The sequence below is a fragment of the Bidens hawaiensis genome, unplaced genomic scaffold (genome assembly GCF_021521415.1).
Source record: "Bidens hawaiensis isolate Kalapana, Puna unplaced genomic scaffold, B.hawaiensis_p1.1 tig00011081_1, whole genome shotgun sequence".
Lineage (NCBI taxonomy): Eukaryota > Viridiplantae > Streptophyta > Magnoliopsida > Asterales > Asteraceae > Bidens > Bidens hawaiensis.
The window spans coordinates 42,743-186,921 of NW_027491856.1; the positions used below are offsets into that span (position 1 = coordinate 42,743).

The 144,179-nt window shown below is 34.6% G+C and overlaps 7 protein-coding genes and 1 pseudogene across 9 annotated transcripts in view; 6 read left to right on the plus strand and 2 right to left on the minus strand.

Annotated features, from left to right (window-relative positions):
* LOC143537086 (ABC transporter F family member 1-like) overlaps positions 1 to 5,418 on the plus strand; it is a 6,426-nt gene extending 1,008 nt beyond the window's left edge. Inside the window, exons 2-5 of the mRNA XM_077030936.1 lie at positions 291 to 364; positions 439 to 649; positions 735 to 969; positions 5,264 to 5,418. Of these exons, the coding sequence (XP_076887051.1) occupies positions 291 to 364; positions 439 to 649; positions 735 to 969; positions 5,264 to 5,418 (675 nt within the window). The remainder of the gene's footprint in view (positions 1 to 290; positions 365 to 438; positions 650 to 734; positions 970 to 5,263) is intronic.
* Positions 5,419 to 11,873: 6,455 nt separating this feature from the next.
* On the plus strand, positions 11,874 to 15,637 carry LOC143537107 (4-coumarate--CoA ligase-like 7). Its single transcript, XM_077030946.1, has 6 exons — positions 11,874 to 12,871; positions 13,943 to 14,132; positions 14,375 to 14,520; positions 14,735 to 14,802; positions 15,332 to 15,434; positions 15,516 to 15,637. The coding sequence occupies exons 1-6, from the start codon at positions 11,879 to 11,881 to the stop codon at positions 15,627 to 15,629; spliced, it is 1,614 nt and encodes a 537-aa protein (XP_076887061.1). The 5' UTR covers positions 11,874 to 11,878; the 3' UTR covers positions 15,630 to 15,637.
* Positions 15,638 to 27,557: 11,920 nt separating this feature from the next.
* On the plus strand, positions 27,558 to 59,821 carry LOC143537141 (ABC transporter F family member 1-like). 2 transcript variants are annotated; one of them, XM_077030972.1, is made up of 5 exons: positions 27,558 to 27,788; positions 28,856 to 28,929; positions 29,004 to 29,214; positions 29,311 to 29,545; positions 58,724 to 59,821. In XM_077030972.1, the coding sequence occupies exons 1-5, from the start codon at positions 27,558 to 27,560 to the stop codon at positions 59,779 to 59,781; spliced, it is 1,809 nt and encodes a 602-aa protein (XP_076887087.1). In that variant the 3' UTR covers positions 59,782 to 59,821. The 2 variants fall into 2 exon arrangements, with proteins under 2 accessions (XP_076887087.1, XP_076887086.1); XM_077030971.1 differs by lacking the exons at positions 27,558 to 27,788; positions 28,856 to 28,929; positions 29,004 to 29,214; positions 29,311 to 29,545 and adding exons at positions 56,132 to 56,362; positions 57,430 to 57,503; positions 57,578 to 57,788; positions 57,867 to 58,101.
* LOC143537108 (4-coumarate--CoA ligase-like 7) lies at positions 40,450 to 44,212 on the plus strand. The gene is made up of 6 exons (XM_077030947.1): positions 40,450 to 41,447; positions 42,519 to 42,708; positions 42,951 to 43,096; positions 43,310 to 43,377; positions 43,907 to 44,009; positions 44,091 to 44,212. Exons 1-6 carry the CDS (start codon positions 40,455 to 40,457, stop codon positions 44,202 to 44,204), a joined length of 1,614 nt encoding a protein of 537 aa, XP_076887062.1. The 5' UTR covers positions 40,450 to 40,454; the 3' UTR covers positions 44,205 to 44,212.
* Positions 59,822 to 61,346: 1,525 nt separating the features above from the next.
* LOC143537087 (auxin-induced protein 15A-like) lies at positions 61,347 to 61,694 on the minus strand. Its single transcript, XM_077030937.1, has one exon. It carries the CDS (start codon positions 61,692 to 61,694, stop codon positions 61,347 to 61,349), a length of 348 nt encoding a protein of 115 aa, XP_076887052.1.
* Positions 61,695 to 92,307: 30,613 nt separating this feature from the next.
* On the plus strand, positions 92,308 to 94,991 carry LOC143537109 (protein SOSEKI 3-like). The gene is made up of 5 exons (XM_077030948.1): positions 92,308 to 92,525; positions 92,606 to 92,675; positions 92,952 to 93,067; positions 93,150 to 93,984; positions 94,682 to 94,991. The coding sequence occupies exons 2-5, from the start codon at positions 92,644 to 92,646 to the stop codon at positions 94,974 to 94,976; spliced, it is 1,278 nt and encodes a 425-aa protein (XP_076887063.1). The 5' UTR covers positions 92,308 to 92,525; positions 92,606 to 92,643; the 3' UTR covers positions 94,977 to 94,991.
* Positions 94,992 to 117,952: 22,961 nt separating this feature from the next.
* On the minus strand, positions 117,953 to 119,997 carry LOC143537089 (putative aquaporin TIP1-1 pseudogene; annotated as a pseudogene). Its single transcript, XR_013135984.1, has 2 exons — positions 119,587 to 119,997; positions 117,953 to 118,327 (listed from the first exon to the last, which is right to left on the minus strand). The product of XR_013135984.1 is annotated as a putative aquaporin TIP1-1 pseudogene (transcript).
* A 19,323-nt stretch (positions 119,998 to 139,320) lies between these two features.
* On the plus strand, positions 139,321 to 141,736 carry LOC143537110 (superoxide dismutase [Cu-Zn], chloroplastic-like). Its single transcript, XM_077030949.1, has 8 exons — positions 139,321 to 139,663; positions 139,996 to 140,057; positions 140,155 to 140,194; positions 140,270 to 140,365; positions 140,456 to 140,487; positions 141,073 to 141,148; positions 141,277 to 141,330; positions 141,477 to 141,736. The coding sequence occupies exons 1-8, from the start codon at positions 139,363 to 139,365 to the stop codon at positions 141,500 to 141,502; spliced, it is 687 nt and encodes a 228-aa protein (XP_076887064.1). The 5' UTR covers positions 139,321 to 139,362; the 3' UTR covers positions 141,503 to 141,736.
* The last annotated feature ends 2,443 nt before the right edge of the window (positions 141,737 to 144,179 follow it).

Consider the following 144,179-nt stretch of genomic DNA (forward strand, 5'->3'; position numbering starts at 1 on the left):
AATGTCGAGATTTTATTTTATGAGTTGAGTTGTTGTATATACTTATTTTGATTGCTGAGTAAAAGACACAGCACCTAGGTTTAAGGATTCAACAAGTGGAAACTAAATTGTTTTTTGCAATCTCTAACGGTTGTACCTCATCATATGTAGGAAGAATGTCTGTTTCATTTGACTATTTCATATATACATCTATCTTATGCTACTATGGAGTTTATCGGACCCTATTTAAGTTATCACTTTTATTATCATAACTGTGTAATTGTAACCTTGTTTTAAAATTGATATTGCAGATAGAATCTTTATCACTTACTTTCCATGGGCATGATCTTCTTGTTGATACAGAGCTAGAGCTTAATTACGGAAGGTATTATCTTTTCTATTTCTTGATTCGTTTTGATGATTTTGTATAAGTTATATAATTATGTTTTTATTTTCTAGACGTTATGGTTTGCTTGGGTTAAACGGTTGCGGGAAATCAACTCTTCTTACCTCAATTGGAATGCGAGAACTCCCGATCCCTGAACACATGGATATATTCCATCTTACTCGAGAGATTGAAGCTTCTGACATGTCATCACTTGAAGCTGTTATGAATTGTGATGAAGAAAGGCTGAAATTGGAAGCAGAAGCCGAACGCTTAGCTGGCCAGGTTCTTACACGATTAATATATATATATATATATATATATATATATATTTTGGTATGTATTTAGCCTCATTTATATTTGGATTCAGGATGACGGTGGTGGTGAAGCACTTGAACGAGTTTATGAACGGTTGGATGCTATGGATGCATCCACCGCCGAGAAACGTGCCGCCGAGATTTTGAACGGGTTAGGGTTTAATAAAAAGATGCAAGAAAAGAAAACTCGGGATTTTTCTGGTGGTTGGAGGATGAGAATCGCCTTGGCTCGTGCTTTATTTATGAATCCGACTGTTTTGCTGCTAGATGAACCAACAAATCATCTTGGTGAGTTATTATTTTTTCTAAGATTTTTATAAATGTTAAAAAGATACAATCAGGTTCTAATTTTTTATGACGTGTGATTGTTATTATTCTATTAAGAATTAAAAAAAAATAAAGAAGATACAAGCATGTTCTGATTCTTATGATGTTGGATTGATAGTTTTTCAAGATATTAGAAGAATTCTAAAGATTCAATCATCCGATTTTTATAATTTTTGAGTGTTATTATTTTCTCAAATTTTTAAAAAATCAAAAAGATACAATCAAGTTCTGATTTTTAAAGATATAAAAACGAATATAAATCAGTGAACGTATTGCCGTTATTAGGTTACCTAAGTGTGAATAAGTCTTATAAGCTTATTAACAAAATTGCTTCTAGGATCCTCTTGCTCAACATTCGCCTGCCTATTTTTTTAGCTTTGCAATTCCTTCTTTAATTTCTTTATATCACCTACACTCGGCATCCATTTTATCCCAAACTCTTTGGCTCGGTCAAAGTGATTGATTAACTGTTTATTCACCATGAACTCTGCTTTGCATCCCAACAATAAGTCATTCCCAAGTATGCTCATTGCTCACTGGCTAGAACCATCTTTAAAACCACACAAACATGTTTAAAAAGAGGCCCGAAACGAAATATAGACTAATGATTTGCTCTTGTTTTTTCTTTTACCCCGGTTCCTGTCTTTTTGTTTGTATTCCATTATTGTAAAGACTGACACTGATGCATACAAATGTTTAAAAGAAAACCCCCCAAATTATCATACCGTCCACCCGCAACAGTTGAACTAACCTGGAAACTCATAAACATGAGATATGGTCAAAACGGTTATATCAAGCAAATGAAGAAAATGAAAATATAACATTAAGACCTGTGTAGTGCCTTTGAAAACAACTTCATATATGTCACGAGTAATAATAATAATGAAGTCCTCTTGCTAAACTCAAATCAAGAACCACTTTGTTCACACATCTTGATTCTTGCATTGTCCAAAGCTTGGAATTTCTCTAAATCACTCAATGCTTGATTTGATGAATTGTTTTTCTGAAACTCACTTCCTTCTTTTTTAAATTCTAATGATAACTGCTAAGTTCTAACGATTATCGGTTCTCCACCATTTCAGTATTTAACCCCTTCTCTACAATCTAATAACAATAAGTAAGAGATGGAATAATAAGAGTCATAAATTTTAAATCAAATCACCAACCACTTTCTTTTTAATTTGCTCAAATGATTGCTTGTCTGGTTTGTCAATAGTAAAGCAAACAGTTGTAAATGTGTGAGATGGCACGCCACATATCTCCAACAACATTCCATCTAGTAACTTTCTGTTGTTCAACTTTATCTGCAAGCAAAAGTAGGGAATTCAATTTCAATAATTGAAGAAAATAAACATATCACATAAAGCATAATCCCACAAGAAGACTCTGAAGTGATCAACATTTGATGTTGTCAGTACCTTCAAAAGCCTTATGGCCTTGACCCAAAAAGCCTCTAGCTATTTGCCACTGAAAGAAATCGATGGACTCCTGATTTTTAATTTACCATAAAATATTTTTAAGAAATATGCAATCAGGATTAGAAAAATAACCTACTTGAATATGTTCATTTAGATGACTCAATAAATGCATTATTAATTACCGTCAGGCTCTATATGTGCCGGAAACATGAAATTTTCGCTGCTTGCTCCTCCACGTCTACAATTACATAACTATATAAAGCAAAATCACATTAAAACCACCTAATCAGCCACAAATCAAATAACAATTCGAGATAGTACAGACTAGACCTGCTTTGATTACATTCCACGCCACAGCAGAAGGAAGAGCGATTCCGTGGTCAGCAGTCGTAACCGTTTATATTTAAGAAATGAATTTGTGATAGGAATTGAGGAAGAAAGGGTGTTAAATAGGGAATAGAAACCCTAAACGTGGGTGTGGGAGTGGGAGAGAAGATACTGGGAAGGACGCCGGAGAAAAAGGAACTTGAACATAAAACCGCAAGCTATTTTTTTTTTTAAACTATTTACATTAAACCGCCATTGCCAGGGATAAAACCGCAAGCTATGTAACTGATAGTAACCTCTGCTTCTAGAAGAAATTACAGGACTTCAAACGTCCAGATTTCATCTCAGACCAATCTAATGGTTATAAGTCATTCAAAGTTAGTATAATTACCGGGAACAATATATTATATAATTCAACCCATTCATATTGCCACCTCTTTGTGAGCAACCAAATGCTAATAATTTTAATGATTAGTGTGGAAAGTTGTAGATGTTAAAGACACTTTTGGAACACATTAATTGATTATTTTGGTTGGATTTTAGTACGAAGACGTGTAGGTAGCAGCTTCACAAGAGGAGCATGCATGTTTTCCGTTAACATCCATTTCACATGTCATATATTGTGTGTGACGCTAAAGTACTATCTCATGTCTTAACATGTGAGCTAAGAAATCGTACCTTATATTCTTTATCATGTGTGTATACCCATGCATGCATACATATAGAGAGAGAGGTGAGTTAGTGTACAAAACAAAATTAGCGTGTGAAGGATAAGAAGCTACCAGAATGTGGCACGTGACATATGACCGAGGGTATATGTCTTCGCAATAATTATGCACAAACGTAAATGAGTAAAATCTATACTCTTTAATAAAAAGCCGCATGTTTTGCTAATGGCATCTTAATTTCTTTAGACATGAATTAAAATGAGTAAAATCTATACTCTCTAATGAAAAAGCCGCATGTTTTGCTAACTTTCACTCTTATATTAAATCTCATCATTTTTAATAAACTTATGATAATAATTATAATAACCTATAAAAAAAGACAGATAATAAAAAATTGTCAAGCCATGCATGTTTAATATTATTAAAATTTATGATTAAAATTTTTTTAATTTAATATTCACCTTTTTTTTAAATATTTAAAATTTGTAATTTATATAATAACAATTATGGAAGAATTGTGCAGTCAACTATTGTACTCTGGGGCTTTAGTGTATGTATCATGGTTTTCTCATTTTTCATTTAGCAAGTGTCTTTGCCTTTCATATGTGTCTGCTTTTCAAACAATCTTAATTGGTTTTCCTTCCCACAAAAACCCTAAATTGATCAGACACGCTCTCTCTTCTCTGTAGCGGACCTGAGCCTCGGTTAACAACCCCGTCTCAAATTTATGAAATTGGGTTGCGATGTTTGTTTTAGAGTTGCAATTTTTCAAGTGTATATTTTATGTGGTTTGCCTCTTATTTGTGTTGTCGGGTGAGAGTGTAAGTAGCAACCTATTCGGGGGTGGCTCGTTAGTTGCAGTCAGCTCTGGGTGTAATATTTGTGTGTTGTCGGTTCTGAATTTTCTATTATCGGGTTTGATTTTGTAAAGCCTAGCAACGGGATGATGTGACTGGTGAATTTGTACATTGATGTAGCCTTTTGTTTTTGAATCGAAGGCTTGCCTTTTCTGTCTCATAGTGCTTACATTTTTTTGCATAACTAGGGGTTTGGTTTTAGCAATTTTCTTTTGTCCATGTATTTCATCTCATTCTATCATATAGTTTGAGAATTCATTGATATTATTAGGGCTTCGTATATCTGTTATAGGATTACTAGTAGGGGAGGTGGAAGAATTCGGTTAAACAGTCTTCAGCTTTAGTACAGCTTCTGGTCACAGATGCTAAAGTTATCTTTTATGTTTATGTGATTGTTGTGTGTTATGTTTTTTTATGATCCTTATACTCTATGTTTTCTTCACTTGGACATTAAGTGATCTTTTACTCTTATAAGCATTGAGGCATCTTTTGATGTCAAAATATAAAAATATAAATCTAAAGTTGTGCAAGGACTTTATACGCACAAGGAGAGGGTGTTTTTTCAGCTTTTAGTTCCAATCAAGTTGACGAATTTGTGTGTTGACCCGTTTAGTTTTTATAATATTATTTAATAGTGTTATTTGACATGAAGTCTGAATAAAATTGTTATACAAGTTTAAGTTGCCTTTTAATTTAGAAACTTTTGTATAATAATCTTACACGCTTGTTTCACAAACATTGCTTTTATTATATTTTTTGATGAATGATGACCTTATACTTTTACTCAAGCATCCCTCTGTTTACACTTATACTAATGTCTTATTAACCATTAGATGATTACTAATTACTTTTTTATGATTTGATTTAAAAAGCATTGCAAAGTGAAGTTTACAAATAATGTATGTTATTGAAATTGTTTTCGCATTATTTTTTACTTGCAGTTTGGTATACAAAGACTTTATTTTCTTTGTTGTTTGCAGTGCAGGTTCTTTAGCGGAAACTGTAACAACGTGTGAGGAGATGATAGAAGCATGCGGCCATATCGACCCGTATATAGTCCTAACCCAAATGCACTTCATAGTTGGTGTTATTGTGGGCTGTAAACAACGTTACGGAACCGAGCTCACAAGGAACTCATAAACGCATCAACGACAACCTTGGCACTGCCACCGGCTACACTAGCTGCGAAAACAAACCCTGCAAAAAGGTTAATTCATAACTAAATAGGTACGTTCACATACACATACTATGTAAATAAACACAACTTACTAAACCAGCAACTTTCTCTACAGAACTTGAAAGCAGCAGTAAAAGACAAAAGTCATGAAAGGACGGTGACAAACTAAGAAGTCCAAGAACAATTAAGTGTTTTGTAGCTAACACTAACAAACCTAACCTTTTCTATTTATGCTATAGTTTGGCTAGCAACCTTCAATGTATTGTAATCATATATGTGAGAAATGCATCTTTTGTAGCTGTAATTTGGCAACCTAATTGTTGCTCCAATCCATGCCTCATGTTCTTCATGCGTTTATTAACGTGTTAACCATGCCTGGAACTGCTGCAACACGCGGGGTACATTAACTAGTTATATCCTATTTTATAAAAAAAAAAAAAAAAAAAACGTTATTTAAAATATATACATTTCTTGAGATTTTAATTTAAAGTTTGAAATTTATTAAGGTTGTATGTTCTTCAAATTTTGTTATAATCCTATAAAAACTAGAATAGAGCTCGTATGATACAAGTGTAGTTAAAAAAATACAACAAAATGGTTAAATTTAATAATATACATAATAGCATACCTTATGGATTCATAAGATATAAATATTAATAAACAAAATTTTACAATTCATAAATCTCTTAAAACCTCTTTAAATACAGTATTCGACAGTGACCCGCGCGATTAGGAGAAATGCTAACATCATTATATTTAAAAATATTTAAAGGTTAACTTACAATATACTAATAGGATATTTAATGAAATTGTATATATACGTTCATCTAGAATATTTCTAATTTATTTATTGGGATTTCCAAATATAATGTAATTGATTGGCTTGATAACATAAGAAACTGCTCATATGGCATCTACTTGGTATCCTATGTGATTGTGGAGGCATGTAATGATGCATGTGGAAAAATTATCTTGCTTTAATAGTATAGTTAGATTAGATAAACAAAATATTGTTTCATATCTCTCATACTAGTTAATACCCATAATAATTCAAATTGAATAGATCTTTACTCTATAAATAGTATATGTAGAGTGTCATATACAAATTCTATAATTTTCATTGTTAGCACTTAGCATTTTTGCACGGCCAGAGTTTTGAAGGTCTAATTAAATCAATGACAAACATGTGTGATTTACGGATTAAACTATCTTATGAAGGATTCAAATAATAAATTATACTTCTAAGAACTAAAACATTCTTTATTTATAACTTTTCTAACTAAGTGCATTGATTAAAATTTTAAATGTATTTTCTTACTTTACAGTTTATTTAATTTGCATTAAAACCTGAAAATCCTTCTAGAAAATAAAAGTTTATTGCATATTTTAAAATTGTCGTAAAGACCCTTGTACAAAGACCGTGTATTAATAGTGTTTTATATGTTTATCATTTATTGTATATCGATTATTTATTAAATATTGTATTTTTATGAAGTATCCGTATAGTATAGAGTCTCAAAAGTATATGTTATAAAGATTGAACCTTTCTTCTGACTTTTCTTTTAACTTTTGGTGACTTGCCTTTGCCTTTGTTGGAAAAGACTGAAAGTACAAGGTCAAGGTTGGTATAAACTATCAACCACTTTTGATTCAGTCGTATATGAAGACAGCTTACTTGTTTTATTCACTTAATCCTTTAAATCACATCCGAGTATTAAAGTATGGGACCAGCTCAAATGACTTTTTTGATGCTATATTTTTATGAATGGTCACTTGAATATCTAAATTGTTGGCGGGCCACTTACGTATCCGGTCATTTCTGTTACCTAAGTACCGGACATTGTTAGGAGGAAATCCATCATAGGTGAGAAACCCTCTGGCCCAACTTGAACCTAAGACCTCCTGACTCCTGTTTTTAAATAAAATCTTTGAGTGTTTATTCTCAACCACTTAAACTTGGGGATCATTGGCTTTTGATGCTATATGATGTCCGGTTACTTTTATTACGCATATTTCAAATAATAAACCTTAATATTTTTTTTATGGATTTTTTACTAGTATAGTATTCATTTTACTCTTATTTTTAAATATGCAATTAATGACATTAAAACTTGATTACGTGCTTTTGATAGTTTACGTTTACATTAAAACCGATCTCTAATGTTAAATGAAGTTGAAATAAATCCATAAAATAGTATATATTTCCGCCATGAATGATGGAATGCATAAACTAATAAAATTTACTTGGTACGCATTGCTTAGTCATATTTTCAATTATTTTATTCTATAAATTATGTCGTTCCTCTATTCATTCAACTAACTGAATTTATACAATATCCAGACTTTATTCATTTGGTGGAAAATCATAATACGAGCAAAATATCTTGTTAGCACAATTAAAAAGTCAAGATAGAGATGAAGCATATGGATATGTCTTATTTGCTTACAAATCTTTTGATCCTCAAATCACACCTGCGTGTTAAAGCTAAACTCTTATTCACAAATCGTACCAAAGCTAAACTCTTATTCACAAAAACACACAAATCATACCAAATCATACCAAAGCTATCCTCTCAACCATGTTTTATCCTGCGGAATACGATTTAACTATATATAACATATTTTTTTTAAATTTCTCTCTTTTTTTCTTTAAAAAAAAAACTCACATCTAGTTTTTATTTTTATCTTACCCACAAATACTTGTTTTGTTATTTTTCTCATTTTTATACACTCATATAATTTAATGACGGGTGTATAGTAGTTTTGCATATATGAAAAGTTACTATAACATTTTTTATGATTTAGAGTTGCATTACCAGGCAAAAGTGCTCAAGGCTACATTTAAATCCAACCAATCACATTCATCCACTCATATTTTTATATTAAAAAAGGATGTAACATACAGAAAAATTTCAATACGAACTTTGACAATTTTGGAAGTTAAAGTACCAATTAATCATTTAGCTAAAATAAATATAGGAAAACGACACATGGTTGATGACAAATTAGATGAAATTGACACATGGCTGATAACTAATCGGATGGAATGACACATGGCTGATGACTAATCAAAGGGAATGACATCTGTCGCCACATATCATCACAGAATAACATGAGTCATCACAAGAATGACACATGCCGAGTTCTAGTAACACCTCGTGCTTATTGATTAAGTTTCCTAACAATATAAATAGAATACTTTAGAGTTCATTTCTATTCATCCCAAACACCAAACCATTCCCGTTTTCTCAAAGTATGTGCCATACCGATACCACTCCAGAGTTTTGAAGTTTCATAACCCGACACACTATGTAAGGTCGAAGTGCTACCCATTTTAAGGCAGGGGTTATTTTTAAGTCATTTCAATACATAGCTTAGATTATAATCGAATATATAGCTTAAACCTTGGAAAGTTATTATAAATATATTTAAGCTTTTCATCTATAAAGGTTTACAAAAAGAAATGTTTCTTTATAATTAAGAAACGTAAAGTTTTACATACAAAGGTCATTGTCAATCAACGTTTATTATAGAGCAAGAAACATAAATCTTTTAAACAAAAGATATTTATAATATAAATGCTTTATGTAACTCTAAAACGTGACGAGCATGTAGTAACTGGAAGGGTGCCAACACCGGTAGTTGAGTTTCTTGTCTCATGATAGTAATTCGTATAAATTCCAATCAACCGCGATACCCGTTTACTTTCCTGGAGAGCTCAATGAGAGTGTTTGAACCTATTAGTCCAAAGCATGCAACACCAAACGCCATAATGTTATATCAAAACAAATATTTTATCAAGGTTTAAAGTTACAAATTAGACTAAACGTCTAAAGCTATATCATTCGATCTATATATTTATACAAAGTTATAACTACAAGTTCGAAATAACATGCACAACATAAATCGGTAAAGACATACTAATAATAACAAATGTTAGTGCATTGACTCTAAAACTAGCGAGAAGGCGTTAAGCACTTTACATATTAAGTAAAAATTTTATTGTTAGTTAAGCCATTACGAGTTTATTATAGAAAAGTTATTGAGAGCCCCATACCTACGTAACATTGGCATCAATGTTTTTCAATTTTGTAGTTAAAATCACACCAGAGACATTATACTTTCTCACCCTCTATGTTTTCCATATCACTTTCGCCTAGGGATGAGCTCGGTATCAAACTGGTATTGACCGGTGCTGCTATCGAAATTCTCGATTTCTATTTTCCTAAAATATTGATACCGGTAACAAAGGCAAATATTTAGAAAATACCAGTACCGATACAATATTGATCACAAAACATAAAAAAGTCGATACCAAATTAATATGACAGCGCTGGTATCGATTCAGTACCCGTACCTGTTTACTCTTCGCTACTTTCTCCTGCCTCTCACTCCAAAACACCTAAAGAGTCACCGTCGGGTATCCTCTAAAGCCATAATATATTCATATCTTTACAAAATAATTTAAAAAAGTCCCTAAAAGTTTGTACTTCATCTTATATCCCCTTAAAATACGACGTAAATAAATACTATTCAACGCTCATAAAGCCATAATCATATAAGGCTGAGGGGTGTGGGGGGCTCTAATGGGGGCGCGAGTGGGGGCTCCAGCCAATAATATTGTGACGTATGGCAGAGAGAGAAACTGGATAAAGGGGGTGTTGGAGCCCCCGTTGGAGCCCCTGGCCCTGGTGTGGAGGGGCTCCAGCAGGGGCTCCAGCGGATTTTTTTTTTATTTTTTTATAAATATATTCAAAAAACGTATTATTAAAAAAACTCATAAATTATTAAAAAAAACACACATTAAAAAAAACACATTAATATCTAAAAATAAAATAAAAATTAAAGTACTAAAAAAACATTATTGTTATTCTTCGGCTTGGTCTTCTTCGATCAACCTCTTTCGGATACGTTCCTTTTGCTTTTCCATCAGCATTTGATCGACCGGATTTAGGTTACTGAAGTCTCTTGTAAGGAAGTCCAAATCTCTCATTCGACTTTTTTCCTTTTTGTCATTAGAGACCACCTCCATGGTTTTGTTGAATTTATTGAGGGATTCAACAAGATCGACGATGTTTACGGCTCCCCCCTCGGCCGGTTTTTCCCCTTGGCGTCCCTTCCCAATGGCCGCCTCCTCGGCGGTGAAGACGTTTCCTCCCCCGCAATGTTTAGGTCGAATCCAACGCGGCAATCCGACCCGGCGGAAGTGCTATACGCTCCAGACGAACTAGTTTTAGTCCGTTTCGGCCCTACTTCCGCATCAAGGTCCGGCGCCACCAGCTCAACCCACTTGGAACACCTTTTCAACCTCTCCCACAACTTTAAATCGTCCCACGTCTTCACCATCCCATACCTCCGCAAACACTCCTGCTTCCACTCTTCGACAGTGAAATTGTAAACCGCCAAATCATCACTGCCACTTGGTCTCATACGACCGGCGTTCCTGTTGAAAATATTAGTAAACAAGCCGACAAATTTTCTGATTTCGGACCACCGACCCGAAATCATATCGGCGTTTCGCTCTGTACTCCCAACGAGCGTATAGAACGTCTCCCTAACCTTTGTCCAAAAAACCTTGCTTTTTTGGTAGTCGGCTGCAAAATGAATAATTAAATTAGATTTCCAGTTAATTTTTTTATTTAACTTTTTTATTAAAAATCATTTTTAAAAACGTTAAAACAATTACCGCAACGCCGATCCTCAGAAATGACTATCCAAGCCCGACACAAGGCTTCCTTCTCATCCGATGACCACGGAGTGGTTTTCCGTTTCGTCCTCGGAGTCGAAGCCGGTCCCGGCCCGTCCGTTACAAGTTGTTTTTTCCGGTGGACGCGTCTTCTTGCTCCCGTAGCATCACCGTGTGATTCTTGTGTCTCTGGAACAACAAAGTTATGAGACGGTTGTATGTTGGATGGTTGAAAGCCGGATGTTTCTTGCGGCCCCGAATAAAACATCGGTTGGTCTGGTGACGACCATAAATCGTCGTCAATATAATCTGAATCTAGGTTTGGGTACCAATTTCCAGACATTTTTTGGTATTATATAGGAGTTTGGGATATTATATAAGAGTTTGTAAGGTGAAATTGTGTTTTGATATGGTTGAAATGAGAGTAATTTCGGGTATTATACAGAGGTTTTAAGGTTTTTTTTTAAAAAAATTCGGAGCTCCAACGGCTCTTTTGGGCGAGCTCAACGGCTCTTTCTCTCTCTTCTCCCGCGACCACACTCACGCCTGCCTGGGGGCTCGCGCTCGCGCCCCGTTCGCGCCCCGGTGGTGTGGGGTTAGCGCCTGGAGGCGCGAGCGGAGGGGCTCTCGCGCCCAGGTTAGCGCCCCACACCCCTCATCCTAATATAATAATAACTTCCATTCAAACCAAAATCATTACTTCCAAGTTCTCATCTTCTACACCACCACCACAGTCCATGGAGAAATCCGGGTACGGCCGTGACGGAATATTCCGATCACTCCGGCCACTGTTAACCATCCCGCCAAAACCCACATCAATGGTCTCCTTCCTGTTCCGCAACGTCTCATCTTACCCAAACAAACCCGCCTTATTCGACTCCGATTCCGGCGAATCACTCACTTTCTCCGACTTCAAAACCACCGTCGCTAAACTCTCACACGCCTTAAGCACCCAATTGGGTATCACCAAAAACGACGTCGTACTCATCTTCGCACCCAATTCAATCCAATACCCGGTTTGCGCGTACTCAGTTATCGCCCTTGGCGCCATCGTCACCACCGTTAATCCACAGTACACTGTTCAAGAGATATCTAAGCAAATTAAAGACTCCAAACCCAAATTGATTGTTACTGTTGAAGATTTGTATGATAAAGTTGCAAACTTTGGTCTACCCGTTATGTTTTTGGGATCAGAGAGTTCAATTAAAGGGTGTTTTGGGTATAAAGATTTGATTTTGAAATCTGGGTCGGTTTCGGAATTGCCTAATGTTTCGATTAGAGGTGATGATACTGCATGCTTGTTGTATTCATCTGGGACAACTGGTGTTAGTAAAGGTGTGGTTTTGAGTCATATGAATTTTATCGCGGTTTCGCAAATGTTGACTTCTGATCAGAGGTTAATGGGTGAGAAAGATCATGTGTACTTGTGTTTTCTGCCAATGTTTCATATATTTGGATTTGGGGTTATTTTGTATGGGCAGTTACAAGAAGGGAATACTGTTGTGTCAATGAGGAAGTTTGATTTTGGTGGGATGTTGAAGAATATTGAGAAGTATAGAGTCACACATTTATGGGTTGTGCCACCTGTGTTTCTTGCTTTGACTAAGCAGGATGTGGTCAACAAGTTTGACTTGTCGTCGTTGAGGCAGATCGGGTCCGGTGCTGCGCCTTTGGGGAAGGAGTTGATGGAGGAGTGTGGTAAGAGACTGCCTCATGTTGCGGTTCTTCAGGTAAACTTCATGATCTTATTTACAGTTTTGTTTGTTGGAAATTTTTTAACTTTAAATGGTGTGTTTATGCATTTATGAATTCAATGATGCAGATCTATCTTGGTATTGTTTGTTTACTGCAAATGCATATGTGCACATGGCTACTTGCCTATTTGGTTATTTTTGTGATTGTTTTATACTTTTATGTTCTTTTGGATCAACATTAATTTGGTATTCCAATTTGCATGTCTTCATTGATGTGTGTGTGTGTAGAAGTAGTAGTACTGGTGTTATTATGTAAGCTAGCCAAGTCTACGCTTGAGCTCGACTTGTTTCGAGCTATAATTTTAAAGCTTGAGCCTGGTTTGTAAGTAGTTTTAGCTCGGGTTCGGCTCTTTTATTACTTTTTAGTTTATTTATAGACCTTTATAATAAATTTTATTTGTGTTGTTAATTATAATTTTTATGTATAAAAATAATAATTATTAATTAAATATATTTTATTTTATAAATATTATTATTTAGATATATGTTTGATATATTAAATCAAGATATAAATAATAGGCTTGTTTTGGCTTGCAAGTATACTAGAGCTCAATAAGTGAAGCTTGAGGTCGGGCTTGTTTATAAAACATGCTTATTTTTAGCCTTGAGCAGTCTATATCCCATTTAAGCTACTAAGCTAGGCTGAATTTGAGCTTTTAGCAAGCTGGTCTCGAGTATCTTATGAGCGGTTTGGCTTGTTTACACCACTAGCTAGTAATTTGGATAAAAGAAGGAACCCCTTTCTAGTGTTGTTAAGTCCCATTTTATACGGCAGTGATTGGGCCCAACCGCTTATGGACGGGCCCAACTGCCCAATAGCTCTTCAACTACCGAACACCATTTTGAACATCATTTTGCTTTGATCTTGTTATTATTGTTGCTTTTTAGAATCTTGAAAATATGTGAGGAAAACAAGACACCATACATCATTCAAGTCTTCATGATCTTATTACAATGAGTATAATTGTTTACATTCATATGGTTTTGTTATATATTTTCTACCCCCTTTCTTAATCTTACAAAATATAATAATCGTGTGTATAACAGGGATATGGTATGACTGAAACGACCGGGGTCATTTCAGTCGAAAGCCCAATAATTGGACCGCGGCACTCGGGCTCAGCCGGAAGGCTTATCCCTGGAGTTGAGGCCCAAATAGTTAGTGTAGATAGCGGTAAGCCTCTTCCTCCTAATCAGATGGGTGAAATATGGGTCCGAGGAGCCAACATGATGCAAGGTATGCTCCTTTTATTATCAACACTAACACGTGTCGGTTGTCAAAATGTGCCGGTTGGATAAAAAGTCAAAACGGGTCATTTTTGTTCATTAAGGGCCGGACCGACCCAAAACACTTGTTTTCCACAATGTTTACTATTTTTGTAGATAATTTTTGTGAATACCGAAATTATATTATTTTAGTAATAATCTTATTTTTGGAATACAACGATTTAAGAGGTTTTATGTTTTATCCATTTTCAGGTTATTACAACAATCCTCAAGCTACAAAGCTTACAATAGATAAGCAGGGCTTCGTGCATACCGGGGATCTTGGATATTTTGATGACGAGGGTCAAATTTTTGTTGTTGATCGAATCAAAGAACTCATTAAGTACAAAGGTTTTCAGGTAAAACATGCTATGTTCATGCAGATAAAGATTCTATTTTTGTTCATGCAGATAAATAAATCATTTTTCTTTCAATGTAGATATTATTGTTGTAGCAGTATAGTTTTTTTAATCAGATTTAACACAACAATAACCTATCGAATTTCAAAATGAAAAAAAAAAAAAAAAAGATTAAAACAGTTCTTAATGTTTACTCTATGCTCATAATTTTCAGGTTGCACCAGCAGAGCTTGAAGCACTTTTGCTTTCACATTCTGAAATATTGGATGCTGCAGTAATCCCGTAAGCCATAATAATATAATCTTTTTCAAACTTGCTACCCAATTATTTGCACAAACCCGAACACGACATGAACCCAAAAATCGAGTTGGACACATGAACCCAAACACAACATGCATATTCGCCGGTTGACATGAATACGACCCGTTTAACTTGATTCTTTTATGTACATATCAGTACTCTATAATACCACAGAGAAATATGAACGTATACGAAACAAATTCGTTTAGATTATAAAAGTTAAGGTCAATTTCTGTTTAAATTTTCAAAACTTTGGCAGAGAATACTCAACCAAGTTATGACATAAAACACATTATATTTTTTTTCTTTTAAATAAATAGGTTAAATGGGTCAACTCGCGAACTCGCCAAGACAACCAGAATCCAACTCGTTTAGCTAAATGGGTTCGCAGGTTTGACCTGAATCTAACTCAAAACCGGGAATATTGTGTCCTGTCATAAATTCACTCCCCGAAATTTTACTGTTTAAATCCAGTTCATAATCATTAAAACCGCATTAATCTTTCTACTAGGTACCCTGATGCTGAAGCTTGCGAGGTCCCGATTGCATTTGTGGTCCAATCTCCAAACAGTTCGCTGACCGAAGAAGATGTCATGAAATTTATTTCTGAGCAGGTAAATATCGCATTACTATATAATTACTTTGCACAAATTTCATTTCTGAATTCTGATTGGAAATTAAACGTTGCATTGCAGGTTGCACCTTTTAAAAGATTAAAGCGAGTGACGTTTGTGAACAGCGTTCCAAAGTCCGCTTCAGGGAAACTTCTCAGACGTGAACTTATCGCAAAGGTCCGCTCAAAAATGTAACACTTTTATGTATGGTTAGTTTGATTAATATTTGTGGTTCTTTAGCAGTTCATGTATAATGAATTAATGTGTCAAGAAAACTGAATTAATTTAAGAGTTTCATGATCTTGTTTTCATTTTGCTATAAGTTGTCTTGTCTCCCATGGATGTTTTTTTAACTATGGTTTCGAAAATGAGAAACCTAACCTGTAAAGTTAGTTTGAACCGTTTTATATTTTAAAAATCGTTAGTTTGTATTAAAAAGTTACTAATGATGTTCGGTTCGCATGGTTAGTTACAACCTCCAAACCATCGTTTGAACTGTTAAACTGTCAAACTGTAAAAATTGAAATGTTGATCGAACCTGAAACGCTGATGGTACCGTTAAGTCAGCAAATCCAAAATATGGCTGAACAGGTAACCCGCAAAAGGGGTGATTTGATTTTGATGATTTGAGAGGACCCATGATTCATGCATATTAACCAACATGTTTTTGTTTCTAGTTCTTAACGCCATCACCCCATGTGCAAATATTATTAACCATGTACCACAAATACGCACATGACTTGATACAAAATTCAATAAAATTTAACGCGTGCTTTGATTTGATTCATTTCTATCATTTATGTCGTATTTCAATACAGAAGATTACACTTTAAAATTCACCTATATATATCATCATCGTACTCAGTATATCCCACCAATAGCAAAGCTATGGTAGGGTCTGAGGAGGGTAAGATGTAGACAGCCTTTTCTCTACCTCGTAGGAATAGAGAGTCTGCTTTCGGTGAGACCCTCGGCTCGAATATATATATATATATATATATATATATATATATATATATATATATATATATATATATATATATATAGGGGAAGGTTAACGTACAATAATCGGTTATCGTACATTAGGTACGCGAGCTTTTTGAACGTCGATTTCAATTTCATGCGGTGGCATAATTGTAAATAACTTAAATTTAATTCTATGATCTAATTCATCAATTGATTCATTGAACGTCCATCCATATCAATATAATTCAACCGTCAATCAGTATTAAACTAATTTGCAGATCGATATCAAACTAATTGAGTTAATTATCTAACCCTAAAAATTTTCGTTACCTGCAAATAAAACAGAACGTTTTATCAAAACGTATAAGAAGAATCACAATTTAAGGCAGAGTTTCGACCTAGAATCACAAATAAAATGTATAAACCTAGAATGTATTAATAGAACGTTTAAAGGTTTAAAACGTATAAGGAAGAATCATATGAAAAAAAACATTCTAAAAACCTTAAAAGGTTTAAAACGTAACTAAAAATAAGAACTAAAAATCATTTATACATTCTAGGTTGAAAAAGTAACTAAAAATCATTTATACGTTCTTTTATCATTGAAATTCCTTTAGAACGTGTAAAGGTTTAAAACGTATTAACAGAACGTTTAAAGGTTTAAAGCTAATACGTTATGTTAATATGCTTTAAACCTTTAAACGTTCAGCTAAAACGTTTTTAGCTTTAAACGTTCAATGTCAAAAACCCATCATTCAGAACTCAAAATTGATCGATTGAAGCTTCAAATTGATGATTAAGTGAATCGATTTCAAAGATTAACCGATCAATTGGCTTCAATTTCAATTCAACTAAACAAACATGTGACGAGTTTTGCGTTTTTCCGATGAGTTTGTTGTTGACGACGATGATGGTGACGAAGAGTGTTGATGGCGCCGGCGAGCGGAGGTGAAGGAGGTGTACTGATGTCGGCGACTGGTGGTAGAGACGGAATGAGGGAGATGGACGAGCATATGAGTGTAATTGTGATTTTGGGTTTTGAAAATCTAACGGTTGGAAGTGTCGCGTACGTAATGTACGATAAAGGATTATTGTATTTTATCCTTTATATATATATATATATGAGTTATAGTTATAGATGTGTACAAGTTACACACTCGACCTTCATAAGCATGATTTGGATATATGTGGTTCCAAAACCAAAGTTAAATCCAACTCGATTTCAAATGTTTATATCGTATAAACATCTTTTGATAATCTAAAACAAGTTTAGCCTCCATGTGATATTTTCACAAAATTTCAACCCGTTTAATCCGTGCTATTTAAAAAAATAAAATAAAGGTCGCATCTTTTACTAAAAAAGGTCATGCATGTTTTTATTAGGTAGCAGTCCAAATTCAAATCCAATTTTAATGGCTGAAATTAACTTGTAGGGGATTAGTTCACGTAAGGTTAACTTATATAATCAACACCACTAATTTGATAATTTGGTCATTTTGAACCATCCATTTTCAAGTTCCACACTTGGGATTATCCTTCAGATAACTTAATTGATAATTTTGATTGTTTATAGATCATAAACTAAAGCTTATAACTCAGTATTCCATTTAAAAATCTTTATTTGGTCAATGTAGTTAAAATCTTTCAGAGATACAAGAATGCATCACATAGTTATTATGTGTATAACAACTTAACGTATCTAATAATGTTTTAATCGATGTGTAATGTGATTCTAAGCTAACGATACTATAGTTAAGATTATTTTCTAGAAATTACTATAAGAACACCAACTCAATCTAATTACCAAACAATGCCCATGGTCTATTGATATGAATATATGATGTTTGCTCGTCCCAAGAAATACTGTGAGCTCAAGTCCTTACCGGTTCAAGATTAGGTGAGTTCTGGACAAAAAAAAAAAAAATTTCGTAGTGACATGAATATAGGGATGAGGCTAACTTACCATATTGAATTATTGAGCAATCCTCACTCCTAGTGTCCTAAGCAGTTAATGCGGTAAAATATCGGATATCGGCCGAGGACCGATATTTGAGATATCGGTTATCGCGGTAAGATATCGGTAATTTTAATATCATGCAGATTATATATATATATATGTATATATATATAGCACTTTAAGACTAACAATTCAGTATATTCTCCTCCTATTAACAAATTAACCTTTTGCAACACTAACAACTGTAACAATTAGGAACTGATTAATACTCGAAACACCAACATTAAACACTAAAAGTTGAAAATTAAGGCTTAAAATGTTGATTCGGGAATATCGGTGAAATATCGGTCAATATTGGTCAATATCGCTGATATTATCGGTACCGATATTCTGACCGATATTTCACATGAGGACCGATAATCGAGATATCACTGAGATTGACTGCACAGCTAGTGTCATGATTATAGGCATAGCTTACCAATTACCATATTGAGAAATTCTTACTTCTTATATTCCGGATAATGGAGGTAATAGAATGAATAAGAGAATATAATTGATAACAGAATGAAGCATATTCCATTATCCTATTTGGTTATTCTGTGAAAATCGAATGAATAATACCTTGTATTGTTTGGTAGATAATAAAAGATGAAAGAACGAAATTAAGTTATTAAAAATAACAAAAATACCATTTCCTCATGATAAAGAAAATTTACAATCTTTTGTAACTAAACACTAAATACCAATCTATGGTACAATAATGAACCATTTAAAGAACTTAAGTTATTACGTGATCGTGAAATCCCATCTTTCGTGCAATCGCAACTCCACCTTCAGCTTTCTCTGTATCACCGCCCTCTTCATTTGCATAATTAACATCTTCGCCCCAATCTTTCATCTTCATTGGTTGATGATGAATATGATTTGGATCCATATCGTTGGCAACGATAACCAGATCACCCACATTTGTTACAAACACATAGGTAATGCCGTTTATCATATATTTCATTCACTAATAAGGTATTTTGCTTATGACATGATAAGAATTGATTTTGTACACATGATTGTTTGTAAGTAACATTTTCATCATATTTATCATATAAAAATGATGCCCATATAGTAACTATCCATATTTTATTCTCATGAAAAAGATAAAAAAGAAATTGTATGTTAATTCCTTCTTAAATTATCATCTCTGTTACATTTAGAACTCACACATACCCTTTTTTCCACATTCGTACGAAAAAAAAAACATATTTATTTAAAAAGTTTTAACTATAATTATGCATAATAAATGTTTTATAGTGTAACGGTGCCGTTGTATTGTTTAATTAGGCCATGTGGTATACTTTAACCCCTCTAAATCCTACATAAGCATCATATCACTCATTATTCTCTTTTTCACTTCATCTCACTCAAAGTAGATGGTTTAATCCTTTTAACTCCATCTCACCCCTATTAATTGTTAATTTAATATATTGTTATTTGCCTTTTAACCCGTGAAAAGCATAATCATGACCAATTTTTAACAAATTTAACACAAGTGGGGAATGGTTTAATCCATCTTTAAAGTGTTATGTCATCTTAATTTATGTTGGGGGTTAGAGTATACCCCATGACCTTAGTTGCACCGCTTCAAATCCATTTATTATTTGATAACCAACTTTTTTTATATATTTGATAATCAATTGTGTAATCGTCGCAATGTTTCTTAACCGTTGCATCTTTTTAACTCGGTGTAAGCAATACTATAAATAGAGGCCTTTCGTTTACATACACAAGATTTTTATCCCTGCAACCATCTTCTCCATGGGGAGTACTAATGTCGGTGGTGATTTCCGTTAACTCTCACATCAGAATATTTCCGTTACTTGGTTTTCCCGTCTGTTCAATATCTACAATACTCGTCCATTCAATTGGTATTCCATTTCTATAATAGTAAGGATCAACATATAACTGCTCAAAGTATCTGCACAACACCAAAAATATAATTGATTTATTGCTCTAGAACAAACATTTGCACTCAGAACTTAACTTTTTGTTTCCCTTTATTACATTAAGAAAACAAACGATACCGACTAAATTTCTGTACAATGCACATGCTAATTTTTGATATAGGAATTCCTTAATCAATATCTATATTATCTATATCTATATTACATTATAATACATATAGGCAACCTATCTCTCACATTCTCTCCCACAAGACACCGTTAAATTTAATGTTGGAATGAATGCTCCGGCTTGGGCTCCGACGGTAGTTTGGTTTTGGGTGACTTCATTCATTGCTCCGGCTACCTTCAATTCCATTCATTGCTTTGTCGTTACCATATTCATTGCTTGAGTTTGATTTTAACCATTGAATGTGTTATGACCTTTCATTTGATATTCTTTAATTGAATGTTTTACTCTTTTCATCTACCCACTATTGAATCTCAGGCCCGTTTCAATTAAATCCTACTTTAAGACTTCATCTTCAGTTCCCAATCACATCTACGAATTCTAGGGTTTGCGTTGTTTTAAGGTTTGAGGACATGGATCTTCGTTACGGGTATTTCTTCGTGTTTTGCTTCTTTTCAACTGATTTGGATTTCTGACGATTTCAGTTGTGCTTGACCTAATACCTATCGACATGTTCCTTTAAAATCCCCAAAAGAAGCGGCTCAATCTCCAATTTCAAATCTTCAATTTTGGCAATCAGCAAATCAATTGGTAATTATGTGAATCTCTGTTTTCATTGTTATATTTGTATATATTAGCTTGAAATTGATCTAATTGTTCTATTTGGTATGTCAGACGTTATACTTTTTGAGGAAGATTCATAATGTAGACTGGGCTAATCCTGTGTTTCCTATAAGTATTGAAGATGCCTCCAGAAGTGAAGCTGGAATTGAGAGGGCTTTATCAGGAATTCCAACTTATATAAAAAGTTATTTTAGCAACTTTACATTGTTTCGTATCTACTGCAACTTATGCATTCTTGTATATTATTGTTATCATTCTTTTTTCAATCATGCAGGCTGGAGAGCAACTTGTTTGAGTTAATAAGGGCGCGTTTACACTATCGGGTTTTTGGATGTGCGAATAGCTGCAAATCAAGGAATTATTCATCTCGAGTCCTATGTGGCAATTGTATGAAATCATGTTTTTATGTTTGGTTAGTATTGTGGTCTTAACTCTTACTTTTGACTAACTGGAGCATGATGTTATTTTGTGTAGTTTCAGCAGTTTTTAGTGAATGATGGCTTTTTCAACATTTTCATATGAACGCATTTTAAAAAGCTTGAAGAACCTACCATGACAAAATCATCAAAGGATTCTCGGTTTGCAAATCAAGTAAGCAAAAAGTTGCTATTTGATTTTATATAATTATTAATCTTTATATGAAATGAAGGATTCTCAAAATAGATAGTTTTACTAGCGAATTTGAATTACCATGCCCTACCTTTATAAGTTTAATATATTTTATGCTTTGTTTTTGACCTACGTTGTATGTTACTCTGCATATTTGTTATTTTTTTTCCATAACAGTATTAAGTTCTCTTTTTAAGCATGAAAATGAACATGGTGCAATTGATAATTTAGAAGATGACGTTGAGAACGAATTTTATTTGCAACCTTGGTTTTATGTACTTTTTTTTGGTCTACTTCAGGTATATCTTTTATTGTTCTTTGCACTCAGATGCATCGATTCAGGTCAAATTTAATATCAAATGTGTTAAAGTAGAATAGCTAAAAGGGGTTATTTTATTGAAAAATTTGTTGAAGGTGAACTGGTGAAGGCTCCACACACCATATACTTTTCTTATATTTGAATTCATGCATACGGTGGAAAGACATGATCAAGCTTGTTCTCATTCTCAAGCATTCCTAGTGTTGAGTCACTTTGAGTTCGGACTCACTTGGCGTAAATCATTCTCAAGCACTCCCAGTGTTGAGTCACTTTGAGTTCGGACTCACTTGGCGTAAATATGAAACCAACTATTGTTTTAGGCTCACTAATACGATCTGGCTATTGAGACGAACGAATCATAACATGAGCCGACCCGTAACGTGTGACATTCGTCAATTTCGGGTCTTGTTTGTATTCGTTTTTGTATTTGTTTATTATGTAAACCGACCCGATTTGTAAACCGAAGCTTATGTTATAATCAAAATGATGGATTTATGTTACAATATTGTTTCACACTTGTTGGGTCTTGAAAACATCTTATTTTTATTTTTATTTTTATTTATTTATTTATTTATTATTTATTTTTGTTGTTTTGTGTTTTTGTCTTGATCCATTTTGCATGAAAACTCTTGTGTCTCTCACACCCATATTTGACCACCAACATTACCCTATATATACACCACCTTTCCTCTTCATTTTCCCTTGCTACAACTCCCAAAAAAAAAAACTTTCTCAAACATCAAAGATTCAAAGTTATCTTCTTAAGTGTTCTTGAAGGTTTTAGTCTTTCATCTTAATTAGTTTATGTAGCCTTATTAATACTTGTTTATGGTTGTGCAACATATATATAATATACACCCCTTGTTTACCTTTGGTAGTTACTTCTCCGATTCCGGTCGCTGAGGTTTCGGACCTCATAAGGCAAGGCTTCATGGAGGACTTCGTGTCCTTGATATATATACATCTATATAACTTGTTCATACATATTAATCTTGCTTATTTTAGTTTGTTGGTCATGTTTACAAGTTCCATGGTTATGGGTTTTTAAGAGTCTATGCTTCGGTTTAACCGTAAACCGAACTTTGTTACTAGTTTTGTTAAATAATTGTTTAAACCTACTTATTGTTAGATCTAAGTTTCTAAAATCATTTTTACAAATTCTATGGTTATGGGTTTGTAGAATCTTACCTCGGTCTTAACCCGAAATACGATCCGAACCGAAAACCGAACTTTTGTTTAAAGACTTTATTGCTAACTTTTGGTTGTAAAACTTAAAGTATTTTTATTTGTACATTATTATACAAGTTCTTTAGTGTTTGGACATGTGGAAACCATTTATGAACTTGTTGTGAGATGGAAACCGAACCAAACTGATTCTTACTCGCTTAAGACACACAAGTTTTTTTTTTTTTAGCCATCAAGACTTGTATATTTTTTTAAAAATAGTTACAAATTGATTTTTAAATATTTTCTTAAGTACTTGGAAATGTTGGATCCAACTTGATCTCATAACAAAGTTTGGACCGACAAAACCGAACACTCGCTTAATGTGCGTTGTTAGTTCTAAAACAATGGAACTACATACTTGGTTAAGTCTTATTAAATTTTATTAAGTTATCGCATAACATTCAATATTTTGGAAAGTTGACTTTGGGTTTGACCAATTATCAAGACCCGAACCGACAACCCGAACACTCGATAAAAAAAAACCGTTTAGTATCTTTATTCCAAAGGGATTTGCATTCTTGCATTTTACCCACTTTATTACCTAACATAGGTTGAGTAAATATTAAGGTTAGATACTTTAACCCGGTTTCGAGCAAACTTACATTTTTAAAGGGTTATTATTATAAATTCTTAAATAGTTACATTTTAAGCCTTGAACTTTAATTATTTACATTTCTCAACATTTATTTTGTTTAAAGACCTTCAAGACAACCTTTCTAAATTCAAGATTTCTTTTCTTTTTAGGCATTGTGCGTTAAACTCGTCGTTCCGATAAATCTCCAAATTATCATCTTTCAAGTTTACTACTTGAAGGTGAGTACTTCATACCCCATTTTCCATCTTTTATTTTGGGGGTGACATTTCATACTTGTTCAACAAAATACTTTATATTTGAATCTTAAACCACAAACGTAGTTGTATACTTTACCTAAATAATTGCTCGATTTGGTGTTCTATGCTTATATGCCTATGTGTTTATCGCTTTTGGTTGGTGGAACTATAAAATCCTAGACTATTTGGCATCCCCTTTTAGCAAGGTGTCGTTAACGTAATGCAATTAACGATAACTATAAAATCCTAGACTATTTGGCATCCCCTTATAGCTAGGTGTCGCTAATGTTTTTAGCAATATCTATTTATCCAAATTACCATTTTTATTTATCGTTTTGTATGCAAGTTTTGTGGCTATCTTTATTATATACTAATATGATTAAACTTATGAATTGCTCACCAACCTTTGTGTTGACAAACTTTATTTTATGAAATGTTGCAAGTTTGCATCTTGGTTGATTTATGATTGTGAAGAAAACGACATCAAAGACCTTAGGATATTAGTAAAAATGAACAATATCAAATTTGCCATATTTTGTGATATCTTGTTTATGGTTATTTTATGAATAATTGTTATGTGACATTTTCGATGTTGTGAAATGAAATGAGTTTATTAAATACTGTCACTTTAATTAGTATCATGTGCTTATGGACAATCGTTACACCTCGGCATGTTCCGCCGCCTTTGGTCGGGTGTGACACAACGGGCCTATTTTGAAGACCCGTGCACCTTGTCGTTATTTGAAGTAACTTATTACTTGGTGCATGGTGCAAGATATTCTATTTCATTAAGGGATAAGTATTTCCTAATTGTTAGCTTTTGCATTTGTTTAGAACACGTACAAGTATTTCCTATATAACGTGTTTAGTTTTTTTATAATTAATAAGAATCGTTTATATATTGAAATCTCTCTTCTTCTATTTTATTTTCTTGGAGATTTATGGTTGTCTCGAATAAAGCGTATCAATTCCCGTTATTGTTATTGATACGAACGAACCACCGCATGAGCCGACCCGCAACGGGCTCATTTCGAATCGGCTCATGCGATGATTCGTTCGCATCAATAACCGGATCGTATCACTCATTTTGCTAGGAGAACGAGTTGTGTGTGAAGTATTGTTTGGGGGATATGTTCATTCGCTACTTTTACTCTCAGGCAGAGCTACTACTTAGTATTGAACTTAATGTGACGCACTAAAGGCCAATTTACAGCAGAACATGTTATCAGAACATGTTTCAGTGTGAAAAGGTTTCTCAAAACTCATTTGCATTACAAAAATATGAAAAATAATTTCCTTTAGGTCTTCCAAAACTTAATTTTGTGAAGGTAAATATTCAAAAATTTTCAATGTCGATTTACTACTTTTAATATATGAGAATCTATTTTGTTGTTTTTTTTAATATTAAAGTGATTAATCTTTAGAACATGATTTGTTTCATGAGGATATTGACAATTTGGCATACAATAACCAACAAAATTTGCTTTATAATACCTTAAACAGGGTTAATCAACAAGTTTTTTTTAAACAAATGAATAGAGACATTTTTATAAATATTTAAACATGATTTGTTTAATTAAGTCTCATGATGGACCAAATCGACTCTTTGGAAAGAAGTAAATCATGAATTTCAACAATTAAATTGTTTGCATAAAACTCATTCAATACCAGTAAGATTTCTGAGATGTCAAGACATGAAGCCATAAAAGCCTTGGATCAGGTAGCATTTTTATCATAAATTTTGGCTTACAAACCTTCATTTTAATATAATTATCAGACGTGGAGGTTCATATAATAAATATACATGCTAGATTATATGTTTGTGTCCGTGTTTGTGTTACGGTAATTTGTGTTTATTTAATCTAACTTTATTCAATATATAAACTAAATAATTTGTGTTTTCATGATCTTACTTGGAGTGATACACAATTTAATTAACAAAACTTAACAAGAAACAAAGCATTAAGCGGTTAGCTGTGTTATTGTTTGAAGATAATGTAACAATTGTACTGCATTTTTTCTATATATACATGTTTCTCGTTATGGTATTATTTTTAACTGGTTTTTTTAGAAATAAGGCCTTTATTGTTTTAACTAAAGAAACCATTTGGGTAAGAAAAGTTTTGATGATAGCTTTCTTATCAAAAGGGCACAAAACACGCATCTAGGTGAATGAGGTGAGGTGTGGCCTAGGCGTTTAGAAGGACCCTATCTTATTAAATTGTGACCAAGGTTTTGCATGAACCCACTACACTATAAGTATGTTTTAAAACCGGTCGTACTGGTCGGTTGAATAGGATATACCGGATTCCAAACATGCCTCCGGTATTGTTATAGCTTGATTATATTAATATTAATAATTTATTCATTTAAATGGCCCAAGAGTCTAACCAAGCCCGATCAAATGTCCATCTCGACCCTCCACGATGTGCTAAACAGTTACTGATTGAATCTTTGTTGCATCGCCTCCGCACTGCAAAGCAAACTCATACCTATTGTATTCCCATTGGGTCCCCGCCGCAACGCGTGGACACACCTACTAGCATTTGTTGAAACATTTTGTTGCTTAATTTTTGATCAATTAATGGGACTTTTAGTAAATTATTAACGAATATGTTTGCAAGTCCTTGCATTAAAGAAATTTTCAATACAAATTTATAATACAAATGAATGCATTTTATTTATAACTTTGTTAGAGATTATGATTTATTTGTTTTACATCAAACTTTTTTATGCTAATGTTATTTGCATAAAATACACCGTCGCAACGCACCGATAACAATACTAGTTTATACATACATTTATAATAACATATGTCACACAAAAAGTATAATTGTCACCCGACATATAAAACCACCCGGTAGATACCTCATTCTCATTCTAGACCCTTGCGAAAAAATCTTCATAACTTTCCAAATAATTCTACATAATCCCAACAAAGAACTTTACATCCTTCTAACCACCCTTAAAACCACTAATATAATGCCACAATAATAATACTATTAAAATGTAAACCCACACCTAACTTAACTGATTAAAGTCTTAAACTTATTATATAAAGTAAAGCCGATCATTTCCCAATTTGATCATATTTAACCATTTCCGGTGACCGGTACGACGCCAAATCTTAAAAGTCACACATACTTGGAAAAATCCGGTTTGGATACGTCGGCTGGAGTTAGAATTAGAAAGTAAAGTAAAAACACGACACGTGTAGCCAATCACCCACTATAAAATATCGTAAACCGGTGTTTCTCATTTAAACTCAAACAAACCCTCATTCATCCCGTCGTCTTCACACCGACTTAACTTGCTTTCCATCCAAATCAAACCCTAGATCTTCAAATTCCCGATCTGATCAAATTTCACCTTTCCACGGTTTCCGATTCACTGATTATCCAAATTTTTATGTTTCTAGGGTTTCCGATTGATTGTATTGAAACTGTGTGTTTTGTTGTTGGTGTTTCAGATGGTGTCCGACGCGAGTAAGAAGAAGGCACTTCAGAAGAAGGCTGCCGCTGCTGCAAAACGAGGAGGTAAGGCAGCGGCCGCCGCTACGGCGGCTAAGGCGGCGGCGATTGGGACGATGAACGGTAGCTCGAGTTCTGATAACTTGTCGAACGGGATGGGGAGTCTGACGATTTCTGATCGTACGTGTACTGGTGTGCTTTGTTCTCATCCACTGTCTAGGGATATAAGGGTAAGTATTGATTTGATTTTATTTTATTTTATTTTTGTTAAATTTGAGGGTTTTTGTTTCTGATTTGAATTGATTGCAATTTTTTATGATTTTACAAAGTTGTATGTAAAAAACGAGTGCCTTGATGTGGTTGTTAATGTTACAAGTGTGTAATATATATCATAGTTAAAATAGTTAAAAACAGTTATAATTGTAGGTAAACCAGTATGTACATGTGTTTGTGGTTCTGGTGTACGACTATTTGAGTGAGTTAAAAGTAGTAAGTATGTACATGTTTATATGTAGAAAACAAATATCATGATGTGGTTCTTAATATTGGGTTGAATATAATATAGGAATTAGGGCCAGTTAAATTTGGGCGTTTTTATTTTGTGTGATTGACAACATTTAGGGTTAAAGATTGTAAAAAGTTATACGTGGAAAACGAATATAATGATGTCGTTGTTAATGCTCGGTTGAATACTATGGGAATCAGGACCTTTTAAAACAGGTTACATGACTGTCATTTTTTGATAGTTAAAACAGTTAAAACTGTGGTTAAAACAGTATGTACACATGTTTATGTGGTTCTGGTGTACGGCTCTTTTGATTGTGCCTGCGCGACATGTACATGCGTTTATATGGTTTTGGTGTTTGGTGCGTGTGAGGTAAAATTGTTAAAAACAGTTTGTACATGTGTTTTTATGCTTCTGATGTATGACCTTTTGTGTGTGCTGGCGTGTGTATGGGGATGTTCAGACTTCGGGTAAGAATAGAAGAAGTAAATATTTTTTTTTAAATGTCGAGATTTTATTTTATGAGTTGAGTTGTTGTATATACTTATTTTGATTGCTGAGTAAAAGACACAGCACCTAGGTTTAAGGATTCAACAAGTGGAAACTAAATTGTTTTTTGCAATCTCTAACGGTTGTACCTCATCATATGTAGGAAGAATGTCTGTTTCATTTGACTATTTCATATATACATCTATCTTATGCTACTATGGAGTTTATCGGACCCTATTTAAGTTATCACTTTTATTATCATAACTGTGTAATTGTAACCTTGTTTTAAAATTGATATTGCAGATAGAATCTTTATCACTTACTTTCCATGGGCATGATCTTCTTGTTGATACAGAGCTAGAGCTTAATTACGGAAGGTATTATCTTTTCTATTTCTTGATTCGTTTTGATGATTTTGTATAAGTTATATAATTATGTTTTTATTTTCTAGACGTTATGGTTTGCTTGGGTTAAACGGTTGCGGGAAATCAACTCTTCTTACCTCAATTGGAATGCGAGAACTCCCGATCCCTGAACACATGGATATATTCCATCTTACTCGAGAGATTGAAGCTTCTGACATGTCATCACTTGAAGCTGTTATGAATTGTGATGAAGAAAGGCTGAAATTGGAAGCAGAAGCCGAACGCTTAGCTGGCCAGGTTCTTACACGATTAATATATATATATATATATATATATATATATATATATATATTAATTTGGTATGTATTTAGCCTCATTTATATTTGGATTCAGGATGACGGTGGTGGTGAAGCACTTGAACGAGTTTATGAACGGTTGGATGCTATGGATGCATCCACCGCCGAGAAACGTGCCGCCGAGATTTTGAACGGGTTAGGGTTTAATAAAAAGATGCAAGAAAAGAAAACTCGGGATTTTTCTGGTGGTTGGAGGATGAGAATCGCCTTGGCTCGTGCTTTATTTATGAATCCGACTGTTTTGCTGCTAGATGAACCAACAAATCATCTTGGTGAGTTATTATTTTTTCTAAGATTTTTATAAATGTTAAAAAGATACAATCAGGTTCTAATTTTTTATGACGTGTGATTGTTATTATTCTATTAAGAATTAAAAAAAAATAAAGAAGATACAAGCATGTTCTGATTCTTATGATGTTGGATTGATAGTTTTTCAAGATATTAGAAGAATTCTAAAGATTCAATCATCCGATTTTTATAATTTTTGAGTGTTATTATTTTCTCAAATTTTTAAAAAATCAAAAAGATACAATCAAGTTCTGATTTTTAAAGATATAAAAACGAATATAAATCAGTGAACGTATTGCCGTTATTAGGTTACCTAAGTGTGAATAAGTCTTATAAGCTTATTAACAAAATTGCTTCTAGGATCCTCTTGCTCAACATTCGCCTGCCTATTTTTTTAGCTTTGCAATTCCTTCTTTAATTTCTTTATATCACCTACACTCGGCATCCATTTTATCCCAAACTCTTTGGCTCGGTCAAAGTGATTGATTAACTGTTTATTCACCATGAACTCTGCTTTGCATCCCAACAATAAGTCATTCCCAAGTATGCTCATTGCTCACTGGCTAGAACCATCTTTAAAACCACACAAACATGTTTAAAAAGAGGCCCGAAACGAAATATAGACTAATGATTTGCTCTTGTTTTTTCTTTTACCCCGGTTCCTGTCTTTTTGTTTGTATTCCATTATTGTAAAGACTGACACTGATGCATACAAATGTTTAAAAGAAAACCCCCCAAATTATCATACCGTCCACCCGCAACAGTTGAACTAACCTGGAAACTCATAAACATGAGATATGGTCAAAACGGTTATATCAAGCAAATGAAGAAAATGAAAATATAACATTAAGACCTGTGTAGTGCCTTTGAAAACAACTTCATATATGTCACGAGTAATAATAATAATGAAGTCCTCTTGCTAAACTCAAATCAAGAACCACTTTGTTCACACATCTTGATTCTTGCATTGTCCAAAGCTTGGAATTTCTCTAAATCACTCAATGCTTGATTTGATGAATTGTTTTTCTGAAACTCACTTCCTTCTTTTTTAAATTCTAATGATAACTGCTAAGTTCTAACGATTATCGGTTCTCCACCATTTCAGTATTTAACCCCTTCTCTACAATCTAATAACAATAAGTAAGAGATGGAATAATAAGAGTCATAAATTTTAAATCAAATCACCAACCACTTTCTTTTTAATTTGCTCAAATGATTGCTTGTCTGGTTTGTCAATAGTAAAGCAAACAGTTGTAAATGTGTGAGATGGCACGCCACATATCTCCAACAACATTCCATCTAGTAACTTTCTGTTGTTCAACTTTATCTGCAAGCAAAAGTAGGGAATTCAATTTCAATAATTGAAGAAAATAAACATATCACATAAAGCATAATCCCACAAGAAGACTCTGAAGTGATCAACATTTGATGTTGTCAGTACCTTCAAAAGCCTTATGGCCTTGACCCAAAAAGCCTCTAGCTATTTGCCACTGAAAGAAATCGATGGACTCCTGATTTTTAATTTAGCATAAAATATTTTTAAGAAATATGCAATCAGGATTAGAAAAATAACCTACTTGAATATGTTCATTTAGATGACTCAATAAATGCATTATTAATTACCGTCAGGCTCTATATGTGCCGGAAACATGAAATTTTCGCTGCTTGCTCCTCCACGTCTACAATTACATAACTATATAAAGCAAAATCACATTAAAACCACCTAATCAGCCACAAATCAAATAACAATTCGAGATAGTACAGACTAGACCTGCTTTGATTACATTCCACGCCACAGCAGAAGGAAGAGCGATTCCGTGGTCAGCAGTCGTAACCGTTTATATTTAAGAAATGAATTTGTGATAGGAATTGAGGAAGAAAGGGTGTTAAATAGGGAATAGAAACCCTAAACGTGGGTGTGGGAGTGGGAGAGAAGATACTGGGAAGGACGCCGGAGAAAAAGGAACTTGAACATAAAACCGCAAGCTATTTTTTTTTTTAAACTATTTACATTAAACCGCCATTGCCAGGGATAAAACCGCAAGCTATGTAACTGATAGTAACCTCTGCTTCTAGAAGAAATTACAGGACTTCAAACGTCCAGATTTCATCTCAGACCAATCTAATGGTTATAAGTCATTCAAAGTTAGTATAATTACCGGGAACAATATATTATATAATTCAACCCATTCATATTGCCACCTCTTTGTGAGCAACCAAATGCTAATAATTTTAATGATTAGTGTGGAAAGTTGTAGATGTTAAAGACACTTTTGGAACACATTAATTGATTATTTTGGTTGGATTTTAGTACGAAGACGTGTAGGTAGCAGCTTCACAAGAGGAGCATGCATGTTTTCCGTTAACATCCATTTCACATGTCATATATTGTGTGTGACGCTAAAGTACTATCTCATGTCTTAACATGTGAGCTAAGAAATCGTACCTTATATTCTTTATCATGTGTGTATACCCATGCATGCATACATATAGAGAGAGAGGTGAGTTAGTGTACAAAACAAAATTAGCGTGTGAAGGATAAGAAGCTACCAGAATGTGGCACGTGACATATGACCGAGGGTATATGTCTTCGCAATAATTATGCACAAACGTAAATGAGTAAAATCTATACTCTTTAATAAAAAGCCGCATGTTTTGCTAATGGCATCTTAATTTCTTTAGACATGAATTAAAATGAGTAAAATCTATACTCTCTAATGAAAAAGCCGCATGTTTTGCTAACTTTCACTCTTATATTAAATCTCATCATTTTTAATAAACTTATGATAATAATTATAATAACCTATAAAAAAAGACAGATAATAAAAAATTGTCAAGCCATGCATGTTTAATATTATTAAAATTTATGATTAAAATTTTTTTAATTTAATATTCACCTTTTTTTTAAATATTTAAAATTTGTAATTTATATAATAACAATTATGGAAGAATTGTGCAGTCAACTATTGTACTCTGGGGCTTTAGTGTATGTATCATGGTTTTCTCATTTTTCATTTAGCAAGTGTCTTTGCCTTTCATATGTGTCTGCTTTTCAAACAATCTTAATTGGTTTTCCTTCCCACAAAAACCCTAAATTGATCAGACACGCTCTCTCTTCTCTGTAGCGGACCTGAGCCTCGGTTAACAACCCCGTCTCAAATTTATGAAATTGGGTTGCGATGTTTGTTTTAGAGTTGCAATTTTTCAAGTGTATATTTTATGTGGTTTGCCTCTTATTTGTGTTGTCGGGTGAGAGTGTAAGTAGCAACCTATTCGGGGGTGGCTCGTTAGTTGCAGTCAGCTCTGGGTGTAATATTTGTGTGTTGTCGGTTCTGAATTTTCTATTATCGGGTTTGATTTTGTAAAGCCTAGCAACGGGATGATGTGACTGGTGAATTTGTACATTGATGTAGCCTTTTGTTTTTGAATCGAAGGCTTGCCTTTTCTGTCTCATAGTGCTTACATTTTTTTGCATAACTAGGGGTTTGGTTTTAGCAATTTTCTTTTGTCCATGTATTTCATCTCATTCTATCATATAGTTTGAGAATTCATTGATATTATTAGGGCTTCGTATATCTGTTATAGGATTACTAGTAGGGGAGGTGGAAGAATTCGGTTAAACAGTCTTCAGCTTTAGTACAGCTTCTGGTCACAGATGCTAAAGTTATCTTTTATGTTTATGTGATTGTTGTGTGTTATGTTTTTTTATGATCCTTATACTCTATGTTTTCTTCACTTGGACATTAAGTGATCTTTTACTCTTATAAGCATTGAGGCATCTTTTGATGTCAAAATATAAAAATATAAATCTAAAGTTGTGCAAGGACTTTATACGCACAAGGAGAGGGTGTTTTTTCAGCTTTTAGTTCCAATCAAGTTGACGAATTTGTGTGTTGACCCGTTTAGTTTTTATAATATTATTTAATAGTGTTATTTGACATGAAGTCTGAATAAAATTGTTATACAAGTTTAAGTTGCCTTTTAATTTAGAAACTTTTGTATAATAATCTTACACGCTTGTTTCACAAACATTGCTTTTATTATATTTTTTGATGAATGATGACCTTATACTTTTACTCAAGCATCCCTCTGTTTACACTTATACTAATGTCTTATTAACCATTAGATGATTACTAATTACTTTTTTATGATTTGATTTAAAAAGCATTGCAAGGTGATTTTAAGTGAAGTTTACAAATAATGTATGTTATTGAAATTGTTTTCGCATTATTTTTTACTTGCAGTTTGGTATACAAAGACTTTATTTTCTTTGTTGTTTGCAGTGCAGGTTCTTTAGCGGAAACTGTAACAACGTGTGAGGAGATGATAGAAGCATGCGGCCATATCGACCCGTATATAGTCCTAACCCAAATGCACTTCATAGTTGGTGTTATTGTGGGCTGTAAACAACGTTACGGAACCGAGCTCACAAGGAACTCATAAACGCATCAACGACAACCTTGGCACTGCCACCGGCTACACTAGCTGCGAAAACAAACCCTGCAAAAAGGTTAATTCATAACTAAATAGGTACGTTCACATACACATACTATGTAAATAAACACAACTTACTAAACCAGCAACTTTCTCTACAGAACTTGAAAGCAGCAGTAAAAGACAAAAGTCATGAAAGGACGGTGACAAACTAAGAAGTCCAAGAACAATTAAGTGTTTTGTAGCTAACACTAACAAACCTAACCTTTTCTATTTATGCTATAGTTTGGCTAGCAACCTTCAATGTATTGTAATCATATATGTGAGAAATGCATCTTTTGTAGCTGTAATTTGGCAACCTAATTGTTGCTCCAATCCATGCCTCATGTTCTTCATGCGTTTATTAACGTGTTAACCATGCCTGGAACTGCTGCAACACGCGGGGTACATTAACTAGTTATATCCTATTTTATAAAAAAAAAAAAAAAAAAAAAACGTTATTTAAAATATATACATTTCTTGAGATTTTAATTTAAAGTTTGAAATTTATTAAGGTTGTATGTTCTTCAAATTTTGTTATAATCCTATAAAAACTAGAATAGAGCTCGTATGATACAAGTGTAGTTAAAAAAATACAACAAAATGGTTAAATTTAATAATATACATAATAGCATACCTTATGGATTCATAAGATATAAATATTAATAAACAAAATTTTACAATTCATAAATCTCTTAAAACCTCTTTAAATACAGTATTCGACAGTGACCCGCGCGATTAGGAGAAATGCTAACATCATTATATTTAAAAATATTTAAAGGTTAACTTACAATATACTAATAGGATATTTAATGAAATTGTATATATACGTTCATCTAGAATATTTCTAATTTATTTATTGGGATTTCCAAATATAATGTAATTGATTGGCTTGATAACATAAGAAACTGCTCATATGGCATCTACTTGGTATCCTATGTGATTGTGGAGGCATGTAATGATGCATGTGGAAAAATTATCTTGCTTTAATAGTATAGTTAGATTAGATAAACAAAATATTGTTTCATATCTCTCATACTAGTTAATACCCATAATAATTCAAATTGAATAGATCTTTACTCTATAAATAGTATATGTAGAGTGTCATATACAAATTCTATAATTTTCATTGTTAGCACTTAGCATTTTTGCACGGCCAGAGTTTTGAAGGTCTAATTAAATCAATGACAAACATGTGTGATTTACGGATTAAACTATCTTATGAAGGATTCAAATAATAAATTATACTTCTAAGAACTAAAACATTCTTTATTTATAACTTTTCTAACTAAGTGCATTGATTAAAATTTTAAATGTATTTTCTTACTTTACAGTTTATTTAATTTGCATTAAAACCTGAAAATCCTTCTAGAAAATAAAAGTTTATTGCATATTTTAAAATTGTCGTAAAGACCCTTGTACAAAGACCGTGTATTAATAGTGTTTTATATGTTTATCATTTATTGTATATCGATTATTTATTAAATATTGTATTTTTATGAAGTATCCGTATAGTATAGAGTCTCAAAAGTATATGTTATAAAGATTGAACCTTTCTTCTGACTTTTCTTTTAACTTTTGGTGACTTGCCTTTGCCTTTGTTGGAAAAGACTGAAAGTACAAGGTCAAGGTTGGTATAAACTATCAACCACTTTTGATTCAGTCGTATATGAAGACAGCTTACTTGTTTTATTCACTTAATCCTTTAAATCACATCCGAGTATTAAAGTATGGGACCAGCTCAAATGACTTTTTTGATGCTATATTTTTATGAATGGTCACTTGAATATCTAAATTGTTGGCGGGCCACTTACGTATCCGGTCATTTCTGTTACCTAAGTACCGGACATTGTTAGGAGGAAATCCATCATAGGTGAGAAACCCTCTGGCCCAACTTGAACCTAAGACCTCCTGACTCCTGTTTTTAAATAAAATCTTTGAGTGTTTATTCTCAACCACTTAAACTTGGGGATCATTGGCTTTTGATGCTATATGATGTCCGGTTACTTTTATTACGCATATTTCAAATAATAAACCTTAATATTTTTTTTATGGATTTTTTACTAGTATAGTATTCATTTTACTCTTATTTTTAAATATGCAATTAATGACATTAAAACTTGATTACGTGCTTTTGATAGTTTACGTTTACATTAAAACCGATCTCTAATGTTAAATGAAGTTGAAATAAATCCATAAAATAGTATATATTTCCGCCATGAATGATGGAATGCATAAACTAATAAAATTTACTTGGTACGCATTGCTTAGTCATATTTTCAATTATTTTATTCTATAAATTATGTCGTTCCTCAATTCATTCAACTAACTGAATTTATACAATATCCAGACTTTATTCATTTGGTGGAAAATCATAATACGAGCAAAATATCTTGTTAGCACAATTAAAAAGTCAAGATAGAGATGAAGCATATGGATATGTCTTATTTGCTTACAAATCTTTTGATCCTCAAATCACACCTGCGTGTTAAAGCTAAACTCTTATTCACAAATCGTACCAAAGCTAAACTCTTATTCACAAAAACACACAAATCATACCAAATCATACCAAAGCTATCCTCTCAACCATGTTTTATCCTGCGGAATACGATTTAACTATATATAACATATTTTTTTTAAATTTCTCTCTTTTTTTCTTTAAAAAAAAAACTCACATCTAGTTTTTATTTTTATCTTACCCACAAATACTTGTTTTGTTATTTTTCTCATTTTTATACACTCATATAATTTAATGACGGGTGTATAGTAGTTTTGCATATATGAAAAGTTACTATAACATTTTTTATGATTTAGAGTTGCATTACCAGGCAAAAGTGCTCAAGGCTACATTTAAATCCAACCAATCACATTCATCCACTCATATTTTTATATTAAAAAAGGATGTAACATACAGAAAAATTTCAATACGAACTTTGACAATTTTGGAAGTTAAAGTACCAATTAATCATTTAGCTAAAATAAATATAGGAAAACGACACATGGTTGATGACAAATTAGATGAAATTGACACATGGCTGATAACTAATCGGATGGAATGACACATGGCTGATGACTAATCAAAGGGAATGACATCTGTCGCCACATATCATCACAGAATAACATGAGTCATCACAAGAATGACACATGCCGAGTTCTAGTAACACCTCGTGCTTATTGATTAAGTTTCCTAACAATATAAATAGAATACTTTAGAGTTCATTTCTATTCATCCCAAACACCAAACCATTCCCGTTTTCTCAAAGTATGTGCCATACCGATACCACTCCAGAGTTTTGAAGTTTCATAACCCGACACACTATGTAAGGTCGAAGTGCTACCCATTTTAAGGCAGGGGTTATTTTTAAGTCATTTCAATACATAGCTTAGATTATAATCGAATATATAGCTTAAACCTTGGAAAGTTATTATAAATATATTTAAGCTTTTCATCTATAAAGGTTTACAAAAAGAAATGTTTCTTTATAATTAAGAAACGTAAAGTTTTACATACAAAGGTCATTGTCAATCAACGTTTATTATAGAGCAAGAAACATAAATCTTTTAAACAAAAGATATTTATAATATAAATGCTTTATGTAACTCTAAAACGTGACGAGCATGTAGTAACTGGAAGGGTGCCAACACCGGTAGTTGAGTTTCTTGTCTCATGATAGTAATTCGTATAAATTCCAATCAACCGCGATACCCGTTTACTTTCCTGGAGAGCTCAATGAGAGTGTTTGAACCTATTAGTCCAAAGCATGCAACACCAAACGCCATAATGTTATATCAAAACAAATATTTTATCAAGGTTTAAAGTTACAAATTAGACTAAACGTCTAAAGCTATATCATTCGATCTATATATTTATACAAAGTTATAACTACAAGTTCGAAATAACATGCACAACATAAATCGGTAAAGACATACTAATAATAACAAATGTTAGTGCATTGACTCTAAAACTAGCGAGAAGGCGTTAAGCACTTTACATATTAAGTAAAAATTTTATTGTTAGTTAAGCCATTACGAGTTTATTATAGAAAAGTTATTGAGAGCCCCATACCTACGTAACATTGGCATCAATGTTTTTCAATTTTGTAGTTAAAATCACACCAGAGACATTATACTTTCTCACCCTCTATGTTTTCCATATCACTTTCGCCTAGGGATGAGCTCGGTATCAAACTGGTATTGACCGGTGCTGCTATCGAAATTCTCGATTTCTATTTTCCTAAAATATTGATACCGGTAACAAAGGCAAATATTTAGAAAATACAATATTGATCACAAAACATAAAAAAGTCGATACCAAATTAATATGACAGCGCTGGTATCGATTCAGTACCCGTACCTGTTTACTCTTCGCTACTTTCTCCTGCCTCTCACTCCAAAACACCTAAAGAGTCACCGTCGGGTATCCTCTAAAGCCATAATATATTCATATCTTTACAAAATAATTTAAAAAAGTCCCTAAAAGTTTGTACTTCATCTTATATCCCCTTAAAATACGACGTAAATAAATACTATTCAACGCTCATAAAGCCATAATCATATAAGGCTGAGGGGTGTGGGGGGCTCTAATGGGGGCGCGAGTGGGGGCTCCAGCCGATAATATTGTGACGTATGGCAGAGAGAGAAACTGGATAAAGGGGGTGTTGGAGCCCCCGTTGGAGCCCCTGGCCCTGGTGTGGAGGGGCTCCAGCAGGGGCTCCAGCGGGTTTTTTTTTTATTTTTTTATAAATATATTCAAAAAACGTATTATTAAAAAAACTCATAAATTATTAAAAAAAACACACATTAAAAAAAACACATTAATATCTAAAAATAAAATAAAAATTAAAGTACTAAAAAAACATTATTGTTATTCTTCGGCTTGGTCTTCTTCGATCAACCTCTTTCGGATACGTTCCTTTTGCTTTTCCATCAGCATTTGATCGACCGGATTTAGGTTACTGAAGTCTCTTGTAAGGAAGTCCAAATCTCTCATTCGACTTTTTTCCTTTTTGTCATTAGAGACCACCTCCATGGTTTTGTTGAATTTATTGAGGGATTCAACAAGATCGACGATGTTTACGGCTCCCCCCTCGGCCGGTTTTTCCCCTTGGCGTCCCTTCCCAATGGCCGCCTCCTCGGCGGTGAAGACGTTTCCTCCCCCGCAATGTTTAGGTCGAATCCAACGCGGCAATCCGACCCGGCGGAAGTGCTATACGCTCCAGACGAACTAGTTTTAGTCCGTTTCGGCCCTACTTCCGCATCAAGGTCCGGCGCCACCAGCTCAACCCACTTGGAACACCTTTTCAACCTCTCCCACAACTTTAAATCGTCCCACGTCTTCACCATCCCATACCTCCGCAAACACTCCTGCCTCCACTCTTCGACAGTGAAATTGTAAACCGCCAAATCATCACTGCCACTTGGTCTCATACGACCGGCGTTCCTGTTGAAAAGATTAGTAAACAAGCCGACAAATTTTCTGATTTCGGACCACCGACCCGAAATCATATCGGCGTTTCGCTCTGTACTCCCAACGAGCGTATAGAACGTCTCCCTAACCTTTGTCTAAAAAACCTTGCTTTTTTGGTAGTCGGCTGCAAAATGAATAATTAAATTAGATTTCCAGTTAATTTTTTTATTTAACTTTTTTATTAAAAATCATTTTTAAAAACGTTAAAACAATTACCGCAACGCCGATCCTCAGAAATGACTATCCAAGCCCGACACAAGGCTTCCTTCTCATCCGATGACCACGGAGTGGTTTTCCGTTTCGTCCTCGGAGTCGAAGCCGGTCCCGGCCCGTCCGTTACAAGTTGTTTTTTCCGGTGGACGCGTCTTCTTGCTCCCGTAGCATCACCGTGTGATTCTTGTGTCTCTGGAACAACAAAGTTATGAGACGGTTGTATGTTGGATGGTTGAAAGCCGGATGTTTCTTGCGGCCCCGAATAAAACATCGGTTGGTCTGGTGACGACCATAAATCGTCGTCAATATAATCTGAATCTAGGTTTGGGTACCAATTTCCAGACATTTTTTGGTATTATATAGGAGTTTGGGATATTATATAAGAGTTTGTAAGGTGAAATTGTGTTTTGATATGGTTGAAATGAGAGTAATTTCGGGTATTATACAGAGGTTTTAAGGTTTTTTTTTAAAAAAATTCGGAGCTCCAACGGCTCTTTTGGGCGAGCTCAACGGCTCTTTCTCTCTCTTCTCCCGCGACCACACTCACGCCTGCCTGGGGGCTCGCGCTCGCGCCCCGTTCGCGCCCCGGTGGTGTGGGGTTAGCGCCTGGAGGCGCGAGCGGAGGGGCTCTCGCGCCCAGGTTAGCGCCCCACACCCCTCATCCTAATATAATAATAACTTCCATTCAAACAAAAATCATTACTTCCAAGTTCTCATCTTCTACACCACCACCACAGTCCATGGAGAAATCCGGGTACGGCCGTGACGGAATATTCCGATCACTCCGGCCACTGTTAACCATCCCGCCAAAACCCACATCAATGGTCTCCTTCCTGTTCCGCAACGTCTCATCTTACCCAAACAAACCCGCCTTATTCGACTCCGATTCCGGCGAATCACTCACTTTCTCCGACTTCAAAACCACCGTCGCTAAACTCTCACACGCCTTAAGCACCCAATTGGGTATCACCAAAAACGACGTCGTACTCATCTTCGCACCCAATTCAATCCAATACCCGGTTTGCGCGTACTCAGTTATCGCCCTTGGCGCCATCGTCACCACCGTTAATCCACAGTACACTGTTCAAGAGATATCTAAGCAAATTAAAGACTCCAAACCCAAATTGATTGTTACTGTTGAAGATTTGTATGATAAAGTTGCAAACTTTGGTCTACCCGTTATGTTTTTGGGATCAGAGAGTTCAATTAAAGGGTGTTTTGGGTATAAAGATTTGATTTTGAAATCTGGGTCGGTTTCGGAATTGCCTAATGTTTCGATTAGAGGTGATGATACTGCATGCTTGTTGTATTCATCTGGGACAACTGGTGTTAGTAAAGGTGTGGTTTTGAGTCATATGAATTTTATCGCGGTTTCGCAAATGTTGACTTCTGATCAGAGGTTAATGGGTGAGAAAGATCATGTGTACTTGTGTTTTCTGCCAATGTTTCATATATTTGGATTTGGGGTTATTTTGTATGGGCAGTTACAAGAAGGGAATACTGTTGTGTCAATGAGGAAGTTTGATTTTGGTGGGATGTTGAAGAATATTGAGAAGTATAGAGTCACACATTTATGGGTTGTGCCACCTGTGTTTCTTGCTTTGACTAAGCAGGATGTGGTCAACAAGTTTGACTTGTCGTCGTTGAGGCAGATCGGGTCCGGTGCTGCGCCTTTGGGGAAGGAGTTGATGGAGGAGTGTGGTAAGAGACTGCCTCATGTTGCGGTTCTTCAGGTAAACTTCATGATCTTATTTACAGTTTTGTTTGTTGGAAATTTTTTAACTTTAAATGGTGTGTTTATGCATTTATGAATTCAATGATGCAGATCTATCTTGGTATTGTTTGTTTACTGCAAATGCATATGTGCACATGGCTACTTGCCTATTTGGTTATTTTTGTGATTGTTTTATACTTTTATGTTCTTTTGGATCAACATTAATTTGGTATTCCAATTTGCATGTCTTCATTGATGTGTGTGTGTGTAGAAGTAGTAGTACTGGTGTTATTATGTAAGCTAGCCAAGTCTACGCTTGAGCTCGACTTGTTTCGAGCTATAATTTTAAAGCTTGAGCCTGGTTTGTAAGTAGTTTTAGCTCGGGTTCGGCTCTTTTATTACTTTTTAGTTTATTTATAGACCTTTATAATAAATTTTATTTGTGTTGTTAATTATAATTTTTATGTATAAAAATAATAATTATTAATTAAATATATTTTATTTTATAAATATTATTATTTAGATATATGTTTGATATATTAAATCAAGATATAAATAATAGGCTTGTTTTGGCTTGCAAGTATACTAGAGCTCAATAAGTGAAGCTTGAGGTCGGGCTTGTTTATAAAACATGCTTATTTTTAGCCTTGAGCAGTCTATATCCCATTTAAGCTACTAAGCTAGGCTGAATTTGAGCTTTTAGCAAGCTGGTCTCGAGTATCTTATGAGCGGTTTGGCTTGTTTACACCACTAGCTAGTAATTTGGATAAAAGAAGGAACCCCTTTCTAGTGTTGTTAAGTCCCATTTTATACGGCAGTGATTGGGCCCAACCGCTTATGGACGGGCCCAACTGCCCAATAGCTCTTCAACTACCGAACACCATTTTGAACATCATTTTGCTTTGATCTTGTTATTATTGTTGCTTTTTAGAATCTTGAAAATATGTGAGGAAAACAAGACACCATACATCATTCAAGTCTTCATGATCTTATTACAATGAGTATAATTGTTTACATTCATATGGTTTTGTTATATATTTTCTACCCCCTTTCTTAATCTTACAAAATATAATAATCGTGTGTATAACAGGGATATGGTATGACTGAAACGACCGGGGTCATTTCAGTCGAAAGCCCAATAATTGGACCGCGGCACTCGGGCTCAGCCGGAAGGCTTATCCCTGGAGTTGAGGCCCAAATAGTTAGTGTAGATAGCGGTAAGCCTCTTCCTCCTAATCAGATGGGTGAAATATGGGTCCGAGGAGCCAACATGATGCAAGGTATGCTCCTTTTATTATCAACACTAACACGTGTCGGTTGTCAAAATGTGCCGGTTGGATAAAAAGTCAAAACGGGTCATTTTTGTTCATTAAGGGCCGGACCGACCCAAAACACTTGTTTTCCACAATGTTTACTATTTTTGTAGATAATTTTTGTGAATACCGAAATTATATTATTTTAGTAATAATCTTATTTTTGGAATACAACGATTTAAGAGGTTTTATGTTTTATCCATTTTCAGGTTATTACAACAATCCTCAAGCTACAAAGCTTACAATAGATAAGCAGGGCTTCGTGCATACCGGGGATCTTGGATATTTTGATGACGAGGGTCAAATTTTTGTTGTTGATCGAATCAAAGAACTCATTAAGTACAAAGGTTTTCAGGTAAAACATGCTATGTTCATGCAGATAAAGATTCTATTTTTGTTCATGCAGATAAATAAATCATTTTTCTTTCAATGTAGATATTATTGTTGTAGCAGTATAGTTTTTTTAATCAGATTTAACACAACAATAACCTATCGAATTTCAAAATGAAAAAAAAAAAAAAAAGATTAAAACAGTTCTTAATGTTTACTCTATGCTCATAATTTTCAGGTTGCACCAGCAGAGCTTGAAGCACTTTTGCTTTCACATTCTGAAATATTGGATGCTGCAGTAATCCCGTAAGCCATAATAATATAATCTTTTTCAAACTTGCTACCCAATTATTTGCACAAACCCGAACACGACATGAACCCAAAAATCGAGTTGGACACATGAACCCAAACACAACATGCATATTCGCCGGTTGACATGAATACGACCCGTTTAACTTGATTCTTTTATGTACATATCAGTACTCTATAATACCACAGAGAAATATGAACGTATACGAAACAAATTCGTTTAGATTATAAAAGTTAAGGTCAATTTCTGTTTAAATTTTCAAAACTTTGGCAGAGAATACTCAACCAAGTTATGACATAAAACACATTATATTTTTTTTCTTTTAAATAAATAGGTTAAATGGGTCAACTCGCGAACTCGCCAAGACAACCAGAATCCAACTCGTTTAGCTAAATGGGTTCGCAGGTTTGACCTGAATCTAACTCAAAACCGGGAATATTGTGTCCTGTCATAAATTCACTCCCCGAAATTTTACTGTTTAAATCCAGTTCATAATCATTAAAACCGCATTAATCTTTCTACTAGGTACCCTGATGCTGAAGCTTGCGAGGTCCCGATTGCATTTGTGGTCCAATCTCCAAACAGTTCGCTGACCGAAGAAGATGTCATGAAATTTATTTCTGAGCAGGTAAATATCGCATTACTATATAATTACTTTGCACAAATTTCATTTCTGAATTCTGATTGGAAATTAAACGTTGCATTGCAGGTTGCACCTTTTAAAAGATTAAAGCGAGTGACGTTTGTGAACAGCGTTCCAAAGTCCGCTTCAGGGAAACTTCTCAGACGTGAACTTATCGCAAAGGTCCGCTCAAAAATGTAACACTTTTATGTATGGTTAGTTTGATTAATATTTGTGGTTCTTTAGCAGTTCATGTATAATGAATTAATGTGTCAAGAAAACTGAATTAATTTAAGAGTTTCATGATCTTGTTTTCATTTTGCTATAAGTTGTCTTGTCTCCCATGGATGTTTTTTTAACTATGGTTTCGAAAATGAGAAACCTAACCTGTAAAGTTAGTTTGAACCGTTTTATATTTTAAAAATCGTTAGTTTGTATTAAAAAGTTACTAATGATGTTCGGTTCGCATGGTTAGTTACAACCTCCAAACCATCGTTTGAACTGTTAAACTGTCAAACTGTAAAAATTGAAATGTTGATCGAACCTGAAACGCTGATGGTACCGTTAAGTCGGCAAATCCAAAATATGGCTGAACAGGTAACCCGCAAAAGGGGTGATTTGATTTTGATGATTTGAGAGGACCCATGATTCATGCATATTAACCAACATGTTTTTGTTTCTAGTTCTTAACGCCATCACCCCATGTGCAAATATTATTAACCATGTACCACAAATACGCACATGACTTGATACAAAATTCAATAAAATTTAACGCGTGCTTTGATTTGATTCATTTCTATCATTTATGTCGTATTTCAATACAGAAGATTACACTTTAAAATTCACCTATATATATCATCATCGTACTCAGTATATCCCACCAATAGCAAAGCTATGGTAGGGTCTGAGGAGGGTAAGATGTAGACAGCCTTTTCTCTACCTCGTAGGAATAGAGAGTTTGCTTTCGGTGAGACCCTCGGCTCGAATATATATATATATATATATATATATATATATATATATATATATATATATATATATATATATATAGGGGAAGGTTAACGTACAATAATCGGTTATCGTACATTAGGTACGCGAGCTTTTTGAACGTCGATTTCAATTTCATGCGGTGGCATAATTGTAAATAACTTAAATTTAATTCTATGATCTAATTCATCAATTGATTCATTGAACGTCCATCCATATCAATATAATTCAACCGTCAATCAGTATTAAACTAATTTGCAGATCGATATCAAACTAATTGAGTTAATTATCTAACCCTAAAAATTTTCGTTACCTGCAAATAAAACAGAACGTTTTATCAAAACGTATAAGAAGAATCACAATTTAAGGCAGAGTTTCGACCTAGAATCACAAATAAAATGTATAAACCTAGAATGTATTAATAGAACGTTTAAAGGTTTAAAACGTATAAGGAAGAATCATATGAAAAAAAACATTCTAAAAACCTTAAAAGGTTTAAAACGTAACTAAAAATAAGAACTAAAAATCATTTATACATTCTAGGTTGAAAAGGTAACTAAAAATCATTTATACGTTCTTTTATCATTGAAATTCCTTTAGAACGTGTAAAGGTTTAAAACGTATTAACAGAACGTTTAAAGGTTTAAAGCTAATACGTTATGTTAATATGCTTTAAACCTTTAAACGTTCAGCTAAAACGTTTTTAGCTTTAAACGTTCAATGTCAAAAACCCATCATTCAGAACTCAAAATTGATCGATTGAAGCTTCAAATTGATGATTAAGTGAATCGATTTCAAAGATTAACCGATCAATTGGCTTCAATTTCAATTCAACTAAACAAACATGTGACGAGTTTTGCGTTTTTCCGATGAGTTTGTTGTTGACGACGATGATGGTGACGAAGAGTGTTGATGGCGCCGGCGAGCGGAGGTGAAGGAGGTGTACTGATGTCGGCGACTGGTGGTAGAGACGGAATGAGGGAGATGGACGAGCATATGAGTGTAATTGTGATTTTGGGTTTTGAAAATCTAACGGTTGGAAGTGTCGCGTACGTAATGTACGATAAAGGATTATTGTATTTTATCCTTTATATATATATATATATGAGTTATAGTTATAGATGTGTACAAGTTACATACTCGACCTTCATAAGCATGATTTGGATATATGTGGTTCCAAAACCAAAGTTAAATCCAACTCGATTTCAAATGTTTATATCGTATAAACATCTTTTGATAATCTAAAACAAGTTTAGCCTCCATGTGATATTTTCACAAAATTTCAACCCGTTTAATCCGTGCTATTTAAAAAAATAAAATAAAGGTCGCATCTTTTACTAAAAAAGGTCATGCATGTTTTTATTAGGTAGCAGTCCAAATTCAAATCCAATTTTAATGGCTGAAATTCACTTGTAGGGGATTAGTTCACGTAAGGTTAACTTATATAATCAACACCACTAATTTGATAATTTGGTCATTTTGAACCATCCATTTTCAAGTTCCACACTTGGGATTATCCTTCAGATAACTTAATTGATAATTTTGATTGTTTATAGATCATAAACTAAAGCTTATAACTCAGTATTCCATTAAAAAATCTTTATTTGGTCAATGTAGTTAAAATCTTTCAGAGATACAAGAATGCATCACATAGTTATTATGTGTATAACAACTTAACGTATCTAATAATGTTTTAATCGATGTGTAATGTGATTCTAAGCTAACGATACTATAGTTAAGATTATTTTCTAGAAATTACTATAAGAACACCAACTCAATCTAATTACCAAACAATGCCCATGGTCTATTGATATGAATATATGATGTTTGCTCGTCCCAAGAAATACTGTGAGCTCAAGTCCTTACCGGTTCAAGATTAGGTGAGTTCTGGACAAAAAAAAAAAAAAATTTCGTAGTGACATGAATATAGGGATGAGGCTAACTTACCATATTGAATTATTGAGCAATCCTCACTCCTAGTGTCCTAAGCAGTTAATGCGGTAAAATATCGGATATCGGCCGAGGACCGATATTTGAGATATCGGTTATCGCGGTAAGATATCGGTAATTTTAATATCATGCAGATTATATATATATATATGTATATATATATAGCACTTTAAGACTAACAATTCAGTATATTCTCCTCCTATTAACAAATTAACCTTTTGCAACACTAACAACTGTAACAATTAGGAACTGATTAATACTCGAAACACCAACATTAAACACTAAAAGTTGAAAATTAAGGCTTAAAATGTTGATTCGGGAATATCGGTGAAATATCGGTCAATATTGGTCAATATCGCTGATATTATCGGTACCGATATTCTGACCGATATTTCACATGAGGACCGATAATCGAGATATCACTGAGATTGACTGCACAGCTAGTGTCATGATTATAGGCATAGCTTACCAATTACCATATTGAGAAATTCTTACTTCTTATATTCCGGATAATGGAGGTAATAGAATGAATAAGAGAATATAATTGATAACAGAATGAAGCATATTCCATTATCCTATTTGGTTATTCTGTGAAAATCGAATGAATAATACCTTGTATTGTTTGGTAGATAATAAAAGATGAAAGAACGAAATTAAGTTATTAAAAATAACAAAAATACCATTTCCTCATGATAAAGAAAATTTACAATCTTTTGTAACTAAACACTAAATACCAATCTATGGTACAATAATGAACCATTTAAAGAACTTAAGTTATTACGTGATCGTGAAATCCCATCTTTCGTGCAATCGCAACTCCACCTTCAGCTTTCTCTGTATCACCGCCCTCTTCATTTGCATAATTAACATCTTCGCCCCAATCTTTCATCTTCATTGGTTGATGATGAATATGATTTGGATCCATATCGTTGGCAACGATAACCAGATCACCCACATTTGTTACAAACACATAGGTAATGCCGTTTATCATATATTTCATTCACTAATAAGGTATTTTGCTTATGACATGATAAGAATTGATTTTGTACACATGATTGTTTGTAAGTAACATTTTCATCATATTTATCATATAAAAATGATGCCCATATAGTAACTATCCATATTTTATTCTCATGAAAAAGATAAAAAAGAAATTGTATGTTAATTCCTTCTTAAATTATCATCTCTGTTACATTTAGAACTCACACATACCCTTTTTTCCACATTCGTACGAAAAAAAAAACATATTTATTTAAAAAGTTTTAACTATAATTATGCATAATAAATGTTTTATAGTGTAACGGTGCCGTTGTATTGTTTAATTAGGCCATGTGGTATACTTTAACCCCTCTTAATCCTACATAAGCATCATATCACTCATTATTCTCTTTTTCACTTCATCTCACTCAAAGTAGATGGTTTAATCCTTTTAACTCCATCTCACCCCTATTAATTGTTAATTTAATATATTGTTATTTGCCTTTTAACCCGTGAAAAGCATAATCATGACCAATTTTTAACAAATTTAACACAAGTGGGGAATGGTTTAATCCATCTTTAAAGTGTTATGTCATCTTAATTTATGTTGGGGGTTAGAGTATACCCCATGACCTTAGTTGCACCGCTTCAAATCCATTTATTATTTGATAACCAACTTTTTTTATATATTTGATAATCAATTGTGTAATCGTCGCAATGTTTCTTAACCGTTGCATCTTTTTAACTCGGTGTAAGCAATACTATAAATAGAGGCCTTTCGTTTACATACACAAGATTTTTATCCCTGCAACCATCTTCTCCATGGGGAGTACTAATGTCGGTGGTGATTTCCGTTAACTCTCACATCAGAATATTTCCGTTACTTGGTTTTCCCGTCTGTTCAATATCTACAATACTCGTCCATTCAATTGGTATTCCATTTCTATAATAGTAAGGATCAACATATAACTGCTCAAAGTATCTGCACAACACCAAAAATATAATTGATTTATTGCTCTAGAACAAACATTTGCACTCAGAACTTAACTTTTTGTTTCCCTTTATTACATTAAGAAAACAAACGATACCGACTAAATTTCTGTACAATGCACATGCTAATTTTTGATATAGGAATTCCTTAATCAATATCTATATTATCTATATCTATATTACATTATAATACATATAGGCAACCTATCTCTCACATTCTCTCCCACAAGACACCGTTAAATTTAATGTTGGAATGAATGCTCCGGCTTGGGCTCCGACGGTAGTTTGGTTTTGGGTGACTTCATTCATTGCTCCGGCTACCTTCAATTCCATTCATTGCTTTGTCGTTACCATATTCATTGCTTGAGTTTGATTTTAACCATTGAATGTGTTATGACCTTTCATTTGATATTCTTTAATTGAATGTTTTACTCTTTTCATCTACCCACTATTGAATCTCAGGCCCGTTTCAATTAAATCCTACTTTAAGACTTCATCTTCAGTTCCCAATCACATCTACGAATTCTAGGGTTTGCGTTGTTTTAAGGTTTGAGGACATGGATCTTCGTTACGGGTATTTCTTCGTGTTTTGCTTCTTTTCAACTGATTTGGATTTCTGACGATTTCAGTTGTGCTTGACCTAATACCTATCGACATGTTCCTTTAAAATCCCCAAAAGAAGCGGCTCAATCTCCAATTTCAAATCTTCAATTTTGGCAATCAGCAAATCAATTGGTAATTATGTGAATCTCTGTTTTCATTGTTATATTTGTATATATTAGCTTGAAATTGATCTAATTGTTCTATTTGGTATGTCAGACGTTATACTTTTTGAGGAAGATTCATAATGTAGACTGGGCTAATCCTGTGTTTCCTATAAGTATTGAAGATGCCTCCAGAAGTGAAGCTGGAATTGAGAGGGCTTTATCAGGAATTCCAACTTATATAAAAAGTTATTTTAGCAACTTTACATTGTTTCGTATCTACTGCAACTTATGCATTCTTGTATATTATTGTTATCATTCTTTTTTCAATCATGCAGGCTGGAGAGCAACTTGTTTGAGTTAATAAGGGCGCGTTTACACTATCGGGTTTTTGGATGTGCGAATAGCTGCAAATCAAGGAATTATTCATCTCGAGTCCTATGTGGCAATTGTATGAAATCATGTTTTTATGTTTGGTTAGTATTGTGGTCTTAACTCTTACTTTTGACTAACTGGAGCATGATGTTATTTTGTGTAGTTTCAGCAGTTTTTAGTGAATGATGGCTTTTTCAACATTTTCATATGAACGCATTTTAAAAAGCTTGAAGAACCTACCATGACAAAATCATCAAAGGATTCTCGGTTTGCAAATCAAGTAAGCAAAAAGTTGCTATTTGATTTTATATAATTATTAATCTTTATATGAAATGAAGGATTCTCAAAATAGATAGTTTTACTAGCGAATTTGAATTACCATGCCCTACCTTTATAAGTTTAATATATTTTATGCTTTGTTTTTGACCTACGTTGTATGTTACTCTGCATATTTGTTATTTTTTTTCCATAACAGTATTAAGTTCTCTTTTTAAGCATGAAAATGAACATGGTGCAATTGATAATTTAGAAGATGACGTTGAGAACGAATTTTATTTGCAACCTTGGTTTTATGTACTTTTTTTTGGTCTACTTCAGGTATATCTTTTATTGTTCTTTGCACTCAGATGCATCGATTCAGGTCAAATTTAATATCAAGTGTGTTAAAGTAGAATAGCTAAAAGGGGTTATTTTATTGAAAAATTTGTTGAAGGTGAACTGGTGAAGGCTCCACACACCATATACTTTTCTTATATTTGAATTCATGCATACGGTGGAAAGACATGATCAAGCTTGTTCTCATTCTCAAGCATTCCTAGTGTTGAGTCACTTTGAGTTCGGACTCACTTGGCGTAAATCATTCTCAAGCACTCCCAGTGTTGAGTCACTTTGAGTTCGGACTCACTTGGCGTAAATATGAAACCAACTATTGTTTTAGGCTCACTAATACGATCTGGCTATTGAGACGAACGAATCATAACATGAGCCGACCCGTAACGTGTGACATTCGTCAATTTCGGGTCTTGTTTGTATTCGTTTTTGTATTTGTTTATTATGTAAACCGACCCGATTTGTAAACCGAAGCTTATGTTATAATCAAAATGATGGATTTATGTTACAATATTGTTTCACACTTGTTGGGTCTTGAAAACATCTTATTTTTATTTTTATTTTTATCTATTTATTTATTTATTATTTATTTTTGTTGTTTTGTGTTTTTGTCTTGATCCATTTTGCATGAAAACTCTTGTGTCTCTCACACCCATATTTGACCACCAACATTACCCTATATATACACCACCTTTCCTCTTCATTTTCCCTTGCTACAACTCCAAAAAAAAAAAACTTTCTCAAACATCAAAGATTCAAAGTTATCTTCTTAAGTGTTCTTGAAGGTTTTAGTCTTTCATCTTAATTAGTTTATGTAGCCTTATTAATACTTGTTTATGGTTGTGCAACATATATATAATATACACCCCTTGTTTACCTTTGGTAGTTACTTCTCCGATTCCGGTCGCTGAGGTTTCGGACCTCATAAGGCAAGGCTTCATGGAGGACTTCGTGTCCTTGATATATATACATCTATATAACTTGTTCATACATATTAATCTTGCTTATTTTAGTTTGTTGGTCATGTTTACAAGTTCCATGGTTATGGGTTTTTAAGAGTCTATGCTTCGGTTTAACCGTAAACCGAACTTTGTTACTAGTTTTGTTAAATAATTGTTTAAACCTACTTATTGTTAGATCTAAGTTTCTAAAATCATTTTTACAAATTCTATGGTTATGGGTTTGTAGAATCTTACCTCGGTCTTAACCCGAAATACGATCCGAACCGAAAACCGAACTTTTGTTTAAAGACTTTATTGCTAACTTTTGGTTGTAAAACTTAAAGTATTTTTATTTGTACATTATTATACAAGTTCTTTAGTGTTTGGACATGTGGAAACCATTTATGAACTTGTTGTGAGATGGAAACCGAACCAAACTGATTCTTACTCGCTTAAGACACACAAGTTTTTTTTTTTTTAGCCATCAAGACTTGTATATTTTTTTAAAAATAGTTACAAATTGATTTTTAAATATTTTCTTAAGTACTTGGAAATGTTGGATCCAACTTGATCTCATAACAAAGTTTGGACCGACAAAACCGAACACTCGCTTAATGTGCGTTGTTAGTTCTAAAACAATGGAACTACATACTTGGTTAAGTCTTATTAAATTTTATTAAGTTATCGCATAACATTCAATATTTTGGAAAGTTGACTTTGGGTTTGACCAATTATCAAGACCCGAACCGACAACCCGAACACTCGATAAAAAAAAACCGTTTAGTATCTTTATTCCAAAGGGATTTGCATTCTTGCATTTTACCCACTTTATTACCTAACATAGGTTGAGTAAATATTAAGGTTAGATACTTTAACCCGGTTTCGAGCAAACTTACATTTTTAAAGGGTTATTATTATAAATTCTTAAATAGTTACATTTTAAGCCTTGAACTTTAATTATTTACATTTCTCAACATTTATTTTGTTTAAAGACCTTCAAGACAACCTTTCTAAATTCAAGATATCTTTTCTTTTTAGGCATTGTGCGTTAAACTCGTCGTTCCGATAAATCTCCAAATTATCATCTTTCAAGTTTACTACTTGAAGGTGAGTACTTCATACCCCATTTTCCATCTTTTATTTTGGGGGTGACATTTCATACTTGTTCAACAAAATACTTTATATTTGAATCTTAAACCACAAACGTAGTTGTATACTTTACCTAAATAATTGCTCGATTTGGTGTTCTATGCTTATATGCCTATGTGTTTATCGCTTTTGGTTGGTGGAACTATAAAATCCTAGACTATTTGGCATCCCCTTTTAGCAAGGTGTCGTTAACGTAATGCAATTAACGATAACTATAAAATCCTAGACTATTTGGCATCCCCTTATAGCTAGGTGTCGCTAATGTTTTTAGCAATATCTATTTATCCAAATTACCATTTTTATTTATCGTTTTGTATGCAAGTTTTGTGGCTATCTTTATTATATACTAATATGATTAAACTTATGAATTGCTCACCAACCTTTGTGTTGACAAACTTTATTTTATGAAATGTTGCAAGTTTGCATCTTGGTTGATTTATGATTGTGAAGAAAACGACATCAAAGACCTTAGGATATTAGTAAAAATGAACAATATCAAATTTGCCATATTTTGTGATATCTTGTTTATGGTTATTTTATGAATAATTGTTATGTGACATTTTCGATGTTGTGAAATGAAATGAGTTTATTAAATACTGTCACTTTAATTAGTATCATGTGCTTATGGACAATCGTTACACCTCGGCATGTTCCGCCGCCTTTGGTCGGGTGTGACACAACGGGCCTATTTTGAAGACCCGTGCACCTTGTCGTTATTTGAAGTAACTTATTACTTGGTGCATGGTGCAAGATATTCTATTTCATTAAGGGATAAGTATTTCCTAATTGTTAGCTTTTGCATTTGTTTAGAACACGTACAAGTATTTCCTATATAACGTGTTTAGTTTTTTTATAATTAATAAGAATCGTTTATATATTGAAATCTCTCTTCTTCTATTTTATTTTCTTGGAGATTTATGGTTGTCTCGAATAAAGCGTATCAATTCCCGTTATTGTTATTGATACGAACGAACCACCGCATGAGCCGACCCGCAACGGGCTCATTTCGAATCGGCTCATGCGATGATTCGTTCGCATCAATAACCGGATCGTATCACTCATTTTGCTAGGAGAACGAGTTGTGTGTGAAGTATTGTTTGGGGGATATGTTCATTCGCTACTTTTACTCTCAGGCAGAGCTACTACTTAGTATTGAACTTAATGTGACGCACTAAAGGCCAATTTACAGCAGAACATGTTATCAGAACATGTTTCAGTGTGAAAAGGTTTCTCAAAACTCATTTGCATTACAAAAATATGAAAAATAATTTCCTTTAGGTCTTCCAAAACTTAATTTTGTGAAGGTAAATATTCAAAAATTTTCAATGTCGATTTACTACTTTTAATATATGAGAATCTATTTTGTTGTTTTTTTTAATATTAAAGTGATTAATCTTTAGAACATGATTTGTTTCATGAGGATATTGACAATTTGGCATACAATAACCAACAAAATTTGCTTTATAATACCTTAAACAGGGTTAATCAACAAGTTTTTTTTAAACAAATGAATAGAGACATTTTTATAAATATTTAAACATGATTTGTTTAATTAAGTCTCATGATGGACCAAATCGACTCTTTGGAAAGAAGTAAATCATGAATTTCAACAATTAAATTGTTTGCATAAAACTCATTCAATACCAGTAAGATTTCTGAGATGTCAAGACATGAAGCCATAAAAGCCTTGGATCAGGTAGCATTTTTATCATAAATTTTGGCTTACAAACCTTCATTTTAATATAATTATCAGACGTGGAGGTTCATATAATAAATATACATGCTAGATTATATGTTTGTGTCCGTGTTTGTGTTACGGTAATTTGTGTTTATTTAATCTAACTTTATTCAATATATAAACTAAATAATTTGTGTTTTCATGATCTTACTTGGAGTGATACACAATTTAATTAACAAAACTTAACAAGAAACAAAGCATTAAGCGGTTAGCTGTGTTATTGTTTGAAGATAATGTAACAATTGTACTGCATTTTTTCTATATATACATGTTTCTCGTTATTGTATTATTTTTAACTGGTTTTTTTAGAAATAAGGCCTTTATTGTTTTAACTAAAGAAACCATTTGGGTAAGAAAAGTTTTGATGATAGCTTTCTTATCAAAAGGGCACAAAACACGCATCTAGGTGAATGAGGTGAGGTGTGGCCTAGGCGTTTAGAAGGACCCTATCTTATTAAATTGTGACCAAGGTTTTGCATGAACCCACTACACTATAAGTATGTTTTAAAACCGGTCGTACTGGTCGGTTGAATAGGATATACCGGATTCCAAACATGCCTCCGGTATTGTTATAGCTTGATTATATTAATATTAATAATTTATTCATTTAAATGGCCCACGAGTCTAACCAAGCCCGATCAAATGCCCATCTCGACCCTCCACGATGTGCTAAACAGTTACTGATTGAATCTTTGTTGCATCGCCTCCGCACTGCAAAGCAAACTCATACCTATTGTATTCCCATTGGGTCCCCGCCGCAACGCGTGGACACACCTACTAGCATTTGTTGAAACATTTTGTTGCTTAATTTTTGATCAATTAATGGGACTTTTAGTAAATTATTAACGAATATGTTTGCAAGTCCTTGCATTAAAGAAATTTTCAATACAAATTTATAATACAAATGAATGCATTTTATTTATAACTTTGTTAGAGATTATGATTTATTTGTTTTACATCAAACTTTTTTATGCTAATGTTATTTGCATAAAATACACCGTCGCAACGCACCGATAACAATACTAGTTTATACATACATTTATAATAACATATGTCACACAAAAAGTATAATTGTCACCCGACATATAAAACCACCCGGTATATACCTCATTCTCATTCTAGACCCTTGCGAAAAAATCTTCATAACTTTCCAAATAATTCTACATAATCCCAACAAAGAACTTTACATCCTTCTAACCACCCTTAAAACCACTAATATAATGCCACAATAATAATACTATTAAAATGTAAACCCACACCTAACTTAACTGATTAAAGTCTTAAACTTATTATATAAAGTAAAGCCGATCATTTCCCAATTTGATCATATTTAACCATTTCCGGTGACCGGTACGACGCCAAATCTTAAAAGTCACACATACTTGGAAAAATCCGGTTTGGATACGTCGGCTGGAGTTAGAATTAGAAAGTAAAGTAAAAACACGACACGTGTAGCCACTCACCCACTATAAAATATCGTAAACCGGTGTTTCTCATTTAAACTCAAACAAACCCTCATTCATCCCGTCGTCTTCACACCGACTTAACTTGCTTTCCATCCAAATCAAACCCTAGATCTTCAAATTCCCGATCTGATCAAATTTCACCTTTCCACGGTTTCCGATTCACTGATTATCCAAATTTTTATGTTTCTAGGGTTTCCGATTGATTGTATTGAAACTGTGTGTTTTGTTGTTGGTGTTTCAGATGGTGTCCGACGCGAGTAAGAAGAAGGCACTTCAGAAGAAGGCTGCCGCTGCTGCAAAACGAGGAGGTAAGGCAGCGGCCGCCGCTACGGCGGCTAAGGCGGCGGCGATTGGGACGATGAACGGTAGCTCGAGTTCTGATAACTTGTCGAACGGGATGGGGAGTCTGACGATTTCTGATCGTACGTGTACTGGTGTGCTTTGTTCTCATCCACTGTCTAGGGATATAAGGGTAAGTATTGATTTGATTTTATTTTATTTTATTTTTGTTAAATTTGAGGGTTTTTGTTTCTGATTTGAATTGATTGCAATTTTTTATGATTTTACAAAGTTGTATGTAAAAAACGAGTGCCTTGATGTGGTTGTTAATGTTACAAGTGTGTAATATATATCATAGTTAAAATAGTTAAAAACAGTTATAATTGTAGGTAAACCAGTATGTACATGTGTTTGTGGTTCTGGTGTACGACTATTTGAGTGAGTTAAAAGTAGTAAGTATGTACATGTTTATATGTAGAAAACAAATATCATGATGTGGTTCTTAATATTGGGTTGAATATAATATAGGAATTAGGGCCAGTTAAATTTGGGCGTTTTTATTTTGTGTGATTGACAACATTTAGGGTTAAAGATTGTAAAAAGTTATACGTGGAAAACGAATATAATGATGTCGTTGTTAATGCTCGGTTGAATACTATGGGAATCAGGACCTTTTAAAACAGGTTACATGACTGTCATTTTTTGATAGTTAAAACAGTTAAAACTGTGGTTAAAACAGTATGTACACATGTTTATGTGGTTCTGGTGTACGGCTCTTTTGATTGTGCCTGCGCGACATGTACATGCGTTTATATGGTTTTGGTGTTTGGTGCGTGTGAGGTAAAATTGTTAAAAACAGTTTGTACATGTGTTTTTATGCTTCTGATGTATGACCTTTTGTGTGTGCTGGCGTGTGTATGGGGATGTTCAGACTTCGGGTAAGAATAGAAGAAGTGAATATTTTTTTTTAAATGTTGAGATTTTATTTTATGAGTTGAGTTGTTGTATATACTTATTTTGATTGCTGAGTAAAAGACACAGCACCTAGGTTTAAGGATTCAACAAGTGGAAACTAAATTGTTTTTTGCAATCTCTAATGGTTGTACCTCATCATATGTAGGAAGAATGTCTGTTTCATTTGACTATTTCATATATACATCTATCTTATGCTACTATGGAGTTTATCGGACCCTATTTAAGTTATCACTTTTATTATCATAACTGTGTAATTGTAACCCTGTTTTAAAATTGATATTGCAGATAGAATCTTTATCACTTACTTTCCATGGGCATGATCTTCTTGTTGATACAGAGCTAGAGCTTAATTACGGAAGGTATTATCTTTTCTATTTCTTGATTCGTTTTGATGATTTTGTATAAGTTATATAATTATGTTTTTATTTTCTAGACGTTATGGTTTGCTTGGGTTAAACGGTTGCGGGAAATCAACTCTTCTTACCTCAATTGGAATGCGAGAACTCCCGATCCCTGAACACATGGATATATTCCATCTTACTCGAGAGATTGAAGCTTCTGACATGTCATCACTTGAAGCTGTTATGAATTGTGATGAAGAAAGGCTGAAATTGGAAGCAGAAGCCGAACGCTTAGCTGGCCAGGTTCTTACACGATTAATATATATATATATATATATATTAATTTGGTATGTATTTAGCCTCATTTATATTTGGATTCAGGATGACGGTGGTGGTGAAGCACTTGAACGAGTTTATGAACGGTTGGATGCTATGGATGCATCCACCGCCGAGAAACGTGCCGCCGAGATTTTGAACGGGTTAGGGTTTAATAAAAAGATGCAAGAAAAGAAAACTCGGGATTTTTCTGGTGGTTGGAGGATGAGAATCGCCTTGGCTCGTGCTTTATTTATGAATCCGACTGTTTTGCTGCTAGATGAACCAACTAATCATCTTGGTGAGTTATTATTTTTTCTAAGATTTTTATAAATGTTAAAAAGATACAATCAGGTTCTAATTTTTTATGACGTGTGATTGTTATTATTCTATTAAGAATTAAAAAAAAATAAAGAAGATACAAGCATGTTCTGATTCTTATGATGTTGGATTGATAGTTTTTCAAGATATTAGAAGAATTCTAAAGATTCAATCATCCGATTTTTTATAATTTTTGAGTGTTATTATTTTCTCAAATTTTTAAAAAATCAAAAAGATGCAATCAAGTTCTGATTTTGATGATGCGTGATTGTTATTTTCTTAAGATGTTAAAAAGAATCAGAAAAGATACAGTAGAGTTCTGTTTTTAATGATGTATGACTGTTATAATCTTCACAAGATTTTAAAAAATCCAAAAGGGTATAACCAAGTTCCGATTTTAATGGTGTATGTTTAATTGTTTGTTATTTTTTCTCTAGATTCAAAATAATCAAACAGATACAATCAAGTACTGATCTTGATGATGCATGTTTGTGATTATTTTTTTTCTGAAGATTCTAAAAAACTCAAAAACTAACAATTAACTTCTGGTTTTAATTTTTAATTAACAATTAACTTTATGATGTATTACAAACTGTTTGCAGATCTTGAAGCTTGCGTGTGGTTAGAAGAAACTTTAAAGAGCTTTGAGAGAATTCTCGTTGTGGTCTCGCACTCACAAGATTTTTTGAACGGTGTGTGCACCAACATTATTCACATGCAAAGCAAGAAGCTGAAAATGTACACCGGTAACTTCGATCAATACGTTCAAACCCGTTCAGAACTCGAAGAGAATCAGATGAAACAATACAAATGGGAGCAAGACCAAATCGCCAACATGAAGGAATACATAGCTCGGTTCGGTCACGGGTCCGCCAAGCTAGCCCGACAAGCCCAAAGCAAAGAAAAAACCCTAGCCAAAATGGAACGAGGCGGGCTAACCGAAAAGGTCGCTCGTGACAAGGTTCTGGTCTTCCGGTTCGTTGATGTTGGCAAGCTTCCGCCACCTGTCCTTCAGTTTGTGGAAGTTACTTTCGGTTACACACCTGATAACCTTATTTACAAGAAACTTGACTTTGGGGTTGACCTTGATTCCCGTGTGGCATTGGTGGGCCCGAATGGGGCAGGAAAAAGTACGCTTTTGAAGCTTATGACGGGGGAATTAGTTCCTCTCGATGGCATGGTGAGGCGACACAATCATTTGAGGATCGCTCAATATCATCAACATTTGGCTGAAAAACTTGATCTTGAAATGTCGGCATTGATGTACATGATGAAAGAGTACCCTGGAAACGAAGAGGAGAAGATGCGGGCAGCTATTGGTAGATTTGGGCTGACTGGGAAGGCCCAAGTGATGCCCATGAAGAATTTGTCGGATGGTCAAAAGAGCCGAGTGATATTTGCATGGTTAGCATATAGGCAACCACAGATGTTACTTTTGGATGAGCCGACTAACCATTTGGATATTGAGACGATTGACTCGTTAGCTGAAGCTTTGAATGAGTGGGACGGTGGGATGGTGCTGGTTAGCCATGACTTTAGGTTGATTAACCAGGTGGCTCATGAGATTTGGGTGTGCGAGAATCAGACTATAACTAGGTGGGAAGGTGATATTATGGGATTTAAAGAGCATTTGAGGTCTAAGGCTGGTCTTTCTGGTTAGATTGGTTAGCCTGTTGTGATCATAGGCTCCGTACAGTACCAAGCTCAAAAGGACCGTGGGGCTGGGACCATCGTGTCGAGTGGCTAACGGTTTGTAGTGGACATGGTTCATTCTGACGTGGGACTATGATTATAAACGTTTGCAAGAGGAACCTTATGATGATATTTTATAATCCTCTAGTTTATAGTCTAGTTTGTTTTTCCTGCACTATATATTGGATTTGGTTTTACTGATAAAAACCTATGCCGTACTTATGATTTGCTACAAAGTTTATTAAAACTGTAATGACCTATTCTATGTTGTACCTGGGTTTTTTTATATTATTTTGTGTGTACCTGGTTTGTGATGTTCTGATACTTATCCCAGCTAGGTCAGGTGCTGCCGTGATTTGATCTTGAAACCTTGGGCATCAGACTGACTCGGCTCGATCAAGGTAAGTCTGGATATCTTACTATGTTAAGGTGCTTTATTGAGATTCCTAGTGAGCTAGTTAAATATATATGAAGATGACACAAATCAAATAATTATTAAGACTGAACGCCTAAACTAATGCTACATATCTAATCTTTGCATCGTAGCTTTCTTCTTTCTCTGATTTATGTGTAAGCCAAGCATGTTTGTTGCTTCAGCATAATAATGGCTAAACTTTGTGTATTCTAACATGTGTGTACACAAGGTGGATAAGATACTATGCAAGAGGCGCAAATGTCTTCAAGGAAGGTGCCTTCTCTTTATGCAAGAGGTGGATCGATGTATGTGGTTAATAGGTTACAGGATTATATTAGTATATACTATTGAATGTCGATTGACACTGTTGGATTGGTAATCATGTCTAATGTGATGATGTTAATTGGTAATCATGTGCAACATCAACAAACCAAACACAGAGACTGGCATCCATTTTGTTTGAGAGCACATGAGGCCAAATATGTGTATCTCATGTCCCATCACGATATCAGGTCACTGACATTGATGCAAAAGGGATTGCCTTGATTATTTTCGGTCTACACTAACACCGATGTCAGGTCACTTGACATTTATGCAAAAGGGATTGACTTGATTATTTTTGGTCTAGACTCGACACCCGTCAGCCGCGTGCTTTTGACTGCAGCTGTGGAAATATAATAGGACATTCATAACCTCCACATTATTGTATTTCATATGCATTACAGTATTGTATTATATTATATAGTGAGATGTGAATTTCCTGAGTCCTAAACCGCATACTAGTCACATCATCAGTTTATGAGATAAGTTTTTCGATCGTAAGACTACGTAAGTGAAAACACTTTTACAAATATAAATGCCTACTAGTTCGTATTGGAAATTACATAAATTAAATCTTTATTTAATAAAACAAAGCAATTCACTTAGACCACTCAATAATCACTAGAATATAAATCTTTAAACACCATTGAAACCGATCAAATCATCTAAACCGAGCTAAATCGGCCCTGAAGGGACATCCAACTGATTCCATAAACCATAATGGAAAAATGAAAACGAGTTATAACTTCCATGCAAACCAACTTAAACGAAATGACAATGACTTTTCGCCCATGGTTTTACATGAACTCCAGCATACACCATCTCTTGAACCCGGCTCTCTTAGCCAACATCCACTCAAGCTCACTCGGGCTACAAGGCACCATGAGAGCACCCTCATGGCTAAACCCATACACCTCTGTTGCCCTTTCCAACAATCTTTGGAACGATGGTTGGTCAAGGTAAGCTAAGGGAACCACAAACCTCCTTTCTTCGTCATCGTTGCTTGCAATCACAGCAAAATACCCTTCTTTTACATCTTCCGGGACCATTTCTTGGCCCAGCCCAAAACCCGTGTTCCTCGGGCCCCAATTCTTGGCTTGTAAAAGACTCCTTTGCAGCTTCTTTACCACCACTTTAAGCTTCATAATGCAATTGCTTTTCTTGACAACACTTTGTTATTTTGTAGCTTCTTTAGCACTTTTTCTCATTTGGCTAAGGCTATCATGTGTGTTTTTATGTGAATGAAAGTGCAACACTGCATGTGCATGGGAACAAACCATGAATGAAAGGTCATTGTTTGGGTGTAGTCACTTCTTTGGTATGTCCAAACTAAGAATATTAATCAACTCGTTCTTAACCAGAAATTAAAGACCGAAAATGGTCAATTAAACCGAATCGTATGTGTTCATGTATCAAAGCCTTTTGAATCATGTACCAAATGTATTGGATAAGTCAATTTGACCGGCTAAAAATAAACCTAACCAAACGCTCAATGTTTTCGATAAGACAAGTGGACCTATAACTTCAAGTATCATGTCCTTTCGTTCTGTTACTAGTGTATTCAATAAACAAACGAATAAGGCGCAACACATAGCACTAAAAACATTAGGATAATGAATATATATCAAACATTCCATTATTATTATTATTATTATTATTATTATTATTATTATTATTATTATTAACTTAGCTGGGAATTGAAATGATTGGGTTAATCAGTGTCCCGTCAACAATCCAATTGCTGTTAAAAAATTAAAAAAAAAAAAAAGCTGGCAAACTACTCCAATCATATGCTATACGCCTTACCCTTCTATAATTTTTTTTTAAAAATCTGCATTGATTATTGTGGTGTTTACAATTGAAAATGTCGATTTTGTAAACTAACGTAATGAGTCGAAATTAATCTATGAAGTCTTCCGCTATGTTTGACCAATGAAGAGGATAAGTTTGACGAATTAAGTTTCCACCGATAATTTTTCCGCTAGTGTCTTCAATTTCCAACCACAAATTAAATCATTGCGATGAGTCGTCCGTTTAAGGTATTCGGCTTACTTTGGTGCAAGTTTTAATAACATATTCTCTATATTCGTTATGTAAGTCAGGTGGTCATTAAATTACAAGAGAGAATGTAAATTACATTACAGTCCACGTATGACATACAAGAATACGTAGAATATAATAATTTAATGCGTATGTTGAAATCACTATCCATTCTTTGAAGAATAGTTTGATTTAGAGAAAGAAAAATTGTAAATGGGTTCACATGAAAATGGGACAATTTGAGTCTACTCACATTAGGCAACTGATTAAATGGGTCAGTAAAATTTGTTTTAAAACAGTTTCAAATGATTTAGCAATATCACTTATTAGGTCATGGGTATACTTTAACCTCTCTTAACTTCACATAAATATCAGATCACTCATTTTCCTCTTTTTCACTCAATCCCAAAGAAAATGGTTTAATCATTTTAACTCCATCTTACCCCTATTTATTGTTAATTTAATATATTGTTCTTTGCCTTAACCTGTAAAAAGCATAATCTATGGCCCCTTTTTAACAAATATAACACAAGTGAAGGGTGGTTATCCATCTTTAAAGTGTCTTGTCATCTTAAATTTATGTTAAGGTTAAAGTACACCCTATTGCCTTATCATCGTTTGCCTCCAACATGTATATGTTGGAGCTGACACCATAGATGTTGTCACCTCTGCTGCCAACACCACTACGTGCATGCACCTCCACCACTGTCGTCACTTTTGTCGCCACCATGCCGTCGCTTAACCACCACCAAATTTGCATGCCTCTGCTAATATCATCATCGCCTCCACCACCTCATCGTCGTCACAATTACTGATGTCAACTCTGCTGCCGTTACCTCTACTTAATTTAATACAAACCTAAATAGCTATATTCTATTTTGATTTTCAAGGCACATGATCAATAAATAGTTTATTATTGCAAAAGAAATCTGACTTAAAAACCCGTTACAATAATTCTCTATTGAGTATTGATCACACCTCCAAAGCCTCTATCCAAACCTTGTATATATAGATATAACCTTAACTTGCTGGCCAATACATTATCATGTTAATCCTTTTAGAATTAGACAACTAAATCAACTTAATCGACTTGCCAACTGAGATCTTTCCATATTCACCAACTTGTGAATACAATCCAAATTTACCAACATAGTCTCACCCACTTATGATAACTCTTTTATGACATCTTAAAATTACAATTATAATCACCCTAAGACTTGATAAATTTCTTCTTGTTAAGGAATAGATGTCATAATTGGATACTCTTATATGAACGATTAAGAAAAATTAAAACGATGCCTTCGTTATGCTTTCAAAAGTTTGGAACAAAACGTATGACATGAACCATTAGTATAATTACTTTAAACTAAATTGTAAACCTAATTCGCATAAAATGAATTTTATTTATGGATAATGTAGAACTCGATCCAGATACATATAAATATAAAAATTAAGGCCGGAAAGTCTTGATTTTGTCGGCAGGAGAGATGTGACAACTACGTATGGATAGTAGCATTTAAGAGTAGGTCCGATTGAGAAAAATATATATATATATATATAGGAAGTATAAAATAAAAACCCACTTGAGTTATGAAAACCCGTGAAAACCCTATGTAACATTTTTTTTTGTTACACACGTAATATGTGTTGTTACATTTAATACAAAATATCGAAAAATCAAAAAAAACATTTTTTTTGCTATTTTTTTATAATTTTTATATATGTTTTCAGAAGAAAGAAAATGTTATATATATGTTTACAATTTTTTATTAACTTTAATTGTGGACCACAAGATTTAAACTTTAACTAAAAACATGTGGTTGAGAATGAGTTTCTAGAGTTTTCAAAACTCAAGTAGGTTCTTATTTTAACCTAACCCTATATATATATATATATATATATATATATATATATATATATATATATAGGGGAGATTTCAAATGAGAACCCCTTTGAGTTTTAAGAACTCAAAAGAACTCAGTGTAACGATTTTCTTTTTCGAATATTTTTTTACACATGCGTAATATATGTAGGTTACATACACGTAAAAAAATTACATAATTTTTTACGCACCGAGTCGACATTTTACACATGTGTAACGGACGTAAAAGTTAGTGTAATCAGTTACATATTTATTCTCTTTCCTACTTTGACTTTTTTGCCAGATTTAATCTCAACCACATATTCCAATTCATTTAATTAAATGTGTGGGAGAGTTCTTAAGTTCTTACAACTCAACATGGTTCTCAAAATATTCTTCCCTTATATATATATATATATATATATATATATATATATGCTCTCATTTTAGTCTATAAAAGAGGCTTATGATCTAAGTTGCTTTAAAGTTGTTATCAGTCAAATTCACTGCATTTTGAATTCTTATTTGACGTTAATTCAGTTGTATGTGTCTTTAAGTTCTTTATTCTTTCTCTATATACAATTTGTTGGTTACTTTGATTCTATGCAACAGCTAAGGTAAACCGGAAAAATGACCATCACCGTAACTTCAAGATGTGAAATTTATTAGAAAACAGACCTAAGGACATGAACGTGGACTAGATATTATCAACCAAGATCAACTTTTTTCCTAGGACTCAAACTCCTACTTTCTCGACTTTCAAACTAATATAAGATAAGCATGCAAATAAACAAACTTACTAGCCGATAACTCAAACTATGTATTAAATATTAACTGATCAAACTCTTGCACTTTAGTCCTCCAATTTTCTTTTAAACACGTTTCAGGATTAACTTCAAAAGAATTATCATTAAATTATTTCACTATTTTGTTTTCATGATTAATAAAAAATATTGCAATGGATTTGTGGTGAACCATTTCTTGATATACAACAAATCAACAAATAGTATATGTAACATCATTTCAAGGTTGATGATAACTTTGTGTTATGAAACATACTACAAGCTAATTAGACGCCGTTCGTCATCTACGCTTCGACCAACATCGTTTCATCATTAAATTGGATAAATTTATGCATCTTAGCTAGTCTCGATATGTAGCAATAAGTTTATGCATGAAATTGATGCTATAATTGAGTTTAGAAAAACAAGCATTTGTTTCTTGCAAGAAAGCATCAGACAAGAACCCTAATTTGAGGACGACAATACTTCACACATCCATAAAGAATTCTGCACCCTCATTTAATTTTGGTTGACTAATAATAATTATGACCGTATTTTACGTACCTATATATATATTTGTCAAATTTTGAGCAACTCCGCTGTCCCCTGGACACAGATATGTGGAAATTGTGTGATTTTTATACACAGAGAGAGATAGAGAGAGAGAGAGAATAATAGATCTAAATAAAATAAAATTATTAGTAAGTACAATACTAATTGTATATATTAAATTATCAGTTGAGTTTTAAATCTATTATCAATTTCTTAATCTTAAAAGTCGCCAAATTCGTACACATTATCGTGTGATCTTACAAATGTTAAACTTTGTGTAATACCAACTTAAAAGACACGAATGATTAATACGAAAAGTATAAGAGTGATACGCAATATCTCAATGGGCAATTTTGATGGATAACTAAATTTGAAGGACCAAATATGATTTTTGGGTGCCTATGTTTACTTATATATTTATGAAATTGTTTATTTTAGTATTGAGTAAAATGTTATTTTCGTCACTAAAGTATGATCACTTATGCAACTTTAGTTTTTTTTTTCATCTAAATCTTTGAGATTTCCGAATCTTGTTATTTTTGTCCATATGACTAACCACGTCAGTTTTTAATGTTAAATCAGAGGTATTTCCAAATTTTGAAATTGTTTGTTTATTAATGGAGCTATTTCTGTCTATTAATGAAAGAAGTTTAACTTCTATAAACTATATATCTATTTTAGAGAATGAGATGTGAGGATAAAGTAGTGGTTTTTGTTAGATGTTTATATATAATTTAGAGATAAGTTGCTTTTAAAGAAGCGGATGTAAGTACTCCCTTACTCATCCAATAACTAGAAGAGATTAGCTAAACATGTTTCTATTAAGTGAGATAGACTGATGAAATGATCGATTTTATAGGGTGAAGATAAGTTATCTATATCTAACAGTAACAGGGGTGATTGGACTTGATAAGATAAACATATACATCTAACATTTAAAGTGAAGAAAATAAAATATAAACACCATTAAGTACTTTGATAAATAACATTATCTTTAGAAAGAAAAAAATGCCACATAATGTTACTATACGTGACGTCATATTTCTTTAACTTTTATAAAGGATGTTGAGTCAATATAATTGGATCAAATATTAAATCGGAATTTCAGCATTCACAAAATGTGGACGTGAAGTTATATGAAGTAAAGTTGCCGTAGAAATTAAAAAACAAACAAATAAATAAGTAAATAAAAATTGTCTCAGTATCTCCTAGTTATTAAAACCAGCATATTATAACAGTGATGATGTTAAAAGGTTAAAAAAAACAGACGATGAAAATTTATGATGAATTTGTGTTTGCTAACTCACGAAAAGTTATAAATAATTATTTGGTAATGCGCCACAACATGCATGTCTTCAGTGACGGACCAACCATTTTGGTGGCCTAAAGCAAAGAAAAAATCGGGACCCTTAATAGATGAATTCACATAATTTGTAAATTTTACTTTAAAATTTATTGAGCAATTTTCGTGTTTCGTATATAAAATTACAATATTTTCAATTTTTGTTTTAAAATATAATACAAATCAAAGAATACAAATGGGAAAGAGTTACATATATCTGAAGAAATAAATTAGTAACAAAGTGAATTAAAAATGACACAAAAATAAAAGTTCGTAAGAGCACTCTCATCCCACCTCTTATCTCCAAACCAAAAATTACACTAAAACTCACTTTATTTTTTATCTCCATTTCAATTAAATAAATACTTTTTATTATTATCTCTTCTCTTTCGTTCACTCACAACCACTTTCAAAATATATTAAAAAATTATAGGGGATGAACAGTAACTTTTCAAATATACAGAAAAATCATTACTTTTTCTAAAATATAAAAACTCTTCACTCACAACACCCTGAATCATTCTCTAAATTATAAAAACACCCCTCACATAATATAAGGGGTGGGATGAGAATGCTCTAACAGAGTCGAACTTGTGTTAAAGAACTTTTATAGAAGGCAAAAGACTTGTACTTCAGCCACTTCACTAACACATAGTATTTTTTTAAAATTTCAATTATATTACTTAAATACCTTTCACGCATATATATTGTTAAACAAGGTCTTATTTTTTTTAGGGACCTAAAGCCCTAGCTTCACCTAAGACTACTATAGGACCGGCCCTGCATGTCTTAACGTGCGTTTTCTTTAAATTGTACTCTTTGATGAATTTGACGAATGTCAACCGAACGGTGTTTCTGCTGTAACGTCACTTGAGTAGCCCTAAAGTTTATTCTAGAAGAAAAGCCCATATTCAATTTGTTCAAATAAATAAAAGTTTCCTACAAACACATGAGTGAGATTCCAATTTTGTCCCCATAAATAAAAGTTTTCGTCCCATACAAACACATCTTTGACGACTTGTTAGGCCTTAACGTATCTTTCACGACCTATTATCCTCTAACACGTCTTTCACGACCAGTTAGCCTCTAACACTTCTTTCACTACATGTTTGGCTTATTAATTTTTTTTTCAATATTACATTAGTATAACAAATTTTATACATATTTAAATTTTCTTTTATAACTTGAATATATAATTTCGAATATGTCATTGAGACGTGTTTATTTTTTCTGCATCTTGTCATAAATTTTACTCAAAATCAAGTGCCAAATTGACATGCATTGAAATGTTCAATAAAATTTGACCAGACTCGTTTTAAGTAAAGTTTATAACAACACGTAGATAAAAATAAGCACTTCTTAACGGCATATTTGGAACTTTATAAAACCTTATGCATTACAAGTTATTAAAAAACCAAATATGAGTAAAATTAATTATAATAGTGTAATATTAAAAAAACAATTAAGAGCATTCTCATCCCATGCCCTGTCTCCAAACAAAAAATTACACCAAAACTCACTTTATTTTCTCTCTCTATTTCAATTAAATAATACTTTTTATACCTTTTATCATTACCTTTTCTCTTTCCTTTACTCACAACCGCTTTCAAAATATATTAAAAAATTATAGGGGATGAACATTAACTTTTCAAATATACAAAAAAATCTCCATTTTTTCTAAAATATAAAAACTCTTCACTCACAACACCCTGAATCACTATCTAAATTATAAAAACACCCCTCACATAATATAAGGGGTTGGATGAGAATGCTCTAATAGGGCAAACATGTCGTGAAAGACGCGTTAGAGGCTAATATGTCGTGAAAGACATGCGTTGGAGGCTAGCATGTTGTGAAAGACACGTTGAGGCCTAACATGTTATCAAAGACGTGCTTGTATGAAACATTTCTACAAACTTTTATTTATGGGGATAAAAATAAAATCTCTCTCATTTACGAGACATTTTAGGAATTTTCCCTTCAAAAATTATAATTGACATATACTCCTAGTCCTACTTAATTAGATATCATTTAGATGGATGTTTAAATTAGAACTGAAGAGGTAGGTCCCAGCAGAGCCCAGTTGGACCCGCAGGACTCACCTTGAAGAGGGACGTCTGCGCAGAAACCAACTGGATCCGCAGGACCCACCATGCTCAGAGACGTGACGTCCTTACGCGCAGTACGCAAGCTGTTCCCGCAGGAAATGCCTCCCAATGGTGAAGTACTCCGCCTGTTCCCGCAGCTGCGGATACAAGCCATCAGGGAAGGCCACCCGCGCAGCAGGGCTACACGCACAAGGCACTTAGCTCTCAATAATTCAGTTGTCACCTGAAGGAATGAGCAAAGACGGGAACAATCCCGCACAAAGGCGGGAGGGGGAATACTCCCGCCCAAATGAGCCAGTCCGTACGATACTGGAAGATCTTTTGTACTGTACCTGACGAGGTATGGGCAAAAGATCTGACCAGAGATACGACAGCCCATTGACAACAGTATGGCGAGCAGCATGCTCTTGTACTGTATGTCACTATTAGCCGCTACCTACTCACCAACTCCTGTCATACCACGTGCATAGCCTACAGTTGGTGGAAAAGGAATAGTACACAGCAGGCCTGGTCACTGTCAGCCGCTGCCTACCCACCAACTGCCAGCATGGCACGTGCGCAGGCCACAGTTGATAGAACAGGAATACTATTCAGCCGGCCATACCCTCTTGGAAACCTACCTTCGGCTATAAATACCCCAAATGGTATGATCATCTCATCTTATCTTGTATCTTACATCATATACCTGATATCTGCTCTAGCAATCTCTTAATATACATTTATATTCAAGAGCAATCTAGTCTGATTCTCACGCCGGAGGGTGGTCACAAGGAGGAACCCCCCCCCCCCCTTCTCAGTGACGAGCTTACGGTGTCTGTTTTGCAGGTTATCAGAAGAACCATCTTTGCCGGATCCAACCCCTCGTGGGAAACATCTATTTAACCCCCAGATTATCCGTAATCTGCCCGGGGCCGATTAGTGTTTCTTCAAGAACCAAGAATTTGTATTCACTAAATCGTCTTATAATTAAGTTGGCAGAGATAACTGTTATAACGTTTCACTAATAAAATAACGATCACATGTTTTCGTCTTTCTAAGTTAATTTGGTAGTGATCACTAATAGTTTCTTACCAACCGGTCTTTGATGATAACCAATTTCTTCTCGTCAACGGTTAAGGTAGAAATCGCATATACAAATTATTACTATAATATAAATCAGAACTTTGATGTCGCAAGGGTTCTATTGGGCCACTTGGCGGCATTGTATCGGTCCGTGATTTTTTTTGTATTTTAAGTTCATCTAGCGTATGAACATATCGGAAACCGACCGAACATCATTTTTTGTTGTTGTTTTAGTTCCGATACCATAACTAACGTGAAAGAAACAGACTGAATTCACGTAGACTCGGTCGTTTTTGGGTTTTAATGTAAATTCCGAGCGGTTATATGGTTTAATTAGCTCATTAATCGGTCGTTTTTATGCTTTATGACTGTTGTTTAAGGATTTTCTGTTATAGTCTACGAGTTGTACGAGCATTTGATTGAGTTGTAACGCATGTTTGACTGGTTTTTGAAAGTCGCCGGAGTGTTTTTCTAGTCATCGGAAAATCTAGCCGGGATGACGGGGTTTGGGACGGGAGTTACGGCTGGGAATTTTTAAAATATAATATTTAAATTAATTTTACACAACTAGCCCTTACAGTTTCAAGTTCTTTTAAATCAGAATTAGGATATAGTTACATATTGGACCTTGCACTTTGAAGTTGTATTAGAATAGAAATTAAAGTATTATTACCAATTGAACCCTGAACTTTGATATATGTTTAATAATGTAATGAAGGTTATAGAATTTGGATATTTTCGTATTATACCAGTATAGTTGGAGGATCGTTTAAATATAAACTTCAAATCCCGGAGTTTCGTTAGTTGAACAAAATGAAAAAAGAAAATGAACGAATAATAAACGTAAATCATCGTGAATATTATATTAATGATGAACGACAAACTAGAATTCATTGAAGCGACAAAACAGGTCGGTTTAATGAGTACAAATTCAAATACAAAATAAAAATTGACGAACGTCACAACATTATAATATATATATATATATGTGTGTGTGTGTGTGTGTGTGTGTGTGTGTGTGTGTGTGTGTGTGTGTATGTATAAACAAAACCAAAAATTTAAAATGGGTCAGGTTTTCGTGTTTGAAAATTAACGAATATTACATATTGAAGCGCCATTTCGTCTACAATAAATTCTTTATCCAACTTCGCGCACTTTTCATCGCTATTTCGCACAACAAAACCCTAACACCCCTATTTCAAGACGATGGCTCTCGATACACTTTTCCGTTAACTCATAATTTGCGAATGAGAACAAAAGACACAAGAGAATTCCGAGACTTCAAAAATATGATTAAGTTGCTGAGACTGAATCTTATCGTCTACTATGCCTTAAATGATCAAGTCGATGTATATCGACGATGGATATAACAATTTTGAGTTATGCTGTTACTGAAACATATACAGTAAATGAGCAATTAGAACGAGAAATTCATGGTGTGGTAAATCAATCAAAATCGTTGTCGGTCAAGTGAAAATTTGTGCTGCTCTACGAATAGATGATGCTCAAGCCAGAGAGATCTTCTCTCAAGCTATCGTGCGCCAGACTTTCTGGGAGATGGGGTATGATGTAACATCTCGGATTTTTCGTATTTGTTTAAACCGATTCGAGAATGTAATTCGGATCTTTTGAATTGATTAAAACTTGTATTTAACTTGGTTTAACTTATTTTATAATTCCATAAAACTTTCAATCATGCCAAATAATCTTTAGAAACTTTTAAAATCGCTTAAAACGGCTAAAAATCGTGTTTTCGAGAACTACATGGACTAATTTTGTCAATTCTTTCCTATTTTCGATTAAAATAACAAAACTTAAACTCCAAGAAATGTTATAACAGGTCCAATTTCGTTTTCTTGGTGACCAAGCCAAATTTTGTTAGTTATTGTACTAGATTTTCTCATTAAATAGCTTATTTTGTTTCCTAATTTGTTTTTAGCATCCAAATCGCTTATTTTTGGCATAAATCGAGTAAATTAAGTCCAAGAAAAGGATTATAACTAAAATATAAGTCCATATTCATAAATTACTGATCATGCACGAAATCTACAACTTATTTCATTGATTTGGTCATTAATATCGTATTTTAGTTATTTAAATACGTAAATCTTCCAAATATGGTTCGTTTTTTATATTTTTATATAAACAAGACTCATAATCTCTTGCCACAAAATTTACCTAAACCCTAAGAAGCATTCTCAGCCGTCACCCCTCTCTATGCCTCATAAAATCCTTCGGTTTTTGCATTATTGTTGAAGATACAAGCTTGTTCGTTTGACTTTGCTTACGTGTGGACCTTTGACTCATCGTTTATGTTGATTCTTTCACTTTCTGGGTAAGTTGTAAACATAGAAATTATTCATATATATTCCCTAGTCAATAAACTTCAATCAATTTTGGTTGGTTGAAGGGTGTTGACTGGTCAAATCGTTTAAAACTCGTTAAAGGACAAAATAGTCAACTAGTTTGACTTAACGTTTTCTCGTAATTCTGGTCGGATTAAACGTTCGGTCCAGAAGACTTTTATTCTCGTAACGAAATTTTAAGGCTACTGACCAAAACCCGACTTCCGACTTCCGACTTACTGTTCGGATTCTGGTCAGTACCAGCTCGCTTAAATCTTAAAACAAGCATAACTTAAATTCTAAACGTTTGTTTGGATTGATTCCAGCTACAACAAGTTCTTTTTTACTTATATTATCATAACTCAAAATTCCAGATTCTGAATTGTTTATATCGTTTGACATGTAGTGGACTGCTCGCTTATTCGTTAGCTCGTTTATTCATATTTATATTCGTTTGTCTTTAATCTAATGTGAGTTTATCATTCCACTATTTTACCAACTTTTCTAAACATTTTGGGGACATATGCGTACCTATCCGTATTTCTTACTGTATATATATCAAACAAATGCATACGTGTAATTGTGAGTGACTTAATCAAATTATACGTGTTACATGCTTACTTGTGTTAATATTCATTCATTCGTATATTCGGAGGGGTCCATCATACTCCCATGTATTGGGTTCTCATGCTATTGACCAACGCCCGATTTGCTTGGCAACGGTCTACATACTTGTTATGGTTTGATTATATTTACCGCTTTTATCACGTTATGCTTATTTATATTAACATTTAAAACTGGTGATATTCTCGCTCAACTTTATGTTGACAAACTCCATTTCTAAGCATATGCAGGATGCTTTGTATTGAAGATCGAAGTTGGACACTTAGACAAGACCTTAGGATATAAACAAGATAATCATTATTTGAGCTTACATTCATGTATTTAAATTGTTTGTTATATTTGGATAGTGTGTGTATTTATTTTCAATAAAATAATTAATTAGATATTATCACATTTTATTTATGATAGTATCTTCGAGCTGTGAGCAATCGGATCACGCCCCGGCATTTCCGCCTTAGGTTAGGGTGTGACATATACCGAGAAATTTCGTCATAATAAGGTGAACAAAAAGCACCTCTATGAATAATGACAATTTTTTTGCACACAACTTTGTTTGTGTTTTTTCACAAAAGGTTAGTGAATGGGAGATTGTGTCACAAGAAGTGCAACAAATAGTTCATGCTATTATGAAACAACTACCCTATAACTTCTCCAAGCATCCTCTACGATATATGTGTGACATCATTGAACAGGAACGAGGGATACTTCTATATCTCAGATTCATCATGAGAATCATTTTGTCACAAGTGCCATAGCTAGGATTGTTGGATAATCAAGGAAGAACTGAAATGATTAATCAAGATCATGATTTTTTACCAAGTGCTCTTCCTATTAAACTTGCCTTAGGTTTAAATACACATTTCTCCATCACTCTACTTGAACTGTTAGAAGATATGGACTTGGACTAATATTATTTGTGTACTCTATATCTTTTTTTACTTGTAAATATTCTACCTTTATTAATATTATTATAAGTCATAATTATGTCAATTCGTTTATGATATTTATACGTGTTTTTAGATAGTTGTTAGTGATTGTTACAATATAAGTGAACAAATAATATTAGATACGATACTTGTTAGACCAGTTGACTAAATTAAAGCATAAATAATGTTCAATGTATTTAATTATTTTATTATTTGGTCATATACAACATGATAATTCAATATAAATAATCAACATTTCTAACACTAACGAATTTAATTAGTTCAATAGTACAAAGGAATTTAGTACACCAAAATTTTTTAAATAAAAATAGTCTTTGGAATTTTGCGCAGGTATATGTCTACATAATTGGGTATGTGTCTACATGATTTCACCAATGCATATTAGCATTCCTCCGTGATGCCAACGACAAGATCAATTATATGTTTTCTATGAACAATCTGACACTATATATCATTACTTACATGACGATATATATGAATTTCCAACCTTGAGTAACACTTTGGTATCTTGGGTGGCATTTATCAACATGCTTACACCGATGCATACCTTAGTTGGATATGATTCTCTAACATTAAAAAGCATTTAGGGATGTCGGGTACGTGTTTATCAACGCAATTACACCGATATATCCCATTTAGCATTTCAAATACATGCCAACCGGTCATCAGTCTTAGAGGGTATTGGGCTAAGCTTAAGCAATTTTAAAAGCTTAGCCAAATAGCCCCTAAAATCAAACCTTTGAATACCATTGAAAGATTAAATCTCCAGATCTACTAAAGATCCATGAGAATGTGATAAGCCAACACATTGGATCCACTAATCAAATGTATATAGTCTTCCATTTCTCATTGCTTGGAATCGATCTAAAAATCGAAAAAGACAATAGGCTGTTCAAAAGGTATTGTATTTTTGAGAACACCAATTCCAACAAAAGCTGAAGAACCAATAGTGAGGTGGCTTTGGAAGATGACGTAGCATAATGTTATATATAATTTGGTGAAAAGAGGATTTAGAAGGAGGAAATTATTGGAGAATTTTGAAAGTGGCCGGGTGGAGGAGATTTGCAAGTTGAAATTCGCAAAGTAATCGATCTTATATTTATTTATATGATTTTGCTGTGGTTGCACCTAACTCATTTAATCAATATTAATTCTTATTATTGCAGATGGACCACCTAACTAATTAAAAACCATTTATTATAAATGTGTTTCTCTTCTATTTATTGATATGATTTTGTTATGCTCTTTCTCTTCTATTTATTGACTAGGTTAGGTACCTGTGTAAAACACGGTTAGAATAAATAAATTTATTTAAATAATAACGCAATGTAAAATATAAAAAATATGTTCAACATATAAAAAATATAATATATATTGTAGAATAAATTACACAATACACATGAAAATTAAAAGTTGAAAAATCATAAATCTCTAGATATTTCTTTGTATACAGTATTTGTAGTTTAGTTTGTAAGTTTATCCTTCATATTAAAATTAATATTTTCACTTTGTTTTTTGTTTCAACTCTAGATAATGGAATACATAGCAGACCATATCTCAAAAATAAACAAACCATCTAAAGCCCAATCACATTAACTTTTATTAATTTTCATTATAAAACAAACATTAAGTGAAAATTTTTTTATTTGAAATTTGAAATTAATTATTTTATCTAAATCAACGTGATAATTCGTTACTTATAAAAGCTTAATGTTAATAACTAATTGAATATATTTATATAAAACCAAATAATATATTTATGTTGGTATTAAATTTTTTAAACCATGAAATAATTATTAAAAGAATAAATAGCATATCAAATAGAAAAAAGAATAAAATATGAAACTTTTGACAAATATTAATTCTTATTATTTGGCAGCAGATTGACCACCTACCTTATTAAAAACCATTTATTATAAATATGATTCTCTTCTATTTATTGATATGATTTTATTATGCTATTTCTCTTCTATTTATTGATATGATTTTGTTATGCTCGCACTTGCGCATACCTTATTGAAAACCATTCAACTTATAGTAAACCATTTATTATAAATGTGAAACTATTTTAAACTTATAAAACGGTTTGCATTATAACCAGTGTAACATTACGTAATATTTAGAAAAGGTTTCCAACGGTTTAGTATTATAACTGTTCTAATATGCAAAAATTTTTAAATTTTTGTAACGGGTTTTTGAAGAACCAATGCAAATAGTGAGCATATTAGGGAATCTAACATGAAGATGTTAATCATTTTAAAATAATTGTTAAAACCCGTTGTTAAATTTTGTCTATAAAACAACGCCAGTTTTCATCTTATTTACAACGGGTTAGGATAATTGTTTAAAATAAAACCGTGTTCTACATTATATTCAACGATTGGACCTTACAGCATTGTAAATCATTTTTTAGACCGGTGTTAATAAAGGTTTTTGTAGTAGTGAAAAAACGTATGTACCTTACGCCTATTCGTAATAATTCTCCAAACCGACCGTGTGAACCCGCATGAAACAAACAAATGCTCCGCCAATTCCTCATATTCCCCACATAACCAGCAAAGAGTGAAGACAAGTGGTACATTTCGCGGTACATTTCGCCTAAACTATGAAAGAGCGACGGACTCCTCCCCTTTCGAAATCCTCATCAAACATTTCTACTTTCTACTTTTACTTTTTCTTTGATTTTTTTTTTAATTTTAATAATAGAATGCGTAGATAGTTAAAATAGCTTTATTTAATGTGTGCATTTGTACTTTTATTCGCAAGCGGTTAGTTTGGTGTGGGACTCGAATGTTTGTTAAATAAGAGAGACAACTTTGTATCTATCTATAATATATATAAACAAAACTCCTAAAATCCTACGTGTCGTGATGTGGTCGCTCCCCCTTTTATGGAAGCCACCAGATTGCTTGATTTTTAAATTGAGTTTTCTCATTTATTTAACCCAAATTCATGGGTATGGATCTTACCACCAGATTATTTGATATGAAAATCCTATAAAATAGGGATATACTAAAATTTAATATCCAATTTAAAAAGAAAAAGATATTATTTATAATTAAAAAACAATTTCATAGTAAAAAACATAAGGGGTCATGGGTCACCAAATCCAGATAGCTTTTAAACGGGTTATAACTACTATAAAAAAGGTTGGTATCTGAGACTAAAAATCTTGTCTCTAATACTCTCTAATCAGTACCTAATGGTTATTGGAGACTGATTTGTCAGTCCCCAGCCAGTAACAGATGCATAGTCCTAAATAGTGGTTTTAATAACTAAAAATCAATCCACATTGCATGGCACCTTCAACGACTAATGACCAGTCTTCGATAAATAAAAAACTAGTCCTCGATTCGTTCCCGGATCCCACATCATTTCAGTCTCCAAAACAATATTTCAATGACTACAAAATAGTCTCAAATACTGTCATATTTCAGTCTCTAATGTATATAACTTTAGGGACCGAACATCAGTCTCCAATATGTTTATTTAGGGTTTGAAAATCAATCTATAATTGATTATTTTATTGACTAAAAATCAGTTTAGGATGAAATCTTAATTCTGTTCTTAATACATATTTGCAAAACCCTAATATGCTTATTTGTAGGACTAAAAAACAGTACGTTTGAGATATTTTTTTCATTTCGTTCTCAGTGTATACATCCAACAATATCACAACACTTCAATTACAAACTTTAAAAGCAATGCATGGTTCATTAACTCTAAATGTTACACGGTATTTAGAAAAAAAAACTAACAAATATAAATAATAAGCCTTAATTAACATGCTAGACTGGGTCTTCACTGTCACTAACTTTGAGTTATATATCCACCCGATCCATTTGCGCGATTACTTGTATGTGCGAATATCTTGCTTTCAAAATCCGGAAACTTTGAATTTATAAGCATTGGCATAAACGAACGAGTTACGACTTTAGGGGTTATCCCATTAGGCTATGAAACAGGTGTGGTGCTTCTCAATTATCTTCTATGCACACTTTGACGCATCTGCTATTTCATCAGCATAAAATCTTTTATAACTTACAGTATACAAAATACGTCTTCCTTGTTCCTTCTTTTTGGAATCTTAATAGAAATAAAGTGTTAGCGAGATAAATAATTGACACATAATGATTAGTGCCTGAATTCACAACCTAAGACAAATCTTTACATATTATGATACAAATAATTGATATCATATGATTTATCAACTACACAAATATTAACAACTAATAGCTTCTAATTGAAATTTGATTCAAATCAATGCTAAAATAAAATTTTGAATTCAATTTTCAAGTTATTCGAGTTGACACCTGATTCGGTTCAATTTTTTTTTGTCGTATACAAATCGAATTAGAATCTAAATATCTCAATTCAATTCAGATAACCCGAATAATTTGTGAGATCAAAGCCACATTTTAGAAATAGAAGACATTAAATTGTATTACCTTGAAAAGTTTCATCCACTTTATCAATCCCAGACTTGATCAATCCTCAATTCATTTTCATATAATCAGTTCATCTAGAAAAGGGATTCCTTTCCCAAATGTTTGCCACTGTCAGCTCAATGCAACATAATTCGTATTAGCTCTCAAGTTAAAATAATTGAAAACACAAATAGCCCATAATTCAACAGCATACATAAATTTACACAATTCAAATACGATGCATGTATATTTATTCCATAGAGGTAGGTGTGTACCTCTGCAAACTAGAAAAATTGTGGACAACACCATCAGAAGAAGTAAGAAAGGTGTCTCTGACGAGCTGATGTGATTGTATAGGACTCAGCGAAGTGTTTTACAATGAAAAAATTACTTGTAGAACAACATTAATCCCTTTGACATGAAAGAAAACACAAATATTCTCAATAATCACTAACTGAAATATGGCGTACCAAAGAATTAGTATATTTCTGGACAAGTGCTTGGAAAGATCAACTAAATATCTCAGAATCTTCAAAATAAAAGGTAATATTAAACTAACCAAACAAAATTTGATAAAATGTGATCCAAACTTAGCATGCATGCACTCAGCCTTCTGCACGTGGTTTTTAATTGGTTTCCTATTTTCATGTTTAAGTTTGAATAAGTTGTAACGGATGGGTTGTTATGTCATCCGAGTCTTCAGTGTTTGTTGCATTTTTTTTGTCATTTTTTTCCTTTAAATAGTTTGCCAAAAGGCTGAGTTTGTATGCACTCAAAAAAGTCCATTGAATAAAACAAATTCTCTGCATCTATCTGCTTTTTTCTCACTTGCTTTAGTTATTATATTTGTTCTATACCAACATTTTTGGTATCAGAGCTAGTATAATACTTTCTATGGCTGAAGCTTCCAGTTCCTCAAACAACCCTATTGCCCTAATTCCTATGTTCAAAGGAGATGGCTATGAACACTGGAGTTTGCGCATGAAAACCATCCTAAGATTCAGAGACCTATGGGATGTTGTCAATCTAGGTATTACAGCTGCAGGAAATGGGTCTAATGACAACAGAGAAATCAAGAAACAAGATGCTCAGGCGATGACCATAATTCAGCAAGGTGTGCATGATAGTCTTTTCTCAAGAATTGCTTCTGCTGATACGGCTAAAGAGACCTGGGAAATCCTTCGGGTTGAATTCCAAGGAGATTCTCAGGTTCAATCAGTCAAGTTACAAGGGCTAAGAAGGGCCTTTGAAAATCTGAATATGAATGATGATGAAGTAGTGGGTGACTACTTCTCCAGGGTGATGAACAATGTTGGGCAGCAGAGATCTTATGGTGAAGAACTATCTGATCAAAAGGTAGTTGAGAAAATCCTTAGAAGTTTGTCTCCTAAGTTTGACTATGTTATACCATCTATAGAGGTGGTCTTTGATCTCTCAAACATCACTCCTGTAAAGCTAATGGGACTGTTGCAGTCTCAAGAAGAAAGGATGAATAGCAGGGTCGCTGCTGAAAAAATAATCAAGAGCCCAGAAAAAGCAAGATGAGCAGGCTCTACAAGTGTTTCAAGATCAAAGCAATGCATCACGAGGAAGGGCTCTTGTGGTGGAAGATCATCCTTTAGAGGAAGGGGCGGTGCTGGACGAGGAAGAGGCAACTTTGATAGAAATAAAGTGCCTCAGTGTCACTATTGCAAGAAGTATGGTCATTTAAAGAAGGATTGTTGGTATAATGAAGAGGTTCAAGTTAACGTGGCTGCAAATGAAGAACATCCAGAAGCTGCAGAAGAGGAACAACAGTTGCACCTTACATTCACTACTCCACAAGATCAACTAGTGGACAATCAGTTCATGCTGATGGCTGATACCTCCAAGTCTGGTATATTTAATCATATGTGGTTTGTTGATTCTGGATGTTCAAACCACATGACAGGCTCCAAAGAAAGCTTTGTCACATTAGATGAATATTTAAACTTGAAGTTCGCCTGGGAGATAGAAAGAAGTTGGCTGTGGAAGGAAAAGGTACTGTCAAAATTCAAACAAGCCATAATAATTTTAAATTCTTGGAGCATGTTTACTATGCACCCAAATTGGAATATAACCTTCTTAGTGTTGGCCAACTCATGAAAAAAGGTTATACTCTATATTTTGATAATGGAAAATGTATAATCAAGTTTAAAGAAATAGGGAGAACTCTCTTGGAGATAACGGTGGCATCAAACAATATGTTTAATTTTGATCCTACTAGCCTCATCACAGTTCATGATCCAAGATTAAGTAAACAAGATGAAGAGTCCCTGAGGTGGCACTACATATATGGCCACCTTCACTTTGATGGTCTAAAGAGCCTGCATGATAAAGGAATGGTTGTGGGGCTTCCCAATATTACCATGTCTATAAGCTGTGAAGCTTGTATATTTGGCAAGCAAGCAAGGAAGCCATTTCAGTACTCATCATGGCGTGAAGCTTGAATTGGTTTATACAGACTTATGTGGACCTATGTAGGTCCCAAGTCTAGGTAAAAGCTTATATTATTTGCTCTTTATTGATGATCTCACACGTATGTGTTGGGTTTACTTCTTAGCAAACAAATATGATGCATTTACGAAGTTCAAAATGTTTAAAGTTCTGGTTGAAAAGGAATGTGGCAGATCTATCAAAGTTTTAAGATCAGATCGAGGTGGTGAGTTCTGTTCAAATGAATTTAATATGTTTTGTGAAGAAGCGGGGATAAGGAGAGAGCTTACTATCCCCTACACGCCCCAACACAATGGGGTGGTGATGGATCTGACTAGGAGCATGTTGCAAGACAAGGAACTTCCTAATGCATTATGGGCTGAAGGTGTGGCTGCTGCTATCTATGCCATCAATAGATCTCCAACAAAAGCATTGAAGAATCAAACACCTTTTGAAGCCTGTTTGGGTAAGAAACCTTCTATTACTCATATGAAAATGTTTGGATGTATTGCTTATGGTTTAGTCCCTACTCAATTAAGGAGAAAACTTGATAATAAATCTGAGAGGAATATCTTTATTGGATATTCCACTCACAGCAAAGGATATAGGCTATACAATCCGGATACAAAGAAGTTTTCCACAAAACGTGATGTTGTTTTTATAGAAGATGCTAAATGGGTATGGAACACTAATAAGAACACACCCTCAAAAACCTACCAGTTTGTTGACCCACTTCCAAATGACACCTTTAACCCATCAGATAATACCACTACAACAAGCACTATATCTCACCATATTGAGCCAAACACTACTAACTTGTCCCAACCTGCTGATACACCTATCCCTACCCAAACATCTAACCCTAACCCTGAAAATGACAACACCTCACCTTTTATCACTGCCTCACCTACACCTACTGTTCCTACCCTAGCTGGACCTTCAAAAAGGGTAAGTAAGACACCTGGTTGGCTTAAAGATTATTATACCGGTCAAAGTCTATCAGAAGATGAAAATGACATGGTGACATGTCAATTTGCTCTTACAACTTCTGATCCTAATTCATTTGAAGAGGCAGTCAAACATAAGGAATGGCAAGAGGCAATGCAAGCTGAACTCCAAGCTATTGAAAAGAGTAATACTTGGGAGCTTGTAGAACTCCCCCCTGAAAAGAATCTTGTTGGTGTTAAATGGTTGTATAAAAATAAGCTAGGTCCTAATGGAGAAATTCTGAAGCACAAGGACCGGCTGGTGGCTAAGGGGTATTCCCAACAATATGGGGTTGATTTTCAAGAAACCTTTGCACCCGTTGCAAGGTTTGAAACCATAAGAGTCTTACTTGCTGTAGCTGCTCACCAAGGGTGGAAGATTCATCAACTTTATGTTAAGTCTGCTTTCCTTAATGGAGACTTAACTGAAGATATTTATGTTGAGCAGCCAGAAGGATTTGTAATACAAGAAAAGGCTGATATGGTTTACAAGCTGAATAAGGCCTTGTACGGGCTCAAACAGGCTCCTAGAGCTTGGAATGCCAAGATTGATGGGTATTTTCTGTCAAATGGGTACAAGAAAAGTCCCAACGAACCTACACTGTACGTGAAGGAAAATAATGTAGGTAGCTTCATTTATGTTTGCTTGTATGTAGATGATATCATCTGCACTTCTTCTTGTGATAACATGATTAGGGAATTCAAATTGGGAATGAAGCAAATGTTTGAGATGACTGACATGGGTTTACTTAAATATTTTTTGGGTCTAGAAGTGAAGCAAACCAATTCTGGAATTCATGTGTGTCAGGAGAAATATGCTCAAACACTTCTAAAAATATTTGGAATGCAAAGCAGTGATGTTGAAGCTACCCCTATGAACTATAATGATAAGTTGATGATGAATGATGGGGCTGAAAAGGCTAACGAAGTAATGTTTAGAAGTCTTGTGGGTGGCCTGATTTACTTAATTCACACAAGGCCAGATCTTTCCTATGCAGTGAGTGTGGTTTCAAGGTTTATGCAAAGTCTCTCTAAAATTCATATGGGTGCAGCTAGAAGAATCTTAAGGTATGTTGTTGGAACCACAAAGATGGGAATTTGGTATAGCAGGTCTCAAAGTATGCGGCTTATGGGTCATTGTGATAGTTCATGGGCAAGTTGTGCAGATGATCGAAAGAGTATATCTGCCTATGTGTTCTCTATAGGCAGTGGAGCTATAGCATGGGCATCTAAGAAACAACAAACAGTCGCTTTGTCAAGTACAGAGGCAGAATACATATCTGCAACTGCAGCTGCATGTGAAGCTATTTGGTTAGAAGGGTGTGTCAAGATCTTGGATTCGAACAAAAGGAACCAACTGTGATTCAATGTGACAGTCAGTCAGCTATTAATATGTCAAAGAATCCTATTATGCATAGTAGGTCCAAACATATTGAATTGAGGCATCATTTTATCAGGGAAAAAGTTCAGGAGCTGGAAGTTAGTCTGGAGTATTGTTCTACGCATGATCAAGTGGCTGATGTTCTCACTAAGTCCTTATCAATGGAAAATTTTGCCTACTTCAGACACAAGATGGGATTAATGGAGTTTGGATCAAGGGAGGATGATAAAATGTGATCCAAACTTAGCATGCATGCACTCAGCCTTCTGCACGTGGTTTTTAATTTGTTTCCTATTTTCATGTTTAAGTTTGAATAAGTTGTAACGGATGGGTTGTTATGTCATCCGAGTCTTCAGTGTTTGTTGAATTTTTTTGTCATTTTTTTCCTTTAAATAGTTTGCCAAAAGGCAGAGTTTGTATGCACTCAAAAAAGTCCATTGAATAAAACAAATTCTCTGCATCTATCTGCTTTTTTTCTCACTTGCTTTAGTTATTATATTTGTTCCTATACCAACAAAATTGACTAAAGAACCTTACTCTAATGTGAGGAGTTGCGAGAGCCACAGACACATATGGTCACCTCGTCTCCTTGTTGCTTACCGGGAGATAGATTTTGCAATGATCGATTTCTAATGGTTGGAAGATGGAGACCAAGCGCTTATGATCCACCACGGGGCGTGGAGATGTGATCTGATTAAGGATAGTGGGAAGTTAATTTCAAATGTGGTGGTGGGAAACCGGGAATGAAATTTTTGAAGGAACCAAAATATTAGGTTTTTTTTTCCCAAAAACCAAAATAATATGTTAGCGGGAGTTTCTAATTAATTGAAATAAATTGTATTTATATAAATTTTTCTAAGATGTAAAACTAAAGGTAGTATAGACTAGGGTGTCAATCGTGTCGGGTTGTTGGGTTTCGGGTTGACGGGTTAGCGTGTTGAGATTCTTCAACCCTAACCTAACCCATATTTTTATATGTGTCGTGTCGTGTCAATCCATTTAAGTTCGTGTAGTGTTCGGGTTGTATTTCGGTTCAACCAATTTGGCGTTCTTATGCGAATATAAGTAATACCTAATAACTTAGTAATAAATTAAACAAATAATTACTCTTATTCATATAAAACTTGTTAATAATCTTTAATATATATGAACGAAGCATTTATAAACTCTCTAGTTACTTCTCTAACCACCAGATTGATTTATTACTACACTCTGTCCCTAATCAACCAATAATGTCCTAACTGACCACGAATGGACTTAATTGACCACTAATAGCCATAATTAGATATAAGCGTCCCAAATAATTGGATACTAGAAATTAGATCTTGATCCTTTCATATACAAAAGGCCTTTTATACATCAAACACTTATTGAGTTGTTAGAGCATTTACATCTCTTTCTTTATTTCTATATCTAAAATTACACTAAAAATCATTATATTTTCTCTTTTTTTAACAATTAAATATACTTTTTTTATTTCTTTATTATTACATTTTCTTTCATCTTCATTCACAACAACTTTAAAAAGATATAAAAGTTTATATAGGGTACTACAGGAACTTTCAAATATACAAAAAAAATCATTTCATTTTTCCTCTCATCCGCTTACAACACCCTAAACCACTCCATAAATTATAAAACCATACTTACAGTATTTGATGGGTAAGTTGTGAATGCTCTTAGGATTAATTTCTTCTATCTGGGTTAGTTTCATTTGAGAACTCAAAAAAAGTTAAGAACTCTTAAAAACCAAATATTTTTTTAACTTTTTTTTTATATATTAACATTATTTGAGACTTGTTTTATCATATTTATAAAAAAAAATTTGATTACATATATAAATCACAAGTTACACATGTGTAAAATTTATGTGATAAAAATTTACATATGTGTAAAAAAACATAAATATGCGTAAAAAAAACTAACTTTCATAATTGTAATCGTAAATATTGATGTCAAAAGTGATAAAACTACACTTAAATAACATTAACATTCAAAAATTTTTATAAAAAACGTTAGTTATTAAGAGTTCCTTCAAGTTCTTAAATAATTTAAGAGTTCTCAAATGATACTAATTCCTATCTAATATATATATATATATATATAAATGGTCCCGAATAAGACATCTTAACTATTTTTTAGACTAACTTTAAGCCTCTAAAACTTTCATAAATTGGTAGAATTCGTACCAAGTTATTAGACACTAAAAATTAGTAATTCATTCTTTAATATACAAAAGACATTAAAAACTGGAAATTAGTTCTTAATTCGATCCTTTTTGGAATATTAAGGACTGATTTTCAGTCTCTAATGTATTCTTCCATGTTAGAGACTGAAGATCAGTCACAATAGATTTGCACCATTTTTCATTACATACTTGGGACTGAAATTCCATCGCCATTAAGGTTCCTTTTAAAAACTTATAATGCCTAGAGATATTTAGGACTAAAATTTAGTCTCAAATAAGGTGTCGGGATATTAGCAACTGATTTTCAGTCACTAACATCAGTCACATAAAAATCAGTCTCCAATATTACTAGTAACTGATAAATCAGTCTTAGATATTATGTATTCGAGACTGATACATCAGTCCTTGATAATTTAGTCTCTAATGGTCACTTTTTTTGTAGTGTTAACATATCATTTATTTATGAAACTCTTTCATCATCAAACCCTAAGTATATTATCAACTTTCTTACAATAAAGAAAATTAAAATCCAAAAAGTAAATATTAAAAAACGAAAAATGTAAAACAACCATTCTCTCAAGCCATCAGATTGGTTTATTTGTAAATGAAGGTTTCTCACGCATTTGACCCGAATTCACGGGTAAAGGTCTCACCAAATTCAGATAGCTTTTAAATGGGTTATAACATTTTATTATTTTAAAAAAATAATCTCATAAAACATTTGATATGAAAATCCTATAAAATATGGATATACTAAAAATTAATATCCTATTTTATTTAAAAAAAAGATACTATTTATAATTAAAAAACAATTTTATAATAAAAAAATAAATGGGTAATGAATATCACCAAACCCAGATAGCTTTTAAACCGGATTATAACATATCATTTATTTGTGAAACCATTTTATCATCAAACCTCAAGTATATTAATTATTAACTTTCTTACAATAAATTAAATAAAAATCCAAATATACATATATAATTATTAAAAGCAAATAATGTAAAATCCCCTGTAATACGGGGGATAATATATAGTTTTATATATTAACAATTGAACACACTCATCAGGAGATATTCTCATTTCACTTTTTTCTTTTCTTAAAATTTGGTCGTTTTTGAGTTTTCAGAACTATCTGGTTAGAAATTAGCATCTTATAAAGCATTAAAGTTCTTGTTTTAACTTTTAATTAAGAATATTTTCAAACACTTTTTTATTTTTTTAGCTACAACTCGAGTCAAATTCCCAAATGAGTTTTTAATCAACTATGGTATTTAGGTATGAGATCAGTACTATACCAATACTGTACCGGTACCGATATCGAAAGTACCGATACCGCATTTGAATAAAAATAGAAACCGAATACCATACCGAATACATCGGTTCGGTACCAGTACACTATCGGTATTGGTACCGGTATTTCGGTAATTTACCGATTAGATACCGCTTTAGCATTTTTGTACTTTTTAGCATTTAACTAGTACAAAGTAGCTTTTTATTTTTTTTTACATGAAAAAAAAAGGTTTTTAGCTGATTCTATGAACTTGAAATTATTATATATCATTGACTATCATTAATACATTGAACTTTTTAAACCTATTGGGATCAAAAGAAAATCACAAAGTGACAAGGTTTTTTATAAAATACTTACAAATCCAAAACCTTGTTTCTTGGTTTGCACGAAAGAAATATTTTGTATCAATAGTTATGAAGACAAAATATTAAATTTGAATGACACATTAAAAAATTACGTCTCGTAAGAAAATAATGGCATTAAGTAATTCATAGTTTCATACTATTAACTTCACATTGTTCTTTGGTGGAGATAATGTTCTGAAGTTTTTGAATGAGGATAATGGTTTAAAATTCGCATAAAATAGGTAAACATAATCAGTGATATTTTCAAAAGTTGAAATAGGATCCCCTAAAAAATATCTAGATTTATCTTATATAAATTTGGTACCAATACCGATTTTTACCGCAAAGTACCGGTAACGATCCGCTTTTTACCGATACCAAATTCAAGAAAAAGGAATGCCGGTACCGGTACGGTTTCAATATTCGAGAAAAAAAGCTCATCCCTAATTTTAAAAGACCTTTATTTATTTTTTATTTGCAAGTTCCAATCATCCATCTCTTGCACGCCGCACCACCATCACAACAATATCTCCGGACACCTACCTCACCTGCGATCCGGTTCTTTTACTGTCTCTGTCTTTCCATCTCCCATTCAATCTATTTCTCTGCTCTAGGTTTCGTTTCCTTCTTTTTCTCAGAGTATATACATCTCTAATTAACCTAAACTCGGACATCAGGTAACCGTCGCCACCGCACATTCACTAGCCGTACTTGAAACCTCATATCCGCTGTCATTCGAAGCTTTCCGGCAAGACCTAAACGGACATATGTCTCCGATTTTGTATTTTTCCTTTCTAAATATGCTCTCCATTTCTAAATATCCGTTCTTCGCGCACGAAACGAATTCGAAGGATTTGTCGCTTTATTTCGTTTTCTTTTGTTTCAACATTACACAGGTATTGATGATTCAGATATCGGAAATCGAAGGGAGACGAAGATGAAATCGGAGCACCGGCGCTACCTGTTTATGATCTCAACATCTTTGTTAATTGTTTTCACTCTGTTTAACGAGAATTTGAAGCCTGGTCCTACAACGGTTTGTTTAACCCTAACGGAACTCCGGCAGATGTAATTCCGACGGTAACAACTCTGGAACGTTTACGCTACGTTTATGTTTCCGACGGAGAACCAGTGGTGCGATGAGCATCAATTTAAAACTAATAAATCAATGCCATTTAATTATTAGTGAATTGTTATGGTGAATCTACTGACTCAAGTATGTCTAGGTGAAATTTTTATTCTATTTTTCTATAAGCCAAGCCACTCAAGAAAAAGAAAACATGTTCACCGGTGCAACCGGTTTCCAGGTTGTCTTTTAATATAAGTTCACAATTTCGTTTAAAAATAACAAGTACAATGACTTTAATGTGAAAAAAAATGTGGAAGGACCTTTTATGAGAAAAGTAAGAGAGTATGTTGGTTTTTTATAACATTTGCCCATACCAAAACTAAAAAAACAAGAAAAACAAAAAGGAGATATCATGGACCAATAAGGTGTCGCAAAGTGACCTAAAGGAAATTTTATGGCACAAAACTTTTTTTTATACTTATTAGTAACAGTAATAGCAATAGTAACTAGATAATTTAACAAAATTTTTATTTATTTATTTATTATTTCACCACAAATATAGTCGTATATAAAAAATTACATTTAAACAATGTACTTCATGATCATTTATCTTTTATTTTTCAAATTTCGTCAAAGAGAAAAATTTAGGAGTATTTAAAAAAAAATTGGACTCAAGAGTAATTTAATATAACAAACCACAAGAATAATCAAAAGTAGAAATGAAGAAATAAAAGGGAAAAGAGAATTGATAAAACAAAAGAAGAATGAAGAAGGTAAATGAAGTAAAAATTTCCATCATAAATTGGTGGAGGAAAGAAAATAGAAGGCTTCTGCCATGGTATAAATAGGATTCCTAATTCTTGTCCCACATCGCTAGATTACAAAACTTGTAAGCTCTTTATAAGGAAGAGAGCTCGCATAATTATACTCTTATGTGCCAAATCACACCCAGTAGTCCTTGCGGAGGGTGCGAAGCACCCGACGCGCACGGGTACGAGCAAAGTGTGTTGAGCGCAATGTGGCGCTTTGATGGCGCACTTTGCACGCCGCCTTAGTATTTTTGTTCCTTCGCGCGACGCGAAGGAGTGAGCTTAAGATTCTTCGCGCTACGATAAGTGGTAACAGTTATCCAAAAAGTCCTTTGTCCTTCGCGCGACGTGAAGATGTTCTTCGCGCAATGCGATGTGGAAGTCAAGCAACGACGACACGTTACCTGACATGTGTCGTGCCACGTGACATAGCTAAGGCTGACTCGACAACCCTGAATCCACTTCGTGTGACGCGAAGGTTTCTTCGCGCGACGCGAAGATTTCCAATTTCATGTATAAATAGGGATGAATGCAGACTTTCACAACTTGTCCCAAATCAAATATCTCTCTCAAATTTTCTTATATAAGACTGATATTATACCCGAGTAGTTATAACTGTACCTCTCCGGTTGAAAGGAACTTATATACACGAATCCAAAAGCTCTACCTTAACAAGGTAAGACATTGTGTCATCATGTAAAGTATCATGTGTCATGATTATTGTTATAATTATGGGTTTATACTAACATAGATATACTACATTGTGCTCAATCTAGGTGCTTAACATCAGAAGGCTTATTAATTGTAAACTTTCAATGTGAGACATTCGAGTTTTTACACAACTCACATTTGCGTGAGACAACTGATTTTTCAATACTGTCATGATGCTTTTCTAAACCCATTAAACTCATGATCAATAGTCCAGATATTTTCAAATGATTTAAACTACATTATAGTGATTAAGTGTCTGTAGATTTACGGGATGGTTACTGCTGGTATTGTGGGGTTTTGTATACAATGCTTACCTACTCGGCTATTGCACGCTACTTATTGGACAAGTGTTAGCCAATAAGTAATATGACCATACTCACAGATACGGTCGACTGACAAGTATCTTTCGGTAATTTGTACGCAGGCAGATGTAAAAACATCTTAATGCCGTACTGTAAAATGTGTCATTTACAAATGAATGTGCTCACCAGTATTTCCTGCTGATCAAATGTTTTTAAACATATTTCAGGTGACTTGTTAGGGACAAAGGAATGATGCATGCGGGCTTCCAGTTTAAATAAGTGTGTTGTCACCAGAATAAAGAAACATGCTTTGTGTTTTGTAAATTAGGGTTTATCCCTATAAAACTTATATTTGTATAAAAAGTGGGTTTAATCCCAGTTTATTAAATAAGAATCATGGTGTTTTTATAACTCTGATCATTTTTTCTAACTACGGTTCTGATGAAATATTCCGCTGCAAATTATTTTAATAAGCACCGATATCACCACTCAACGTTCACGGCTCCCCTCCCGGGGTATAGGGGTCGGGGGCTGTGACACTTAATATTTGTTTAGGATTATCCCAATACATAAAACAGGGAAGAAAGAAATTGCACTGATTTTTTACTTCGACATGAAAGTTGAGGGGTATTCTGTACACCCCCGTTCAAACCCCCGTATATCTGCTCTTGATTACCATTATGTTTAAGTTATGACATCACCTATATTTCAAAAAATTAATGTATTAAACTAAACGAGACAGACCACAAGCATATTCAACCATACATGATCCATATAACTAATTGTGTTGCATATCGGCATCTATCAAAACTGAGCGAATCTATTTAGACTAAATCTAAATGCACGAATATTGTTTCAGGTTTGTGTAGTATTTTCGAATTGTATTTGATATATGAGAACCACATACTTACTAATACATGGTGATAGATAAATCAATCTAATTGCGTCTTTTAGGGTGGACGAAGTACTTCCGAGGTGGGCTCGCAATAATATCATTCAAAAGGGCGACTAGAAGTAAGGGGGGAAAGACACTCATGGGTAGTAGACATGTACTGACTTATCCTGTACTATTTCTACCCTCAAGTATCCACAAACCACAAAATCACTAGCAGCACCTACCAACTAGTATCCTATAACTTTTTATTTGTTTTTTTAGTTCTTCAAGTACAATAAATATAAAAAAATTAATCATTTTTATATGACAAACCTTTGTAATGAAATGAATTCATACACTTTACCCATATAAAGTGATGACGATATTAATATATAATTTGAAAACCATAGACCTTACCCATATTGATGCACCGATTACTAGCCCCACAAAAAGGATACATACACCAAAAAAGTAAAGAAATTACTAAAAATAAAAAGAGAGAAAGAGAGGGAGATACTTGCCTTTAAGTTGTGTTCAAACACTCTTGTCTCTAGTCTAGTCTCCCCTCTTCCGTTTAAAATGTAGCTGACATACCATTCAACTCAATTTCCACCTTCCTGTCCAAATTATAAACCCTAAATCCCTAATTCCTTCTTCCAAAATCGCAAGAAGCTCAATTTTGTCCGTAGCACACACACTAAAATAAAAAGATATAAAAAAGTTAAAACAAACGCATCTTCACCACCACCGTATCTCCGCTGCCCACTGCCACCGTCTGTCACTTTCTCGAAACCTACATCTCACCAGATCCGTCGCTATCTTAACCGTACGCCTACACATACTTCAGTAATTACACCAGTCGTCGTAAAATTCTTCAGGTGAGACTGCTCATTCGCTTACTTTTAGCTTAACTGTAGACTGTAAAATATAAAGAGGTTTTCGCTTTAATTATTGTCAGTCAGTCAGTTTTCAACACTTTTCTCTTTTTTTTTTTTTAATGTATTAACGTTTACTCTCTCCACCTTCCCTACCAAATCTATCATTATTTGCTGTGTTGTCTTGTTATTGTTACACATCCTTTGATTTGATGTATTCACGCTAATTTACCGTAGATCTGATTCATCTGATTACTGTTTTACTTGATCAGATTGCACAATTGGAGTTTAGTAGTTTTGAATTGGAGCTTAGAATTTGAACAATTGAACAAACATTTATTATTAGCTAGCCAGGGTTTGGCTATCGATGGACGGTCGAGTGAGGAAGTACGGGCAATTGAGTCCTGATAGGGCTAAAGTATGGAAGGAGAGGTCTCCGAGGTATCAGCAGCGGCGGCAGCCTGATCCCGACGAGACGGACGTGCAGCCGAAGAGCCGGAAGGTGCCGGTTGTTTATTATTTATGTAGGAATAGGCAGCTTGAGCATCCTCACTTTATTGAAGTCGCTCTCGGTTCTCCGGAAGGTCTTTATCTGAGAGGTATGCTGCAGCCTCTATACATGTCATCTTTAATGTGCTTTGTGTTTTCGTGAAATTGTATAATTTTGATTGTGTTGTAGATGTGATTGAAAAGCTTAATGTTTTAAGAGGAAGAGGCATGGCTTCATTGTATTCTTGGTCTTGCAAGAGGTTATTTCTCTTTAATTTCTATCTTTTGTTATTGTAAAAATTGTGCCTAGGCGTTAATTAATCACTAGTTCCTGTCCCACTGACCAGTTGCCAATTAATCGCTATTTGATGAAAATCGGCCAAAATTTAAATATTTATATATAAGATTTGGTATATGTGTGTGTATTTGAAAATTACATACAAATTCCAATATGATTAATCTCGATTAGTCGCTGTCTTCACTATTTTTATACATCTGGTTGATGAATGTGGATTTTGATTTGCTTGATGATGCAGGAGCTACAAGAATGGGTTTGTTTGGCATGATCTGTGTGAAGATGACCTAATTTTTCCTGCTAATGGAAATGAATATGTTCTCAAAGGCTCTGAACTTGTTGAAGAGTCTAATTCAGGTTCTTGAATAGTTTTAAATTTCATAAATTGAATATTTATTTGGTGTTTTACAAGTTTAAAGGTTTTATTATAAAATTGCAGGTCGTTTCGCGGTTGCTGTAAAACTACAAAACCTAAAACAATTACCAGAACCACCATCTGCAAGAAGTCAAGATGACTCATCATCATCAACAAGCATGAGTGGAAGAGACACTAAAAACTCACAAGATGATGAGCTGTCGCCTCCAGTTAGGCTTTCTAGTTCATCTGGTGTGTCACCAGAGTCTAGATTAACAAAAAGTACAGCATCAAACGGTTGTCTTAGTTTAACAGAATACAAAATCTACAAAACCGATGGCCTTGCTGATGCTTCCACACAAACAGAAGAAAACACAAAAGCTAATGATAAAGCCCAAGAAACTTGCACACGTGGTGTCTCAACTGATGACATGGCACTAGACTCGTTAAGTCTGTGCGTAAAAGATACTTCTGAAATTCAAATCGATCCGTCCCCTCTATGTTCATCAAGTACATGTTCATCTAAAACTGAGACTTTGGAGTCGTTAGTCAAAGCTGACGCTAGCAAGTATACTAGTTCTAAAAGACTGGAAGAAAGTCAAGCCCCGGTCAACTCAAAGCTTCGCGCTACAGATGTGCTAATGCAACTGATTTCTTGCGGGTCAATATCGGTCAAAGATCATAGCTTTGGCTTAATCCCGTCTTATAAACCAAGTTTCTCGGATTCAAAGTTTCCATCACCTTTATTTTCAACATCTGTTATGTTGAGTGAACTCGATTGTTTGCCAGATAATCCAAGATTTATGAATATGAGATTAGAAGATAAAGAATACTTTAGTGGGAGTATAGTTGAAACCAAATTACTTAAGGAAGAAGGCACTGGTACTCTAAAAAGATCATCTTCCTTCAATGCTGACAGGTTAGTTTTTCTTATAAACAAACTGAACAAACATGAATGAGACTTGTTCGTGTAACGTTAACCTAACATGTTATCATACACGAACAATCAAACGAACCGGTGTTTTCTTGTCTGTGTTCGTTCGTTAGGAAAATAAATATGCTTGTGTTCGTTTATGTTAGTTTTTTATTAGTATAAACAAATGGTCATGAACATAAACGAACACATACCATCATAAATGAACGAACATAACTGAACATATATGAATATCAATTAAATTAAAAGTAAACATGAACATCACTTTGTTGGGCTGTAAAAAAACTAATAAAATAGACAACATTGTATCGAGTGGTATTCTGTTTTATAAAACTATACATTTAAATGGATGTAAGAGAAGAAGCTTAAACCAACGGACAAACATGAACGAGTGTAAATTAATGAATTTAATGAACAAACATAAACGAATGTTCACAAACATAAATGAACGAACAAGGCATGTGTTCATATTCGTTCGTTTAACTAAATGAACAAAAAGTATTGTCCATGTTCATTCGCTTATAATAAACGAACGCTTCACTGAATGTTTAGTTGTTTACATGCCTGGACTCTCTCTCTATATTATATTGTTTCTCATTTTAAAACGTACTAATTCAAGTGCTATTGTCACAATCTTGAACTCATTTATATCATTTTAACAATATGGGATTTTAAAATGCAGGACAAATAATGGTGATTCAATTTTAGATAAAGACAAGACTACAACACGAACAAAATGCATACCAAAATCACTCAAACCGTCATTTGGTAAACACCCGAAACACGAACCAATGAGATCACCTGTTTCAGAGGGCCCGCGGATCTCATCTGAAGCAGGCCCCAGTTCACGAATCGTATCCCCATGCCCGTCCAATGGCAGTAGTAAACGAATAACCGACCCATCTTCTTCCAAGAAACAATCGGGCCGATTGGAATCATTCAGAGAAGAAAACGTGGTCAAAATTGAAGAAAGTTAAGTTATGATCTGATTTCCAAATATAAATTATAGAATAACATAAAAAAACAATTTCTTTATTTCATGTTGTTTGATATTCTTAATACTATTTTAACAGGCTTGCTTCTGTAGCTCGGATTATCATTCACTCGGATGCGTCTCATGATAATGAAGGTAACTTGTAGGTGTTTGTTAATTCAAAGTTGTTAAATTTAATTATGGAAATATGTGCATTTTGGTAAATTCTGTCCGTGAATTTGAAATAGTAGAGAATCAAAATATTTATGAAAAAAGGTGCTTTTTTGATTATTGGTCCGCCTTTTTATAGTCTGCTTTTTGGCTTTACAACTCTAAATGCAATCCTCATATTCTGCTTATTTTAAACAATCATTTTTGGATGATTTTTATTATATTTTATATTGGGGAAAATTCTGAAAATAGTCCAAAAGAGGTGAGAGATTCTCAAAATAGTCCTTCAAAATTCCATATTCCATAAATAGTCCAACGAAATCTATCGGACCCGATAGAATTGGAAAAAATCCGATGGTTTTCTCGGTCCAGTAAAATGCTGCCAAGTGTCCCACTCTCACCTAACCCCCATGGATTTCCCCTGAAAATCCCCTGTCCAGATGGATTTCCGATCAAAACAATCAAGGGGACTGACAACTTGTTTAATTTTGGCTGCACTCATAATCTCTTCAAATACACCCAATGCAGAAGGATGCTTTATCTATTAAAAATTATAACAAAAATCCACTCAAAATAAATAATATTTCTTTGCTTTTAAAAAACAGAGCATCCAAAATGAGTATGGCAAACAATTACTCACAATCCAAACTCTTTTCTTTCAGCATCTTCAGATGAGTTTCGGGTGGGTGAAGAAGCTCTCATGGCTTCCACCCACCCGTTGTTTTTGCCTATTCCGGTGGCGGTTTCAATGATTTTTGGAAACTTGTTTTTCGAAAACAAAGTGATGTTGGAAGGCGAATTGGGGACTGACTGGGAGTAGATTGAGGTGTTTACTGCCGCCGTGATCGCCATGGCAGTGGCGGGTTGGGCGTCGGAAACAAAGAGAAAACCATTTGGTGAACCTGGGGGAAATCCATGGGGGATTTTCAGGGGAAATCCAAGGGGGTTAGGTGGGAGTGGGACACTTGGCAACATTTTACCGGACCGAGAAAACCATCGGATTTTTTTCAATTCTATCGGATCCGATAGATTTCGTTGGACTATTTATGGAATATGGAATTTTGAAGGACTATTTAGAAAACCTCTCACCTTTTTTAGACTATTTTCAGAATTTTCCCTATTTTAGTTATTGTTTCTCTGATTACATACAGTGTCAGCATATATTGTAGACAAAATAGAGGTACGACGACTTTTTATGTGATTTTATCGTTTTGAGTCATTCTTGTTTGTGTGGTACCGGTGATTTATGTGTATTCGTGAAGTTTTGTTTACTAGCATAAGGCCTACTTTGATTTTAGAAGTCAACACATGGGATTCCTACTGACTACTTATACTAATACTAAAAGCTAACATAGAAAAGTCAAAGTTTCTTAAAGTTGTTAATTTGGCTGTACAGAATATTTTTCTGGGAAACATCAAAATATGTTTGTATTATTTGTAGGTGCATCCAGAGTTAATCGAGCGGAGCTTAATCGAGCTTGGGACAAAAACTAAGCTTGTTTAATAAACGAGTCCGAATCTAAGTTTCACTTATCAAGCTCGAGTAGGGCAATAGGCTCCTATGTGACTGAGCCTACTATTTATATATTTTTTGTATTGTATTAGATATATATTAAAAAATAGTAATTATTAATTTGTTATACATAAATATTATTATAAGAAATAATTTAATAGTACTTTATATTAAAATAATTATAGATATATCTAAATAAGTTAATAAATTAACAAGTAGATAATCAATGATCTGATCCAAGCTTGGGTTTTAGAAATACCTGAAAAATACCTAAAAAAATGCAGCTTCTTAAAAAAAATCCAATCTATACCCGAAAAATACTAAAAAAACCCAAAAATAGGGAACTTAGAGACTACACGGACCTGAACCCAACCCAGGTATGGCCAATACTAGGTCATACTCGAGAGTTGAGCCCGATTCCAGGTATTAGAAAAACCCGATTTGTGGCTGGACTCGTTTGCACCGTGAGTGTATGTAATGTATGGGGTTTTGTGGATAGTAATCTTAGATGAGCATGGGAAGTAATATCAATCAATCAAACATATCCAGTATTTCCCATCACAAATAGCCTAGGCTATCATAAGTAGGGTCTGGGAAGGGTGGGATGTAGTCACACCTTACCTCTATCTCTAAAGATAGAGAGGTTGCTTCCGACGAGACCCCCAACTCAAAAGTAAATAGATATACAGATAATGTTTATATATATATATATATATACATACACAATCAACTACAGGTACTATGATATTAGTCTGTTTAATTCAACATTTCACTATAGGTAAACGAAAAACACAACACACGGTAGAATTTAGTAAATAATAATAAGTAGAAAATAATAATTCTAAAAGTAGAATTAATAGTAAGAACGATAGTAATACCAATAACAACCACAACACCCACCACAATAGCAATAGCAAATGGCAAAAGGGATAGTAATAATAATAGCCCGTCATTCTAAAGGTCTTTAATCTTAATTCTACGTCTCCAAGAACTCCTTCCTCAACCATGTCTTCAGAGAGGTGCAACTCTAGCAAATCATGCCTAATCCTCTCAACTCAAGTCAATTTGGGTCTACCTCTACCCCTGCTCCCCTCTATAAAATAAAATGAAGCAAATCATTAACTTGTGGGCATGAGAAATAACCCAGGACCACTCTGAACCCCAAAGGTTAAGGACGCTAGTTAGCATGTTCTTGTCCAGTTGTCCTAACCATGCCACGGTACACTAGAATATATATATGAATAGCTTTGCTACCTCTATAGATTGTATATACAGTAGACTGTAGACATCCATATATGCTTTGTGTATCTTGCTCGGTAGAATGAGCTCATTGGGCTTTGGCTTGATTTCTTTCTGACATTATACCTTTTTTTTCGGTTTTTACAATATTGGAGCATGGATAATTCATGTTAAGACGACAGCGAGACTAGATTGAGAGACGAAACCCCATGCATAATCATACACCATAAAATGGTGCTATCGGTGAAACGTGAGTAAAATCTCGTTTGTTGTTCTTAGGGTGATGAGAAGATGACAAAATTGATGATATTACTCCTAGTACGTGGAACAATAATTGTCCTTTGTATGCCCACCTCCTTTAGAGAAGGTCCACTGTCCTTTGGATGCCAACATTTCACATACTTTGTTCCAAACGTTTGATGTCTTGTCTAAATTTCCCTCCTAATTTTCAAGTGTTGGGGGGTAACACCTTTTGACAGGTCCATTGAGGAGCATGAGGGGAACACATGTTAGGCACTTAGGTTTTTTAGGAAAATAAGCGGAAATCAATCTCCCTGGAACATGCGCGAACACACACGCTAGCGAACAACCAAAACTGCAAAATAGAAAATGAACACAAGGGATTTAACGTGGTTCGGTCTTGGTGAGAGCTTATGCTCACGAGCTGCAACTAGATATTTTTTTTATTAAATGACTACATTACAAGTACATATGATTATATTTATATAGAAACGACTAGGGTTTGTAACTTGTAAAAGAAGAAATCTCTAACTGGTTGGGCTTAGGGCCAGCTGACCTGCACCCAAACCCGTCTTCTCTTTTTGTTCAAGTAAAACCAGGCCTAAACAAAGGCCAATGGACCCAACATATCGAACAAAACATTCTCGAATGAGACGTCATTAGAAGCGAAGAGATGGTTGAAATGTGCAAATAAACTACTCCTAGGCTAACAGTATTAGGTATCCTCCATCTTTGTCATTGTCGCCACCATCACCGCCACAACAAAGGTGGTGGTGCAGCACTAGGGGTGGCGACAGCGGTGTCGTGGCAGTAGTGTGGTGCTCTATGGTAACAGTGATGACAATAGCCAGCAAGTGGTGGCCCTCGAGATAGATTCCATTTCTTTCATGATTATTTCATGACTTAAATACTTATAATATTCATTTCTTAGAAGAAAAAAAGTTTCACGAATCAAACTAGCTCTTAATTTTGCAACATTTTCCGTAAATTTGACCATGTAGTTGTTGCTCTTCTAAAGTAATAGGGGAAGTGAAATTGCAATTGGTATGTAGAGACCCTGAGCTCTCAACAGTCTCATATGTCGTTTAATTGACAAGCCTCAAAATTGAGCATTGCTACTTGATTGCAACATATACCTCCCTTTGTTGAAACACAAGCATTCACTAGAGTAAGCAAACTCGCACTAGTTTCACACAAAGAGGGGTGAAGTTGCCAATGCGAGCGAGTATTGAGCCCCTCATAGACCCTATGGGTAGTGGAACAAGTCCTAAGAGGAAAGCAGGCGAAATAAGTTCATGCCTATATGACCAAATCAAAAGCTAGGGTTTAATTGAGTTAATATGAAGTCTTAATTTTTTGGCTTGAGCTCAAGCTTATTGAGTTAATCAACAGTTTTGGCCTTTGGGACTGTATACAGCATCAAGCCCATAATTAATGATCAACTTTGTGTAATTATTATTAATGATCAACTTTGTGTAATCATTATCTATAAAACGGTTAAACTTTTTATAAAATTTGCATCATTATCTATAAAACGATTTGCATATGTGCAGGTTTAAAACCTTTTGTTTTTGGAGGTTTGAAACAATTGTTGATTTTGCTTTCCGCAAACATAATTATTGGTTTTCATACAATCATACACCTATATTTGATGTTTCAAAATTTTGATTTAGGGTTGGTGGGTTTAATGATGTTCTATAAATATAAAGTTTATAAAATCTGAACGTGCTGTGGTGATGTGCTTATTTTTATCTATGTTTCAGAGCAAATGCCATTCCAAACAGAGTTTTGTATAATGATGTATAAGTTATTTAACCACAAACGTACAAGCTCTCATAGTTGTCTCAAGGTTTCTATTTTTTTACACTTTTTTTTTCCTTTTATGTAAAATTTATTTCAACGTCGATTTTATTAAAATTTGAATGTACCGTTTAGATGTGTTTATCTTTATCAGCATTTTCACATAAACTTTATTAAAAATCGTGCTTTACAAATTTCCAGCCTCAACACCACTACTGCAATACGTGGATTTAAGAATTCAAACTGCATTAAAATATCATTTTCTTTTATGAAATGAAATCAATTTCAACGATTTAACAACTTACCAATGTAAAGTTTTTGGGCTTCCTTTTATGTTTTGTAATAAGATTTTTCCTAATAACTTTTTACCTTATCAATATAACACATTTTATTATGGGATAAAATCTTTTGTGTGTCACGTAGCATGTAAGCATGCGGTGCGGGCTTCGACAATTTTGGACTAGACGTGCACAAATCGGGTTTTTTTAAAACCCGGAACCGGGTAGGAACCAATTTTTAAAGAACCGGGTACAAAATGGAACCAGACCCGACCCGGTAGACAAATATCAGGAACCAGTGGAACCGGATAGGGTAGGAACCGGGTCCGGTTGCTACCTGAAAACCGGTTCCAGCGGGTTTTCCTTATTTAAATCATTTTTGACCGTTGGAAACCGGTTCAAACGGCTATATTAACGTTTTTAGACCGTTGGAACCGGTTTTGAATGTTTATACCCACCCCCACTTACTATATATAGACATACTAGGTTTAGAACTTCTTAACCAACTCCCCTAACTTGTTAAACACTTGCATTACTTGGGTTACTTGTTAAACCATTACCAATGGCAACCAACGACGAAGTTGTTATGGTTATCGACACCCCGAGATGCCCCGAGGTTTAGGTTCACTATGACCTGTGTGTCATGACCAACACACAGGAGATGACGCGCTGCAAATACTGCGGCAAGTTTTTGAAGGCGGCATCGAATTCCACCCCTTCGAAAGCATACCAATAAGTATTGCAAGGAAAAAAAGCATTTGGATGTCAAAAAAGGAGAAGCCGGGGAGTCGTCTGGCTCTACAAGTCAAGCCTCCGCCGCCGGTAACAAAGCTTGATGGTCGTAGATGGCGGGACGAAAACAACGAACAATGTTTGTTATTTTTAGTTTTATGTTTAATAATGTTTGTACTTAATCGTTTTGCAATAATGTTCGTTGTGTAATATTCTATAATCGATAATATATATAAACGAAAACCCAAAAATCTTATGTGTCGCGATGTGGTTGCTCCCCCCTTTTATAGAAGCCACTGGATTTCTTGATTTTTAAATGGAGGCCTCTCATTGATTTAACCCAAATTCATGGGTATGGGTTTTACCAAAACCAGATAGCTCTTAAACGGGTTATAACATCTCATTAAATTAAAATTTAATCTTACCAATTATTTGATATGAAAAACCTATAAATTAGGAATATACTAAAATTTAATATCCAATTTAAAAAGAAAAAGATATTATTTATAATTAATAAACAATTTTATAGTAAAAAACATAAGCGGGTTATGGGTCACCAAATCCAGATAGTTTTTACACGTGTTATAACATATTATTTATTTGTGAAACCCTTTCATAATCAAAACCTAAGTATATTATTAACTTTCTTACAATAAAGAAAATTATATTTGCCACTCCTTACTTTAATTTTGAATCCATTTCTTGGAAGAAAATAAGTTTCTTGAAATTTTCGATTTCAAATCGTATTTCCGCGAAAGAAATAGTGAAAACACCTAATCTTTCGAACGAATAATGTAAAACAACCCCCGTAATACGGGGGATAAAATCTAGTTATATATATATATGTTTAAAAGTTAGTTTAAGTGTTTAAGACAAGTTTTTTATTTAACACAAATAAATAACATTTAAAAAAACTTTTTAAATTAATTAATTGATTCGTGTTACATAATACATAAATGATTAGAACAAATACAAAAATGAATAGAACAAATACAAAAAATACAAAAAATACAAATTAAAATTAGTCGAGTTCTACGACTTCGTCTTCTTCACCCGAAGATTCTTCTTCCATCTCTTGAATTGGACGTTCAAGTGGTATTTCGTCTTCAAAGTTCGCCTTGTCTTCTATACGATCCACCGCGTCCAAATGATCCTTTAGGCAAATGCACATCTCTAAGGACTCAGGAGTGAGTTTGGTTCTTCGCATCGATAATATCCTTCCACTAAGTGAAAAAACCGATTCCGAAGCAACCGTTGAAGCTTGGACGCTTAGCAAGTCACGAGACATGGTGGAAAGAATAGGAAATTCGTTTTGCTTTCCTTTCCACCATGCCAAAATGTCAAGGTTGCGAACGTCCTCGACCGTTGCACCTTCTCCATAGTTTGCTCCACTATATCGGCCAAGTTCACTAGTTGGTGTGTTACCCCTTTACCGCTTGGTCGCCGACTCACGAACCGCATTCATCATGTTTATAAGCTTGTCCTTGCATTGCTTTCTTGATGTTGCTTGCCTCACAAAAGTCGACTTTGAGCTTGGACCATAAATTTTGAAGTAATGGTCATAGATTTGTTGAAAGAATCCTTTGCTTCCGTCAACGCCATCTGATCTATCTCGTGCGCACCCATGTTGTCATATATTTCCTCAATCAATACCTCAACCCCGGCAACATTTATGTAGGGGTTTAAAGTGGCGGCACAAGTAAACACGGGTGGTATTCCTTCAAAATATTTTAGGAATTTCTTCTTCATTGGGTTAACAATGTTCTCGAAAAGCTCATTTTTGTTTTCAAAGTCTTTGAAATTCAAGGAGATGTTGTATAATTCTTGCAAAACCCAACAACTAGTAGGATAGTAAACCCCCGACAATTTAGTTTTTGCAGTTTTAAAAACATCAAGATACTCCAAGAAGTAACCGATATTATCCCAAGCACCGTTTGGAAACATATCGGCTTCGCAACGATCCACAAACGTTCTACGAAACGCTTGTATAGTTTGTTTTTGAGAAAAAGCACAAGCGAGCATATTACAAGTCGAGTTCCAACAGGTTGGAACGTCCCAATTAGGCCCCAAATATTTTCTATCAACCCTGACTTGCAATAGTTTTTGTATTCAAGATGTCTTCTTTTTCCACTTTTGAAAATATCTTGTATCATCAACCTAAATAATCTCAAACCGCCCTCCATGGTTTCGTTGTCAAGACCATCTTGAACAACCAAATTGATAATGTGGGCAACACATCGAGTATGAAAAAGGTTTCCGTAGCAAAGTGGTGTATATTTTATATATAACTTGTCAACCGCTTTTGTATTGTTAGTGTGACATCCCACATCGGTTGGGGAGGAGAACTAAGCATTCCTTATAAGAAGGTGGATACCTTCCCCATCATAATGCGTTTTGGGCGCTTAATGGTAGTGGATGAGAGGAGAACTCCATAGTTAAGCGAGCTCAGGTGGAAGTAGTATCAGGATGGGTGACCTCCTGGGAAGTCTTCACCTGGCAACCAAAAGCAAATCCGTGAGGCAATGGTGGTACGTCCCGGCCAAAGCGGACAATATTATGGTGCGGCGGTAGCTGGGCTGTTACAGTTAGATGCGTTATCAAACGACATTGAAAACATTTTTTCTTCAGGTTAAAAGTGGTTATTCCTCATCCAAAATTTCAAACAATTTTTCGGCGGTATGTGGAAACGGAAAGTTTTCAAACGCGATGGTGCGCTTCATCATTTGCCAAGATACCGGATCGATCCAATGCGTGGTCACACAAAAGTACGATTCCGGTAACCCATGGGGTGCCGACCAAACATCGCTAGTTAAGTTGACACCCGTTTGTTAAGTGTCAAAAAAATCAATTAAATCTTTTTTGGCACATTCCCACAACTTTAGACAATGACGTCGAAGAGTGGTACGACTTACATGGGTGTAGCGCGGTTGAAGAGTCTCTCTAATCAAGGCCGTCAATTGAGGGTTCTCGAAGTGGTTAAACGGCAAACCTTGTTGAATCACGAACTTCGCCATCCTATCGTGAACCGCTTTCACGTTGTAACGAAATATTGCCCCATCTTTACCCGATTCGGCTTGGACCGTGGTGGGAACTTCTTTCAGCGCATTGCAAAATTTCTTCTCGATGTGCTTCTTTAAAGTAGAGTTTGAATCATGCTTTAAATAAGTGCCACACAATTTGCAACGAACCTTAATGTCTCCATTAAGCAACTAAACCAAATCCCAATTCCGCCATACTTCTTCGTTGCGGTTATGAGGGAGGATCTTTGCAACTCCGGCGTCATCTTCGGCACGAACCGGAGTTGCAAAGATGGGGCAATATTTCGGTAGCCGCCGCCTTTCTTTTGCCTTTGTTTTGGCTTGCCATAATAACTAGTTAACAAGTGGTGGTGAAACGAAAGTGAAAAAAATTGTAGTGCAAAGTGTAAACCGATAAGTTTTCTTGATGTTTTTGAGTTGGAGTGGTAAAACAAGTGATCATACAACCCTTTATATAGTTTTTTAGCTCAAAAACCGGTTCTAACGGCTATATTACCGTTGGAACCGGTTACAATGGCTATATTACCGTTGGAAGGTTACAACGGCTCTTTTTCGGAAAAAACCCGGAGGAACCGATTATTTCTTGTAGGAACCGAAATCGGGTTGGAACCGGTTCCGGGTAGGAACCAATTTTTTGAAAAATATATGGGTCCGGGTAGGGTTATCCGAGTATTATAATACCCTAACCGGGTATGGGGTACACCGGGTACGAACCGGAACCGGTTCTGGGTTGGTTCCACCGGTTCGGGTCCGGAACCGGTTTTTTTGTGCACATCTATTTTGGACCATTATTCGATTGGGCCTCCAAGCTCAAAATCTTATTTAAATGGCTTAATAGTAATAAACCGAAACCGGCCCAATATCAATCAAAAGGGCCTAGAGGTAAAAAAAAATCCAGTTCATGATCCTAAACGGTAGTCCCCAACTGGTAGCAAAACCAGCTTCACGGTATTAAAACTTGAACCACCTTTTTTAAACCAGTTTGAAATCCTAACTGTTAAAACCGGTTTAGATCCGATTTAAGAAAACCGGTCATTTTCTGTAACTTTTATCAACAGCTAAACACACACACCTTTTTTATGATATTACATTGCCCAAGTTTAAACCTGAATCTCCATAAAAGAAACTTCGCCTCTTATCATTGGGCTACAACCTAAGTGGTAGCCGGTTTCTTTATTTAATCTTTTTTTTCTAGACAATGAGCCGTTTATAGCCGGAATATTTTTCCCAAATATATAATATATTGTTCCCGGTGAATGGAACCAACTTTTGGATGAACTACATCCGTTAGATTAGGCTAAAATGAAATCTGGACCGTTTAATAAACGGTCCAAGAAATCCTTCTAGAAGCAGAGTTAAATAGCAGCGGTTATGTTCCTTCTTCTCCGGCCGATTCCCACGTCTCCTCTGTCCCACGTTTCTATTTAACACAGGATGTGCGACCCCCTCAATTTCGTTACCATCTCAATCTGCCCCTTTTCTCCTGTTTCTTTCTACTCACTTCAATCGAAGAAAAAATAAAAAAACCAAAGCAAGTCATGTAGAGTTTGAGCAATTTAAAATTCTATCAAATTGAAAAGTTTTTACCAGCGGTTGATTCGGTGAAATTTTGCAAATTAATTCTGGAATTGAAGATGCCAGAGAGGAGTTTATGATCCCAGGTTAAATTCTCGATATCAGAAATTTCATTGTTTTTCAGCTTAACCATGTTTTCTCCTATTTGATTAACAACTTGACCCCCCCATCAGTTGGCTTCTTGATTTACTGATTTGGTCATTTGCTTATTGCTTAATAATTTGTAATACTGATTTATGGATACACAACGGCGATGATTACAAATTTAAAGACGGATTGAGTGATTTGTAATCATCGGACTGTTGTTTAAACTCTAATTTTTTTATTTGATGTTATAGTATATTTTCGCATGATATTTTATTCTAATATCCATTTCATGTTGAAATTATTATTTTGTGATGATATGGAAGTTTTATGTGTATAATAATATATGCACACATACATACATCTGGACTCAAGCGTAAACCGGTGGAGGTTGTGTTGTCATGGAGGGCAGCAATGATGCCTATCGTGGTGGTTGTGCCACCATGTTGTGGCAAAGGTAGCACGGACAGAGGCGGTGCCGAGTGGTGTTTGTGTTAGAAGATTTACAATAAAGGTTAGTAATTTGTTATTGTTTAATAGAATTAAACTTATATTTACATATCTAAAGTTTGTTCAAATACCATTGAATTGTTAAAACTCTAATAAAAAACGTTTGACTTTCTTTGTTTTAGGAGGCTGAGAGTTTTTAGAGTTTTATAAGGCAAGCCCAAAGTTTTTTGCAATATTTCTTTGGTGTAATGGGATCAAAAGGTGAAACAAGGCTGCTATTGTCAGGACAAGTTTTACCTGTTAACGGGTCAATATTTTGTTTCATTAAAGCACAAAACAAGGTTTTTACTAAGGGGCCATATACCCGGCAACAAGTCAACTTTGTTTCATTAACCGGTAAAAGAATTGTTTTTATTATCGGGTCAAATTAAGCCGGTAACGGGTCATCTTTTTTTTTTTATAAACAGATAAAAAATGTGTTTATTACAGAACATAAAACCCGGTAACGGGTCAACTTTTTTTCTTTTTGATTAACGGTTTAAAAAGAGGCTTTTATTGTTGGGTGTCAATTGAGCCCGGAATAAGGATCAACTTTTAATTCATTAACAGGTCAAAAGGTACTTTTATAATCTGGTGAAATTGTAAACGGGTTAAGTTTTTTTTTTTTGTTTCATCGATTCAGTTTTGCTAACTTAATTGGTCAAAAGAAAGTTTCTACTGACGTGTCTAATATACCCGTTAGCAGTCAAATGCCCCTTCAGCAACAATGAATGCTTTACTACAGGAAATCAATATGTGTGATGAATGACTCATTATTTTTGTGTGAAAATGCTATTCTTGGTTTGAAACTTTTTAATGGAATATAACCAAGTATGCCATTTTGGTGAGCTTAACTACAAAGAGCGTGTAACTTCTACAAATTTGCAGGTATTGATGACAAATATGGCAATGAATTGGAGCTAAAGATGCACTTGAGCTGTAGAGGACATGCTTACTGCTACTGGAATGGAGATACAAGTACACACACATCACTTATGGCATATATTATATACTAGTTTTAGAGCCCGTGTTATACACGGGATAATTCAAATTATAAAATTATAAGTAAAAGAATTACATGGCTTATATGAAAAAAAAATGTATTACATCTATGCTTGTATCTATACAATGTGTACATAAATCGATTTAATTCATATCAAAAATGGTTTTTTTAAATGAACTTAATAAAAAAATGTCCGTGCAAAATCGTACCCGAGAATGCTTCTTTCTATTGAAAAATTCATTATCGGTGTCATATATGTATAATTGAAAGAATTTTGGTTATGAACCAATTTCGAAAATAAGACTTATCATATGATAGTAGTTCTAACTAGAGGTGGTCAAAAAAACCGGTCCTCGAACCGGTTTGCCGGTTTAAACCGGAAACCGGTTATTTAAAAAACCGGTTTTTTTAAAACCGGTTTGACCGGTTTACAAACCGCCGGTTTGTATATCGGTTATACTTTTTATAGCCCAAACCGGTTTTCAAACCGGTTATAAAAAAAACCGGTTTTTTTAAATAACCGGTTACTAAAAAACCGGTTAACCGGTTTTTTTTTAAACCGGTTTATGACCGTTTTAAAAAAACCGGTTAACCAGTTTTTTAGTAACCGGTTAACCGGTTAAAAACCGGTTTATTGCCGTTGTGAAACGGCTATATAGCCGTTTTTTTCAATTTTGACCGTTTTTTTTTTATTTACCATTCTACCCCCACAAACATCTATATATAGTTTAGGTTGGGTATTGGTTAGAACACACTCGATTATACAACTCCAAACGCTCCAAACGCTCTAAACGTTTATTTCATACGCGATTATTTTGTTATCTCACACTCAATTATACCACATTACCACTCCATACGCTCTTATTTCGTAGTCGATTATCATGGCCTCCCAAAGTGCTGCTTCATCCGTCAACATGGGTGCCTCGAACACGGGAGAAACGGTCGTTCGGGTCATCCCCACGAAACGAAACCAAGATGTTTGGCAACATTTCGACCTATGCGAAATGTCTAACGGTAGCCAAAAAGCTCGATGCAAACATTGTTTGAAGTTTTATGGCAAAGATGCAAACTCCACTTTAAAAGCGCATGTACAAAGGCCCTTTTGCAAGGCCTTGAAGGACGAATCGGGAAGTAGTTTGTGACAACTGCCCAATTCGACCCGACCCAGGTACCCGTTTTCGAATCCGATTCTTTTTATGATTTAAAATTTGATTATTAATCTTTGTAAATTTAACATTAAATAAATTATATATATATATATATATATTTATATTACTTACTAATAATAATAATTTCTTTTCCGCCGACCCGTCCCTTTTTTTCTTCTCTCTTTTCGCCGTCCCGCCCCTCTGCTTAACCCTTAAGCCTGGAACCCCTTTTTCTCTTAACTCTTTGCTTGTCCTTTGGTTCTTCCCGCCTAAGGAGGTCTGCGCAGCTCCACGCGCCAGACTCCTTACAAGGAAGCCTGCGTGAAGACCAGCTGTTCCTGCGATACGCGAGGCGAACTGTTCCCGCGACGCGCAAAGGATTGTAGTTCTTCCCGCGGCGCGCTAAGAATTGTAGTTCTTCCCGCGACGCGCTAAGGATTATAGTTCTTCCCGCGGCGCGCTAAGGATTGTTCTCTGTCTGCATTCGCCCTCGCGAGCGCGCTCGAGTCTTCTCGCGCTAGACCTTAAGTCTTTTCTTCAGTTTAGGTCAGCCTGTATGCTTTTGAAATATCTTATCTTTTGTATGAGCACTTTAGGTCAGTTCCGACATCTGTCCGAAAAGCCACTTTCGGCGCAGCATGCGCACCAATCCTATTGGTTGACAGAAAAAGTGACTGGCATAATCTTTTGAAATCTTCTTTTGCATGTCTTGAACAATGTTTTATCTGACACTTACCATGCTTTGATCTGTAACCTGTCAGCTTTTCCCCATCCCCTGCAGCTGCCGGCATATCTTTTTAATATCTTTTGCTTTTGGTTTCTTGTGCTTTTTAATATCTTTTGCTTGATTTGATAAGATCTTTTCCCCTTTCAAGGGATTGTGTTCCCTTGGGTTTTCCTATAAATTAAGCTAATTTCTTGTTTATTAACACTACACACACTACACTTAAACACTCCCCAAATCTCTCTCCCTTTTGCTCTCTGCCGTAGTTCCTCTGCAACTCCACTCCTCTCTTTGCCTCCGTCTTCTCTTCTGTTCTGCTCAGAATCTCGGTAAATATGAATATATATATTTTGTTTTAATTTGTTTAACTAACAAAAAAATCGATACTTACTGCATATATTCAAGACATAAAAACCAATCGTTAAACCAATAACCTCTTATTTATAGGTTAACTTGTGCTTGTTTAAAAATTGGATTCTTGCATTATCTTTCAACACACCTTTTTCAGGTGAGTAATCTCGTACTTAATCCCCTTTTATTTTTAACGTTTTGGGATGTTCATGTGTTCGTACAACTTGAGTCTTAAACTTGTTTATGAAATTTATGTGCGCAAAACCCCATGTGTTATGGACGTTTACTTGGCTGTTTATTTGTATGTGTGAATCATTAACCGCTTTGTTCGGCCTATTCCGAAGTTTTTATGGATCCATTAGATGAACACGGGAGACCTATCGTTTACGGTTTTCTTGTTTTGTTAGCACATGCACGTATGATTATTTGTTTTTGTGCTCGATTGGGAGCACGGATTGAACTATGAGCTATGATCTATTTAGGCTTGATCACAATCTGATTACACCCTATGTTAAACCCCAGTTAAGCACATGTTGCGCGCAGTGTTTGTTATTATCTATTTATATCTATTAAACTTGATTTCTCACCGACACGCAAGTGTTGACGTTTTATTTTAACACATGTTCAGGTTTGCTGTAGCTGCTTTTGGGAATCTCAAGGACACGTAGGATGTTTTCTTTTTCTTTGGACCTAGAATAAAATGTAACAAGACAAATTAAGTTATTTGAATATTTTGAGTTATGATATGATTTATGTTACTTTACGATTCGTGTTCTGCGCGTGCGCAATGAAAATGTATTTATTAAATATTGACACCCAAATAGTGTCACGAGTAATGAAACAATACGTGGCGCCCCGATGTATAATCCGCCATCGGTCGGGGTGTTACATAGTTCGCAGCCGGAGATGACGAATCAAGGAACGGTGTTTACGTACGACCTTGAAGCGGTACGTCAACAGTTTTCAAACTTTGTGATTCAACAAACACTTCCTTTCAACCACTTCGACAACCCTCAATTCACGGAGATGATGCAAAAGTATGTTCAACCACGCTACCAACACGTAAGTCGTTCGACCCTTAGAAGAGATTGTCTTAAAGCATGGAAAAACACTAAATCCGAACTAATTTCATACTTTTCAAACTTACAAACTGGTGTAAACTTAACAACGGATGTGTGGTCGGTACCTAATGGTTCGCCCGACTCATACATTTGTGTGACGGCTCATTGGGTTGACCCCGAGTCGTGGCAAATGATGAAACGAACCGTTGCGTTTCAATTGTTTGATTACCCGCACACGGGTAGAAATATTTTTAAACTCTTGGATAAAGTCATTCGACAATACAAGATTGAACATAAAATCTTTTCAATTTCGTTTGATAACGCGTCCAACAATACGGCCGCGGCCATTTAAAATTAAAGTATAAACCTATTTGTGATGGAGCGTTTTTTCATAGCCGATGCATTGCACATATTATCAACTTGGCCGTGCAAGATGGGTTAAACGTGATCGAAACGCAAAGAAACAATTTTAAAAGAATGTTACGAGATGTTTTTAGCAACAATAAAACATTTTCAAGATACAAAAAATTTTGTGTAGAAGCTAATTGTCAATGGTTGGGGCCAAATTGGGATTGTCCAACAAGATGGAACTCGACTTGTGATATGTTTGAGAAAGCCATCCAACAAAAAGAATCACTAGTTGCGTTTCATCAAATTTTGTCAAGTAGGGGTAAATGTGCACCGTACGATCCTAGAAACTGGTTATTGATTGAGATCGTTACGGAGGTCCTTCAAATTTTTAAATCTTGCACAACTAGTTTATCCGGGGTTTACTATCCAACAAGCCCCATTGCTTTACCAAAAATTGCTGTCATGTGCACAAAGTTGAGTGAACTTCATTGTAGGGGTGCACCTTATTTTGATATGGGTGTAAAAATGAAAGAAAAATTTAGAAAATATTTTCAACAACTACCCGCTGTTTTGACATGTGCTGCTGCGTTAAACCCTTGCATCAATGTTAGTGGTGTTGAAGCTTTAATAGAAAAAATTTGTGATGAGCTAGAGTTAAACGACGATCAAAACCCCTATTATAACCAAACTTTAAAGAATGTTTTCAACACCACCTTGTCTAACATGTATGATGTTTACCTTACAAAATACGGGTCGTCTTCCCAAATTCATGACTCGTTAAGAGCTGTTGCCCAATCCCAATCCCAAACCGACCTTGAAATGGGGATGTACTACATGATTTGGGAAGACGCCGGTAAACGTCAAAAGGTAAACACCCCAAGCAGTGAACTTGGAAGGTATGGTGGTACCAACTTTGTGAAACACATGACTCCGGATGAATTTAGAAGTCTTGATTTGCTGGCTTGGTGGAGAGGTAAGGAGGATGAGTTTCCGATCCTCGCCGCCATGGCCAAAGATTTACTAACGGTCCAAGCTTCCACGGTAGCTTCGGAGTCTGCTTTTTCTGTTTCTGGCAGGGTTATATCGATTAGGAGGACTCGACTCACTCCACCAGCTGTAGAGATGTCGATTTGCTACAAGGATTACTTGGACTCTTTAGATAGGGCACAACATCAACGCTCACTCGAGGGGGAAATGGACTATGAGGCGGGCTTGTATGAAGACGAGGTCAATCAAGGACACACTCAACCAATGACCGATGAAGAAGCCGCGTACGACGATTACCTAAGGAATAGCTCGGGATCGGGTAGCGAAGAAAATAATGAGTAAGAAACAGCAAGTTGTTAATGTAATCGTGTCTAAGCATTCTTTAATGTTTGTATTTTTGAGTTACGAATATGCGATAACGATTTAATGTTTGTATTTTTAATGTAAAAGCTATAAATGAAAGTTATGTGTTTTTAATCTTCCAAGCAAAGAACCCTAACAACGAAAGCAAAGAATGGAGTCAGTCCGTTTTGCCTTGTAGTTACCGGTTTGTTTATACTGTGAAAAAATAACGGTTATTTTTAAAAAAAAAAAAAAAAAAAAAAAAACCGGTTAACCGGTTAGACCGGTTATTAAAAAACCGGTTAATAAAAAAACCGGTTTATTAACCGGTTCTAACCGGTTCCTAAACCGGTCCTAACCGGTTAGACCGGTTAGGGTTTTCAGATACAAAAACCGGTTATTAACCGGTCCGGTTATTAACCGAACCGGTTTTTTTCCGGGCCAAAAAAAACCGGTCCGGTTAATAACCGAACCGGTTTTTAAAAAAAAACCGATTTGTGCACCTCTAGTTCTAACCACCCAGCCTAAATACAAAAGAGGCGTTACCTTTATTGATATATTTATCAATTTACCACCCGTCAAAAGAAAGTAGGATATTAAATTGTAACAATGGATGTTTTCAAGAACTATGTTTTTCTTAGCTACACCATAAAAAAGATTTTGATAAGTTTCAGAGGGCTTCTCGACTTTGTCATAATGACAACATAAAAAATAACATGTTAACCCATTCAATTTTGTGAATATTTTGTTTCATTTGAACATAGTTTTGCATGACATGCTTCCCGTACAACGTTCTGATCACCATTGAAGGGAAAATTAATGTTGACATATATATTTGAAATTTGATAAAAGTTTGAAGCATTGATAGGCATGGGGGAGGCATGTCGAAAGTGTTCGCAATATTTTCTTAAGTTTTAATAGTTGAGGAAAAAATAGTCAATTTGCCAAATCCCGAACCTTTTGATTATTTCAAAAAATGCCCTTAAAAATAAACTTGAAACCCGAATCATGTTTAAAATTCTAACTTTCATACTTTTGATATTTTAAAGTTAACACTTTGAACCCATAACAAATTTGACGATAAATCTATTTTGCAATATTGTAAAACTCAATAACGATCTCTCTAGAAATGACGTCTGAATGTGATCAAGAGGAAGATTTTAATCATACCACTCCAAAAGATTCTAATTTGCACGTGTGAAAATTTTATAAATGTTTATAAAACTATTATAAGCGTTCTTCGATTTTTTTTATTTATTTATTTTTAATAAAGTCAGCAATGCATTCAATTTGATTTTCAAAGAATTTCCACATGCTAAACACTTTTCTATCTTTTGTAAAAAATTGTCGTGGAGAGAAACAAAAGTCTATAGACCGTCTAATTAACACCGAGTAAAAATTAAATTAATTTCCATCATTTATATCTTAACATACTTTTTTTCTACTTATGATCATGCACCTTGTATTTGACTTTCTTAAGAATTTGATCTTGTAATATAATGTCCATGTTCTATTTTGTATACGGGCTTGCATTTGACCTGTATGATCACATGATTATTCCAGGATCATTGATGAGACGACGAGTACATATGACAGTGTATAACGTTACATTTTACAATTGCATCACTAGAATAAGAGTAGAGTCGGTAACAAAACTTGAAGAAAAATTCAGATGTATCCAAAAAGAAATTTAGAAGTAGGTGTATCATAATATTTGTCCTAGGGTATCTGACTGCAGAAGAAAAAAAATAAAATTTTGCACTTCACCATAAAAAAGTTGAGGGTACCTCGAGATACCTATGCTTGTATGCAACATGCCTACATCCGCCATTGAGTAGAGTATTTATTTATTAAAAAAAGCACACCAACATTCACCCTAATGTTATCGTACAATAATTTAAAATATAGGTTAATTATATGGTGTTTGAATCAAATAAATATCAGTCTTAAATCTACAAAACGTACAAATAACATTTGAGGATGCATAATGGTTGTTGGACCTTGGTGAAGGAAAACTTGGCGGTCAAAATGACGGTGAAGACAATATAGACATACAAGATGATCTTTTGATTGGTGATTCAGCAGATCCAATTTCTAACTTAATTGATTTTTTATATCCTTCATTATTGAAAAATTTTAATGATCTTACTTATTTTCAAGAAAATGTCATACTTGCACCTTTAAATGAAGTTGTGCAAGACATTAATGACAGATTTTGGATGTTATTTTTGGAAGAAGAAGTTGAGCACCTTAGTTCTGATAGTATTGATCAGTCTGATAGTGTTGGTGACGGTTTTGATCCAGCTTTACACTCATCGAATTTTCTGAACGGTTTAAAAGTGTCTGGAATGCCTAACATAGATTGGTTCTAAAAATCGGTGTGCTAATAATGTTACTAAGGAATATTGATTAGAAGAACGGTTTGTGCAACGGAAATAGGCTTCAAGTAATTAATTTGGGTAGACGTTTTATCAAATTAAAAGTTATTTCAGTTACTAATATGGGTTATCGCACTTATATAACTCGCAATAGTCTAACCCCTTAAGATAAGAAACTTCCGTTTAAATTAAAAAGAAGACAGTTTCCAGTTGCAGATTGTTTTACAATGACCATTAACAAAAGTTAATGTCAGTATCTAGCAAGAGTTGGCATACACTTGAGAGACCCGGTATTTACACATGGTCAACTTATGTAGCTTTATCTAGAGTGAAAAAATATCATGTTGCCGTCACAAAAAGCATATTACAAATTATGTTGTCCTTTCAAACTACATGTGTTTGTTAGATGATTTATATATTTCTACACGTGTCGTTCGCATATCAAAACCTAGTTGTACAATAATTTAAAATATAAGTAAATTATATAATGTTTGGATCAAATAAAAATATGTCTTAAACCTATAAAACATACAAATCACCATAGTTTTTATTAATACCATAAGTTTTTTGAACTATATTACTTATTATTACTTTATTTTTTGAAGTATAATTATTTTAATTCAAAACTGTGAAGAAATAATAATTACTTCAGTCGTTTGTACATTTAGTAGGTTAATTAGATATAATCATTGGCGGATCTTTATTCGGGTCAAACCGTTTTTCGGTTGGTAGTGTCTTTTTTTTTCGAAAAAATCAAGAAAATATATATACGTATTGATTTCGGCCCAGCCAAGTTATTTGAGTCTGGCCCATTCATATTATTTGAGTTCAGGCCACGCTTGAATTATTATAAATGTAAAGTGTGGTTAAAGCCGTAGATCAGAAATCGTTAACGAAATAAACATAAAGATAAATAAAGGCTAAGTAATAAAACTCCATAAAACCAACCCCAAATCCAAATAAACTTTAAACAAAAAAACTAAACATTGAGCCCAAAATCGAACCCTAACATATGGTTGATGTTTGAACTTTGAACACAATAACAAATGGAGGTTCCATTGTGCGATGATCGTTGTGTAACTTACTGACTTATGAGGTTCGGCACAGAAATCAAAACAAAAGCTGAGAAGGAAGCAAGTGAATTGATGAAATCGTTTGTATTTCTTTCAATTTGGTGTGTTAGGGTTTGGAATTATTGTTTGGCCCAACCCGAACCGGATTGCCGATCCGATACTTAGAAGCAGGAAAAAATATTTGATTGTTGTGACTTTCGGGCCAGTCATAATAAATGCTCAAGATCCGCCATTGGATATAATATGTATTATGGAAGACACCAACATTTTGTAAGACCAAAAAAAAAAAAACAAAACAAAACAGTTGCATAAAACTTTTTTGAAATTTATCAGTGTTCATAGACTATTGAACCGAACTGAATTGTCTAAACTGAAATAAGTTGATCAGTTAGGGACGATTCAATTCTGACACTTTTAAATCTTAATGGTTCAGTTCTCTTCGAATTGGAACATAAAGCTAGCTGAGTAAACCGAACCGGCCATTTATGCTTATATATTTTTCCGAATACCAAGTTATGAAACATTAAATTAAGATAGCATGCCTAACAACTATTACCAAATAAGTAAGATGTTTTATTATGACTTAACCTTACTGATGCATCACTCATTCACTCCACATATATACGTATACTGCATATCAAAATAATTTTATTTATCATTCTAAACGATACGGGACCGCTAAAATGTTTGTTCAATCACAGTTCGATTATTATTTTATATATATACACGGAGAAAGTACCTTTATATAGCTATCGAAGGCAACTCGTCCTCTTGAATGAATGAGGCTGGTACATAAGTATATAAAAACATCGTCCTTGGCCAAACTCTAGTGTCATTCATGTGGACCAAGGAGTGACCATTAACTTGATATTCTTGTCTGTAACTTTTAAATTTGATATTATTAAATCATTTTCATGGTCCTAGTTTCATTATTTTATTGTATATGTGCAATAAGTTAAATTGTATTATATATGTATAATAAAGAATTAAAGATAGAATTATTATCAAGCAACTTTGCGCCATATCATTTTGAAAATGTGTTAATACTTTTAGCCACATCTTTTTTGAATTATTTTGGTATGAAAACAAAATGGTGTGTTGTACGTAGCCTTTTTTCACATGGCCCTCTCTTTGTTATGTCATGTGTCAACTTCAGTTGTCCAAAGCCATGTCGCTATGTTTTGCTTACTTTCATAGATCTCTAGTTATGTTATGAGCTTATGAGGGAGGGATCCCGACTCATAACCACTGGTATGTAAAATGTAAAAACACTATTACGGTATGTCTATTTTCTTTAACTGTTAAGACCACCCCTGAAGATAGGTAAAAGTAGTGAGTAAATCAAAGAGCAATTCAACACATTTAGAGTAGACTTAATCTTCGAATATTTGTTGCGTTACACCCTCCTATCACTAAAACTGTCTAAAATATGCGTATCCTCGGCATTTGCTGGATATCAACGACAACACCCCAAAATAATGGCTTTACTTTGAAAATTGGCTAAATGGATGCTCGTGATAATGACGTCTTAGCGTGCAACGACCCAACTTGCAGTTTATAACGGCTAGATTTATTCACGATCGCTTTGTAGACTTACAGCCCTACCAACCATATCACTTGACATTGCTGAAGTCATTACCCCCTTCGCTTGCAAGATACGGGAACTCAACCCACCACGCGATTAAAGGGGGAACCGTTGTGAATTTTCTTCCACCATCATTGCGTAGCTATCCCTTAAGAAACTTTTGCGATTGTGACTATGAGACACCAACTTACTAGAGTATTACCCACTCTAATACCACTTATCACAGGGTCGTCTTCCGAGACCCCACTTGGCTACCTCAGTTGTCCAATGACAAATATTGGAAGACGACCCCACTTGGCTACCTCAGTTGTCCAATGAAATATATTTCTATCACGCTTATTTATACGAGTCTTTGATTTCGTATGGTCATCGACTTATCAAGTGAATACCCAACTCTCAGCCAATGTCACTACGTACTACAATTGATGTGCAGGAGTAACTAATCAATTATAATGAGATCTTCAAACACTTGGCACGACAAGTTTAACTAGACTGTTTTAAAAACTTATGTTTATAGATTTAATTTGGTTTGTAAATTGTTTTATAACCTTGAGCTCGATTAAATAAGCTTATTTAAACCGACCCAATTTGATTACCATAAAGCCTAAACTCTATGAAAACATATATATCAACAAACCATGAATAATTTACAATGAAACATAGTAATGCATTTGATCAATACAAATAAAAATCAAATTAAATAAGAAAATGGAAACAACACAAACATCACACACAAAGTGAAGAAGATACAAATACAACATTAATGATCAAAGACTAATGAGAACAGAAACGCCTTTTCATAATATACATGTTTACTTATATTTATATTCTCAAGCTCACAACGGCTCATGAGTGCGGCTAATGAAGATGAGTTCATAGATGGCACCAGCAAGACCACCACCGATCAAGGGTCCAGCCCAGTAAACCCAGTGGTCCCCCCAGTCCCAGCTAACCAGAGCCGGTCCAAATGCTACGGCTGGGTTCATAGATGCACCGGTGAACACACCACCGGCTAGAATGTTGGCTCCCACAATGAAACCAATCGCCAAGGGTGCAATTGTGCCGATCTCACCCTTTTTTGGGTCGATCGCGGTGGCGTAAACTGTGTAAACTAGTCCAAATGTCATCACGATCTCGAACACAAACGCGTTCCAGACTGATACTCCGTGGGCCACTGAGAATCCCGTGGTTGCCTGCAATATTTAAACACAAATATTAACTTAAAAAGTATACTCTTTATGTACATTAACATTTGAAATAAGTAACCTCATCAAGGGCTCATGTGCGCAAAATACAATTTACTTACTCGTGTTGGTTAGGAGTGTATTGCGGGGTCCCACTAAGTTTTTTAGATTCCAGGTAAGGTTGTTCAAAAAGCTTGGCTTAAAAATAGACACTTGAAATCGGCTTGATTAATTGATCATATACAAGTCGATCAATCCAACCCGGTTAAGTTTGTAACCAAACCAAGCGAAGCCCAAGCCAAGGAAAGCTCGCTCATTAATTACCAGGTTTATATTATAAATTCAATTATAATAAATATAAAGTTTACCTAAAATATAATCTGGATTTAATTGGTATATATTAATTGTAACTTTTGTGGTTACTATTTATATGTTACGAACGTGTTAAAATAATATAACTTTTTTCTTCTTTAAATATAAAGCTGACCCAACTTTTTACTAGTGGATCTCGAGTTAATAGTTCAGCTTATTTTGACAAATGAGCCAAGCCCAAGCAACCTGCCTCAGCTTGCTTGGCTCGTTGTGTCTACAGCACTCCTTTCCGCTTAGTTGAAAAAATAACCAGTTGACTTGAGCTTTTTTCGAACAAAGCTCAACACAATTCGGTTAAATGAAATGTTTTCAGACATGGCCCGGACCGTTAACCCAAATGCCTTACCGGGTCAAATCTCCTGATTCGGGAGAGCAGAACGGTGTTTGACCTGGATGACGTTATAAATAATTTAAATATAAATATTATATATTTATATATGTTACAAATATAATAAAAAAAATAGTAACCAACTTTCATATGCATTTACACGTATTTTTAAATATATAGGCAATTATATTTCTTACATGCTAACAAAAACGTAATTAGGTTGGTTGGTAAGTGAAGTATTCAACAAACTTAATGTCGTTCATGCACCTGGGTTTGATTCCCCGTGTCCACGCCAACTTTATTTAATTAAAAAGGCCCCTTCCAGTTCACCCGGCGGGTTACTTGGTCCTGGCCGACCACCACCCGTAAAACCCTGAAACCCACCCGGGTTTTCAGAAAACAAGCGGAATACCCTGACCACATCCGGTATATGTACCAGGTTCCGGTCGGACCGAGCCTGACCCAAGCCCAACCTGATTCTACTCAGCTCAACTCGTTTACGGCCTACTTCACGTAGCTAAATATAACATTAATAATCTGAAAAAGTGATCATGACTCATGAGCTTACCAAACCGCCAGTAGAAAAGAAAAGAAGCAAACAAGCTACAACCGATCCAAGAAGCTGGGCTATAATATAAAAGATCCCACGTAGCAACGTAATATTCCCACCAATAAACGCACCGAACGTGACAGCAGGGTTCACATGTCCACCGGAGATATTAGCACTAATCGCAACGGCCACAAACAACGCCAACCCATGCGCAATCGCCGCAGCAATTAACCCATCCGGTGTGGTTGAAGCACCATGTGTAAGCTTGCTAAAGGCCATCCCGGAGCCTTGTCCGGCAAACACAAAGATGAGTGCACTTATGAACTCGGCCACAAAGGCCTTGATGGCACCCGGGTGAGCCACTTCATCTTGGTACCGGCCGATGGCTACTCGGTCCACGAGTTGGCGGTGGATTTGGATCTGTGGCATTGTAGGAAGAAGCTAGAAATTAAGTGTGTGTTGAGGTTTAGTCGAGTCACAGGGTTTATATTGACGATGTTATGGAGTGTTTGTGACTGGCTGAGCCGGTTGCCGGTTGTGTTTTTGGGAGGTTGCGTTGCTTTGAAGCTCCTAAAATACCACCTGTAATGAGCGCTTCTCACACATACGGCGGCCCATAGTGTCGCCAACACCTCTCCCGGGGCGCCCATCAGTGGCGGATCCAGAAATTTTTTTAAGGGGGTGCACTGTTTTTTAGATGCTTCAATTTCATAGAATCGGGCCGGTTCGATTAGGGTAAAGTTTATCACATAATAAAATACGATACAATAGAAGGCGGACTTGAACATTTAAATTAGGAGCCGAAAACATTAAAACATAGCATTATTCAAAGTAAACGAGCTATATTTATACTTCTAGAAAAAAAAATAGGGGGTCGGGACCCTCCTCGTCTCTTAAATGTTCAAGTGATGAAATAATGGTCTTAAATCTTAGAAACACAAATAAGTAAAATTAAAACAATCAATAAAACACCTTGTGAAATAAAATAGGTTTCTTAATTTTAAATAAACGTATAATCACTATATAAAACACAAAATAAAATTAACCATAGACTAGAAATAAAATAACATATATAAAATTTAAACTAATAAATGACCTAATGATTGTAATTAAACTAGAAAATAAAACTTCATAAAGTATTAATATTAACTTATTAAATAAATAACTATCTATAAAAAGTTAAAAATAAATAAATTTTATCATGAAAATGAGATAAAAGTTTAGAAAAGAAAAGCATTACGCAGGACCTAGTATACCCACTTCTAAGTAACATAGAAGTAGATCCGCCCCTGGCGCCCATGGAGGGGGATGGTTGGTTTTGATGTGTGGATTTTTTATATATTTTTTTTGATAAATAATAATAAAATAATAATAATAAGATAATGATTGTTGGGGTTTCATCCACTACACTCATTTTTGCTATAAAACCCTTACAATTATATGATGTCACATAACGGATAATGTCCCTAGCTATAGAGTTTCTATCCACTTCACATAATATAAAGTTGAGTGTGGTGGTAATTAATTAATTATGATCCTTTTTGGGTTTGTATGTGAGATAACGGGAAAGGTGATGGACATGTGTTGGATGTATTCTAGATCGATATTACTGAATCCATGTTAAGATTATAATTAGATCACTCTTATGCAAGGTAGCAAAAGTCGCCGCGTGAATATAATTAGTTAATTGAGCAGTTGAGCGTATTCAGAGTACTCGGAGAAGAGTACTTAAAAAGTATTCAGATATGATAAATATAAAGAAAATTAGTTTTTGGATATTATATATACATCAAATATCATAAGTATACTAACATTTATAACAAAATAAGTGAATATCAATATAAATAAAAGAAATATAGTTTTAAATAGTAAATTATTCTAAAATTTGCTAATCATTAACTACAAAAATGTGATATTCTTTTTTAAATATTATAAAAATATGAATTACATTTTATTTTATAAGTCAAAATCGGCCCAAGTTGACTTATTAGATGTGATTCTGGCTGAGGCTGACCACATTTGATCGATTCTTAATAGCTATGCGAAGTTAAAGAAACTCTACTCAACGTCATACTTTGTAGCGAGTACTCGACCATGAAAAACTACTCTCACAATATTTCAACTTATTTACTTAATTTGTTTTTCGGTGACTTTTTCAAAAATGTTATGTATAGTTGTATACAAACTTCTCTTTCTAAGAGTAGAGGACATATGAAATTAGTCATCACTGCTTTGTCACGTTCATATAAGTAGTTGCAGGGATGAGTTTGTTATCATACAGCGTGATACTAATCCGTACCAATCTTGATTTACTTAAAAACTTGTTAGCGATTTTTTAAGTGACTGACTTCTTTTCTTCTCACTAGCCTAGGAATACAAGAACAAATACCGAAGAACAAATTAAGTACATACGAGCAAGAATATAAAACTAACAAATCATTAACTTGATAGTGAACACGTACTGCTTAAGAACACGAGCGCGTGTTAAGGACAACAGAATATAAACATCTCTGATCTTTTCTTTAATCTTTTGATATTATGAGAATACGACCTTTTGTCTCTTTTCAAAAGATTGGGTGTAAATCTGTTCAAAAGTGAAAAGTCTATTAACAAAGTAATTTTGAATTTTTGATAGACAAATATTGACCGTCGTTAACCCTCAGCTCCTAATGCATATTTTTTGGTATTTATTTCCCCTTCCTAAACTATGTAAATTACATATTTTCTTAAAATACAAGTTTTTAATGCAAAATGTACAATGTTCTTTAAGCATGATTCAGGAAAATACGTAATTTCAAAGTTTAGGAAGGGAAAATATGTAAATGCCCCTTGTTTTATTTGACAAATTTTATCTAATTGCTTGCTTTTAAAATTCCTTACTTCCCTTAGGAAGCATTCACAAAAACAAACTATTCGGCATTTTTTTTTTCGATGGAAAGATGATTCAAATAATTTATTTGACTTTCTTTGACAATCAGGCCTTCAAGTCATCAAGTGAGTTGTTACTAATTTAGATTAGCATGCGGGCCTCTCCATGCATCCAATTCATTGCAAGCCTGATAGGATTGGTTTTTATGGAAGCCATCTCTCCAGGACCGTTTGGGATGGGGAGGCAGGGAGGCCGACAGATCTCGGTGGCTCGACCCTATCATCTTGGAGGGCCGAAATTTGTAAAACCTTTTTATATATACACATTATTAAATAATATAATTAACAAGTTTGGTGCCGCAAAGCCCCGATTGGGCCACTTTGCGGCACCCTACTGGTAGTATTTTTTTTGTTTTGGTTTCGGCCTTAATAAACGTAATGCAAACCTAACGAACGTGATTTTGCTTTTGTTCCTTTTTATTATTTTGTTTTAGTTAAGATATCGTGTCGAACGTGACGGAAACCGACCAAATTCGCATAGACTCACCGCGTTTTGTTTTAGTTCAATACCATAATGAAAACGACCAAATACTTATTTTTGTTTTTAGTTCCGGTACCGTAACAAACATGACGAAAACCGACTGAATTCGCGTAAACTCGACCGCCTCAACGCCCGGAATTGATAACGGTCGAGCTTTACAAATGATCGAGTTTTACCGCCCAAAGCCACGCCATTGGTCCACTCCAATTTTTATAATTTTTTTGTTTTATTTTTGTCTTAGTTCTAATACAATAATGCACGTAACTGAAACCGACCGAATTCGCGTCGACTTACCGTATCAACGCTTGTGTTTTACCACCGCCCGTGTTTTAATGACCTGCCCGGCGCAACACGCCGGGAAAAACACTAGTTATATATATATGGGGATTGAGATCATGCGATAAAATCATTTTGAAATTAAGAACTTTGAGAACCATTTTGTATTACACAAAAAACTTTTTTTAAAAAAATAAAAAAATTACAAAACAAACAAAAACGTGAAAATAAAAAATGTAAAAAAACCAAAAATTTGTATCTTTTATCCCGGTTTCATAAAAAAAAAGATATCAGTTTAGCAAAATTATATATATATGTATAATACTTATTTTTTTAATTTTATACATGTTATTCTTTATACACATATGTACAATTAAGATAAATTATAATGTATATATATGTACATTATGCAAATGGAGATTATAAAAAAATATGCATATATGTATAATTAGGTTTTTTTATGAAACCGGTATAAAAATAAATTTTGTTTGTTTTTTTACTTTTTTAAAATTTTTGATTTTTTTTTGTTTTATAGTTTTTTAAAATATTTTTCTTAAGGGGATTTTTTTTTTCGTTTGCTAAAAATCGTTCTCAAAGTTCTCAATTTTAAAAAGTTCTTTTAAGATCATCACCCTTATATATTTCTTTTGATAACCACTTTAAGTTTTAAAACTCGAAATAACTGAACGTAACAATTTTTTTGATTTTTTTTATGTATGTGTAATAGACGTGGGATTTTTTTTTACATATATGATCGAATGCCAATTTTGTTTTTTTAGTTCAGGTATCCTAAAGAACGTGACGGAAAGCAAACGAATTTAGAGAGACTCACCGTATTTTGTTTTATATCCCGTATGGTAACGCACGTCACGAAAACCAACCGAATGCCAGTGTTTTTTTTGTTTTGTTTTAGCTCTGGTACCGTAACGAACGTGACGGAAACCGGTCGAAATTGCATACACTCACCGTCTCAAAGCTCGGGATCAACAACGCTTGGGTCTTCCCAACGTCCGTGTTTTATCGACCGACGTCACCTATTAGTCCACCTCAATTTTTATATTTATTTTTGGTTTTAGTTACGATATCATAACGCAAGACATCGAAATCGATCAAATTCTAGTAGACTTATCGGCTCAACGTCCGAGATCGATAACACTTGGGTTTTACCAACCTGCCTGACAACACTTGGGTTCTACCACTTGAGGGGCTGCTTTGTAATTAGTAGAAAGTAGAGGGGATGAAAAAGAATAAGTTTTGGATATTCGTAATCATAGATGTGGTGGACATCGTAATCCATTGTGACAGCTAAGCCACGAATCACCGGTAAGAGACTGACACGTGTGCGTAATGGATAAACACCAAGTTGTCTTGTCCGAATTGATTTTACAAGAGTCTGATTTGGCACTGCTTGTCTGCTTCCACGAGAAACTCGTGGTCTCGGGTACTGTGGCAGGTCCGAACAAAAGTTTTTAACCCGACGTATAAAAGCAATTTAAAATGGAACTGATAAAAAAAAACGTAAGTTAAGATTAGCATGCTCTATGTATAAGTGCAAAAGAAAACCAGTGGTTTGGTTTAATGACAAATACGATTTATAAACAAATGATTATGGGTTCTAGTCTTACTTAGGAGACGTGCGATGTATTAGGTGAAAAAAATTAGTTGTTAAAATATATATATATATATATATATATAAGTGCAAAATAATTCTAGAAAAGAGAAGTCTAATAAAATGTCGAATCACTCAAATTTATGTATCAAAAAGGTCAATATTTAAAAAAAAAAAAGAAAAACAAAGTTTCTTTGTAAAAAGTTCGGAAAATGAAAAATAAATAAACTATCGTTAAAGTTAAATTACGGGATGATCTGATACTAAAAATAAAAGTAAAAGAAATTTAATTATATAAATAGTGTTAGACTAAGTATATTACAAACTTATAACAAAAACCATCTATTTGATTAAGTAAAAGAATAACACTATCATTTTTAAAGTTTTAAACAATTGTTTCATATAAAAAAATAGAACATAGTGTTTGAAGTAATAAATTTTCAATATAATATATGTGAAAATAAGAAAAAAGAAAGACACCGGATCTTTTGAGATCTTATACAATCTCATTATCTCACGATCTTTCGAGATCATATACAAAGTGGGCAAGTGGCAACAGTTTTCTCAAGAATGGTGTTAATATAGGACTTTGTACGGTATAGTAATATTTTTTTTAATGACATTGTAATTTTGAATTTCCATGTCCAATTTATGTTTTACAAATGTGTTTAGATAGACGAAACAAATCAATACGAACGTGAGTTAGACCGAGGGTAGTGGAGAAAGGGAGGAGGTCGTCAAAGCATCAAGTGGCTCCAATGTGGGATGGTGGTGGCGCTATGGGGGCATGAATGGACGGTAAATACCATGCATAAGGGGCATAAACATAGCGCATGAGAGATAAAGATTGGTGGCACTACGAGGATGTAGATCGTTTCTTTGATGTAGGCGACGGCGGCAACGCCTTGGGTTTTATTCCACTACACTCGGCCTTATTTAAGCTTGTGTTTACTTGTTTAAATTAAGATGCCTCTACTTCAGTATGTTTCAAACTTTATTCTTTATTGAGAAAATTACTGTTTGTGTCCTTGTGGTTTTAAGGCGGAGGCACAATAAGTCCCCGAAAATTTTTTTGAACTGGTTTAGTCCCTGTGGTTTCAAAAATGAACCATTTGAGTCCCTGCCGTTACTTAATTTTCAGGGTAACATTTCATTTTACTGAAACCACAGGGACTCAAATTCTTCGTTTCTGAAACCACGAGGACTCAACCAATTCAAAAAAATTTTCAAGGACTCATTATGTCTCCGCCCTAAAACCACAGAGACGCAAAATAATAATTTTCTCTTTATTTATATTTTTAAAATTATCATTTATCATTTTTATATTTAACATAATATATTATGTAGTTATTTGAATATAATTTTTTTATATATAATTTATAAATTATAGAGAATATTCATTTTGCATCAAAACAATTCATATAACTAATATCTTCGTTTAGCTTAGTTAAGCTCAAAATGTGAAATCTATACTTGAGTCCGTAAATAAATTACAAATAAGGTCAAATATTGACTCAAACTTGCCTTGGTATTCTAGTAGGCGGATCTTAGATAGCTATGAACAACTCAGCACTCGCCCCTTACACCCACTTATTTATTTATTTTTATCTAAGTATAAAGTTCGGTAGTTTTCACTTTATTAAAACATCAAAATCTCATGTTTATAAATCAACGTTACTAAACATGTGATGCTTGTGAGAACAACATCCATTGTTTTTTTAAAATTAAATTTATACAAACGGTACTTAATTCTAAGAATACTGACACTATCATCAATGTTAAAGTGTAGTGGTCCACAAACCTTATTTATTATTAAGAGTATGAACACCGAAGTTTTTTTGGGTGTTAACTAGTCGGTTTTGGGGTGCCAGGCTCGATACAAACACAATGCAAACCTAAAAGTTGTATCAAATACACAAACTAAAAAATGACTTGCGTATGCACATGTTGACAAATGACAAGGACCTTATCTGTTTAAAAAAATATTTGTTTTTCGTATTTACTACTCTAATTGTCTTTAACCTATTATGTATTCACAAGTTGATACGAACTCAACCTTCATATTACTACAAATATTTAGCTAGTGAGTTGTTCGTTTTGAACAAAAACAAACACGAATCCATTTAAAATATCCAAATGAATAGCTTACATAGTTTTTAAAGTTATTGGGGTCAACACACAAACTCGCCAATTAGTTGGGTATGAGCCATTTGGGTATCAGCCATTTAGCTTAATGCGCCTATCGTTTAGCCTAAACCAACCCAAAACGGTATAGATTAACTCAACCACATGACGCCTGTATTATTTGTTGGAATACCGTATGCCCGAGACACATAATTAGGTTAATGTGGCTAGCCGTGTTTGATCCAAGTCGGGTCATACCCAATAACGAGTTAGACACACACAAATTATATATTTGTTGAGATATGATCTATAAAACAAATACAGAACACAACACATTCAGAAATCGGGTTTCTGAATAATTACTTGAAAGTGTTAAATAAATTAATTGGTTAATTTATTTATTCAAATAATTATTATTGGAATGATTATTTAAACATGTGTTCTTTTATAAAATGGTTTATAAAAGATGGGATGTTTATATATTTTATAAGGTATAAAATATATATTATTTAGACATGTATGCCTTACACCCCATACACTTGGTCAAAGTTGGTAAGGACTTGATGGAGGTTGAGTAACTTTTACTTGACCAAAAAAAACCTAATTTAAGATATGAATGAGATATGATCTCATTTATATAAAGATCAACATACTTTCAAGATATATAAAATAGGAACCACAACTCTCTCTTTCCCTCTAGCTTTTGGTTCGGCCGAAGTCAAGAAACAAAAGAGGTTCGAGTCTCGGTTTCTCGTGTTCAAGCTTCCTAACATAGCTCGGTGTGTGTTGGAGGCTCGGGGTATCTTCCGTTTGAGGATTTTCCCTTTGAAAGTCTAGCATCAACATCATCATCTTCTTCAACCATCAACTACATCTCTTAAAGAGTTAAGAATGTAAGTTTTACAAGCTTTGATAGTTTAGTTTTTCTGTATTATTTGATCCTTAGTCTCGGGTTTCTAATCTTAAGATTAATGGTAATCTTGAAACAAGAATAAAGGGTTATTCATAGATTAACACACATATGAACTTGTAATATATATATGGATATATGTACATAAAGTTCATAGATAATCACGCTTCCGCCTTAATTAATGACTAGTTAAATGGTTAACTAAGTTTAAAATATCCATAGAAACCCACCAACAAATGGCATCAAGAGCCGGGATACGGGAAACTAAGCTTCGGGTTTTCGGTTTTATATTTTCCCTTTGAAAGATTTTATACAAAAAATTAACATGCATGATTTTTTGTATTTAATCTTGTTATATTTTTGGCTTTGTTCAAAAAAAAAAAATAATAAATAAATAAATAAAACCGAGCAAATGGGCCGAAGCCCAATTCGGGAGTTATTGGGCTGAAGCCCACTTCTTTTGGTTAATGGGTTAACCGAAAAAAAGGGAAGAAAGTTAAATGGGCCGAAGCCCGTGAGACTTTCTTATGGGCCGAAGCCCAAGAACAAGTTATTGGGTCAAACCCAAATGGGTTGGGCTAGGCCCGATAAGGTCAAGGGGTTTTGGAACGGGATCCTAAAACATAACGGGTTATGTTTGTTATTTATTAAAACTAGACCGAGCCGTAGACCAAAATGGATGTTTGTTTGTGGTTGATGATTGTAATTGTAATTAATTATTCAAGTTTCGGTTTGTAATAATTAATTAGGGGCAGTTTTGTAATTTTGTAATTATTTATTCATATGGGTATGTAATAAATAGATTATTTGTAATATCTTTATTTTATAGAATAAAAAATGTATTAGGACATTTGGTTTTGTAAAATTAAAGAAGATTGCAAAATTGGAAGTTTGGGCCTTATTGGGCCGGGTATGGTGATAATGGGCCTCACAAGCCCATTAAGGGGATTCAAGCCCAAAAGGACCTAAGCCCACCAATTGAGCCCAAATGGAAGCTTATGGAAGGTAAGGCACAAGTTCAAGCCCAATGGATTACAACGGGGTTGAAGAAGATGCTTGACGCATTTGGATGCGGGATCAAGTGGGAGCTACAACATCCATGTGTCGTGTGTCCCTTAGGATCGGACCTAAGACACACACTTGTTTCGGCTAACAAGTGTGGTCTAACTTAGTGGCTCGTGTCTAGTATAATTGTGTATGCTTGTTAATTGATTGTTTGATTATGTGGTTGTTAGATATTAGGATATCAACTTCGTCACATAGAATTAATTAACAAAGCATAAAACGGGTTCTAACAATTATCGGTAATCACGTGACACGTAGTTTAATAAAATGGATTTATTAACTAGCCGTCTCACGCCCATAATAAAATGGTTTTATTATAAATTAGAATTTTGAAAATGGTTTCAAAATAATCATGTTACTAAATGCATGTTAGAACATGATTTAAAGTTTTACAGCTAGAATTATTAAAACTAAAAATCCCTTTTAAAATTAAGGATAACAAGTTAAACACCATCCTTTTGTATAACGCTTAACATATTAGTAAGCTCTTAGTGGGAAAAAGGTCACCTAACCGCGTAGAGTAAATTAATATGTTGAGGTAATATTGGCATATAAATGGGAAAAAGGTCACCTAACCGTTTGTATGTTGATATTACAAGTAGATACAAGTAGGACGACTTAAATTAGAACCATGTGAAGAGGGTCACCCAAGCATAGGGTCTAATAGGTGTTGATGGGATAAACATGCCGACACGAAATATGATTTCGAACCGGTCCCATAAACTCTAGAAGTTGCAAAAGGGTTTGCAATTGTTATGAATAACTACCTTGATAAACCGACAATGGGAAAAAGGTCACCTAACCGGAGTCGGGTTTATCGTTGGATTCTAGATTTTAATTATTAATTATATTTGGTATATATAAAAGGGTATTAATAATTAAAATAAGTAAAACACTAAAATGAACTTAATTAAAATTCTGCAGATGGCCGCACACGTCGACGACAACATAATCCCTAACGTCCAAAATGTATCTCTCCGATCTATTCTCGCTAAAGACCGTCTTAACCACAATAACTTTTCGGATTGGTTCCGAAATTTAAGGATTGTTCTAAAACAAGAAAAATTATATCATGTTTTGGAAACACCTATCCCCAACGAACCGAAAGAGGGAAGTGAGGTCGAATACATGAATTGGGTCCAACACACGGAAGATTCCATTCAAGTGTCATGCCTCATGTTGGCGACTATGGTTCCCGAAATCCAAAAGGATTTCGAAAACCATAATGCGTACGACATGATTACTCAACTTAAGGAAATGTTCCTTAAGCAATCGAGGGTTGAAAGGTTCGAAACGGTTCGAGCCTTGCATGCATGTAGAATGGATGATAATCAACCAGTTTCAACTTATGTACTTAAGATGAAAAGTTACATTGATCGCCTCGCCAAGCTCAATTGTCCCATCTCAAAAGAGTTAGCAACGGATTTGATCCTTAACTCTTTGTCGAAAAGGTTCGACACTTTCGTGTTAAATTATAACATGAACGGGTGGGACAAAAAACATTGGAGAACTTCACTCAATGCTTAAAACAGCCGAGGCGAGCATGGGAAAAAGGGTTTTACCCGTGTTTGCGATCAATGAAGGTGGATCCAAGAATCGATCTCAGCCTAATCCTAAGGCTAAGGTAGCAAAAAGAAAGGGTCCTCCTGTGCATCTTAAGGGTAAGGGCAAGGCACCGGTTATGGCAAAGAAACAAAAGGTTGTGGAACCGGGGGGTCATAAGGATGATCCTTGTTTTGGTTGTGGGGAGACCGGACATTGGAAACGCAATTGCCCGGTCTACCTAAAGGAGCTAAGAGACAAGAGGAATGCGGGGCATGCCTCGGGTAATGTCTTTATGATTAATATTGAGCTAAATCTTATTTCTTCTAACACATGGGTATTGGATACCGGATGTGGAACTCACATTTGCAATTGGTTGCAGGGGTTCAAAAGGAATGAAGACTTAAAGAAGGGCGAAGTGAGTCTTTTCATGGGCAATGGTGCAAGGGTGCACGTGGTCGCTAGAGGAGACTTCACTTTATCGCTTCCAAGTGGTTTGGAAGTTGTTTTGAGGAATGTTTTGTATGCTCCTAGTTTGACTAGGAACATTATTTCCGTGCACCTTCTTAGACAATGTAATTTTGACTTTAAATTTGTAAAATCAGAAATGCATGTATCATCTAATGGTATCTTTTATTTTAAAGCTGTACCAAACAACGGTATTTATGAATTGGTTCATGATAATACCTCAAATAGCTCATTATATCAAACTTCCACCAAAAGACTCAAAAAGGATTTGAGTGATTCCTACATTTGGCATTGTCGCCTTGGACACATAAACAAGAATCGTGTAAATACTCTCCAAAAGAATGGTCTTTTGAAAACAAACGAGTTAGGTTCGTTTGATGAGTGTGAATCTTGTATTCAAGGCAAGATGACCAAAGAGCCTTTCAAAGGTACAAATGAAAGGGCTAAGGACTTGTTAGGTATCATACATACGGATGTATGCGGACCTCTCAAGCCCACTAGTAGGAATAGTGAAAGGTACTTCATTACCTTTACCAACGATTTTAGTCGATATGGGTATGTGTATCTAATGAAACACAAACATGAAGCCTTTGAAATGTTCAAGGAATTTCAAAATGAAGTACAAAATCAGCTCGACCGAACAATCAAGGTACTCCGCTCCGATAGAGGAGGCGAATACCTAAGTGATGCTTTTCAAAGTCATCTTAGAGATTGTGGAATTGTTTCACAGCTCACTCCTCCTGGTACTCCTCAACATAACGGAGTATCTGAGAGGAGGAATCGAACACTGTTGGACATGGTTCGATCAATGATGGCACGAAGCTCACTACCACCATCATTTTGGGGATATGCACTACTTACAGCAGCTCGTATTTTGAATATGGCCCCGACCAAAAAGGTGGATCGAACACCCTATGAAGTGTGGCATGGAAAGGTTCCATCCCTTTCATATTTAAGGGTATGGGGATGCAAAGTTTATGTTAAACGTGACACCCCAAATAAGCTTGAGGCTCGATCCATCAAGTGTATCTTCATAGGATACCCAAAGGATGATATAGGATATATATTCTATGATCCTAGTGAACAAAGAGTGTTTGTTTCACGCAAAGGATACTTCTTAGAAACTAAGTTCCTTATGGAAGGACCTAGTAAAAAGATAGTGGAACTTGAAGAGGTTCAAGAATCACTGGATGATACACAGTTGGTCGATACTAGCTTTCAACACGAGGATGTTGAAGGTGATCAAATGGTTGATCATACACACGTTGCTCGCAGATCTAGTAGGGTTAGTCAACCTCCCGAGAGATATGGATTTCTCGTGAGATTGCTACTTGGTCGATTCGGATGAACCGATCTCCTACAAAGATGCTATGTCACAACCTGATTGTGAAAAATGGCTTGAAGCCATGAGCGCCGAGATGCAATCCATGCACGATAACCAAGTTTGGGAATTGGTTGATCGTCCACTTAACTCCAAACTGGTTGGATGTAAGTGGGTCTTCAAGAAGAAGACCGATATGCATGGAAATCTAGATACTTACAAAGCACGACTTGTAGCAAAAGGTTTCACACAAACTCAAGGGATTGATTATGATGAAACCTTCTCGCCGGTCGCAATGCTTAAGTCGATCAGGATATTATTTGCCATTGCAGCTCATTTTGATTATGAAATATGGCAGATGGATGTCAAGACCGCTTTTCTTAATGGATATCTTGAGGAAGATGTCCATATGGTTCAGCCTGAAGGTTTTGTCGATCCATCTAATCCTGACAAAGTATGTAAGTTAAGGAAATCAATCTACGGGTTGAAACAAGCATCACGGATGTGGAATCATCGTTTTAATGAAGAAATCAAAGCGTTTGGTTTCGTCCAAAACGGTGATGAGGCGTGTGTGTATAAATGGGCTAGTGGGAGTATAGTCATGTTCCTTATTTTGTATGTCGATGATATACTTTTATTTGGAAATGATATACCAAGTATGGAAAACGTTAAAGCGTGGTTAAGTAGTCGTTTCTCAATTAAGGATCTTGGAGAAGCGACATATATCTTGGGAATAAAAGTCTATAGGGATAGACAAAGGAAATTGATCGGACTCAATCAAAGTGCGTACATTGATAAAATCCTGAAAAGGTTCAGGATGGAAAACTCTAAGAAAGGTTTGGTACCTATTCCTAGAGGAACCGTGTTAAGCTCATCCCAAAGTCCTAGCTCTAAGGAAGAGCAGGATAGGATGAAGCATGTTCCTTATGCTTCGGCAATAGGATCTATTATGTATGCAATGATGTGCACTAGACCGGACGTCTCGTATGCTTTAAGCATAACGAGTAGATACCAGCACAACCCAGGTGACAGTCATTGGATGGCTGTCAAGAATATATTAAAATACCTTAGAAGGACTAAGGATATGTTTCTAATATATGGGTCTGGTGAGGAGGAACTCGTCGTAAAGGGTTACGTGGATGCGAGTTTCCAAACTGACCGAGATGATTCTCGGTCACAGTCGGGATATGTCTTCATTTTGAATGGAGGCGCTGTCTCTTGGAAGAGTTCGAAGCAGGATGTTGTCGCGTTATCCACTACAGAATCTGAGTACATCGCCGCTTCAATGGCAGCCCAAGAGGCTGCATGGATGAAAAAGTTCATCATGGATCTAGGGATTATCTCTACCATTCAGGAGCCCCTAGAGATATTCTGTGACAATGAGGGTGCTATTGCACAGATCAATGAGCCTCGTGCTCATCAGAAAACGAGGCACATTGAGCGCAGATTCAACTACATAAGGGATGAAGTTGAAAAGGGAAAGATATGTATTCATAAAGTTCATACCGATCAAAATATTGCGGACCCACTCACGAAGCTCCTCGATAGGCCAAAGCATGAGGGTCATGTTTGTGCATTAGGACTTCGGTATTCTAGTGAGTGGATTTAATCTGTGTTTAGTGTTTGTATAAGAACGAATGTAATGGGTATCTCATGAAAATTAATTATGTTTTAATTATTCAATGAGTTATGTTCTATATTTGCATGTTTAATCCATGAATGACTTATGTTGTTCTAAACGTCCGTAGTCGATCATACTTATGGGAACAAGTATGAAGGTAAGACTATTATGAACCCGGATTGGTTGATATTCATGTGATGAATATAGGGCATAGGTTTGCCACCAAAGTTCATAGATATTTGTGGGATACAAATATTGGACTGACCCGCTCTCAAGGATCACTGCATGGAGTTAGTGTAACTGATCATAAGTAATCCTTGAGTAAAGGCGAGTATCATTGTGTCCTTTGACCTAAGATGCATATTGGATCTGGTCTTTCATCAAGTCTGATAACTTGACTCTCTTCTTTGTTATTTCGGTAACACGATAACGTGTAAGAAAGAGCTCAGATATCATACGAGATGTCAACAAGGGTGTATGCAGTCAAGATGGGATTTGTTCCTCTTATGTGTTGAGAGTTTAGATGTCTAAGGCCTGTTAAGTTAAATCATTGAGAGAATGATCACTCTGTGTCTCTTCGATTTGACAGGACATCTAGTAACAAAGGGATGTAGTGATAAGACTTACCTATATCATATCAAGTATGGACTTGAAGGGGATGATGTTATTGAATGGCACTTAGTCAAACACACTAGGGATGGTGACCTGTTGTTAGGCGGTATTCACCATTAGCATTAACTTCCTATGAGTCACGTGCAAGTGGGAGATTGTTGGAATACCGTATGCCCGAGACACATAATTAGGTTAATGTGGCTAGCCGTGTTTGATCCAAGTCGGGTCATACCCAATAACGAGTTAGACACACACCAATTATATATTTGTTGAGATATGATCTATAAAACAAATACAGAACACAACACATTCAGAAATCGGGTTTCTGAATAATTACTTGAAAGTGTTAAATAAATTAATTGGTTAATTTATTTATTCAAATAATTATTATTGGAATGATTATTTAAACATGTGTTCTTTTATAAAATGATTTATAAAAGATGGGATGTTTATATATTTTATAAGGTATAAAATATATATTATTTAGACATGTATGCCTTACACTCCATACACTTGGTCAAAGTTGGTAAGGACTTGATGGAGGTTGAGTAACTTTTACTTGACCAAAAAAAACCTAACTTAAGATATGAATGAGATATGATCTCATTTATATAAAGATCAACATACTTTCAAGATATATAAAATAGGAACCACAACTCTCTCTTTCCCTCTAGCTTTTGGTTCGGCCGAAGTCAAGAAACAAAAGAGGTTCGAGTCTCGGTTTCTCGTGTTGAAGCTTCCTAACATAGCTCGGTGTGTGTTGGAGGCTCGGGGTATCTTCCGTTTGAGGATTTTCCCTTTGAAAGTCTAGCATCAACATCATCATCTTCTTCAACCATCAACTACATCTCTTAAGGAGTTAAGAATGTAAGTTTTACAAGCTTTGATAGTTTAGTTTTTCCGTATTATTTGATCCTTAGTCTCGGGTTTCTAATCTTAAGATTAATGGTAATCTTGAAACAAGAATAAAGGGTTATTCATAGATTAACACACATATGAACTTGTAATATATATATGGATATATGTACAAAGTTTATAGATAATCACGCTTCCGCCTTAATTAATGACTAGTTAAATGGTTAACTAAGTTTAAAATATCCATAGAAACCCAACATTATTTGCATTGCTTTCGCTTCTTCTAAAAATTTCACATCGATATTAAAATAATAAAATGTCCATAAGAAATGGCCAAGTGGTCAGTTGCCCGTCAATAGAATTCTTCAAGCTATGCATTTGACCGGATCGTTAACCGCGCCAACACTATTAAAGCATTTGCACTAATGGGTTTATAAAGGTCCATAAAAAACGGTCTAGTGGCCCGCCAATATAATTCATCTGAACTTCAATATAGAAGTTATCGTTATAAATTAACAATTTCATTTTATATGACTTTAATAATAATTTCTTTATATATTTTGTAGAGTTACGTTTAGTTTTCGTTCACGTGGTTTAGTTAGTTTAATTAGGTTCAATTTAAAATAGAAGCCTTTAGCCTGTTGAGCCACTATTGTTTCATTTTTGTAACCTTTTTCGTCCACAACACTAACTCTGTTAGTTTTTATGAAATTATCAAAATACTCTTATTAAACTCTTTGAACCGTACTAGTTGAAATGATCAAACTATATGAATGAAAAAAGAATCATGAATTATTTTAACTAACCATGTTCAAAATAGTTTAACAAATAGGGTAAAAAAAAAAGACTAACAAAGTGATATCGACGAAAATAGTTAAAAAAGAAAAATGAACCGTGCCTCAAAGAGTTGAACATTACAACTTTGGACTGAAATAGCTATCTTGCAATATTGTCCTTGTACTATTGTGTACTACAATAACTAGTACGACAACTACTGAAAATTCATAGCATTTCTTGTGAATGATACATGGACGAGTCACCTAGGTGACACAAAAGCGAAGAACTCATTCTAAATTAACAAATAAATTCTGTTAAATCTACTCAAACCACCTTTAATCTCACAAATCACTTCCCATTAAAATTTAAAATACATTCGAGCAGAAGTTAACGTCCTCCCCTTTTCGGCCCATCCCAGAGTTTGAACAACCTCTGTTAAGGTATGTTTTTTCTTGTCTAAGTTTTACTTGAATGACATGATTCCTGGTTGTTTGATTCATGTATTGATCGATGATTCGAATATTAAGTATTAGATTAGATATAGTCATGTTTATTGTTTATATTGTATATTTGATAGTTAAAAGTTTGAAATTAGTCATTTGATGTTTTTGTTATTTCATGTTTAGATAATCTTTCATCTAAATCCTTGACTGAAACCCAATTTCTTCATACCATTCCTAGTCAAAGTAATACAATATAAAATCTCTCACTAGTAAATGAATCATATACGAAGGTTTTGTAGACGTGTCTCCGAGTCAAGCCGGCACTCTAAGGCGGAGGGCACCCCTACCGATGTACTTTTACATCTTAAAGCTTCGGCATATATCTCCTGTTCATCTTCGGCGTAAGAGCGCTGGACCAACGAGCTATTACACACTCTTTCAAGGGTGGCTGCTTCTAGGCAAACCTCCTTGCTGAGCGGCGACCCTGTTATTCGACAACATTGGATCACTAAGGCAGACTTTCATCCCCACTTAACGGGTGGACCTCGGTCAAGCTCCCTTATGCCGTTGTAGAATGTTATGAAGAATTATAATTTAAAAAAGTGAAAATCTTGTCCAACCAATGATACTCGCTAAAGCATGTTAGGCTTTTAGGGTGAGGGGAGGGGTCCTTATTAGAGAAACCGTTCGAAATCGGGAAGGGAAATCTGTAAGCGATCCATCACATCACACACTCATAATCTGAGTCAAACCCATCAATACCACAACCACGAAAAATGTTGTCCTGAAAACTCCAAGACTGTGCCCTCAAGACCACAAAAGCATATGTAGAGACATCTATAGCCGAACATAAACCCAAATCCCAAAAATAGGCCAGAAATGATGCCAACTTCCATTGAAAATCGCCCCCCCCCCACACAAAACAAACCACGATACCCTCGATCGCCCTTCGAACGCCATTATCAAAAACATAATCAACTTCCCCCTAAATAACTAGGCCGACACGTTAGCTTTGCGAATTGCGACTCCCATACATGAACGGAGCAAAAAGAGAACGTGTTAAGGGTCCTGTAGACACGAGAGACGACCCACCAAACCAATTCCACAACAAGAGATAGTGCTGCTCATGAGTCGAGCCAGGGTGGTTTCGAACTCGGGCTTGAAATTAAACGATACCACGATACCCTCGATCGCCCTTCGAACGCCATTATCAAAAACATAATCAACTTCCCCCTAAATAACTAGGCCGACACGTTAGCTCTGCGAATTGCGACTCCCATACATGAACGGAGCAAAAAGAGAACGTGTTAAGGGTCCTGTAGACACGAGAGACGACCTACCAAACCAATTCCACAACACGAGATAGTGCTGCTCATGAGTCGAGCCAGGGTGGTTTCGAACTCGGGCTTGAAATTAAACGAGGCAACTCAGCTACGACTCTAGCTCGATTTTGAGAAACGAGATTAAGATCGAGCTAACGACCCGAGCCTAGGTTGATTTTGGCTCAGTTACAAAAATGAGTCAACTCAGCTCAGGATGTTTCAAATCAAGTTTTTTTAGATAGTTTTATTCGAGCTTTTATCGAGCGGGCCACAAGCCCGAGCTTCGAGCATCGAACTTTTTGAATAGCCCTAGCACGAGATGCCTTTTTCATAGTCAAACTACCAACGCCCATTTCACCTTGGCAGGTACCCTATTTAGTGCAAGCCGAACCCGATGAATAGACGGTCAACGGGCCGATCTGGACTGTTGCTGAAAAATGTGGTTATATTAAATAGTTTTTCAACTGAGTTTTGGGCCTGAGCCCAAGATCCGAGATCCTAAGACAAATGACATCACTCATCAGTTATCAGTTATCACTCATCATCCATACATACAGCCAACAATAAAATAACCAGAAGACTCCATCTTCTTTAGGCTGAGGGGTGTGGGGGGCGCGAGAGGGGGCGCGAGTGGGGGCGCCAGCCAATAATATTGTGACGTGTGGCAGAGAGAGAAACTTGATAAGATGGGTGTTGGTAGTGGTGCTCGCGCCCCGGGACATGGTGTGGAGGGGCGCGAGAGGGGGCGCGAGCGGTTTTTTTTTTTATTTTTTTATAAATGTATTAAAAAAACGTATTATTAAAAAAATTAATCACAAACTGTAGACCTTCTTCCCCGACCAAGCACCGCTCTGCCGGTAAGAACACCACCAACTCCGGCAATCTGTTCTCCGGCAACCCTCCAACCTCGACCAACCATTTTTCCACATACCCCTTTAACCCCAATACCGACATCACCACTAAACTTCTGTACTCGTACTTCCTGACTGTTGATTCAAATCCGGCCGCGACCAAGAATTTCATATCTGATTTGATGGGTCCAAGCAATCGCAGTGGTGGCCATTTTCGGGAAAATTAGGGGTCTTGACCTGTTGAAAGATGTGAACTGGTGGTTTTCTTTTGTTCGTCGGAAGCTCGCCGGAAGACCAAGTACTTCTCCGATGCCGGCTACAATAATAATAATGCACAAATTTTTTTTTTTTTAATAAACAAAGAGCCCAACGGCTCTATTTACGCATTCCCATGCCGTTCACGAGCGCTACCTCTCTTGCGCCTGCCTCTTTTTCCGCGCTCGCGCCCCTCTCGCGCCTCGGTTGTGTGGTGCTCGCGCCCCGGGGCGCGAGCGGCTGCCCTCTTGCGCCCTTTCTCACGCTCCACACCCCTCAGCCTTACAAACATTATCATTTTATCTCTCATCTCCATCCACCCACTCACCACTGAATGCAAGCAGCACTTGCAGCAATGGCTGCTCACTCAATCCTCTTCTCTTCTCCAGCCGCCGCCACCAACACCCTCATCTTCCCAATCTCAAACCCTAACACCACAGTCTCACTCCAACCCTCTTCCTTCCACGGCGTATCCCTCAAAACCACCATCAACCGCCAATCCCTAGCCCTCTCCGCCGCCGCCGCCACCGCACCTAAACCCCTCACCGTCGTCGCCGCCACCAAAAAAGCCGTCGCCGTCCTCAAGGGCACCTCCACTGTCCAAGGTGTCGTAACCCTAACTCAAGAAGACGACGGTACTGCTTTAATTTAGTATTTAATTATTAATAGTTTTAAACCTCATAATAATAATAATAATATTTAAGCATAAGTCTGAATATCCTAACATTTTACCTCCTAACTATTATTATTGTTGTTGTTGGTGTAACTTTATTTTCATGAAATTAGTAAAATAATGTCGGTTAGTGCAAATTTAATTTGGTCCCGGGGCCAACACATATATACATTTTATGCGCACACCGCAAGGGCGTCTTATGCCAAACAGCTTCTTAGCTGGATTGAAATATTTTCCAGATTAGGGTTTGAATTTGATAATAATAATTGTGAATTGTTGTAATTGACTTTATAGGTCCAACAACTGTGAATGTGAAAGTAACTGGACTGACTCCAGGACTCCATGGATTTCATCTAGTAAGCATTAATCTGATCTTACTGTAACTCTTACGTCTTCGTAACTTCTTATTGCTTTTAAGTGTTAATGGTTTTGTGTTTTTTTTATTAATTGTAGCACGAGTTTGGCGATACCACAAATGGGTGCATATCAACAGGTTTGATTTCTTGTTTTAGATTGTGTTACAAATGGGTGAATATTTAGTTTTAATGGTGGTGTTGATTAATATCAGGACCTCATTTCAATCCGAATGGGCTTACTCATGGTGCTCCTGAAGATGAAATCCGTCATGCGGGTGACCTGGGAAACATAACTGCCAATGCGGATGGTATTTTGCTACAAAGGCTTTTTATTTATGTGTAATGTGGGTGTTTAAAGGACCTGTTTTCTCATTGTTTTTCTACGAAATATGATGCAGGTGTGGCTGAGGCTACCATTGTTGATAAACAGGTTTGAGTGTATAGTTTTGTTAGTTTATATGTTTCATTAGAGCTGGCAATTTGTAACATGATTCGTTAAACACAACATGATTAGAGTTGGGCTCGGGTCATAAACGGGCCAGCATATTAATTGATAAAGGGTTCTGCCCACTTAATCCGTTTATGACTCGTATGTTTTAACTTATCGTGCTAAACAGGTTAATTGGTGAACACAACACGCTTGACACATTTATCAGTATGATGTAGTTTTATGGCATTATATATTTAGTAACTTTTATTTTATGATGTTAATCGTGTCATATTATTTCTTAACCATGTTTAGTGAGTCGTACCGATTAGCGTGCTAAACATGTTGTGTAGTGTCATCCGTGATACTGAACTGGTTACATTAATCATGCTAAGCATGTGGCGTAGCCTGCCTATTAAGCATGTCTGTGCCAGTCTTTAAGAAAACTACACGTTTAGTAACACGTCTCGTGTTCGAGTTCATTGGTCTTGTCGAACGAGACACGCTTTGCTATCTCTATGTTTTATGATGCTGTTTGGTGTAATTTGTTGATTTTCTAGTTGATATCTGATTAATGAGGGCTTGCAGATACCATTGAGCGGGCCTAATGCCGTGGTTGGAAGAGCCTTTGTGGTCCATGAGCTTGCTGACGACCTTGGAAAAGGTAATATATATTAAAAAACGGTAATAAATGTATCAGTTAGAAATTTAACAATTTTAGAAGTACCTAGTACATGGATGCCATATAGTTTCATTTTTCCATTCTGATCCTTTGTCTCGGTTCAATTTTAGGTGGTCACGAACTTAGCCTCTCCACTGGAAATGCAGGCGGACGACTCGCTTGTGGTATGATAATTAATAATTAATTAATTAATGAATTTTAGTTTGTGCACATGTTAACTTGACATAAAGGCAAAAAGGAGTTCTTTTATTATTCACTATGTTATAATTTCTTCTAAACGTAAATCTTTTGGGCCCTTTAAAATACGCAGGTGTGGTCGGGTTGACTCCGATATAATATTGTGGGTGAACCTTGTTTGATCCGTCTCAGTTTTCGCATAGAGGTTAATGGTTTGCACTTATGTAATTGTAAGTTGAAATGTTTGCACATTGTATTTAGCCAAATAATAAATGAGGCTTATGTGAAAACACTTGGTGAAAATTATGCTGAACAGCCTCTTGTTCATTGAATAACTTATGATTTGATGGTCATATTATTGAACCACTTTTATTTTTACTTCTGTTATAAATATTTTGCCTTGTTAAAACGTCATGATGATATGTTGGGATTCATGTGCTTGATGGTTTTCGGGCTGGTGGTTGAATTGTTAACTTGAACACGATTCATATGTTTATTTGTGCCTCAAATATCAATATCAACCCTATCCGTGCTCAATTAAAGTTGCGCTGTTCAATTCGTTCATCTAACGTGCCATATGGGTTGGGGGTAATAATCAAGCTGTAAACATGATAATCGGTTGATGGGTTGTAAAATGGGTTCATAATCGGTTGATGGGTTGTAAACTGGGTTTAAACGGGGTAGGAGGTCTGCATGTTTTATCAAGTGGGCTAATCTTGCTGGCCCAATAATTTAACGGAATAGATATGCCAACTAAAAAATTGATTCACCAAACATGAGGTTTAACATTTATGTGTATTACAATTAGTGGTGAAAAATGGAAGGTTGTGGTATTGTGCAAAACCTGTTTGGGTCTTAAGTTTAGGGTTCGATCTAGAGTTCGCCCGGTTGATTTTTTTTGTTTAATGGTTTTATATTTGATTAAATTAGTGTCAAAATATGACAACAGTCATAGTAATAATATGATTTCTTAAGTAATAATGTGATTTAGGTGCAGATCGGACCGACAAGAATCATATTAAACCAAAGGTTAAGTGGAATGTGACATCCCTCTTTTCAAATCCTTGTAGACGTAGCTACCTAATTTGAGTATGATTTGACTTTGTTAATATCAACTGGATCTATGATTATACATAAAAATACTATTTAGGTGACTTTCAACCTACTTGACTTATTTCTTGTTTTGTTTTTTTGTTTTTTTTTCTATTTAACATATCTCACTTGTTGGATATGAATCAATAAATTTCATAAATAAACAAGTAAAAATTGTCATAACTAAATAAGTCAAAGTTGTCTCATTTGGCTACAATATTTACATAAAGACTGTTTCCATGAAGTATCTAATAAACTCGACAATTGGGCAAGTGAGTTGACTCATTAGTGTCGAGTGTGGCTTAGAGTTGGTGGGGGATAGAAGAGTGGTTTGGTTAGGCAGAGGGTTGGGTGTGAATAAAGGTAGGTTTGGGTTGGGTGTGATTAGTGGTGATGGATACTTTTGATCATGTTTTTGGTCCATTCATTTGTTAACACTCCTTACCCAAACTTCTTATGGACAATGCAATCAAAATCCGCTATTCATGGAGGCACTTACACCAATTACATGATAATTTGGGACTTTGTGTTCACATTTTTCCTACTATAAATGGAATTTATTACATTAGCCGTTAAAATAAATATTGTCAGACACATTGTAACATCATTCGAGTACTTGCTGTATTATGAGTGATGATATAAAGTTTACAAAAAAAGTTAGCCTATTGCTATCTTGGTTGAACAAAGGAATGATGACTGCGACCAAAATTAGAAAAAGTTATAATGCTATCGTCACCTTAATGGGAGAGAAGTTCTAAATGATGATCCCTACTAAGATTACGGTAGAAGTAAATCCGTGATCCCTATTAAGATAAAAGAAAAGTTGGAGTGGTAATCCTTAGCGAGATAAGAAGTTATTGGTGATCCTCATGCATTAAATAGAAAAGAGTATAATGATAATCTCTACATGTTTAGTGATAAGATATTAAGATAGCTTTATGTTAAACATCATGTGTAAGATTTTAATTTGTTATTTGTATGACCTTTTGTTCTTACTTTAATCTACTTTTTGTATAACCCGTAATTTTTATAAAAAGCTATCAATTACATCCTCACATTTTCATTTACTATAACCATTTTTAAACACCTTGAGCTCAAGTTCTGTAGACGATAAAAATTCAACGTTCAAAAAGAAAAAAAGAAAATATTGCACCTTAGAGACCCATAATTTCCCAAATGGATAATTGAGAAACTATCACCTTTTATATTCTATTATATATAAAAGAAGATTTGAAACTAACTTTCTATCTTAAATCTTTAATGAAACTTTTTGCAACCTACAAAACTTTTTATTAAAAAATCTTCAAATGTTTCTGCTTTTCTAAAGGTCACTAATTCTTTTCTATTTAATTGTGTACTTTCTCTTATATGAAAAAATGGTCAAAGTAGTTTTAGTCCATCTTAATGTTGTAAGTCAACCCCAAGGGATTATTTTATTTTTAATGACACACTAGTTTTAGTCTACTTCGTATGTTTTACACGTTAAATAACAACACTACTTTGTACATTAACTTACCCCTACTTTGTACATTAACTTACCCCTATATTTATAAATGTGTATCAAATTTAGGTTTCTTTGTTTTCTTCTTCCTTTTTTTTTATTTTTAATTTTTTCGAGATTGACTTAATCCATTTGTTAAAAGAATGTTCTTAAAGAATGGATTCTCAAAACTTCTCTTGTAAACCGCTCACAAATGCATTCATACACCTAAAGTTACCCTTTTAGTGGAGCACCATGAATAGG

Bases quoted from the DNA above. Each gene is read 5' to 3' on its own strand.
- LOC143537109 (XM_077030948.1), top strand. From the start codon at position 92,644: ATGGCTTCATTGTATTCTTGGTCTTGCAAGAG. The intron at 93,068-93,149 runs GTTCTTGAATAG...ATAAAATTGCAG, and splicing joins TGTTGAAGAGTCTAATTCAG to GTCGTTTCGCGGTTGCTGTA. The intron at 93,985-94,681 runs GTTAGTTTTTCT...TTTAAAATGCAG, and splicing joins TCTTCCTTCAATGCTGACAG to GACAAATAATGGTGATTCAA.
- LOC143537107 (XM_077030946.1), top strand. From the start codon at position 11,879: ATGGAGAAATCCGGGTACGGCCGTGACGGAATATTCCGATCACTCCGG. The intron at 12,872-13,942 runs GTAAACTTCATG...TGTGTATAACAG, and splicing joins CTCATGTTGCGGTTCTTCAG to GGATATGGTATGACTGAAAC. The intron at 14,803-15,331 runs GTAAGCCATAAT...TCTTTCTACTAG, and splicing joins TTGGATGCTGCAGTAATCCC to GTACCCTGATGCTGAAGCTT.
- LOC143537087 (XM_077030937.1), bottom strand. From the start codon at position 61,694: ATGAAGCTTAAAGTGGTGGTAAAGAAGCTGCAAAGGAGTCTTTTACAA.
- LOC143537108 (XM_077030947.1), top strand. From the start codon at position 40,455: ATGGAGAAATCCGGGTACGGCCGTGACGGAATATTCCGATCACTCCGG. The intron at 41,448-42,518 runs GTAAACTTCATG...TGTGTATAACAG, and splicing joins CTCATGTTGCGGTTCTTCAG to GGATATGGTATGACTGAAAC. The intron at 43,378-43,906 runs GTAAGCCATAAT...TCTTTCTACTAG, and splicing joins TTGGATGCTGCAGTAATCCC to GTACCCTGATGCTGAAGCTT.
- LOC143537110 (XM_077030949.1), top strand. From the start codon at position 139,363: ATGCAAGCAGCACTTGCAGCAATGGCTGCTCACTCAATCCTCTTCTCT. The intron at 140,058-140,154 runs GTAAGCATTAAT...TATTAATTGTAG, and splicing joins GACTCCATGGATTTCATCTA to CACGAGTTTGGCGATACCAC. The intron at 140,366-140,455 runs GTATTTTGCTAC...AATATGATGCAG, and splicing joins CATAACTGCCAATGCGGATG to GTGTGGCTGAGGCTACCATT.
- LOC143537141 (XM_077030972.1), top strand. From the start codon at position 27,558: ATGGTGTCCGACGCGAGTAAGAAGAAGGCACTTCAGAAGAAGGCTGCC. The intron at 27,789-28,855 runs GTAAGTATTGAT...TTGATATTGCAG, and splicing joins CACTGTCTAGGGATATAAGG to ATAGAATCTTTATCACTTAC. The intron at 29,215-29,310 runs GTTCTTACACGA...ATTTGGATTCAG, and splicing joins CCGAACGCTTAGCTGGCCAG to GATGACGGTGGTGGTGAAGC.